The 125,733-nt window shown below is 40.8% G+C and overlaps 2 protein-coding genes across 2 annotated transcripts; both read left to right on the top strand.

Annotated features, from left to right (window-relative positions):
* The first annotated feature begins 24,600 nt into the window (after positions 1–24,600).
* exoc6 (exocyst complex component 6) lies at positions 24,601–77,669 on the top strand. The gene is made up of 23 exons (XM_073489462.1): positions 24,601–24,698; positions 34,889–35,060; positions 40,296–40,343; positions 40,540–40,630; positions 41,628–41,673; positions 46,341–46,394; positions 47,074–47,224; positions 47,322–47,483; positions 47,713–47,781; positions 48,398–48,481; positions 49,105–49,151; positions 49,319–49,439; positions 51,888–51,959; positions 52,265–52,362; positions 53,103–53,208; positions 54,268–54,377; positions 54,508–54,619; positions 54,703–54,837; positions 55,431–55,610; positions 63,289–63,430; positions 63,850–63,923; positions 70,609–70,721; positions 71,893–77,669. The coding sequence occupies exons 1-23, from the start codon at positions 24,601–24,603 to the stop codon at positions 72,017–72,019; spliced, it is 2,412 nt and encodes an 803-aa protein (XP_073345563.1). The 3' UTR covers positions 72,020–77,669.
* Positions 77,670–87,066: 9,397 nt separating this feature from the next.
* cyp26a1 (cytochrome P450, family 26, subfamily A, polypeptide 1) lies at positions 87,067–91,454 on the top strand. The gene is made up of 7 exons (XM_073488957.1): positions 87,067–87,578; positions 87,933–88,157; positions 88,720–89,001; positions 89,181–89,330; positions 89,440–89,574; positions 90,350–90,496; positions 90,618–91,454. Exons 1-7 carry the CDS (start codon positions 87,390–87,392, stop codon positions 90,954–90,956), a joined length of 1,467 nt encoding a protein of 488 aa, XP_073345058.1. The 5' UTR covers positions 87,067–87,389; the 3' UTR covers positions 90,957–91,454.
* Positions 91,455–125,733: the final 34,279 nt, after the last annotated feature.

The following is a 125,733-nucleotide window of genomic DNA, read 5'->3' on the forward strand; positions in this document are numbered from 1 at the left end:
GATCATGTGGGGATTCACGGAGAGCAGACGGGCTCAGCAGGATCCAAGTGAACATGGCTGGACACCAGACTGGGTCTGAACACAGCCTCTGGGACTGACAGGAGCTGCATTACAGAGGTGATTTACAACGACACTGACCAGGACTATGTTTTCCAAAGAGGGTGCAGTCCAATTACAGGAAAAAATGAAAGTCAGAATAACCTGTAGGTTGACAAACCATCTGAATACATTTATATAGCAATTTAAAGATCCCATTGCCTTAAACAGTCCAACAGTCAAGTGATCCCCTGACACTGACCGGCCTTCCTCAGCAGATAGTCTCAGTCAAGTGTTAAGAGTCAGACTGACAGGTTACAACAGGTACAATAGTTATAGTGTCACACAGAAGTGTTCAGTGTTCAGAACAGGTCCATTATCTCTACTGTAATTACCATTACCTTCTGTCTATTAACACACACACACACACACACACACACACACACACACACACACACACACACACACAAAGCATTTCCTGGAACATAAAGCGTTATGCTAGAAACATAAATGGTAAAATATATTAATTTAATCTGTTTATCAATCGCTTAATCAGTTAGGTCAGGACAAGTACATTGTTAAAATAATAAAATTATTATTTTCTTTATGTCATGACTTAGTTCAGTATGTATGATGTATATAAGATCTAATATGTAACAGAGTCAGATTCTGGTCATGAAGGAACTGGTCCAGTTAGATTTAGATTGGGATATTGTTGCTGTACCGTGGACTTTTTTAGAAGACAAATTAACATTTTTTACAAAAACACCTTTTTAATGATGCAGGAAGGAGAAATACTAGTCATGTATGTACATTTACATTGAACCATGCTCATGTCCAGCCCTCCTCTATAGAAAATAGGCCTCCTGCAGAAAGTAATTTCATACAATAGACTACATGGACCCAAACACTGATGCCAATACAACAAGTTACACTTAAGTAATAAAGTACTTATTATTATTTCAAACATTTTCATCTTCACCATCAGTTTTTGATCCCTTTTGTTTTTTACAAATGAATTTCACTTCTTTTCATCTTCTCCACATCCAACTTGAACATTCAGTGTATCAGCCTGTCTTTGTTCAGCGTCCCATCTGGTGAGTCAACAGAGAGGCCTGGAGTCTTCCCAGAAACCACTTACTGTGTGTGTGAAAAGGATCTACATCGAGACATTAATCCCCAAAACAATAATCCAATAGATTGTGCGTGAGCGAGGCCATTTGAAGCAATGGAAAACACGCGAGAGAACGAGGAGGCCTGGCAGGAGAGATTCATTCCTCCGGCAGCTAAGGAGATATCACTCACTGATTCATGGGTGCACTCATGTGTACTATTTGCTTTTCAATTAGGCCATATCCAAATGGAAGATAGGGAGGTTTTAAAAGTATTCACGTGGTAGTTAAAAGACTACTGGATTTTCTGCCTCACCATCCAATTTAGATAGAGTCCATCTGAACGATTAGCTGCTCAAACAAGCTGCCGGGCAGAGCACATACACTGATAATAAATACTGACGGCCAAACGTCGCAAACATCCGTCTGAATTAAGGTGCTATTAGGGCACAAGTGACATTTTAGGAACAATATTAAAGGATATCTTCTGAGGTGAGGTGGGTGGCTGCTGGGAAATAAAAACCTTTCCAATGTGGTAAGATTATAGAAATCTGTTCACATTCCCATAAAGGGGCTCATCACTACTTAAATACTATAACATTTTGATATTCAGTCTGTCGTGTGAAAAGCTGCAAGTAAAGAGGAATAATTATTTTCTTTTCTCTTTTAATTTTATTTAATTTCAAGAAACTCATTCATGAGTCATGTGCGTTGTCAAATATCAAAATCCCCTGGTGACTTAACTGGAAGTCACTGTATTGTTTCTGTATTGTGAATAACGGAGGCTGAAAAACTCTGATCAAACAGTAAAACAAGGCAGTGCTGATTAGATATGAAGCACAGTCCTGTTCATGGTCTCTTCTCTCCTAACATGTTTCAGAAACAGATTTTAGTGACTGTTCAGATGTTGGACCATGTTGTTTGTTACCAGCTGGCTGCCTTACTGTTTCCTGTTTAAAACGGACTCCAAGTGCCACCCAACTCACTGTAAGTCACCAGTCGTCAGCAGTGTTTAATGGTCTGGTGTGGTGCAGTGCATTCTGGTTAATGTAGGTTTTCTACCTTTTGAGCAAAAGAGAAAACCACGGGCCTTTTTCTCTGTTTTCTCTGTTTGTGTCTTTCTGCTGCATAAACAGCCCAGTTTTATACGAAGACCATCTCCCCAGCGGTAAAATAAATTAAAAAAGTTTGTGCTAAAAATAAAAAAAAATAACTGTATATTGTAACTATATAACTAAAGGGACGCTTAATGAAAAGATGCTACAGTGTCAAGGTGTAGAGCCACTGGCCAGGCTGCTGTATTTGGCTGATCTGGTCATCAGTACGTGACTACCAGGACGGTGTAATGCATGTCACACGCTGAACACATATGCACAGACCGGTCCGGTCCCTTCCTCATGTGATTCAACAGACCAGTGGGTGGTACTAGTGTAGTGACAAAGATATTATACCTCACCAGCTTCACACTGGGAACTTTGCCATTTTTTCCCTGTGGTGCCTGAAGCCACTCTGAAGTGGGTCATACAGATATCGTTACCAGCGAATCATTGATCCCACTCTGTGTCAAAAACATCTGAACTATCTCTTGAAGTCAAGCCCACTTAGAGAAATGTGCCTTGTCACTTAGTTATAATTATAGAGAGGACACTGACACGAGGCACCAGTCTACAGGTTGTGGTTGTGGTGTGGTGTGGTTGTGGTGTTGGTCACTGTTGGGCTGGTGTGTTTCTACATGATGCTGTTTCCGTTAGATTTAAAGTATGCTTTCAACAAGCTGTTATTGAAGTATGCCAAGTATGCTCCACTGTAACTTGTGGGAAAATGTAGCATGAAGGCCCCATTTCACAATCATCACAGAAACATCAAATCATAAATCACATCCTGCCTCTCTGACCACACAAAGCTACTATTGTTGTGTCTGAGTAGAGTCATGTAATTTCAGAGGAAATGGATCAAAAGTGTGACTCAAGTCTTATCAGCCTGGCCCAGTCATTGTTGTACACTGACACTTCTTCTATTACCAGCACTGATTAGCAGTCACACTGTGAAAACCACTGTGTTAAAATCACAGAGTAAAACACACTCAAGATGTAGAGATCTGTGTTGTAAAGAGGAGAACAAACCTAAACTCAGCTCCCCCACCATCACATTTAAGGACAGTGTTTTTATTGTTTCTGCTCTGACTTTATGACATTAACATGGTGTGAAGTGAAAGGTATTTTCTTGCAGCCTGCATCAGTGATGGATTCTGAAACTAAAGCATTAACTTCTCGACAGACAAGAATTTTGATATTGGACAATTCTGCAAACCCTGATTTTGTTTTATGAAAAAAACTGAATCATTATTATTTCTTTCTACAGTCTTAATGCCTTGCAACTACTGTGTAGGGAAAGATTATGGTTGTGGTCAAACCAATCAACATTATCACTGATCAATACAATTGATAAACCTATCAGGATGGGTGGCACAATACCCTCAATCAATATGACTAGACCTGCACTCTCAAGGATGAAGTTCATTCTCACTATCAAGTGTAACATTTTTAAATAATATGAAACAATTACCAGGGACAACTTTACTATGAGTACATTCTCAGTACACTGAACAGTTTAAAAAAGACATTTTCTATCACATGTAAACTCCTCTCACACACCAGCTGTTGATAATCTCTACTTTATTCCTTCTTCTGTTGACCCTTTAAGAGACTGGAAGACAGTTGGAATCCTGATAAATTATCTCTATGAAGGAAGTACTTTGCAATCATTTAACCAAGCAAGGTTTTTATTTTTTATATTTTTTAACTACATTATAATAGAATCATGGACCAGAGCAGATTGAGGCACTCATTCACTAGGTTTGCCTGCAGAGGAGGAACAAATATCAATATAACTGTTTCCTTTAAATAATATCAGTACTTTCAGCAGCAGGTGATCATTGGGACGGGATTTTAAAACTTCACTCACTAATCTCCAATGGAAAACAATCAAGCTGAATAGCAAAAGCAAATACAAATGTTAGAGGTCGTTGAGTTGTGTTTGTGTTGTTGTCTTATTGTTCTTCATCTGTTGATCTGATTATTTGTACAGTTTTTCTTTTTGAAGGTAACATGTAACATAAATCAATTAGAATAAAAAAGATTGTAATGAATGAGAGTCAGGTGTGGGTACTGGTGTAAATCTTGATGTTCAGACTCATTCAATATGGATGTAATTTTAAGTACACTGGACTGTACGAGTGTTGTAGAAATGTTACAACATCCAACCTTGTAAGACATTAATTTCATTGAATGTCACGAGAAATAAACATGACTTGGGCGCTTATTCAGATATTACATATCCAAAATTGTCATCATGTTTTTATAAAGGGGCTTAGATGTCAGGGAACGCTGTGGTGCCGTTCAAATGCATTTCATATCAGTTTGAAGTGCATCATTAGTTCATATCTGGGTAATGTGTCACCTACAGCCTCAGTGTGTATGGACGTACTTAATGTGTAGCGGTATGTGTGAATAGGATCAACACAGCTTGTATCTAGTTTTACAGTGTTGAATAGCAGCTCCTATCTTCCCTTCAGAGAGACAAACACACCTAAATGATCCAGTTATCATCTTTTATCGATCTGCTGCTGGTCTTTTTATGACATGCTTGTGCTGCTGTTCCCATCACACACCCCTGAGTTTTACTGCCCGTGTAAACAGAGGGCCCCTCGTAAAACTGCCTCAGTCCACAGCAATGTGTTGGACAGGTTGTGTGTGTGCTTGTGTGTTTGGGTTCAGTGATGCAGTGATAATCCCAGATCAATAAGAGATAATGTTTAAGGATGCTACTCTTTCTGCTGACATATGGGAGCCTTAAAAAGCAGCTATAACATGTTGTATTTTACCATTCATTAACCAGACACACTCATTCACCTGCTGATGTTAGAGGGCCTGTGTACTGCTCTTGCATTGGTCCAGATGTGATGGATGTCTTGAGCTGGGTCATTTGTTTATTGAGGAAGTAACTGTTGGAGTGACATGCCTGGGCTCCAGTCGTAACTGACAACTGCTGCTCACTATACTCTTTGCTAGATATCTTCGGCTGTAGCTAGCTGCCATTAGCTAATTAGCTAAGTTAGCAGTGGAGCTATAGGCCTTATTAGCTGACTGGAGTTTACCAGGACTGCAGCCTCTGATCATGGGGGAAGTTACCACAGGCAGCGAGGTTCAGCTCAACCTAGTATGTACAGCAGCCTACTGGTGAACATGGCTGGACATGGGGGACGGGAGGGTATAAGATTTTATTGCAGATCACAATAAAAACATTTAAAATAAGTCTATCATGGTGAATTTTGAGATAATTGTGAAAAACTTGACATGACTGACTTGAAAAAGCAGTCTGAAAGCTGCCTGACATCACTGGAAGCAGATTACATGAAGCGTCCTCTGGAGCCATAAAGGCTTAATGCTACTTTTTCAAACATGCTAAACCGTTCCCTAGAACCTGTAAACACACCTTTTATAACATGCTCAGTATATTCACAGATTAATAGACAGACTTCAAACTGTCACGATGACAGCAGAGAAGCTGAGGCAGGTCCAGGGGGCGACCAGGAAGCAGGGGCAAAGGGCAGAGCAGGTCTGGTGAAGACTGAAACCCTCTGGTGGCCGAGCATGAGGCCGCGGCAAAGGCAGAATCCCTCGGGAGGTCAGCGATGATCTATTCTTTTGAGACCTCAACCCATTTTTAAAAGACCAGGTGGTTCAAATTTAACCTCTTATTCTGAATGTAACCACTTCACCAAGGCACACAGGTTATACTCATGTTAGTACAATATGAAAAACACACAAATAAAATCACACAAATAAATAAAAATACTCCCATACCGGCAGGCTGACCTCGCATTTTCTCACTCTGGTGTTAACGGGTTGTGCTTGAGTTTTTCTCCTGGTTGATTTGTAAAACAGTCAGCCAGCAGCAGAGCTGGTACAAGTCAGGATTAGATTGGATCAGTTCTTCTTCTGTTCTTTGGCCTCATGCCATACTTTGAGTTGAGGAGAAATAGTTTCTACTATTTTATATACTTGCCTGCAGGGCAAAGTAATAAAATTTAGCTGCGATGAATGACAAGCCTGAGACAGAGTGGGGAATTCAAAGGAAAAGAAAGAACACTGGGCTTCAAGTCCACACACACACACACACACACGCATATCACCACTGGCCTCTGCTTATTAATGTGTGGTTTCAGGAAACTATTGCTGTGCTGATGTTTCCAGCTATAATGTGACTGGCCAGAACAATGCAGTGTTAATTTGTTTGGTTTCCGGCCAGAGACTGTGAAAACAGTGATGACCACAGAGACAGGAAAGGACATTAATAGATGAAGGAATGCTGAGGGATGGGGTGGGGGTGCTGGGCAACGTGCAGCACAGAAGAGGATGTTGGACAGAGAAGAGAGGGTTCAATCTAGCAGCAGCACACTAGCATTAGGGTGATGAATAAAAAAAATGTAATCATTGAAATGAAATTTGTACAGGATCATTATCAGCTAATTGTCAGTATGTACAACTGAAAATTAGCATTTAGCTCATTGTTCTCTGGTGGCGACAATGGAGACCAGTGTTCAGGAATATGATTGGTTATGTTCCCAATAAACAATATTAGGGGGCTCTGTGTTCGAAGAGTCTTAAAGGTCTTGTTTCATGTTTACTCGCCTTATCAAGTGTCGCAGTAAGTCATGACAGTGTGACGTTGAGCCAGCATGAACAATACCAAGACTCTGAACATGAAGAAGAATTCACACAGTATTCATTTCATTACTTATACTTGTGCTTTTCCTGCTGTCACATGTCAGTAGACAAAAAAGGTCTCTTAAGTTTCCAAGTAAGCCATGAAAGTGATGTTCATTACTGGAACTGAAACGCCACAATACAATGCCATTGTTTCATCAGCCTCCCCATGAGGACTGGTAGAGAGGATAGGATCTCCGTACACAGCCAGGGGAAGGGGAGTGTCCAGTGTGGTGACCTGTACATTGTTTTTCTAACCTTTGCAGATGATGTGTTACTGTAACCTGACGCACCAGGTGGTTTTTTAACCAGAAACAATCTGGTAAGAAGCCGCAAGAAACTGTTTAGACAAGGGCAGGGACTTTCAAAACTACTTGGCAGGTGATTGGATGAACCATCCATCAATCATTTTCTATGGCAGGCCAATTGAACCAATCAGGCCAACAGTAGGAGGACACTTTCCACTACTAATATAACTGATGCTGTATCAGCATACACTAACCTCTTGAGGAGTCGCCACTGTTGTTTTCAAATGAACAGTCACGCGCATAGCTTGAAGCCTGACAAGATGGATTTGTGAAGATGCATCATGTCGTGAACTCAGGAATCCAGCTGCTGCACAAGGTAAGTTGTTCTGGCTCCATCAGACTGTGACCTCCAGCACACTGTGGGCACTTTGGGTAAAACTGAGCGTGAGATCTACCAATTGGTGCAGTTGTACCTTGGAGTAGAGCTGCTGCTCCTTTGCATTGAAAGAAGTCTGTTGAAATGGTTGTGGCATCTGATCAGGGTGCCTCTTGGTTGTTTCTAGGCATGTCCAACTGGTAGGAGACTCCAGGGTGGACCAAGAACAAAAGATTACTGAGGAGAGTCCTCTGGGTGTGGCGTGCAGAGAGACATCTGGACCACCATCACGAGCTGCAAGTCGCGGTGGCTTGCATAAAAGGCAGAAAATAGATGGATGGATGTTTCTTCAGATTCTGGTGGGCTAAACCAGAAACACTCACCATGTCACTGATGAAGATGTGTTGGTTTTTTGTATCAGCAGAGGTCAGTGAAATCAGCAGGGACCGACTGAACATCTTGAATAGAGAGAGATTAAAGCAGTGGCTGCTCTGTCTGTGGGCAATAAGTTTCAAAATCTTTGGCTGATAAATGTCCATTGCTGTTTGGTCCTGCTTTGGTTCATACTGTCATCACAGCTAACCCTTTTGTCTTAGCTCACACGTGTCCTTAACGACTCTCTAAGGACACTCCCACACAGAGTTTAAAAGCCTGCAGCTCCTCCAGTTAGTTTGAACTGAAGACCCCTCTTGGATGAGAGGTGAAACATCTTTAACAAACTAAAACACGTCCAGTTGACTACGATACAGCACCTAGAATTACAGTTTTGGCCGAAAGTTAAAGCAGAAAAACTTTGACTAGTATGAGACAGCAGACTGTTGGTTGGCAGGCAGAGAGGGATCATCACAGACCATGTGCATTATTGTTTCTTGGTTCTGTATTGATTCTGATTAATACAAATGAAAATAGTTGAAAATATGTTAATGTTCAGCCAATAATGGTAGTATCTAGGATAAAGACAATTTCTGATTTTAATTTGAACTTCTGAATAGACATTGGCAATTTTGAAGGTACGAAAAATGTTTCTCTCTGTGGGAAACCCCAGACTGAGGGGCAGAAGACTACACCACTGGACTATGACTCAAAATGTATCATAAAGTGTGTACACTCAAACCAAACACAAAATCCTTCTCTTGAATTGTAAGAACAAACAAACAATCTATTGTATTGTCATTACTATTCCAGACACCATTTTGATGGTGTTGGGGTCCCACTGGTACCACCCATGACACAAGCTAGCCTACTGGCAAAACAATGAAGCTAACATTTGACAAAGATATCAAATGTCAGACAGCAGAATGGTCATCAAAACTAGACAGATTTAGATTTATAGACACTCAAGGTGAAGTTTATGAGGAAAATACTAAGAATGAAAAAAAATGATTTTATACCTCAAAAATGAGTTTTGGCAGAAACACTTGGACAGGTCTATGAGACATCAGTTGTCATTTAGCAGGCAGAGGGAGTTCATCAACCATCACTATTCAAACATGCATCTGGACTGATTTTCAATTAGTGTCTTATTAGGGCAATATTAAAGTGATAGTTGGGGTCTTTTCATGTGGGGTTGTATGAGGTACTTATCTCTAGTCAGTGTGTTACCTGCTGTAGATGACCATCAGCTCTCCCCCTGTATGGAGAAACAGCATGTAGCTGAAACCATACCAGCAGCAAGACGTATTTTAGCCACCTAAAATAAGTCCTACCTATATATATATATACATATATATCCGCTTAAGTGTACACACTGTTTTTAAGGCAACACTAGGTAGTGTTAAAATAACGCGACCTTAAAATAATGTTTCTTAACTCAGTTAAGTGGTAGAAAAACCGTTAATAGGATGAATGGTGACGTCTCTGCAGCCTGAGGGGGGTCGCGCCGGCAGAAACCACACTGTGTAACTTCCCAGAGCGGGTAGGAACCTATCTGACGTAAAGGCGTCTAGTGGACTAGCTTACACTCGGTGGCGCGAGCTGAAAGAAGAAATGGGTTTCAAGACTGATGGCGACCTAGCCTTGATACTACTGCATTTGTAAGTCATATATTACATATATACATATTTATTATCTTACCGACTTTTACTTTGAGTTGAGTCGTTGTTATGTGGTCTTCATTGGGGCACTATTTGTCCACAGTTTATAACCGTAATAAAGCCAGGAGATAATCTAATGCTGTCCGTTTTGATAGCTTGCACGTTTTCATGTAGTGACTGTAAACGATGACTAACTTACTAAAACACTATGAACGTCTTGTCTTGAAAAGTTGCAGATTCCTTAGTTCATGCAGATGATCAACGTAATTGTTGAACAGTGTGGTCGGGAGGTAGCATTAGACGTTGTTATCGGTAACGTTAGCATGCTACTTACTGTTGTCGTACCGAGTTGGTTATAGTTATTACACACCAAACACAATGTGAACTTGCGATTGTATTTAGTAACTCCCGAAAACATAGTTATATTTTCAGACGTTACTAAACACATTCACGCCCAAGCATCGTGTTTTGGAAGTAACTCAGTCAATGCAATCACCATAACCAACTCGGTATGAGAATAATTCTAGCATGCTAATGTGCTGTGCAGCCTATATGCTAACAAACTACCAACTGTTATCTCTGAATCTAGCTTGTTGTTGGCACTCGATTGAGGTTTTTTCAGACACTTTTGTGATTCGCCGGCTCTGTCAACAAATTCACGTGTATTAATTTTCCCCAGGGATGCTCATACAGCGACAGTATTTACAACACTGGTAATAGATATTTGAGCTTTTCAACCAGCTGGGGGTAGTAATGAGTCCAACCTACCAAGTGTTGCTTTAACATTTTCTGCGCTTTACGTTGCCGTTAAACAGCCTTTTCCTTTGGCACTACATTCAGCCTGTTTGTAGGAATGTAGAGGTTGTACAGTTGAGGGAATGTAAATATTACCTAAAAACAACTGTTTATAGCCTGAGAGTCAAACATGAGCTGAATAAAGTTCTCAGCACTTGCACCACTCAATGCTACTTGTTACACTTGTGGACAGCAATAACTAAAGGCAGGTCAGAGGAGTGGAACAACATCTTCTCTTCAGTAAGGAGACAGTGAGCCTCATGCAAGAAGCTATATGCGAAATATATACCAAATTTCCCCTTATTTTTGATTCCTGGAATTCACCAACGTTTTCTTATTTTTGCTCTTCTCTTCAGTAAGAGAAAACTGTAAGAGTGGTTGTTACCAAGAAAAAATTAGACCACCCCCTTAACACAGTCCACAGTTTGTTTGTCCAATGCACGGATGTTTTAAATTATGGGAACATAAAAAAATGCTTAATATAATCAAATTTAGATTATCCGCCTATATGTTTTAGAGGAATTTTAATGATTGGATTGTTTAATTTGTGGTTAAAAATACTAAAACTCCATTTTATAAAAATGTAACATAGGTGACCGAGGTTATGCCCTCACTCCATGGCTGATGAGCCCCCTGGCAAATCTCCAGACCAGACGGGAGCGCTCTTACAACCACCAGCTGGCACCCGCTCCGTGGTAGAGCGCACAATGTGAGTGCTGAAGGCCAGGTGGATGTGGCCTGAGACTGCAGGTGGAAAGCTCATATACACCCTGAAGAAAGCATGCTTAATGACAATGGCCTGCTGTACACTGCACAATATGGCAATGAGACGTGTCAAACCACTTTCTTCTGGTCTCAGTAACTGTGTGTCCCTCTGCTGACATGGCATTCACAGCATCACAGATGTTCTGCCATTGCTGTGTTTGTGACGTTCCTGTAAGACCCGTGCTGAAGCTGTAGACCACATGTTAACATTGTTTCACTGCTGCTCAAAGTCCTCCTCCTTTTATTACTACCATTTTATGGTGGCATCTCTCCAATCAAGTGGATAAAGTGGGATTCATCATTCAGCACACCTGGGTCAGAGCAGATTAGGATGGTAAGGTGTTTGGTGCATCTGGAGTTGACGTCTCTCATTTATTTTGTCTCTTGACAAAAAAGTAATAGAAAATATAAGAGACATTTAAGAGAATGTTGCTGCATGAGGCTCGTTGTTCAGGGAGGTCTTAGTTTGAATATCAACCAACCTAGAGGACAGATCCATCTGATGTCCACCCAGGCTTCCTTTTCTTGAGACATGGCATCAGTTCAACCTCCAAGTTTTGTGTCAGTGAGACCAACACTTGAAGACATTCTATGAGTATATTTATTTAACATTGATAGGTACGTTCCCCCACAGACAGACAGCAGGCAGGCTTCTGACCTCAGATATGTTTTTATCCATGTGGTCTCTGTCCCTGACATTGTCCTTTGCCCTCTGTCTCTCTGTGTCTCTGTGTCTCCGTGTCTGCTGAGACGTCTCTCTCCACATTCAGATGTCAGTGATGGTACCCAGAGGATTTGCCTATCAGTAACAGCACATGTTCTTCTGTTCAACATCAACAAGCTATCTGAGACCACACGTGTCTGCTAGGGCGTATGACTGCACTGCTTTACTGAGCACCCTGCATGTGTGTGCATGACTCTGTGTGCGTGTGTTTGTGTGTGTGTGTTTGTGTGTGTGTGTGTGTGTGTGTGTATCTCTGACTCTCTTTCACTTCCCCATTTTAACAACAAGCCAATTTCACAACAGTGACAGACAGGCTGGGTTAGCATGCAGACACACACACACACACACTCACACACACACTGACAAGGTTAAGAGATTGTGTGTGTTTGTGTTGAGAGTGTCATCTGTTGTTTTTGTTGTCACTATTTATATTCTACATCTAAGCGATAAAGCTGTGATGATGGTGTTGTGATGAAGCTCAATCCTGTCAGTGTTGTAAACCTATAATAATCATCATTAGTTTGTTCTTATCTAACTCTAACCCTTTTATCAATAATAGATTATTCTTGAAAATGTACTTTCAAAATATAAACATTTTTCTTTTAATGTTACAACTTCATTAACTGCTTTGTAGTTAAACATACAAGATGTGATTTCTGCCACTAGGGGTCTCTCAATCAAAACTAAATCAGATGTTTGCTGAGTGTTGTGGGGGGGAGGCCCGGGCCTGGTGCCAGGACAGAGCCAGCCAGCTCTGGAGGAGAGTGTCCAGGGCAGAACCACACCCTCTGGAGGAATTAACACCCAGAGTCACATCAGCTGGTCCTGATCCAGAGCTGTTAACCAACAGGAGGAGAGCTCTGAGAGTTTTTAATGTTTGGGATTAAAAAGTGGATTTATTTTCACTTCCTGACTGCAGGTGACCTCCACTGGCTGCTGTTTCTGTACTGTGATGGTGGATTTTATTTATCATCAGTCCCATTTATCAACCTGGCTGCAGCAGATCCACAGAGGTGACCTCCAGTGTTGTGTGTTTATGTTCTGTAATGTTGACTGATGACTGGAGCTGCTGGGAAATGTACTTTACATCATGATCATAACATTATAGAGAGGAGAGGGGAAACATAAGAGAGAGGATCAGAGTCTCTGGTGAGTGCTGAGGTCAGTGAATTTAAACAGACAGACACCCACAGTGTGTGACGTTGCTCGCTAGCTTATGGCTAATGTACAGTAAAGTAATCTGGCTGTTTGGGCAAACTTTTAGATTTCTCTGGGTTTGAACATTGTTGGAAATGTAAGTACACAACTCAACAAAATATATAACAAAGGTTTTTAGACCTTTTATTAACTTTACTTACATGTTATATATTAACATAAGTACATATTTGAGGTACCTTTACTTTGCCTGAGTAGTTAGACTTAACGGTCACTTTACAAATGAAGAATTTAAATAGAAAACATTCTGTATGATGAGCATGTAAAATGTGTTGTATTGTTAGAAATTCAAAATTGTTCAAATAGACTACAACAATAATAGAATACATTTAATATATATGAGAAAAAATAGTTCTTCTGAATGAAGTACATTTGATACAGTAAGCATATTATTTTTTAGTTTAGTATAGTATGTTATATACAAATGCGTACTTTAAACAGTATATTTTGACAAAAAGACACACATCGTTTTTGGACTGAGATAAATAATCTGGGCCCAAAACACTTTAAAAAGATCCATATGCATGTTTGGTATGAGGGAATATCATCAGACTTGGATAATGTATTGAATGAACGGGAGAAACTTTTTCTGGTCTCTTCTCAAGACAGTTTGAAAACTGTGATGATGAACTTTATGAACAGATGTTCTGTCTGAAGAGGGAACACGTCAACTATACTCATAATGATGTTTTTTAAATAAAGTTTTAGTTAGAGAAGAAGTCCAAAAAGCAATTGACACTGCTAAAGTTAGAAAAGCATTTGGAGTAGATGATTGTTGGGCTCATTGTATTGATTTGATCACAGTATTGTGCCTTCTGTCTGGATCAGGTCCATTATAACACCTATTCTAAAATCCCCATAAGATGAGCTGAAGGTGCCACTAAACTAAACTATTGGGGTGTTAGTCTACTGAGTACAGTGTATAAATTGTATTCTTTGATTTGAATAAAAGATTCGTAAAGTCTTTAGAGCAGAATAGTTTATTGGAAGAGGAGCAGAATGGGTTCTGAAAAGGAAGAGTCTGTATAGATCATATTTACACAGTATGTACCGTGGTTAAAATACAATAAGTCTACATTTGCTTGTTTTACTGATTACATTTGTACTTGTAAATATTCTTCTTTATTTATTTGGCTCCAGATGATACTATGATATTATAGTTTTTATTTTGTTTTGTTTTATTTAATTATTTATTTATGTATTTATTTTTGTTTTGTTTGTTTCATTTTGATTTGAGTATTGTGTCTTGTGCTTAGGGAACTGTGTTTGTTTTATTTTCATTCATTCATTCATTCATTCATTCTTATGTACGTACATAAATTAAGGTACATAAATAGGTAGTTTTCTTTCCGAAACCCGATCTGGGAGTGGAAGACAAAGGCCCGGTATGCCTGTAGTATGTTGTTTTGGAAGTCACTGGCAAATTCAGTCTGAGGCTGTGTTGTCCATTCAGTAGTTGTTCTGGAGCTTTCAGTTATATCACACACAGTCCTCATCAGCACATATCCAAACTCCATCAGCTCATGAAACTCATGTCATATGATCAAAAGCTCGAGAACAACTACTAAATGGACCTGAGCTCAGATAGTTTTGTCAACCACACACAGAGTTGTTTTTTTCTTAGATTTTTCCTTATAACCTCACAGAAAAAACTCAATCTGCACCTGTTATGACTACATTTCTCACATCTGTAAATTTCATGAATGAATCTCTTTACGGCTACAATCAGTTGTATCTGACTGGCTGTAAAATGAGGTCTGAACATCAATAAGCTGAGGATCTTTTAGTCCCAGTCTTCAGCATACAGAAGACAGAGGGAGACCATTATCTGTGTTTGCCTTCCTCTTCTTAGTGTTTGATAAATCTGCGTAGCAGGATGAGCTTGACCTTTTCATTCAGAGAAGCAGAGGTGAAGAGGAGTCCACATCACTGCAGACAGAAAGACTACACTGCAAAGAATCACAAGCCTGGCAGGAACTGTGATTCAGCATGCAGACTGCTGCTCCACCTAGCATCAGGAAACCTCTTTATAATGTTTCTTATCCAAGGTAACTCAGCTTGTTCCTGTTAAATGTTATTCACATTAATAATATAATCACAGTTTCTCCATCGATGGCCACTGAGCACCTCCAGCATGAGGAAAGTTCGTGAGACGAAGATCTCAGAAACCTCAGGATTGACTCTTGAGAAGATAAATGTGAATGACTTACCTTCTACCCATTAATGAACTTTGACATTAACCTAATTTTGTGGAAATAGAGAAATCACCTGGAAGTACTTTGAGACATGGTCTCCTAAATCATACACATGTGTACAAAGAGGAGCGAACACACAAAGGGTGTGTGTACATATATGTTAACATTCCTCCTGGTTCCTGTCCACTTGTAGGAGACAGGAGAGACAGCTGACAGCCTCTGAGAGGTTTATGTCTGCTGAGCAATAATCATGCGTGTGTGTGTGTGTGTGTGTGTGTGTGTGTGTGTGTGTGTGTGTGTGTGTGTGTGCGTGCGTGCTAGTGTAAGTGGTGAATGTGGCTGAGTAAACTAGATGCTATGAGAGACACTCAAAGACCCATCAGAGCTTTTTGTCCTGCTGACAAGAGCTCTTCACGGAGACAAACATCCACCTAGAAAACCACTTCTTAAACGCCGGGCCCACTGTCCATGACTGTTCCCTCCAGCAGCACTAACTGGCAGCTGCCTTCAAAACAAGCTCCGATCAGTGTCTTAGTTCTGCTGTGCAGTTTGATTTGTAAAGGAATATACACAGTCAGATCACCTGTGATCATCCGCTGCCTCACTGGCTCCAAAGGGATGAACGTGTCACTACTGTTTTAGTTGTTCCTCGCTGGGTTCAAGTGATTAACATTGATCATGTTGTTACAATACAATGCTCTGTTGGAAACCTTGTGTCCTGACATTCATGTGGATGACACTTAACACGAATAGTCACCCAAACACAGCTGCAGAACAAGTTCAGCCCTCCCTGATGGCAGTGCAAGTCCGAGCCACTGGGACCCTAACTCTCAACCCACAGGACCCAAAGGATTTACCGCCAAAGCCCTGGTGCAAGACACCACAGGACAGCGCCAAAGGTCCAATAACATTCAACTGATCCTGCAGTCAAACCTGCAGCTGTAACATGAAGCAAGAACTCACTTCCCGAGTAGTGAACACACATTTAAACAACCACTAATGCTGATGAAAATCTGTCTATGTCACTCAGGCACTGATATTCATAGACAAGGTAAAGTTTTTAAGTCTCATTCACAGAGTTCCTCCCTCACTCTCCAACTCTCTCCGAGGAGTTGTAACGGCAGGTGACCAGATGAAACACACTGTTACTTTGAGTAAACTTGTGGATTTCTCTGGTTTAAACATTGTTGGAAACATTTGGGATAATTTTGAGAACACAACTCAACAAAATATATAACAAAGACCTGGTTGTTTTAAGAAATGAAATAATGTATAGATGAGCAGAAAGAGTGATCACCTTGATCAAATATCTTTAATTAATTTATTCCATTAAAAAAATCTTTTGGTTTCCAGTATTTCAGGGAGAACAGAAACATGTTGGTGGGACAAATCTGTAAAATGTGACTACAGAGAAGAAGAGCTGAAGCGGTGCAGAGACCAGAGGGCTCTCTGTGGCTCCCTCTGCAGGTCAGCATCAGTCAGTGCTGCTTCACCTGTTTACTGAGGGTGGAGGACAACCAGTTCAAAGTATGAATAATACACACAATCAAATACTACTGACAGCTGTTTGGAGTATGAGGTTAGCTAGTTAGTATCCCCATAGTAACAAGTGACAAAATAGATCACACTGATAATATTATACTTGATGTATAGTGTGATTGATTTTTTTAGTTTCACAGTATATAATTATTATTTTTTAGTTTCACAGTATATAATTATTTTTTAGTTTCACAGTATATAATTATTATTTTTTTAGTTTCACAGTATATAATTATTATTTTTTAGTTTCACAGTATATATTATTATTTCTTAATTACACACTATGTAATTATTATTTCTTAATTACACACTATATAATTATTATTTCTTAATTACACACTATATAATTATTATTTCTTAATTTCACAGTATATAATTTTTTTTAGTTTCACAGTATATAAGTATTATTTTTTTAGTTTCACAGTATATAATTATTGTTTCTTAATTACACACTATATAATTATTATTTCTTAATTTCACAGTATATAATTATTATTTTTTTAGTTTCACAGTATATAATTATTGTTTCTTAATTACACACTATATAATTATTATTTCTTAATTTCACAGTATATAATTATTATTTTTTTGTTTCACAGTATATAATTATTGTTTCTTAATTACACACTATATAATTATTATTTCTTAATTACACAGTATATAATTATTATTTCTTAATTTCACAGTATATAATTATTGTTTCTTAATTACACACTATATAATTATTATTTCTTAATTACACAGTATATAATTATTATTTCTTAATTTCACAGTATATAATTATTATTTTTTTAGTTTCACAGTGTATAATTATTATTTTTTAGTTTCACAGTATATAAATATGCTGGGCACAAATGCAGATGTGAATCAGTTGAACTTTTCATCGTGATGATATTTTTCCCAGAACAGTAACTATAAAATACTTCATATCAAAGCTTACTGTTAGAAACTCAGCTATATTTCTGAAGCCAAAACAGACATCTACAGTAACAGATCAACCTCAGTAGTTCAGTGGTACTGAAGGTGCCTGTACTATACACCACTAAGCAACCACTAAACAATACTAAGATTTTAAGATTTTCAGTCTGAAGATAATGATGCAGCGGTGGGTGGGTTGTGAAATAGTAAGTCAGGAACATAGAAAGATGGGGACACAATGATGTTTAAATAGCAGCATCCAAAAATCAGTTCATGGTCTATGGGCAGAAAGACGATTGGCCAGGTATCATGATGAAAAATGTTTATGAATGAGAGGCTTTGGCAGCAGAGGAAAGTAGAAGTGACGGAGAGTGAAGTGGAGGAATAAAGGCACATGAAGGAGAAAACCCTTCCATCATGGACTTAATGTGGATGTTGTTCTCCAGGATCAATAAGTTAGCATCTTCACTGCCTCATACACGTGATTCAGAGCAACCCTGCAGCACAATGCTGTGTGTTCACTATTATGAGAAAAGGGTCATTCTAGATATTCTGAGAAGATTATTCAGATATACCTTAACACGTTTTACCAGTTATATTGAAGTTGTACTTTTGATTATATCAAAAGTCAATTTTTATTTATGCCAGTGTAAATCATACTATAGCTCATTTTGCCTCCTCCTTGCAGGTGCACTGTACATTTTAAAAGTTCACTTTAAATAAGTCATGAAACTGATAACCTCAGAATTATCAAGTAGTATTTGAAGAGTATTGAATTTAAGTTGTTATGTTTAAGTTTTAACAACTTATAACAAATTATGAGTCTACTTTACTTGATAATTGTGTTGCTTTGTCAGATTTCACAGTGTATCTGATTTGTGATGCTTCAGTTCAAGCACACTGCTGTGAGCTGATCAGGCAATCAAATGAGTTAAGGGGAGTGCAGACATCAAGCAGTGACAGAAGTGCAGACACAAACCAAGTTGCAACAATAAAAGCATCCAATACAACAAAAAACTCATGCAAATAAAAACACAGCACGCAACAATATAAAATACTTAAAAAACATCACTTCTGCCCTTTGACATGTGATACACACATACTTATTCATACACTAAGCTTACTTTCCCTGTTTCCAGTCTTTGTTGCTAAGCTAGTTTGAACCCAGATGGCAGCTTTCTATTTGTTTTGTCTGCAGATTTGTGTTTTTCCTAAACCGTCAGGCTCAGAGTGAAAACACGGTCCTGTCGGCCCCTGGCCTTGTTTTAAACATCTGGACAACCTCCCTGGCTCAACCGTGGACCAGCTCCGTTCCAGGATGTCCTTCAGTCCTATTTGTTTGGAGTGTCATTTACAATGGAGGTCAGCAGATGTATGGCAGCCTGTGCTCCGGACAGACACGGGAAGCTGGCAGGAAGCTGGCAGAGCAAAGAAAGGAAGAGCACATGGAGAGAAGAATAGGCCCAGTGACAGAGACCCTCACTGCTATGATCCATATATCCTCTCTCAAAGGGACACATGCACAAAAGATTAACACTTCATATGAAGTCCACATCATAACTGTGTCCAAAGTTTACTAAGAACAGTGATGATGATGTAGACAGTTTGTAAAGGCTGGTGCTTAATAACACACACACAGAAATGTGAATCAAGTTGGTCGAAGAACATTATCATGAAGATTTGTCACATAGACACAACAACACATGTTAAATAAGGTTTAAGTCTACTCATTAAGTTGTCAACAGCATATTGTGAAGTTTTTGAATGATCTTTACAATACTTTATAAATACTACAAATACTGAGTAGTTCATAAACATTATGCACAAGGAGATTATAAAGTTGTAACAGATGTTTGTAAACAATTAGATATTATAATAAAAATCAAATATTTTAATAGATATATTTTTTTATAAGTAAAAGAAATTTCTGTTTTCAGTGTCATCTCCCCACTGATTGGAATGAAATGTGGGTGGAGAAATAGTAAATTGATTTAGGATGTCTGCCTGAACAACGCTGCACCAGAGTTTTTATTTAAAAATATATTATTTAAAGTATATAGAGTTTTAATCATTCTACAGAATCAGGAGGGAGTCTGCCAAGTCTGCCAATATCACTTTTACTATGAGACTTCAGCCTGGCAGGTGAAAGCCAGGTGTGTGTGTGTGTGTGTGTGTGTGTGTGTGTGTGTGTGTGTGTGTGTGTGTGTGTGTGTGTGTGCAGAATGTAAACATAACACAGATTTCCTAAACCTTCAAATTCTCAGAAGAAATGCATCAACACCTGATCACTCATGTCCGCTGCCTATGCAGGAAGTAGTGTGTCCTCTATATCGTGAGGAGGAAATGTGGGTGTGGAGGTGGAGGTGGTCAGGAGAACCACATTTGAGTCTCATTATAGACATGAAAGTATTAACTCTGAGCAAAATCTTTCCCTAATCACCACAAGGTGTCTTAGTTGCGTAACCCAAAGCATATCAGAACCATAGTTTGTTTACCATAACTGTGACCATACTGAAGTTGCCATGCGCAGATATTACAGAGAGGGAGGATTTAAAAAGTGTTTTTGGAAAGCAAAAGCAGAGTGTGTGTGTGGGTGTGGGTGTGTGTGTGTGTGTGTGTGTGAGGGAAAGGGAGAGAGAAACAAAGCTTTCTATGCATTTTCCATTCATCTATCTGTCAGCTTATATCTTTACATACATTCCTGCCTCTCTTGCCCCTATTGTGTCGCATCAAGCCATCTGTGTGTCTGTTCCTGCAACTCTGACACATTTCCTATACTGCTGGTGTGTGTGTGCGCGTGTATGTGTGTGTGTGTGTGAATGAGAACCACTTCATGTTTTTGGTGGGGTAATAAGGAAACTCATAGTCAGGGCTTTTGTAAAGAGCTTATTGTTAGCTGCTGCGTCCACACACTCCTAATGGGCCAATCCATTTGAAAAAGAATAGCAGGAAATAGAAAGTGGTTGTGTGAGCGAGTCAAGGCTGCTGCCTTACTCACAAAATGTGGTCACCTTTTTGTGGTACCATAAATTTTATCCACACCCAGTTACTCACTGACATACACTGACAGGTGTGTCAAATATGACTTATTACAACTTACAGTGAATATCAGGCAAATATGAGGAAACCCAAGTCTGTCTGTTTATAATAACACACAAAGACATACATGCAAATCGAACAGAGACACACAATATGATAATAACAAACATGACACCTTTTATATGTGGAGAGTAACTAACATCCACACTGTTTATAATTACACTGTTCATATTGTAAATATTACTACAGTGTTCATATTGTAAATATTATGTATATATGAGTCAATTCTATTTCTCATCTTCTTATATTGTTTATTATTATTTATTTATTTATTTATTTTTACTTTTTTTATTGTTAATTGTAATTGCTGTCCTTTGGCTGCTGTGACAAAGAAATTTCCCCATTTGCGGGACAAATAAAGGAATTCTAATTCTGATTCTGATTCTGATTCTACTCTGCTACATTTCAGAGGAAAATGTAGTTTTTACTCCACAACACAGCACGGTGGCACTGAGTTCTGTACTGAGGTCTCACTTGTAAATGAGATCTTCATCTCAATGCCACTTCCTGATTAAATGAAGTATATACTATATACTGGTGAGCAATGTTGCAAGACAGTCTTAGGTTTGATTCCAGAAGTGGCCACATGGGGAGCCTTGTGGGGCTCCAGAGGAAGCTGCATGTAATCTGATAAATCACCTCCAGTGATGTCACCGAGTGACTAATGCCAAGTTGGTGGTTTCTGTAGATCCAGAAGCTTGTCTGCAGCAGGCTGGAGAGGCAGGGATGAGATACAGCCAATCAGAACAGACACTTCTCTGCTTCCTCCCTCTCTGACCCCGGCCTCATCCTGCATCTATGTGTAAGAGCAGGCTCAATAACAGCCTGTAGTTTCAGGATACATACACAAAAGTTGTTCAGGATTCTCAGGCAGTTTGTGGGCAGTGAGCAGGCTGTTGCAAAAATGATCTATGCTTTCTGAGCATTCTCCAAAACCATGGTTCACTCATATTCTTTTCCTTTTCTTTCTTGCTTTTTTAGCTGCAAATCAGAGCACAGACAACTCAGACTTCTTGCACTGCATGTTTCCTGTGTCATGTGTTGCCTGTGTGATCTTGTAACTTGTGACGTCTGTCAATGATCAGTCATGTAGTGAGAAAAGACGGCAAGACTCCCGATTACAAAACAGAAAGTTGTGTGGTGTGAACAGCACAGAGATCTCATGATGACTTTGAAAGTCATGGAGTGTGGCCAAGGCTAATGGGCATTGTGGGTAATGTAGACACCAGATTTTGAAAAGCAGTCCACTGGTCTATCATTGCACTCCTACAACACTATTGGATTCATTCTAGACAGTTTAAAAACAAATGATCAAAGTGGAGACACTGAACCACAGATATCACCTTTATTATTTCACATCTTCTCCTTCCTTCTCTGAACATGGCTACGTGGCCACAGCTGAAATTAATGCTTACATGCAGATTTTTACCACCTGAGTGAACCCACTAAAAACAGGCGATTGTCTCTTTTCACAAAATTTTCAAGCGCATCTGATTATCGTGTTCCAGTCACAGCCGATAAACACACATGATCGTTGGAGTGAATGTGATTGTACACACTGACATCAGAGAGTAAAGCCAGATGTTATCTGATTCAGTTTAATTCACTCTGTGACACCCAAACATTGACCTCAGACATGTTCTCTGTTCCAGAGGTCTAAATATGATTCATATTACCTCTTTTTGACAATAAGAACTTTAGCGCATGTTGCATTCTCACTCTCTTGATTGTCATTGGTTCATTCATTTTGAACTATAAATCAACATCAAAGTTCCAGTTCTGCAGCTGTCTGAATGTGCCTGACAGGCAGGACTCTTCATGGTGTTTCTTCTGGGTCTACAGTGGGTGACATAAATGGATACACAGGGAGCAGCTCGTTTTGTTGGCTTCAAAGTTCAGTGAATCACAAGGTCTCATTTTCCTGTTGCTGGCTCTTTCTGCTGACCATAGCAGGGGCCCTGGAGTTCACCACACAGACACACTCATGCACACACACCCAGTTCTTGGTTTCCGTCTCTTTCACATATAGTGATTTTTAGTCTTCGTACCTGAATACTGAGGAGAGAAATGGCCAGTGACAGGGTGCACGCTGCTTTACCCAACCCTCCCAGTCAGAGTGAAGAGGAGAACAGAGAAGAAGAGAAGGCCTTTGGGAATATTTTTGCAGAGTTAGAATCTGTGGACCTGCCACTGGGAACCACCTTAAGGTAAACTCATGCAATATTTTTTAAAGGCATACTAGGCAGGATGTTCATCATAAACAATCATTGACTCACACTAAATAACTCAATCCTCACTTATGACCAGCTAGAAGTGTATTTTGCTGTGTTCATGACTGGGCGTCAGGGATTCTTGAAAAGACAGTTGACTGCTGAGTCTCATTCGCAGGTCGTACACCTTTACTTTCATCTGACCAAAGCTGATGGTGGACTCATTAACCTGACTCGCATAATGAGTGATTTAAAATGCTGATTGATATTGTAATGGTTTGGGTCGTGCCTCTTGATTAATGGGTTTTCTGAGAGTGTTGGAGACGGGAAAGTTAGCCAAAAGTGCACAACCACACATGTCTGGGGTTTCCACAATACTCGTCGTTTATTATTATCATTGTTCTCCATTATAACGCACACTCCACAACACGCAAATAATTTTCGCGCTTTAAATTATTATTACTGTCAATAAAACTGCACCTTATCGTCTTGCACCTTATGTTCCAGTTACCTTTACTCCTCGATACCTCAGTATATCTATCCATCCATCCATCTATCTATCTATCTATCTATCTATCTATGTAACTTAGCAACACAGTATGTCTTAAAGGTACATTCCACAATTTAAACTTACAATATGCACACCAAGAGATGCCAAAAACAAAACAAAACATATGTAAATTTGCTTAAAATACCAAAGATGTAATGGCACTTTTAGCATATTGCACTCTTAAAAACACTTTAAACATCCAAAGAAGCTGGATTTATGAGCAGCAGCAGGTGCCCCAGGTATTCAGGTGCCCCAGGTATTCAGTCAGGCTTCAACCAAGTGACTGCTTCAGACTGCTGGGCCCACGTGCAGCCTTATATGAAAAGCAGACAGTCAGGGCTGAAAGATAAACCACTGCCCTCTTCTGATACTTTTGGGTGAAATTAGTCTCTAAATCTATATTTTGATTTACAGGTGACCATGTGTGATTATAATATTCTCTTCAAGAGAAAAACAATCAGTCAAAGATAAGACAGCATCAGTTTTATAGTGCTTTTTGTTTAATCTGAAAATATAATATTATTAATATTATTTATCAAGTAGCCTATCAGACCTAATTCAATAACATTAATGTAATATTAACTGGGATTAGTATATTAATCAGAATTCAGAATCAGAATTGCTTTAAATACTTAAATATAAAAATAGAGTAATAATCAATAATATCATCAAATATCAATTCAGGCAGTCTTTCTGATTATTTTATTACACATTTTAATTATATTATTCAGATTATCTAAATCCTACAATGGACACAACAGCCAACGACAGATCCATCGATGTCTTCTCCATGTCGGCCCCCCGCTGTGTTGAGGTAAAGCTTTGTGGGTGTAACGACCGTTACTGTAACGCAGAGGATAAGCGGATGTAACGACCGTTACTGTAACGTGGAGGATGTGAGGAAACAGAGTGCTGACTCTGAAGTCATTGCAGCTGTGATGCGTCCCCCACAGGCCGGAGCTCACACTGACATGTAGTCCCTCCGCTGTAGCTGCAGTCAGCCAACACACAACAATCATGGCGGAGAATGAAACCCTGGAGTGTGTAACGGAGCACGAGCGGATTTTGCAGGAGATTGAGAGCACCGACACGGCTTGTGTCGGTCCCACTCTCCGGTAAGGTTTTATGGCTTCTTAGCGAGCCCTCACCAAAAATAATGTCTGTGTGTTTGGTCGCATCTGCTGCTTTATCAGACCTTTTGTTCAAGAGCTAGCTCAGCTACCCTAGCCACCGGTAGGCTAACATTAGCAATTTTAGCCAACAGGCTACATGGTGTTGAAATGAAGCATGAGCCTAGCTGGCTTGTTAGCTAACGGGCCAACACTGACCGCTGGTCCGTCAGTTAAATGCAGCTACAGTCAAACTGTGTCCATGTAGTATTTCCAGCTGCTGTGTGTTGATGGACGGCTGCTGACCTGTCATCATGTAAACATCATGTGTGGGTGTGGCTGTGGGACATCTTCTCATCATTATGCAGCTAATGTCAGCTAACGGTGCTAACAGTTTCAGCTCGCTGTTCAGCAGAAATGTGAAAATGATTGCTGCTGACAGTCCGTTACACCGGGCTTTGCTACGTCACCTTGACCACCTGGTGTCGTCTTAAGGTCGCCAAAGAGCCTGATAGCGATGAAAGGGGATGTTGATCGCTCATGCTAACGGTCTGTAGCACACTGCATTGATTATGATTGGTAGTTAGCTTGCTTGCTTCAGAGGCCATAATGATTGACGTTAGTTTGACAGGCTCGTGTCTAGAACCACTTCCCCTCAGCTGAATGCCTCCATCTCTCTCACACACCTGTCTCTCAGACGTGCCTGCAGGCTGTGGTTGTCTCCAACATACCTGGGGAAACTAATGAATGTGTGCCCTGAAGGTGACGTTAGTTATGTCTCTGCTCGTTTCAGTTTCAGTGAGTCTTATATGGTGTTATCAACAGGGCTGACCTAGATGCTGCAGGTTAGCTGTTGAAAAATGACAGTCATGCCCTTTGCCTCTCTTGGTTCCTCCTCAACAGTCCTAAACTATTTTTTCAAAATTTGAGCACAGAGAGACACTATTAGTGTGTTAGTCAGTACTTACTGAAGCATGAACTCTGTTTAAATTATTAATTCTGTTGAACCGGTCATAATGTTTGTTTACACTGACGTCTGAGTGGAAAACCACTGCATCATGCTCCAGCTGACGGAGGCCTGATTTACTTGTTGGTCCACAGACTAAAGAAAAAGGTAGTCTGAGCTGTCATTGTTGAGTAGATACCAAAGATGCTATCAAAGCAACACGTTACATAGAATATGCAGAACAGTCAGATAGGTCAGACACAGTGTTAGTCATTTCTTTAAATGTTAGTCACAGCTGTACTGACATTGCAAATTGGCAAGTTTGCTGATTTCACGTATCTCCGCAATGCGAATCAACAGCTAGTTGTCTACTGTTGTTAGGGTTAATGGGTTCATTCTCATACTGTCAGTGAATAGATCTAATGTTAAAATCATATTGATTATTGTATGGTAAAAATGCCATGTTCTGAGGCGGGTGCTCTGGACCCCTACAGTTATGACTGGAGACATTATGTGGACTCAGACTGGACAGTTCTTCAAACCAGCCACTCTAACAAGTTACCTGCTGTAATGACGTGGTGTCCACTTCTCTTCTTCTTTAGTAAATGCAAGTGACTGTGTTTGCTCATACCAGCCAGGCATTTACATATACCCTCCTCTGGATGTGGACTAATAAATGACTTGATGAAAGGAGGAAGTCATAAAGAGATGAAGTCATAAAGTTGTTCTGCCTGATACAGTTGTCTCTTGGGGTGGGTGGAATGACTTACTGACTATCTGACTTTTCCTAGTTTCTCAGGCAACTGTCATTGATATTCAATCTTCCAAATCACTACTGAGGAGGCCTGTGCCATCATAAACATAATTATTGTTATTGACACATGTGGCCTGTATCAAGAAGCAGAATCAACTTACTCTGGCTTTCATTGGGGTATCTGGCCTTGTTAAACTTAAAACAAAGTGACTTTGAATACCTTAGATTCCATTCTGTTGCCTTTGATCAACGTCTGTGACCACTACAGAATGGCCTGTAGTGGTGGGGGGCAAAGTGTTTGTATTTGACAACCTGAGAATGAGACTGATAAATAATCTATCTTTGAGAATTGCTTTAAAAATTTGCCTTCATAGTGTTGCTTTAACTGTCCAATGCACACACACTGGGTTGCTTGCCTTCCTGTGTTTTTCTCCCAGTATGTGTTTGCTCTGTTGACCTTTTCCATAACCAGCATGTTTCCTAAAAACATACCTCGCATTTTGGATGTTTTCAGCCCAGATTCTGTTTTTCAATGCAGCAGGTGAGCCACGTGTGGAGGAGGCTTGTTGTGAATTATGTAACCTTTCGAAACCAACGTGGTACTGAATAACATCCCAACAACCAGGTGCACTTACAAGCTTGTACTTAACAATGACATAAGTAAGCCCACATTAAATGGGAAAGAACATCCCTCAGTTCAGTTCAATATCCCACCAATTGTATCGATGAGATAAAAAAATTAAAGTAAAATGCTTAAATGTGTTGCCAAATATACAGCTGTTAATATATCTGGGTGTCCAATGCAAAGTCTATGTGTGGGTAACACTGGACTTTGAATACTATAGATTACAGTCAGTTTCACATTTTAGCTGAAAGACTGACATTTGAATGCATTTGATCAACATCTGTGATGTATAAAAACAACATATCTGCACACAGTCATAGTCTCTGTGGTCTTAGTACATTTATGCGCAGTATAAAATCCTAGTCCACCTCAGAGCATCTCTCCTGATTGGCTGCTGACAACACTGTCAGCCACAGTAGATGGCAGCAGAGGAGGTTTCTCCAGCAGCTTGTACAAAAGCATTCTAGCTTACTTTGCTAACATTCAGTACTGGAGCTGAAGGCATCAGAGCAGCGAACAGCGCTTTTCTATTCCTGTTGCAGTTAGTTTTGTAGTTGAGTCATTTTGGGAGGAGTCAATTTTGTTAAAGTTATAGCCTGCCATGCTTTTGCCCTGTGTTGCTCTGTCTACAAAGAGGCAGCCCAACTATGACCAAATGTTTATTACTTTAAAGCAATGTGGAGTGTAGAGCACAACATGTGGGACATTCCCAGACCACAGATTTTGCGGAACTGCGGCAATAACGGACCAACTCGGTTGAAACTGTAAGAATGTCACAACTCTTTTATTTGCCTGTTGGCACCATACCTACAACAACACTGTAGACTGTTTTCAGTTTGCAGTTGCAGTTTGAAAAAAACACCAAAAAATTAATTGAATCTATAGTCAAATTTAGTGACGATGTGAAAATGAATGTTATTCTTTCATTTTCAAACGGTGTAAAACATATTACAAAAAAAAAAAAGCATAGTGTTAACCCAGAGGCCACTGCAGGCTGGCCAAAGTAAGCTTCCTGCTTTGGCAGGAAGCAGGAAGACAGAGATGTATTTGTTTCAGCAACCACCTGCTCTCAATTATTAATAACAGGAAGAAGAAACCTCATGGCATCATAGAGGCTGAAGATCACTGTGCTGCATGGGCGTGCATGTGTCCAGTGTGCGGTACTGTGCCATTCATTACATCAGGCTGAGCTCTTCACTTCAACTCCTTGAGGTTTATGGTAATCAGTTAGTCATTTATCAAGGACACCAAACATTAGCCAGCTTTCCATTTTCTGCTCTTCTCTGTGTCATGAATTGAATACATTTATAACAAGTTGTTTTGTTTTCTGGACTGCAAATGTATTTAATTAGTATTTCATTTATTTTGAACATTCTGTAGTTTGAAATAAATTACAGATTGATCAATAATGAAGGTATAAATTCTTTGCAGCCATAAAAGAAACAGGAATTATGAGAAAGCCCTTTCCCTTACAGCTCTGAAACAAAACAAACTTTGGACTCTGGGAACTTAAAACATAAAATGTCATTGTTATCTCTTGGATCAGATATATTACCTTCAACTTGTCCTCTGGTACTTGAGCTGACTTCAAACAAATAAGGATCGGCATGTGATTAGGTGAGGCAACATCTGATTTGTTTAACAAAATGTCTCCAACTGTCGGCCACAGAGTGAGAGTCTCATGGCAGGGTTTTTGGCTGTATGATTAGTGTTTGTCAGAACAATGGGCTTTGAGGAGTTTGGTGCAGTACATGGTTAAACAGCAAAATGGGCAGTCCAAATATGGAGACAATTGGTAAAAAAATATTGATATATCAACAAAATGAAATAAGAAAATTAGGTGACATTGCGATTTGATAACTGTGTGACAAAAAGAGAATTTTTGAACAGAACTAACAGATGTGAAGGGATTATTGTCATGTACCACCAGTAGAGGGGCTGGATAGTCTTAGAAAGAAATGAACCACCTGTAAGAGCATTGATAAATAAGAGTACAAGATTAAGAGATAAAATCCTGACAATACAATGTCTGTCTCTTACTGACTTGAGTAGTTTTAATAATATTTCCTATTTATTTAAGCATATAGCACAGGCCTTCTTGACGTGGTTATATGATAATAGTATGATGAGTATAGTATGATGTAGCTCTATCTTTTATAACCACGCATGTGTTTGCATTCCTGGTTCATAGTCTCAATCATCGTGACAGGCTAGTACAGCTGCAACATGTTGGTTGAGTTAGCCTACTGCTAAATGCTGCTGAGTGCAGTTTAATTAAAGTCATAAAATGTACTCGCAGTAGTCGTCTGAGTTATAGTTTTATCAACACAAAAGGCAGAAATCTAATAATCTACCCACCAACTACCCCTGTCACAAATAGGCCACATTTTCACACATCCGTCCAGCCATATACAAGGTTTTGACTTAGTCGTGTTTTTCAGTGTTTTTCAGTGTTTTTCAGTGTTTTTCAGTCTTATTATTAATTTTATATAGCTAAACTACCAGTGTTCCCAGCTGACCATAAAGTGGAAGTCCAGTATTTTTAAACCTGGACTCTACATTTACATGTCAAAGTTAGAAAGTAACATCCTTGTGGAAATTAATTTGTATGCAAATAAGCAGTCCAGGAATCCCCTTAGATTTCCTGGAATATTTATCAGCTATGAGCTTCAACATAAAATATCATGAGATGAATGAAGCCTGAACGAGACCCCCACCGACACATAAATCTTTGGCAGTTGGAGAAAGACACAGACAAATATACAAATGTTCAGACAGATAAAGATCAGACAGACACAACTCTGAATTTAAATGAATGTTATTAATTTATCTCTTTTCCAGCCGGTCTGTTTTTAGTTTGTGGTTGAAAAGACATGAAGGGACAGGAGTTTAGCCCTGTTTTTCTTGATTGACAAAAACAAGGAAGAAAAGTGGTGTTAAATAAAACAGTCACTAGGAAAAGTGGTGTTCTGAAATCAACAAAGATTTTTGCATAAAAACGTCTAGTCTTAAAGAGAAATGCACACATACATACATATATATATATATATATATATATATATATATATATATATATATATATATATATAATGTATACATGTACTGTTGGAATGACTATGGAATTTGTATAATTTTCGACACTTTGGGTCTCCATAGATGTGATTATTCACGGCCCGCTTCTTTGTTCCCTGCTCCCCCAGTTCCTCCAGAGGTGTGTTCTTGCAAAACTCAGTAATCTGCCTGTCACTGTGTCTACCTTAATCACATTCAAGATGTTCTCTTTAAATGACATAGTGATGTATTTCTTGTTGCGACTGTAATCCACAGACACAATAGTAAAAACCATATATGTTGACTGAGGTGTGATGTGCTGACGTAGTGCAGTCGGCTGCAGATACAGGTTTCATATTTTGGATCATTAAGTAGGACCTCTGTTTTTTCTTCTGGTTTTGTTTAAGGAGTTTTCAGGTCATTTATAAATTAATGTCAGAGATGGTCAGATATCACAATATGACCCTGTCCAATTAAATATAGATAAATTGAATTGAAATTTATTTATCATGAAATTATGAAGGTTGCATTTCACTACGTTGTCACTAGATGGAGCAGTTACTCCAGCAGAGATGAGACCATATAGCATTTGCAGGTCTGGAACCTCATTCATCTTTTCCCAACACCACCTACAATACAAGCCTAGCTTGTTTTATGGCTGTAGAATGAACCGTTGTAACTTTAGACTTGTTTGTCGATGTTTGACAACATTTGAAAATTTTCACTGTCTGCTTTAAAGTTCCTCTCCTGGCGTCAATTAAACCCCTAAAAGCTCATCTCTGTTCATCAGAATTACAATTACAATATCCATGTGGCTTTAAAGTGGCTTAGATGTAACTCTACAACTTTGCTTCATGATTTATGCAATGTCTTATTGATATGCAGGGTTCCTTAGATTTGTGACATATGAAACCCTGGCTGTGTGAATCTGTTGTTGGTACACTGCAGTTCTAAAGCCTTCATGCTCAGCCATGTTGTTGACTAGTTGTTTTCCTCATGATATGTCTTGTATAATATAAAAAAACTTTTGGACGGGTTAACAAGTTTGAAACTTGCTTTTCATCTGGGTCAACTCAACTCATATGCATAGTAGTTGCAGGTAGACACACTTAAAGGCTTCAACCTTTCTGTTTTGAACAAAGTGCATCATTTGATTTTAGTCTCTGAGTTTGACCTGATCTCACATTATGTGCCTGCTTCCTGCTCGATGTACCAGATGAATGTGCCCATGTAAACACAAAAGGTAGGAACATTGTGTCAAAACTAGATTTAACATATTAAAACAAGGGAACATCAGGTGTAAGAAGAATGCAGGGAGCTGTTTAAATAAATGAGTACATAGCAAGAGAGAGGAAAAAAAGAAAAAAACAGGTTAAAGTGTTCACTCAGTAGTCTCTGTAGTCTCACAGGTTTTTGAAATAGCTCAGGTCTTTGCTACTTTCTTATTTTTACAACTTGCAGTAAGTGAAGTGTTACAATTAGGGCTGCTGAGCGATTTAAACAGTGAATCTAATTACATGCTGTGTGATAAATGAATCTTAATAAACAGCACATGCCAACATTCTCTGTGAGAAGCGTTTAGAATTATTTCAGTGTAAATGGATTTTGGTACATGAATGAATCAATGAATAGATAGACATTATAAACTCTGAGAGGAGGTGATATGTCGGGCTTGAAGCACTCTGATCGTACGAACATTTCTTTCTGCATGAATTGATCCTGTCAACAGATGTTTTTAAAGCCCCACTCTTGGAAACACATTGAAGACATTCAACGTCACACCTGTCGGGTGCATAACATGTCTGTTATACACAATACCTTCTGTACAGTCTACAGACAATCACAAACATATAGTGACTCACAACTGTTACAGTCGCATTTAATCTCTCTCCCCCTCTCCCTCCGTCTCTCTCTCTTTCTCTCCCCCGCTTTCTCCCTCTCTCTGTCTGTCTCTCCCTCTCTCTCTGTCTCTCTCTCTGTCTCTCTCCCTCTCTCTCTCTCTCTGTCTATCTCTCTTTCTCCCTTTCTCCCCCTCACTCTCTCTGTCTTCTACACCAACACAAACACACACACACACACACACACACAGCCATCTGTGCCTGTTGAAGCCAGGCCAGGATAGGACAGAGAGAAGAGTGTGTGTCTGTGTGTGTGTGTCTGTGTGTGTGTGTGTGTGTGTGTGTGTGTGTGTGTGTGTGTGGTTGTTGGATGACCCATAGTGAATCATAACAGGGTTCTTTACAATAATGTGCAAACAACTGTCCACCCAGGCCTCCCCACGAGCACAGTTGGTTCTCAGTGTTTTTGCAGTGCTGTTGTTCAGTGTGCACACATCACATACTGTATAATAAATCATGGTGAATATCAGTGTGACAGGTCAGACACAGCGCCACTAAGCAATGATTGTATTGGAAATGACTTGGGCCTTGTAGAGGTCCTCATGTAGAGGTGTGAATCTTCACTAGAGTCACGCTTCGATCTGATTACGATTCCCCCCTCAGCAGCTTGAATGCATAATGATTCGTGATGCATCTTCTATATAGCCAACTCTCTACAATATAAAAGCTGCATCTTTTCAACACCAGTATCTATGTGGTCCACCTCAGTTCATGAACAATACAAAACAAACATAAATCTGTCTGCAGTGCACCACCATTGTGCTGTGATGTACAAAAATGAGTTTTTCACATAGCAGCTGTAAGACGGCAAACATCACAAACATGACTCTGCAGCACTCACCTCTCGCAGGGCTGGACGCTGCTCTCTGTGGTCACCTTTATTGTGTTATATTGTTGCAGAATTCACCATATAGTTTTTCTCATTACATATTTTTCTTATTTTTATATTTTTTCATCGTCAGACAACAAACCAAATATGAAATATTAATTTAATTGCAGCCCAGTGCATGTTAACCAGCAGTCATTACCAGGCTTCTGTTCTGTGGTGAGAAAATCCTTATTTTTTATACATTAATGCAATCTGACAAAATCAACATGAAACCAGCTTTATTATAATTTATAATGAATGATCACAGTAAATGTTAGTCACTGCCACACAGCCCTTTCACTAAACTGAAAAGCTCTGTTTCAAGGGCTTCTATGATTTATACACACCAGGAACAAAAGTTCAGTTTTGGTTGTAGAAAAGTGCTGTTTTAGTTGTGTTGGGGAAAGGGGAAAGGGTAGGAGGAAAGGGGTTAGGGATAAAACAAAAAAAGAAGGATGCTTTGCTGTTGTTTGACCTGAACCAGACCAGCTGCAGGATCATCCTTCTGACTGCTGCCTACAGTTTGCATCAGTTACCATCATCAGTAGTTAACTAAAGGCAGAACCAAACAGCTTTTGCCCACTGCCTAAAGGACGGACATGTCATGTAGTAAAAATACAGTCCCGTGCTGACAGTGGATGCACACCCTGTACATAGATGTATTTACAGCTCTCCGTGAAGCACTCATCAATACTGAGCAACATGTTAGCACTACTAACAACTCAAATTCAATCCAATAACATTGATTTTTCAGTTTTAATTGAGCAGGGGTTTTTTTCGGTGGCGGGGGAACGATGTTCCACAAGCAAAAGTCTCTTCAGTATTTTGATAGGGTGTGACTTTGCTGTATTTTCGCTACATCAGTGCACTGTAAGAGTGGCAGGGCAGCTCTCTCAGCCTGCACACACAGCAGACACAGACAGAGATATGCTCTGATGGTAATGTGCTAAAAAGCCTGTTTAAACTTCTCTAGAGTCGATGTAAACTTCACTAGAGTTAGTGGACAATGCTTTGTGACACGAGTCTTTATGCATGTGTGGGCTGAAACATGAGCATACTTTTCATACAACTAGCGAGAGTGCATCACATACAGGTGGAGGAATGCACAGAATGCCGAGCTTGTAGTCCATCTCTCGTTTCCCTGTCCAGGTGTGTTACAGAGTTAACTACGCAAACGTTGGTTAATGATTAAAAACGTAACCATTAGCCTTCTGATTGTTAAACTATAAACATGGATGTGTTCATAAATTCAGTTAGAAAGGATTGTTGAGAAATTCACATATCCAGTTTCAGACTGCTCAACCTCTACACACACACACATACACACACATACACACACACATATACACACACACACACACACACACACACACACACCAACCAAAGGATAGTTCTCCCAGCAAAACATGACCAACTCTCAATGCCTTGACTGTGAGACTCACACAATCTCACACCACATGTTCATTTTCTCTGGCAGTGAATCAATTTTGTAACGGCAGAAGAGGAGACAGACGACGCACAGACAGAGTCAGCAGCTCTTCAGGCAGCTCTGCCTCTCCTCTGAACCACAGTGCATGTTAGCAGGAGTGATAGTGAGTTCCTGTGGTTACTGGTTTCACACCGACAGTGTTGTCTGCTGCTGAAACTTTCTCATGATTCCAGGGAAGAGGTTATTAATTTGTTAATTAGTATGCCTGCTGTACCTACCTGTTCATTATCGACAATGATTATTGACTTGATGTGATTATTCACAGTCATGTCACAGAATGCTTCTCTTAAAATGCACTGACTTCACCGATACACAGATACTTACTCCAAAGTAACTCACTGTCACTCCTGCCAGAGGAGGAGGAGAGACGCTGCTCCCAGAGCAGCTGCTGATTCTTCTGTCCGTGCATTTTGTATACTGTGTGAGAGAGTGGTTGGAGAAAGGAGGGACCTTCATTATGCTGCATCATTTTCATTCAAACAATGATTCAGACAGCTTTGTATTTGTCCATCTTTCCCTTCCTGCCTTACCCACTCTTCTTCTGTCCCATGTTTGTCTCTCTCAGGTCTATTTATGATGACCAGCCCAATGCCCACAAGCGCTTCATGGAAAAGCTGGATGCCCGGATAAGGAATCATGACCGTGAGATTGAGAAGATGTGCAATTTCCACCACCAAGGCTTTGTGGACGCCATCACAGAGCTCCTCAAAGTCCGCGCCGATGCAGAGAAACTGATGGTAAGAAAGATCACTGTAAAGAGGACCAGCAAGACAGTTTGGTCTGCAAACCATATTGGCTGCTAAATCTTAAAATATAGTGGCCATGGACTCCAACCAGCTACCAACTAGATTGTTAAGAGAACCAAATTAAGTATGGATGCCTTACATCCGGTCTGATGTGAAAATGTGAAATAAAAGTTGAGATGGGGTCAACAAAAGACTAAAAAAGATGTGGAATGTTTGGAAAAATTCTACAGGTAAATGGTTCATTGGTTACTGGTGATAGTATCATGATTGAACTGGACATCCTCAAAAAGCTCCATGGCCTTGGAGTTTGCAGGAATTAGTGTTTGAAACATTTGTTCATCTCTAGAGTTTACAAACCCTGTTTGCACTTCAGGCCCCAATAGAGCCAACACGACAGTATCTGTGAGGATGCTCCGTTATCCAGCTGAAATCCAGAAGAATCAAATATGACATGAAATGAAGACATTTCACTTCCAAAGTCAGTGAATGTTCGGTTAAAAAGAGAAACATTTTTGTTTAATATCCAGTAGGCTTTCCGCCGATCTGATCGGCTATATCGGATCGGCCGATATTTTGCATTTTATGCAATTTGTGAGATCGGCTGTAAAATCGTAATTCGCCGATCCGATCAATGACGTCATTTTCGTGCTGAAACTCCCCGCAGATGCTCCCGTTGCATAGATTGCAGACGGCCTGTGTCCCACCCGTCCCACCCGTCCCACCCACTCCGAAGAAGCTCCACACCACCGACACGCCTACCCGAACCCAACAGCTAGTTTTGAGCCCTGTCACGATGTGACGGACAATACATTTTTTTGAATCTTGAATCATTAGTTGTCGGATTCAAACAAACATGCCGGCGGTGTGGGAGAGAATACTTTTGTTGATACTCAGTAAACAGTACATAAGTATATACAGTAAATTAACAAGTTATTTAAATACACATATTGCTCCCTCACGTGATCGGATCGGTGATCGGTGATCGGTTTATTCAAACTCACTGATTGGTGATCGGCCCCAAAAATCCTGATTGTGTAAAGCCTAATATCCAGTGTCCTGACTGGTGCTAACTGTTTGAATTAGAACTTCTAGATCTGTAATCTAACAAGATAGCTAATCTAAACAGACATTGTCTCAAAAGTAGAAGTGTCATAGGCTGTACCGCTGCTAGCTGACCAGTGCAGCATTATGTTGTTTCAGATAACCATCTTAGTTAGGTTTCTAGAAATGGTACTTGTCTCTTTGCTCTTCAGCACTCTGACTGTGGTGCTTGGGCTGAATGGAGAGGCTGTGATTATGTAGTCGTACCCCCTTGTTTGGAAGCTTCACTGTTGAAAGGATTGTCATCAAAAAGCCGACTGGTCAATTGGGTCATGGCTCTCAGCCGTGTGACAAGAGCCGAGAGTTCAAAAATCCCCATCCAGAATCGAGAAGTTTGTCACTGAATCTGTGAGAAAGAGCCTGTCACAAGCCATTAAACCACATGAAAGGCCCAGTGCACTGATGATGGGTTCAGGTCCCCGCTGCCTGGTTAATCTGAATTTGCCTGCTTTTGTCCTTGCCCCTTCATGGACAATGAGCTGATTACAAGGCTGAGCAGCTGCGGCGAGGGAAGTAGAGAGGGAAAAGAGAGGGCATGAAAAGGGGGAGCAGACAGAGAGAGTAGGGACAGAAAGACATGTGACAGCAATTGTGGGTGAACCAATACCAAGGTATTCATACATTCTAAAAAAGTATTGAACATGTGAAATTTAAAAGGCATGAAAAAATTAAGTGCTCCCTAATACCTCTTTGACACTGAACAAAACACGCACCAACAACCAAACATCTGGATCTTGTCTTCAGTGTGAATGGGTACAACTGGCATTCATACCCAGGTCAAATCACTCTGCAGTTGTCACGTTTATCTGCTCCAGCTTGGATCACCATCAATAGAAACATGACTAGAGATGGGCCGATCCACATTTTTTCAGGTCTCATCTGATTCTTTTACACAACGGCCGATACTGATACAGATTCCGATACAAGAGCTCTTTATATTTTGATATTGTAATTATTATTGTTGGTATAGTGTTGAAGGTTACATCATGAGGCTATATTCCAAAGGAATATATTTATATTAGGCTTCACGTACAGACAGGTAGCAGCAACAGCTGTAACGTTTTCATTCAAATTAAATATTTAAAATGCAAAACTGTAGAGAAATAAATATCTACATGATCAAAATAACCTTCAGGCAAGCGCAAGGCTTTAACATCTTCCAACAGCGCCACTAACTGTGACGACACTTGTATTGTTAGGATGTTGCAGTTTGTGAAATGTATTTTCTGAATGGCAGACTATACCTGGTCTCTAAGTGCTCCAACAGGCTGCGAAATGTGATAATTTTCACGACAGATAGTGGTTGGTCAGAGAGTGTAATGAAGATGAGCAACTTGTCTGTAATCCCTTTAGCCTTTGGATTGTCTGCTGGAAGTTTTTTGCATCTCAGGAAAGCATCAGTGAGAGTCTCCTACCTACTGGTGTCTGTTTGGCTGTTTGCTTGCATGAAGTTCTGGTACTCTTTCACGTGAAACTTCTGCAGGTGCTTGACTAAACTGCTGGTATTGTACAACGCAACCGTACCTACACCCCTCGGCACACTGGCTTTACATACATTACACGTTGCTGTCTTGTTTTTCACCATCTAGACCAAAGTATCTCCAAACTGAGGACATTTTGGTTAACCAACAGCTAGGCCTGTCACAATAATCAATAAATCAATTAATCGTACGATAAATTAAAATGAGCTCGATAATTTTGCCGGCCTCGATAATTTCCATTTGCATGCTTGTTTGTTTTCCTCATGTCAGTCACCATCCCCATTCACACTGCCGTTTGCATGCGGGGTTCCTGCGGCAATTCTCCGCATCCGCCTTTGTGTGAAAGTTTCAGATGTGGCGAGGGGTGAAATTTCGCTGCGCCTCCGGAGGTATCAGAGGCGCAGTATTGGCGAACTGAGCTGGCGGCGCAGAGCGAGGGTGTGTCGATCTGATGGTGTTGGTGTCTGATAACTCTACAGATCCTTCACTCAACAAAATAAAGATAAATGTCCCACAAAGCAACGTTACAGGACCAAACAACAGGAACGTAGTAACTGGTCGTGTCTTTGACAACTTATATGAGGAAAAAAATACCGCAGTTATTCGTGGATAAGTGTCTGTCAGCCTGCCGGTCTGACCGACTCTTCGTCACATTTCTGGCCGAAAAACAGCGTCTGTCCCCGGCAAAAAACTTTAACTCACCAAGTGTTTGTCGCGGTGAAAAAAATCACTGCGCTGGTCAGTTACTGTTGTCATGGTGACGGTCAGCCCTCCCGACAAGACTCAGTGAACTTAGTGAACCCCGCGAGTGAAATAGTCAGACAGCGTCCAGTTTACTGATGGCGATTATGTAATTATGTAAATTATAGAAAAACGTAACTTTGTCACTTTCCAGGATGTTTGGTGGGTCAGGATCTCAATCACAACACATTATAACAGCATCCATATGATTATAAACAGACAGCTGGTACATGTTTAGATTAACAGGAGGACACCGGGGAAACACCTTGAAAAAAACATACGTCATCATCATCACGTGTACCGTCACGCCTCCACATCACTACAGACAATGGTGCTAACATTGTTGCTGCAGTAAGGAACCGTGGCTGGCCATGGCTCAATTGCTTTGGCCACAACCTCCATCTTTATTTATTTTGGATATTTAAAATGTCTTCTTCACATTCCAATATTAAATATTCTTTAGAATTAAAGGTTTATTGATCTTTGAAAGGGTGTACTTGCGTTATTTTGCCATTATCATTATATTAGTTGAAAAATGGTCTCAAAGCGACAATATTATCGTTTATCGCAATAATTTCTAGGACAATTTATCGTCCAGCAAAATTTGTTATCGTGACAGGCCTACCAACAGCTAATGTTAATAGCAAGGACGTTACATTAAAACCTGGACATAGCCATGGAGACGGAGCCCCAGCATGAAGCGAAAATGGCTCGACTTCCTTCTTTCCGTGGTCATTGATTATGCCATACGCTGAGATGCATCGAGAATCGTTTTGCATTGGAAGCGTTGACAGCTGAATCGTAATCTAATCGTGAGACCAGTGAAGATTCACACCTCTAATTTTTATGCAGGGCTGATCCATTTTTTTTTTTATTTAAATGCTAGTTACTTTAGGAATGTCTTTGGCCTGTTTGCTTTCACATCGTTGTTGGACTTGTTTATTTTTTTATTTTTTTCTTGCCTTGTTCTGATGATTGACAGATCTGTGTGATACCGTCTAATATGTGTTGGCATGTTTGACATGTTTCCACTGACAGAACTGTGGTAGACGCAGACACACCGTTCTTGATCCACATGTGGATCAGAAGGATTATAATCTTGCCCACTGACTTATCCTCTGGCCATATGACATTCAGACGTGTTTGTTGTCTGATGGCATGCACTGACCTGTGACGTCTGAGGCGGTTTGGGACAAATACGTGTACCAATCACCCATAGAAAGGAGTCAATGTGCTATTTTGAGTGGGTTTACCTGAGTTTAAAAAACCTGTATATACATGCTGAGTTTGTAAAAAAATTGTATAACAGAATGTCATGGAATGAAACCTAGATAACACGTAAAACTCATTTCACACTTGACATAAATACCCTAACACCCACAAACAGCAGTGCAGTAGAACAGGTTTTCTGCTGATCACAGTGTTAGTGGTTCGATCCCCACCTTCTTCTGTCCACATGTCGAGGTGTCCTTGGGCAAGACACTGAACCCGGGCTTGCTCCCTTGGCACTGGGAATTCACGAGCCAGTGCTTTCCAAATTGCCAGCTCCAAGCCAAGATAAATGGGGAGGTTTGCACCAAGAAGGGTGTCAGGCGTAAAAAGCCCATGCCAAATAAAATTATGGGATCTAGATTTTCATGCCAGGTTGGGCAAGGCCTAGTTTTTCAGTGAGATGGAAACAGATGAACCGCTGTGGCAACAGAGAGCAGCCGAAAGAAAAAGAATACGAATTGTGTGTTTATAGTAATGTAAAAACGGTGTGCACACACCCCACTCACTGATGTGTTTTTAATAGTCAGTGGAACAGAGGAATGAGACATAGAGGATGATGATAAAACTTGTAGTAATTATGAGCAGAGAGATACTGAAGCTGTACAGTTACATTGATGTGTTTGTTTTACAGGGTCAAGTTACTGACACTAATCGAAGACTACAAGAAGCTGGGAGGGAGGTAAGTGCATGTATGCGTGTATGCATGAATGTGCAGAAGACAAAGACGTCCTTCTTATTATGCTGTCAGGACATATGCATGCTCGTTTAACTGCAAAGACAGTTCTGCTTTAGACATGACCGTTCTTTAACCCAGTAGTGAACAGGCGACGGCCTCTTTCTCATTGTCTCCTTCCATTGTGTGTTTCTTCCCTCAGGTGACAGCTCAGACAGAGGAGGTGATCCGCTGTCGGATCCAGCAGAGGAACATGGCCACCACTGTGGAGAAGCTCCAGCTCTGCATACCAGGTGCCACTGCTGCTTGTGTGTCAATGGTCACTGAAGTTCTAGTGTTAATGACGTGTTAGTGTTAGTCACCTGAGTGACCTCAAGAATCCACTGGAGTCCATATTAATGTACTTCTTCCTAGAATATGACCAGGTTCAAACCTTGGCTTGGTGAGAATAAGTTCATTTAATAGTTAATTAGTTTCCTAGATGAATAGATCCACAAGTATTTAGCTGGCTATGGTAAAAGCTTTTGTAATTCTTTAAATATTAATGAAAGCTGATATATAGTACTTTTTCCTAAAGCAGAGGTACTGCAGAGCTATGATTTATAAAAAAGAAAGGGAGTTACTGCTGTCCCACACCTTCATGTGTCCGTGCATAATAAGAAGACTCATGATTCTGGTGTTTCTGACCAGTTGTCTGAGGAAGTTAAGTTCAAACATTTCTTGATTTGATGATAATCATGTTTTTTGGAGTAAAAGCTTCACAAAATATTGGTTGGTAAACACTGTCTATGCATGCTCCGATAGACAGAACTCAAACTCAGATGTGACTCACAACTTCAGATATTTAAAAAGTTAATCAAAGTGGAAGTAGACAACTTTTCAACTTTCCCCTTCCTAGTGTTTCCCTGTGATGTTACCGTTGGTGCTGCTGTCACAGAGACAGTGTTAGCAGCATGGCTACCGCTAACAGCTTGGCTACTCTTTAAAGCAAAAAACAACCACAACTATCCTAATTTGAGAAGAAAGTCTAGAAAACCTAGAGTTTTGTTAGTTGGTCAGTTTGTTTGTTTTAATAATGGGACTGATGCAGAACTTAAATGGCTGCAGCAATAGTGTAACAAGTCACAAGGGGGGAGGTCTGCAACTTAAGTCAAGCCCACAAGTAACCTGAAATATATTGTGATTTGGCCTTTTCTTTGTGTTTTCTTAAAAACAGATTGAAGGAATTGTTGACGAAACAACCTCAAACCCTGTTTCTGATCATCTTTCCCATTTTCTTTTCCTTTGCAGTTCTAGAAATGTACAGCAAACTGAAGGAGCAGCTGGAATCCAAAAGGTACCAATCTCCCAAAGCATTCAGCACTATGCGACTGATGTGTAACTGTAATATTAAACACAACGTACAGGAGTAAGGTCCAAAGGCTCCCAGATTCTTACAAGTAATTTCACACTATCTAATTGCTCAGTCAACTAGTGGTGACAACATCCTTTTCCCCACCTTGAGAAGCTTTGATGTTCTGAAGTACTATAGTGCCACGCCACATCTCAGTTAGGTGTGATCTCAGTGTCAGACCCCTGGAGCCAGCTATAATATAGTGTGGCACTACAACACCACAGTACATCGCTGCTGAACAGGTTTTGGAAGAAGCATGTTGTCGCCACTTCCTGGCATGGCGAGCCAGACGGGTGTGGCCAGAGGTTTGACAGACATTTCATCCCATAGAGTCTAGTGTGTTATGTTCCTTCAAAGACTTACAGGCTGAACACACTGCCTGCATCACTTGTGCATGGCGTTACGTCTTTCTCTTCATTTCAGTACCATGTAAACAGGGTAGAGCAGACACAATGCCGGTGTGAGTAGGGCGGCTCAAGAGTACGTCAGGTGAGGCTGCAACAGCGCTTCATCTAGAGAGTCTCACCTATTTTTACCACGACACGCGTACGTTTCTCAGCAAAAGTAAACCTGAAAACAAACTGGAGACAGTCATATCGACATCATAGCAGCGTTTCACTACAGTTTTAATGCCTGTATCTGTAGAATATGTGACAGACACGTAGAGAATACACACAACAGGTTTTTTTTCCTGTGCACTCACTTTCTTGCTCTTTCAATGAGGGTAAAGGAAAATCAAGTCATCATTTTGATTGATAATTATCAAAGGCAATCTCCATGTAAGCAGCTCAAGCTGGTAGTAACCGTGCTGCAGCAGCAACACTACCTGCGTGGACACGGACACGTAGCAGTGATGTGAAGAACTCCAGGGTGTGCAACAGAGCATATGCCTGACCACTCCCGACCATATGGCAAGATGTTTTAACATTTAATCGAACCACTCTCCTATCTGCAGTTACATTTTAGATATCCATTAAAGCATTTCTCCTCATTAAACAATATCCACAATAAAAATTTTATTAGCAATTAACTTTGATTGTACTTTTCATTAAAATATCTAAAAATTCTGTCCTTTTTAACATTTGGTAGACTGGATATATATTGCAGATATCTGTAAGTCACTTCATCATTGTCAAAGAGAACATTTCAGATATCCATGTCATTCTTTCGAGGACAAACAGCATCACTTTTGCCATTCATATGTATTGGGCTTTTAATTTCAGATATTCATATTTATGATATCTAAAGGAAACATTCTGGATGTTTGCAATAGAAAAGGGAAAATGTCCCATATCAGGTATCTACAACCTACAAAGTGTTACTAGTCATAATTACACCTGCCGCCAGTGACAGCTACAGTATGTCATTGTTGATTTTGTTGCCCAGTCCTAGCATTTATGAAGTGCGTTAGAGGAGATTTCAAAATATTGAGAACTATATTGTGTATTGTGATATAGCCTAAATATATCACAATATTATTTTAAGGCCATAGCATAGCTTCAGCATTGTGATTCACCACAGTGTTTGTTTTGCTGATATTGAGCTTCATGTGACTATCAATCCTCTGTACCCTCTGTAGCAATAACATGCTACTCACTAGTGATTATTCACTGGAGTCATATCTGTCAATACAGTGAGAACTTCCATTGCAGATACCCTAGAAAATGTCACAGACATGAAGAGATTACACTCAACAGGTGAAGGGTAGTTTTATTTTTTGTGTGCGCTCTCTTTGTCTCTCTCTCCCTCCCTCCATCTCCTTCAGTGATAAATACACCTGTAAAAAATACACTTAATACCTGTTATTATGTCCTCGAAGGTCACATATATAAGTATGCACACAGTGATGTAAACTGCAACCTGACTGGTTGGTGGAGACATTCGGCTGCAAGGTGGTAATTCTATTTTTTTTAGATATCTTAACTTAAAACAATTTCTGATATCAATAATGTTATTACTAAAAATGTCATGACCAATATCCTAAATGTAAAAATATTATCAAAAAGATATTGAATTGAAGCTTTATCCTCAATTCCTAATCAAATGTATCATCAGTGATGCTGGCTGTGGTTTTTCAGCACAGTAGGCAGTGAAAGACTGCTTTGTAACCTGGTACTGAGTTACTCTTTGGCAAACTGAAGTGTAAATAAAACTATAAGCAAAACTGTATACATTCCTGTTGTCCATCTAGAAAGAGAAAGCTCAGAACTCATCCACTGCTATCTGGGTTTGATTGAACTCCTACCTATGAACTCCCCTGTGAACTTCACGTTTGGCCGTATTTACATGCCTGTCTAAAGAGGGGACGGGAGTTCATGACAGGAAAATAATGACCCTTTCTTGTTCATTACTGTGTACCAGCGGAGAGACCATTCACTGGCCGGACAATTGACCCTCAGTGTGCCCTTGTTCACAACAAGGCCCCCTCACTGCTGCGCTGTCACGGCCCATAGCCAATCCAAGGCAATTAGACCATGCTGGCCACCTTGTGGGATCTGTGTATGTGGAGTGTACTTGAAGCACTAATGACATAGCCCTATACACTTATTATACATTGGAAGGAATTCGTATGGCATAAATGCACATAATTATCTGCACTGTATGTGGTGATGCCCAGGTCACATTCTGTTCAATGTCCTGCCACTTGCAGCCTTTGTTTCCTCCGTCCTGGTGCTCTGCACTCTGACAAACCTTTTCACTGTACAGTTTATGAGGCTGTCTTCTGTTCATGTGTATACAACACATTTTACACTCACTGACCGACCAATTAGATCCCTTCACAGCCTGCCTATCAGCCTAATGATGGGAGCTCAGCACACTGACCCAAGGCTGAACCCTTGGGCTGTGTGCGAACTATGAAAGACCAGAATATCTTGAAAACACAGGTGGCTGAATAGCCATTGAGAATAAAAAATCGCACTGCACTGCATGCAATGAATTAGACATACATTTTATAGCTCTTTGACTCCCATTAGACCTTAAAATGTGATCAGTTAACCCATCAGTTGGTGATCTAAAGGAGAAAGCACCACCTCACCATATTTTAATACATTACTATTTAATCCATTAGGTGTTCTCTTGTTGTCTGGAAGCACTGTAAATTAATATCATTATTTACTGACCTGTTTTATATTTACTGCAACACTTGTCTTTTCTAATGTTACTGTGTTTTCCTTTGTTAACAGGCCTGGTTCACATGTAACCAGGCAGCTAACTGCTCATGAACCAAATACTTAAGTCATTTTTTCAAGGAGAGTTAAATGTTTTCAGACAGACTTGAAAAATTATTCATCAGGTGTACATTGAATCAGTTACTGCTTACTATAATTGTTCCTTCTATTTATACTGGCCATTAAAAGAACGAGTGCAGTGCCCCTTCAAAACATGCTGCTTGGCACAGATGATGTAGTACTGTGAGGGCTTGACAGATCCAGTCTCAAGCCTCCTGAACTGCTCACGGACTCATCGGGGCCACTCCGATACTCACAAACAAGTTTAATATGTGCAATTTAAAATCTGGATGATTACATCGGTACTTTCCGAGCCGGACAGCAACAGCCACTGAGAGAGGCATCCCAGAGGAGCTGATGGTGCTGCCAAGCAACAGTAAACATTCTAGACCTTTGAGGGTAACGTTAGCGAGTGTTGTTGACAGAAACTTAAGATCTGACCTCTCTGAAGAAATTCTCGCTGAACAATAGACAACCTGCGTTAACCGCATCTCCCCACTCATCCAGACTCGTTTAACCTTCCGCTTTTGTTTTTTACTACAGCAAGTTGTTGCATTGCAATAAACTGCATTTTTTTAAATTACGTCTGCTTCCCCATGAGATAATGACAGAGGGCTTACATGTGAGCCCAGCTTCAGTCTGCAGAGCCATGAAGCCACGGCCCCACTGCTACACAGAGCAGTGTGAAAAAAGCTTAACCTTTGAACCAATGTTGAATGTCCTTTCTCTGTTGACCATAGCTGTTTTTTGAACGTCTATTCAATGGAGAAATGCTAACTGGGAGGGGACATCACTTGAAGACATTAATCAAGTTGCTCATGCTGCAGCCATATAAGGAGTAATACAACTTTTTCACATATGTAGTAACATCGGGAAATCTACTGTTGAAGGTCCCTTCTTTATGCACTTCTGTGTAAGCCATAGAAGACAAAATCCACAATCCTCATTCTGTATTGTATACAAAAATGTATTCCAAGTTTATCTGAAGATGAAATGACAAATCAAGTGGATATCTTCCAAATCTTTTTACGACATTCCCTTTTTGTGTTACCCTGACAGTGATTCCTTACTTAGCTGGAGCAGAAAGATAGTAAAAGAATCTCCTGTAACTCTGGAAGATCAAACCGCCTAAGTCATAAATCAGCTTTAGATAATCTTTGCAGTATGTCATGTCCCATCTCACTAACATTAGAAGCTAATTAGAAATGGATCTTCAAATGGCTAGTATGAACAAGAGGACTGAATACAGCAAGCGAATCAGTTCCAGTGCCTGATTATTGTTAAAAGATAGTCTTGATAATGTGAACCTATCCTTTAATGGTTGTGAGTCGAGGCCCATAGCTGTGATTGCATCTTAACTGAAGCTGTACTGTTCTGCAGATACTATGCTGCGTTGAAAACCATGGAGCAGCTGGAGAAGGTCTACATCCCCAGGTAGGTGTAGGTGGCTCTGAAAGTTTGTAGCTTGGTTATAGAAATGCTAGCTTCACAGCATTTATAATATATTACATCAGGGACTGTGAATGTGACCCTATTTAAATTTGACATGGAAAACAAGACAGAAAGCAGCAGTGTGATACCCTTCATACCTGATTCTACCCTATTTCATTATATTGGCAATGTAGGAGAACAAATCTTAAAACAAGGGAAACCTCTGGTTATTTAAACGGTTTCAAACAGGGCCTAACATTCACACGATATCCCCTGAATGTCCCTTAATACCAAATACTCCAACATTGCTACAATAGATGGAAAATGTTAAAACTTTCAGGTTCCAAGTTTGAACTTCTTAACCAACCAGTAATAGTTCCAGTTGTGGGGACATTTCCATACTGGGAGCAGATGATGTTTGTGTTGGTTCATGCTCTGTTTACCTTCCACATGTTTGTATTACTGAAGTCAGCATTAGTGAGGAAAACAGTAGTGACTGGATGTAACTTAAGGAAGCAAGGATCCCTTTTGATGGGAATTGTTTTCAGTTTAGAGCACTATTTTAAAAAATGTTACATATAGAAAAATAGAGCCAGTTGCATTCTTTTTTATATTATATTAGGTAAAACTAGATGGATTGAATAGTTAGTGTACATAACTAGACTCCTCCTGTCCCCCACAGGGTCAGTCAATATAGGTTCTGTCAGATCATGGCTGAAAACCTGCCCAGACTGAGAGAGGAGATCAAGGAGATCTCCATGTCGGACCTCAAGGACTTCCTCGAGAGCATCAGAAAGCACTCAGACAAGGTTGGAGAGACTGCCATGAGACAGGTATGAGAGTTTTTTTTTTTTATTTCCCAGTAGATGTGAAAAGGTATTTTTCAGCTAATGATGTGTGTGTATGTGTGTGTGTTGTTTGTCCCTCTAGGCACAGCAGCACCGGACATTTAACAGTGCCGTTGCCAAGCAGGCCAGTATGGGCCACTACACCAAGCCTGTATACTCCCTTAATGGACGAACACACTCCCACACTCACAACGGCCTGATGATGGACGACGACACAGGAGATGAGGAAGAAGCAGATGAAGAGGTGAGGAAACATTGGGTGTAGTTGGATGTGCCAGAAAGTGATCCTACTGAAATAATCCTGTTCATCTTTATCTAAATGGGGTTTTCCTGGTAGTGAGTCTAAAGAGAGTCTTGGTATTTGAGTCATGATGTAAAAGTCAGTTTGTAACGTTGCATACATAAATAAATATGGAGAAAAAAATCAAAGAAATATTTGACACAAGTCTTGTTTCCTCATCTGTGTCTGACAGGTTCTTACAGCTCAGGACCTGGTGGACTTCTCACCGGTCTACAGGTGTTTGCACATTTACACTGTGCTGGTAGGTTTCTCTCTGTCTCACACTCATACACATTCATCTACAGACGGGGTCATAGTCACACTGTGGTGTAGCAGCATCATAATTAGATATAGAATTTAACATGATCAATAAATGACATCACTGACCATTTTGTCTAGGACCTTTTGCTCTGCAGCTTCCAGGTTCATCACAGCAGAGCAGTTACACTGGATTGATCCAAGGCTTATTCATACTAAACATTTTCTCTCTTCATTTGAGCTGGATCAGCAGTAGCAACATGTCTCAGAAAATATTAGCTATACTATACTTATAAGCTAGCCCGATGGAGGGCACTGTGGACACAATTCATCACTTAGCAGTTTCTCCTAGCCTCCTGGAGAATGTTTGAAAAGCTACATGATTGTGTTTTCAAATGTAGATGGTTGCTGACTGTTTCTCTTTCACTTTCTCCATTAAGATTTTCAAACAGTTAACTCAATGAACTGTAACTTTATGCCAACTACTTTTGAAATATATTATTCTTATTATTTATAATATACACATAAAGATCATCTGGCTTTCTTTAACTAACTACATGTCGTTGTCGGTAACCTTTGGAGAAGTTGTTGAAGCTTGTTATATTTCTCTGTGTCTGCAGGGTGACCGAGAAACATTTGAGAACTACTACAGGAAACAGAGGAAGAAACAGGCCCGGCTAGTGCTGCAGCCACAGGCTAACATGGTAAGCCACACACGAACAGGCTCAGCATTACAGCCAATGGCTAATATGGTAGCAGTATTATGCTACATGAATTGAATATTTATGAAATTCAGTTCATCCTTCTTAAATGTAGCCTGTATCAGGACTGAATGTTCCTGACTTGAGCAGTATTCTGTAGGGCAAAATGTTTTGGATGAAGAAGCTTTGACCCACAGAAAGTTGACAGCCAGATAAACAGACCCTCCCAGTTATTAACAACTAACATTTGCAGTTCACTAAAGACAAATGTACACTATAAGATATTGACTTAACTGTTTAGAATTTAAAATATATCTTTGCTGACCCGAGGTGTAGTTTTACCTGCCTAAGACACCATAGAATACGGCGATGCATGCCTCTAGTCCTTTGCACTCTTCCCCGTTGACTTCTACTAGTATAGTCTACAAGTTAAAATGTAATTCTCCTATTATTTCCTGTGCTAACAGCTGTCTGGTGTGGTTGTTACAGTCTTGAATACACTAGCAATGACAATTTGAAAAACAGTCCTTGCTTACAAATACAACACAAACAATTATATATACAGTATAATGCATTCATGTACCTTCGTTAAACATGACAGTTTCTGTGTGTTTCTGTGTGTTCAGCATGAGACAGTGGAAGGCTACAGAAGATACTTCAATCAGATTGTTGGGTAAGATGTTCCTCCTAATGTCTCCTCATTGCCACGGTACAGAATATTGTCTTTGACATCACATTCTGCTGACCTTTAAAACTATTTCATTAACCTTCTGTCAGTTTTGTTTGCTTCAGTGTGAACAGAAGTTTTGAGATATGTGTGTTTTCTGTGTGTGTCATCAGGTTCTTTGTTGTGGAGGACCATATCCTCCACGCCACACAGGGGCTGGTGACCAGAGCTTTCACTGATGAACTGTGGAACATGGCCCTGTCCAAGATCATCGCTGTGCTGCGCACACACTCTGTAGGCCCTCACACCCACACACACACTCTCTCACTCACACACACACACACACGCACACACACACACACACACACACACACACACACACACACACACAGTCAGCAGGGAGTGGACTGTGAATGAGAAGGAGACAGTTGAGGGTTAATAGAGATAATAGAGCCTGCTGTGGATCTATTTATACTGGAAGAACCTTCATTTACTGACTGATACACACACACACACACAACACTGTGGAGGTCAGTGCCCCCACAAACACACTAATGATGTCACTCTTAAGAGAAGAGGTCAAAACACACATACGTATGCAGCCAAAGAGGAGGTCATTGGGGCCTTAATGAGGGACAGATTGCAACAATAACAGCAGATTTAGAAGGCATATTCCTGACCGCTGGGCTCCAGTCAGTTGTAAATGACCGAGAGGATTATGCTAACAGGCCAGAGAATAGCCTGCACAGCGTGGGGTGAGAAGACTAACAAAGGCCCAGGTCTCCCCCCTGGCCTCCAGCCCCTCTGCAGGGCCACGACAAAAGCAGCTCCACACTGCCCTTACAGCCGCGGCACAGTCAGTCCACAGGGATTAAGTCTTTTTCACAAACCTGTCCACGAGCTAGTCCACCTTAAATTCAGTATCACAATGTCCACATTTTTATGGTATATAATAATGTTCATACTGTTGGTATTATAATTTTAATAATTACATCCCTGAAAACACAACTGTTACCAGAGTAGTGGTCTGTTTACATCATTAATAACATCAAATTAAAAGAGTACACTTATGATATTAAACGCTGCGAGACTAAAATATGTCAGATTTAAACAGAGCATGTACCAGAACATGGTATACATATATACAAACTAATATAAACTAATAAATCTGTCTAAACTAGTGAGGTCCAGTCCGGCCACTGCTGTGGTTTGCTGCAGTTTGGGTCTCCCGCTGATTTTTGGTGTGTGCACGTGTGTGTCTGCGTAAACAAAGAGGCAGGCGGATGCTGCTTCACTTCAAATCTCAGGCTGTGTTCATTTACTCTGTTGATTTACAAACTCCTGTGTTTGGCAGGATCCTTGTGTCAGTGTTTAGGGACTCAACTGTGCTACTTCAGGGTCATAAATCACTCAACAGTCAAGAAAAATAGAGGGACTTGTTGCTGTTGATTGACCCTTGGCTAAGCCCCTCCCCCCTTAGTTACTGGTGCTTTGCCTATCAAGCTTTCTATCTGAGGACCTCATGTACACAGTTAAAATGATTCAGAAGATTTGCCTCTTGAAATCGTAGTGATTTGAACATCATTCTGTGGCATCACTCACAGGACAGCTGTATTCTTCACATCTATAAAATGTAACACTGAAATGTTAGCATCAGTGTTGATTTTATTTCAATCACTTACTAAAAATGATAGTAGGTTTAAAGGTACATTTCACTTTGTTTTGTTTTAGTGAAGGTTTAACAAGGAACTTAAAAATGAAAATAAATCAGCAATTATAAATATGTATAAACTGCATCATTAGGCAGACAGGCCTGGGAAACAACATTTTTATCCACTTTACATGGAGCTTAACTTAATACCGAATCATGTTAAATGTTTGCTGAATGTTAGAGTCGAAATAAATCCTAAATGATCTTTTAGAAGGATTAGATGTTTACCACTAGCCCAGAACTGTTAAATTTAACAGAATGTTAACAGAGCAGGGTAAGATAATTGCTAACATGTCCATAATTCACAAAGTTAAACAAGCATTAAATTTAGTTGTAAAAGGGAATTAAATCAGCCAATAAATTGATATTTAGCGTTGCAGACACTGCTGGATGGAGTGTAGCTGAAGTGTCTTTCCAATATGGAATATGGAATATATATTATATATCGTGATATGGCTTAAACATATTGCGATATTATCTTAGGGCCATATCACATTGCCCTAGACAAAGCCACTAACAATACCCCAAAATTCGTATATAAAGTAGCATTGAGGACAGACCCACATGCAGTGGAGGTGCCAGCTCTGAATGGTGCTTTTGTAATGTAATAATGTAGTTTATCACATTCCAATTCTTGGCTATGAAAGTAAAGCCAGGTTACTGCTGTGGAGAGCTCAGCTCAGAGAACACAAACACCCTGTTTGATCCATAACAAGAGATATGACGACACTCCCCAAACTCTGACTGTCGTTTGGGAGAACGTTTTAACAAATGCTCATTTGTTTTTAAAATTGATGAATTAACTGAGCACCTCAAGTAGTCTGAGTGTAAATGGTTATTTTCTTTGTTATTTAACTTTTGTGTGATTGTTGTTATTCTTTGTAAATTAAACCACGCAGTACTTTTCAAATGTTGTAACATTTCTTCATAAGTCATCACCACATTATTGCTCCTGCTGTTGCCATAGATTATTTTTCCTAACATGCAGATTTTAGGAGGTCTTTGCTGATTATGATCTTTGTTGTCCCCAGTCATACTGTGATGACCCAGACCTGGTCCTGGAGCTAAAGAACCTCATAGTCATCTTCGCTGACACACTACAGGTTGGTTCCGAGCCATACTTAACTTTTAACTTGTGAATCTGAGGCAAGTCAGCCAAAGGGTTGAGGTCAAGTGGGTGTACGATCACTAATTATTAATTCTTTGTAATGATCTGAGCACAGCTTTCAGAGTGACGCTTTGAGCTGGAAGTCAGTAAATTAAGGGAACTTGGGATCCTAGTACCATTTTGCATATTTCCGTTTTGGCCCCCTAAGGGAAAGAGTTTAGGCACCCCAATTTTGAAATGTGTAGAACAACTGAGGTGAACACACTTGAATTTCTCTGTGTGATTTTTGTGTATATGTAGGGTTATGGTTTTCCAGTGAACCGGCTGTTTGACCTGCTGTTTGAAGTCAGAGACCAGTACAATGAAACTCTGCTGAAGAAGTGGGCACTGGTTTTCAGGTGGGCTCCAATAATGTGTGACTGTTATTGCATTTCTGTGCATTGCATTTATGAGTGAGGTATTCATGTGAAACCAAGCCGGTGAGTAAATCCTTGTGTATAAATATACTCTAATGCTATGGGAAAGTTTCATTACATGCAAGCTGCATGGAGAAGAGAAAGCAGTCTTAAAAGATCAACAGTCCAGCACTACTCTCAGTATTCATTGACCCTGATGAAGACCACGAGTTGAACCAGTCTCATTATTAATATATTAGTTAGAATGAAGTTAGTACCACTTTTATTTCGGGGGATTTTTATCTTTTAAGAGATGCCAATTAAATCTGTGTCTGATTAATGCTACAAGATAACAGGTATATCCCATTTAGTAAAATCATCACCACAGGCTGAGGTCACTCTTTAACAACACAAGCTGTCAGAAACAGGTGAATGAAAGGAACAGGAAAGAGCCTTTTAATCATAAGTGAAATGTCACCATTGCTCCAAAGCTCGGGGTCTCTATTGCTGATTATTTTATTTATTTTATTTTATTTAGCTATTATTAATGTATTTATTACATTTACAACAACAGCTTTGAAATATATTAAAATGTGTCATTCTATCATGACTCTCAGTTATCAAAATCTGATGAAAATGAACAAACATTTACAGTATGTTTAAGAAAGACAGCTTCTCAAAGCTCTAATACTTGTACCAAAATATAATCATGCACAAACTCTTCACTGTGTTATTTTCCACAGGGAGATCTTTGAGTTGGACAACTACAGTCCCATCCCAGTGGAGACAGAGGAGGAGTACAAACTGGTGGTCAGCCGCTTCCCCTTCCATGATGCTGAGATAGAGAAGGTAACAAGTTCAAGTACCACAGCCTCAAAAAGCTATACACCACCTTCAACCACACCCTATCACCCCCCTGCCTTCCACAACATTATATCTATAGGCCTGTTTAGACCTGGTATTAAAGGTGCAATATGTAAGTCTTAGTTTAAAATATTCCAATTTAAACTAACATTGTCACACTTGTGTCACATCTCATAAAGTGTTTTTAAAATGACTGTAAGTGATATATTTTCACAAAAATAAGTGTTAAATAGCTCAATATTCCAACAGTAATCACTGTTAGAGAGTGTTTGGTCAGCAAAATTATGTCTGGCGATTACTGCTGCACGTTCATGTGGTGACATAGATAGGAGAGAGGGGATTGCTGACAGCAAAATGGACAGGAAGTTAGCTAAAATGACAACAACACTTAGAACAGCTTTAAGTTTCTCCTTTGTCAACAACTCTCAGAATTGCTAAAGTCTGGGGCTTTTTGCCGTAGTTCAATGTGATGTGTTCATAAACAAGTAAAGAAAGCCCAGACACATCATTTACATTACTTCTTGTTTCTCAGAGGACGTCAGTTGAGTAAGCAGTCCTTCAGTGTGGCTGAGGAAACGTGTGTATGCACTGCCAGAATAACGTGTCACATGCGGCCCAGACCGCCTGAATGTGGTCTGAGTGATTGAATCTGCAATGTGTCCTCTATGAATCTAGGAGCAATCACACCTGTACTGGATCACTCAGGGCGTGTTGATACCAGGTCTAAACATGGCCATAGAATCATAACCAGGGAGCATATAAAAAAAGTCAATAAAATAATCATACAGTTAGAGATTAAACTTCATTGTCTTCCTATCGGAAATTTGACGTTTAATTCCTACAGCAATACCACAGCGAGTGAAAGTGTTGCAAAGAATGTTAAGTTGGGGTTTCCACTGAACAAGTTTATGTGAACATGTCATACATTTCTCCAGGAGCAAAGACATAAGACTTGAAATTATTAACCTGGTTGTGTATTACATAATCAGTCAGCCATTAAATACTAGTTTTGTGTGTTTTGTGTGTGTGTGTCTGTGAGAGCAGCAGGACTTCCCAAAGAAGCTGCCAATGTCCCAGTCTGTCCCTCAGATCTACACACAGGTCAAAGAGTTCATTTACGCCAGCCTCAAGTTCTCAGAGTCACTTCACCGCAGGTTGGTCTCACTGAGCAGTTACTATATGATCAGTTTTCAATATGTCCAGGTGGACACTACAACACCTGTTCACAGCTCTAATGTTCACTGACTTTTTGTGTCATTGTTGTGCAACTGTTTGTGTATCCAGTTCAACAGAGATTGATGACATGCTGCGAAAATCAACCAACCTGCTGCTGACGAGAACACTCAGCAGCTGTTTGCAAAACCTCATCAAGAAACCCCACATAGGACTGACTGAGGTAGGAACAGCGCTGTACTGGTCATACACATCATCTGGACCAAGAATTTTGTCATGAAGTCTCAAACTTGTAACCTTCCATAGCTGGTGCAGATCATCATTAACACCACCCACCTGGAGCAGGCCTGCAGGTATCTGGAGGAGTTTATAACAAACATCACCAACGTCTCCCCTGAAACAGTCCACACTACAAGACTGTATGGCTTGTCCACATTCAAGGTAAAATGTGAATGCAGATCTTTGTGTCTTAATTTTTTCTTTGTGTCAGTTGTACAGTTTTTCACTGGAATGATGTCCCTGCTTTTCATTATTTTTAAAATCACACAAACTGGCCCAAAAGCTGCTACATTGCGTGTTATTCCCGTTGTCCTTGGTGCTGGAAGACAGATCCATGACCTGATTACAGGCCGTTCTGCTCTTTCAAATAGAGCTGCAGTATTGTCTGCTCTTCTGTGATGTCGGCCGCAGGTTTTGTCACAAAGAATGAGTGGAATAAAAAAGACTATATCTCTGGTTCTGGTGATCAATTCAGATCCTTTTTATTTAAACTGTCTGGTACCTGAAAGTTTAGCTATGTTACATAACAACTTATAACATAACAACATTAACAGTCAAAGCAAGCTATCTTAGTTGGAGTAGGAGTATGGCTACGGTCTGACAAATACTTAATGGTAGCTGGAGTAAAGGAATAGCTAAGTAACAGTACATTTGCTCATTATAAATGTATATTTCTTTTTCTTAATGAATGCAGGTAAAACTGTATTTAAACCTGTTAAGACTTGTTAAAGGGGCTTATAAGAGATGTTTTCCAGGATGCTCGTCATGCTGCAGAGGGAGAGATTTATACCAAACTCAACCAGAAGATCGATGAATTTATCCAGCTAGCAGACTATGAATGGGGAATGGCTGAGTCAGACGGTCGGGCCTCTGGATACCTCATGGACCTGATCAACTTTCTGCGGTCTACTTTCCAGGTCTTCACACACCTCCCGGTGAGTCTCATCATCCTACTAACGTCTGACCCATTGAACCCGTTGCTTTTCTCTTTGAACTGTGGGATTGCCTTCTTGGTTTTTAGACTCATTTTAGCTGCTGTCAAACTGTTTGTGTCAGTGTTGATTGTGTTTTTGTTGAGTTAATAGGGATCCTATATTTCCTTTTTTGTTTTCTTTCCATTTTTCCTTAACTCCAAACTGTCTTCTGCTGTTTTGCCACTGTATGTTCATCACATCCTTATTTAAATGTGTGTTTTACGTTGTGAATTTAAAGTTGAACTGATTGCGTGTTGGGATTGTGATCTGTCCACATGCATGGTAAGTGTGCTGTTACCGACTCGTAGACTGCCTTTTCACACATACTGACATAATCTTCAACAAGACACATTTGGTGATATCAAAGGTCGGTGTGAAGGTCAGTAAATGTGTGTTTTGGCCCAGATAGCTGACAGCTACAGCCTGTTCAGTTCAGTGGGCCACTCGCCTGCTCTCCTCTCCAACGTCTCTTTTCATGTCTTGAATGAGTTCCAGCTTTTTTTGTCTCGTGTCTTCCTGTCCACACACCCTGTTGTAAACAGCGCTGTTACTAATTTGTTTTACTAGCAGTTTAATTCCTTGATTAATTTGACTTGTCAAGCATGCAAGATATCTCCAGTTGAATTTACCTCCTCCTGTCCATTTATTGTTGCCACATTTCTTTTCCTGTCCTTTCCCTCTTTCCCTCCCCCTCTTCCATTTTTGGTTGGTTTGGGGGTGTCTCTGCTCAGAATAACAACAATGACCATGCTTCGATGTCGGTGAGTATTCCTGCCTGGCTGTTACAAAATTATGCTGCCATTCTACAGGCAGAGAGGAAATGAAAAGCATGCTTATGTTTGACTGTAGAAGCTCTACTGCTCCAGGCTTGTTGGTTCTTCTGGCACCTGTAACCTTTAGTATGACATTGAAGTTGGATGTTGGTTACATTTATTTTTTAGCATTCTCATCCAAAGAGACTTTGAGTGAGAGACCAAGCAGCAACCACCACAGCTGAAAGCTAAAGCCAGACAGGAAGGTCCTCTAATGATTGTTAGATGCTGGCCAACAATGCTTATTCACGTATCTCAACCTCTCTTTTGAAATACAAAGTCAATCTTTTTTCCATAAGACATGGTTTGAATGGCTAGTGTTACTTCTTTACTGTGTCTCGCTTAAATTACAATTGTCACACAAGCTGTTACCAAGTTCCAGAATGTCTTCCATACTCAACTGGAATCAGATCTCAGGGCATCAAGGTCCTTTGTTCAAAGACCTTAATAATTACATCTCATTCACCATTGTCTGTTTGCACACATTAGACCAGTTGCATGGTTTTGTAACTTAACCGCATGCTGCATTCCAGACAACTCAGAAATATCCAACCCGCCACAAGAAAAGTACAACGGAAGCCACTTAAAGTTGGAGTTCCTACTTTTAAACTCGATGCACATCCATCTGCCTTTCTTCATGAGGGAGACATTATCTGACGTCACACAACAATAGCAGCAGCGATAGGGAGGGGGTAGGATGTATTTGTAGACCACAGTATTTGTACTAGGCTAGTGAACAGAATATTTAGATAAGTATATATCTGTATAAGTGCCATAAAATAAAATGTATAATTGCATCTGTTACCTCATGTGTTGTTCATACATGGAGGCTGCACTGCTGAGGGTTCAACTGTGTGAACACTTGCCAAAGTGACACCAGTTTATCACGGTCAACCAAATTTTTGGCTTAGGTGTGACGTGCTTGGAGGGCAAAGTTGGAATTTTAAACTAGAAAATTCAACTTTGACTGGAATGCAGCATGAGGTTTAATTTTTGTCTTTACTGTTAAAATTCAACAGTAAAGACAAAAATGAAACCTTACAAGTCCAGATGTGTTCGGTCTGAGCACAGTAACACTCACCAGATACTCTGTTTCTTTCTGTTATCCTGTCTTTCTTATCTCCTCCGTGGGCTACCTGTAAGTCAAAGTGACCAAGCCCCTAATTATGTGTAACTTTAAACCTTAATATAATTTAAACAAGTGAGGTATATACAAATTCATCCCCTTTACAGTTGTCATGAAGGGATGAATGAGGTATAGAGACCAAAACCAGTTTTGGTACCAGGCTGTAAACATGTTTATTTCTGCTGTGTAATTGGGCATTTTATCACTTAGCTTGTGAGGATTAACTGGCTTTTGGAGCCAGCCTCAAGTGGCCATTTGAAGAAATATAGTTTTTGGTACTTCAGCATTGGCTTCAATTATAAGAGCTGGAGATTCCCGCTTGGTTGGGACCAGTCTGATCCAGTATCAGGTTCTGTAGTTCGTCCATTGGATACAGGACTGATCCAGATTCCATAGTCTACATTGCTCTCTTACCATGTTCAGTAGAGCAGATCTGCTGGTCAGTTAGGTTGTAAACATTAGAAACAAAGGGCATCAAATACGTGATCTCTGTGATTCCCCTCAAAAGTAGACTGTAGATTCAAGGTTCAGCCAATTACAACACCATGAATCGAGCTTATGTGAAGCATACTGAGACTTGACTGAAAGTTGTGCATCAGCACCGAGTTGAGCCACATCACACCCAGGATGGACCCTCAGAACAGGGCCAAAGCACGCCTGCCATACCTCCAAGCGGGTTGCAGTAACCTGGTTGCCAACCAATGACAACCCCCTTCTACCTCTCAAACGAGACTGTGTGAGGAGACTCAACCCATTACTGTTCAGTTCTCAGTAATTTTGTAGCTTCTTACTGAATCTTTATGGTTTGAAGTTTAGTTTCTCTTCAGTGTCTCTGTTCATACTGTCAGACATCATGTTCACTTTTAGCTCTGTCAGAAGGCGTGTTAAGTTACTGCTGGTGAAAGGAGTTTGCTGCTTAAAAATAAAGCTTTTAAACAACTAAATAACAAGACTTTTGTTAAGAAGAATCTATAGGAAATAACTATGATTCTAAACGAACAAGTGCCGCTTTATTTGCAGCTATTCTTCAGTAGTACTGTGGGGAGGAAGAGTATTTACAGCTGCTCCTTTGAGCACTACTAAAGACAAGCGCGTCATCAGTTTAAGACACACCTTCAAGCAGGTACCCTTTATGTAATGGAAGTGCATATCCCTGCCTCGCTGGGCTGACATGTCGAGTCAAACTGAGTCAAGCCATTGGTGAACGGTCCCTAAGTTGGCTACCTATCTATATATATATAGATGGATAGATAGATGAGGTGGTATCACACCTCAGCCTCAATGCTGGAGATTTGTGAATGAATAACATTTTGCATGTCTCCATCAGTGATTTGTGTTTTATAACTGTCATATCTTATGATTGGTATGACTGATGGGCTCTCCAGTGGTTTTTTGTTTTGTTTCATAGGGGTTTCCTTTTACAGCTCTCTGTGTCAATAACACTGCTTGCTGTGTGTTATTCTTTACACCACATCAACCCTGGGTTTGAGAGTGCATGAGTATCTGTGAGAATGGATTGTGTTGATCTATTGTTCTGTTCCTGCTTAACACTAACTGTAATTTAAAGATGCATTCAGAGTTACTGTTGGCGTCTTAAAACATATCTCCTTACAAAAGAAGTGGAAACGCTTACTATTCTAATTTGCCTTGAAATTATAGACATGATGCAGAGTGAGCCATGTGTGTAGTTATTGATTGTGCCTTACCTGCATGTGTTGGGCTTATCTGTGGTTTTTGTTTTATGTGTGATGGTTTTTAAAGAACACACGTTGGCAAATTAACAGCAGAATTAATGGTCTCATAGCTTTCAGTAAGATTCTATGACAATAATATTTGACTTGGTAATCAAGCATGTTTAGCAGATATTCATGGTAAGGTGAAATTTATGAAAATTTAAAGCTGTTTGTGTGAGAGTTTCTGTTGCAGGGGTTGGGAACCTTTTTGTCTTATAAAGCATGTTTAGCACTGTTTTTAATTAGATTAATCACGCATTATAGTACTGTATGTTGCAAACCAGTTTATTAAAGCCTTTACTTTTTCTTTTATTAGTAACCTAAATATTCCAGTTTATTTCCACTATGCAGATGACTGTTTACTTTTGTCAATTATTATGTACATTTTTTGGCCTTCGGTCTAAATATGACTTGTTGTTACTGAATCAATTTATGGTCACTCTAAAAATAACACAGTATGGGTCATCTCCAACTATGTTTGGTAATGAAGGCAATACCATTAATACAATGAGGCTAATATCAAAACATAAAACAGATATCAAGGACTTAACAGGACTCAAACCTATGTCAGCTTTAAATAATACTTTAAATAATACTCTTTCTGTCTGTCCGTTCACTCAAAAACATTTACTCACTGACTCCTGGTGGAATTTAGCCATGCCTAACCTAAACTCTGATTCCTAACTGTCCTTCGATCAGGCATCCATGGTGAAAGGCTGGCTAGCTAGCTGTATTAGAGCTGTCAAAGACCTCGCAATCACAAGTCGGGCATATCCTGCTTTTATGCCAGAGTACTTTGCTTCACAGTCTGTTTTTGAACATCCCAAGCATCATTTTAATGTCAAAACTAGGTATAACCAGCACCAACTGGGTATAAATGGTACAGGGCTGCACCTAATGATTTTGTTTTTTATTTTGATGACTTATTTATCAATTATTCCAAAGGTTATTTTTTGCTAATTTACCCAAAATGAATCTAATCTCACCTAATTATCATCATCTATTTTCCATGTGACTGCTGTGTTATGATATTAATAATAAGTGTCTGATTAGAATGTACAGACCATAACAACTGTCTCTTGCATTAGTTTAAGCCACTTTCTCATTCATACATGACCTTTAAAGTAAACAGACAATATAAAACAGCCGAATGACCAGATTGATTTTTGTAGGTGGGCCTTCTTTTAGGTAGCAAAACTACGTATTGCTGCTGTCCCTGTCCACAGGTTAGCTTGCTTAGCTTCCACTCACACCATGTGAAATTACTTTTCACTGACTCACTTATTACTCTGACTGTTGTCTGCTCCCTCCTTCTGCTGCACAGAGCGCTGTTTGCTTGTTTATCAAAATGTATTAATATTGAATGGACCGCATGTTCACATTGCACCAAATTTGACAGTGCAATTCCTTGGGTCCTCAACAACAAGTTCTCAAGATAGGTGAAGGTCAGACCAACAAAGCGTCCTTGCTTTTAAGTTAGATTTTAGTATTAGAGGAAAGTGATGCACTGCTTTTTTCTGATTGCTCTACCTTGTTTTGTACAGGCTTTAGAGATGGAGCGCTATGTTGTGCAATTTCTATATGCCTATTGTATTAATCTTCTGATACAATGTGTGGGTAAATCATTTTTAATTACATCTTTTATGTATGGCAGATTCTTGCATTTAATTGTTAAAGTTGATAAGATTTTCTTCCAAAGACTAATAGGGGGTTGGGTTATGTACGAGTTTCCCACACTTATGTCTGGTTTTGGCTGCGGCGGTGCTGGCCACGGGGGGTTCTGCAAAAACACGCAGCCAGCTATGGCAAAAAAGTTGAAAACATCTCACTTCCTTGCCCAACATCACTTTGCGGTGGCCAATCACATAAGCTGGCGATCAGACCGGCAGCATGAATGACTGAAACCCCAGTGGATTGTAACATAGTGTGTTATGTGTATTCAGTCAGTTTGGCATCTTGCACCAGTTAAAACACATCCATGGATGCTGATGTTCACTGTAGGACCGGCATGTTTAACCTACTGTGGCAGAGGCCTGACAGCAGATCAGAGGCAGATTAGAGTGGGTCAGTAGCTGTGCATGTTATCTAGCATGGCTACATGCTACAGAGGGAACACAACCAAAATGTCTCTGTGTAACACCATGTTTCACTTGTGATCACTTGGTTCGGTTTTGTGCCCCAGTTTAAAGCACAGTATTGATCTGCTTGGCATCCTGATTGTTGCCTGTTACTTTTAATCCGTCAATGAGGACAAACAATCATTAGTAGGACCAGCATGCTAGTAGCATAACAACATAGCAGCTTTGCCTTTGGGCGAATCAATTGATCAACTGGGGTTCCCAACGTGTCACACACATGGACACTCCCACACCTTTGGGAATGCCTAGGCGCCTCACCATTCAATTCATTTCTGATTTAGAGTGCAATTTAAAAAGATTATCGATGCATCTTGATGCATCAAAATGTTTGATTTCTTTACATGATTCATTTCTTGTCAGTGTTGCTACTATTTTTTATGATCCATATTTAAAATAAACTGATAAATTGACTTCCCTTATCTTTGTTCACACTCAGCAATCCTCATCAAAATTCAAGAAGTAGCCAAGCTTAACACATTAACATGACGCACATTAACTGTACATCTGTAGTACCTTGGCCACACTACACAACTTTCAAAGGTGTAAAATGACACAACATTCTGTCTTGTAATCTGAAGTGTTGCAGCCATCGTGCTTTGCACACTACATGAGTGATCAGCGACAGCGGGCCACACATCACAAGATCACACACACCAAACATAACACAGGAATGACACAGTCCAAGCTGTTTGTGTGATGGTTTGCAGTGAAAAAACAATGAAGAAAAAGGAAAGAATAAGTGCGAGAGGATGAATTAGGATGAGGGGCTTGTTTATACAATGATATCAACTAACCTGCCTCTGATCTGGGGCTTTTTGTTGAGAACCATAGTTAAAATCCTGTAGTGTGAACGAAGCTTTACGCGTCACCGTTCAGTTGGTTCAGCCATAAGGAACATACAGCTCAGTCCTCCATGATCGTTTTAAAGAGAATCGCAATACATCCAAGAGTATATTTTTTCCCTCACCACTTCTTCAGACACAATTGTGTTGGTATTGAAGAAGTCTGACCATCTACCCAACCTAATCCAAAATGTGTGTTTACTTACACTATACTAGTAGAACAGGCATTGAGAGTTTGTCAAGAATAATTTCATTAATAGCTGTTTCTGTTTCTGTATTTCCTGTAATTCACTTTTCATGTCAGTGATGAATAGTTCATGTTTACAGGGCTCATTTATGTTTTTTCCACTCTGTCCAATGGGGGTTTGGCAATTGTCAAATTGTCTAAGTGGACTAAATTTGTTTTTAACAAACTTTTGAAAATGGCAGAAAATTGAAGAATGAAGTATCTCAGAAGGAGGTTGTCACTCACCCCACAGGTTCCTGACCCCTGGTTAGATAATAGACTGTGTGAAGTGCTTGTTGCTGTGTGTGATCTATATTTGCACCTGTATCTGTTTATCCAGCATTCAAGGTGGAGCTCACAGTCAGTTACCTTTTGCCCTTGTTCTTTATCCCCTATATCTATTTTTACTCCTATACCCTTTTTCCACAAACCCTCCTTATGTTCTTTCACCTTTAAACCTTTTACTCTCGTGATTTCCACAATCTCTTTTATACCTATTTACTTTCATCCTTTTACTTTCCTGTACTCCCTATACACATTTTTTCTACCCCAAACCTTTGACCTCGATCTCTCCCTCTTTTCATTCATGTTGACCCCATCAAATGACCCCATACCGCCTCTCTCCCTGCTATCTCGTCCATTTTCGTTGTCCTCCTCATCCCCATCGTTATTCTTTCTACATCTTTCCTCCCTCTTTTGCATCCTCTCCTCCTCTGTCACCATCCTTTTCCTCCCTCCTTCTCACTGTCCCTCTATCTGCAGGGTAAAGTGGCCCAGACAGCCTGTATGTCAGCCTGCAAACATCTGTCCACATCACTGATGCAGATGCTGCTGGACACAGAACTCAAACAGATCAGCATGGGGGCCATTCAGCAATTCAACCTGGACGTCATTCAGTGTGAATGTAAGTTAAAATACGTTTAATTGTCATTTTTATTGATGTTGTAATTTAGTATTATCATCTACAGGACTCATGAACTCTTTTGAACAAATGCAACTGTTTTCAGTTCGATCATTCTGACTTAAGATACTGTGTTGTACACAGGGACAGCCAGATTAACTCTGTAACACTTTATAGTAGGGCACACATATTAACCATGAACTACTTTATAGTCGCATGTTGGCTCTTTATTATTAACTATAAAGCACTTATTGATGCTTTATTCTGCATGACCATGTTCTACATTTACTCAGCCAATAACAAAGAGTTTTCCCTCAATAACCTCCTGATTACTGCCTATTGATAGTAAATAAGGAAGTTCTTGATATGTGTTGCTTTAAAACAAGTAATTATTGTCTGGTATTATTTTTGTTTCTTTTCAGTGTTTGCCAGTTCAGAGCCGGTGCCTGGTTTTCAAGGAGACACGCTCCAGCTGGCTTTCATCGACCTACGACAGGTAAACTGTCTCACTGGGTAGTACTGAAGAAATGAATACCAGCTTCATAGAGCTTAGTACATCTTCATTTACTGTGGCAATCTTTGACTTTTGTTAGTTATCTAATTTGAGTCTTGTATCTACTAGCTTTTATTCTTATGTCAAGTCTTTGTTTATAGATTAATGAAACAATTCTGATGTAAAGGGTTGCAGTCTGAGGCTTTCTCTCTGTGACACATGAAAATCACATCAAACCAAGAAATAACAATAATTAAAAGGGCAGAATGTGGGACTAATTATTTATATTTAGTCAGAAATTATTTTATGTAGTTACAATCTGTTTCCACCTTTTTCCACTTCACTGTTTACTTCTCAGCTGTCCTGTAATTCACCTTTCTATATCACACCCAACTATATTGTTTTTCACAGGCTGTTTCTTTTCCAGACTCGCGTCTCTGTGTAACCTTTTCAACTTTCACCTGTCCTATAGTTCACCTGCTCAAGAACATTCCTATTTCCACACACACAAGCAAAATCTCCTTTTTCGTTGTAAACACCAGTGGTATGTAAAGTGTTGCTGGGTCCCATTAACTTGTTTTCTGTGTTGACCTGTTAATCTGAGCCTGAGGTGGAGGCTTGACTCTGCATCCAATTCAGGTCACAGACTATACTGAGGAGGTTTGTTGAATGTGCTGCAGTAAAACTAAGATCTTAATAATGTATACAGTAGTATAGGACCACTGAACCAAAGTAGAAAAATTAACCTACGTGTGATAATGTCCGCCACGCAACCATGCTGGCGTGTGTCCATGCTTGGACACAGTCTCTACTTTTAGCATGTCATTTAGCGACGGACGGACGGACGGACAGATTATTATTATCAAACCCTAACCCAGGCAGGCAGGCAGACAGACAGACAGAGTTGTTGTTGTTGTTGTAGTGCAGCTGGTTTATAGTATATTTCATTGCTGCTTGCTATTTGTTTATTGTTTTGTATGGTTTGACAGAGCTATTTATTAATGATATATATCACAGAAAAGAAAAATATTGCAATGTCAATAGGTTTAGCACTAACTTGGCTCTGCTTTTCCCACCCGATTTTTTAGTTTTACATCATAGCATAAGACATGGATATACAGAGTTTGGGACATGTGAGGATATAAAGGTGAAGGCATCGGCCTCAGCCGTGCATCAGCAAACTTAAAGCTCAAACTGCTGCCTAAACAGACAGGACAATACAGGCAGGATCTGGAAAGATGAGATCATGGCTGTAATATTTTCTTCAGAGTAAATTTCTCAATTAATCCATGTGGTTCATTTGTGTTCAGTCCAGTAGCTCTCTCTGCCCCACGCAGTCAACAATGTTCCCTCTCCTCTAGGGTGAGGAAATCATCTCAATACTCCAGGAAATCAGAGTAAAGGCTGATCCATGATTTACATTTTCATAAAGACTTGCTATCGCATATATTTTGAATTGTAAACAAAGTGTTTGAGGGTATGTTGATGGGCTTCTGCAGTGGCCCCAGTGAGTGAAGTAGTACTGAGGTAAAGTGTGTCACAGTCCCTTGAACACCAACTTTCTCTATTATGATCTAAAATGTTATTATTATTTGGAATTTTCAACTCGAAAAAAGTCATCTAAGCTGTCACTAAAACACATTCTTAGCTCTGTTTTCACTGTAATTACTTTACAAAGATAATGCCTTTATCTCAAGATCACAAGTTAATTATTTCATCATCTCAAGAAATTGAGCTTTGTTACCTCGAGATAATCAACCCATTATAAGCAAAAGATTGTTTCCTTTTATTAGGGATCCAGTTAACAAAGATGCTGTAATCCTGTTATATCTGTTGGGATTATTTTTCTTCCTCCTCTAGTGCTCTAAAAGTATATGGGCCTCAGAAACCGTGACAGCTTCAGTTCCCAGACTCGGCAGATCGGTCGGATTTCTCACCCAATAACTCTTAAAGCTGTAATTTCCTGGATTCTGTTGGACAAGACAAATGTATCCATAGAAGCAGAATGTTTTTCTGACATTTAAAATTTTGTCCAGATCTGTTTTTTTCCCTACTACTTGCAGACATTTGGAAATAATGCATTTTTAAAACTATGTCATGGTCCTATTTTGACACAGGTTGAAAACATGCAAAATAATTCACTGATTTATCTTCACAAGTCTTTATTCAAATGATACCAATGTTGACACAGACCAGACATTCTCTAGATGGTAGACATCAAACATTTTGAGTTCAGATCCATCAAGTCCACAGTGATTTTCAATATCTTGCTATAGTTGGTACCGTGTGCACAACATGTTAAAGAAATAAATATAGCGGATGTGACTTCAGTGTCGGCAGTGGGTCTGTTTTATGAGTGAAGCTTAGTTTCCTGTGATGCAGCTTATTAGACGAGATGTGTCCATGTTCCCTTTTATACAGGCTGCTTGGCTGACATGTTAATCCTAGCCTGAGGTATAGGGGTAGGGAGGCCTCCATTGGCTGAGGTTAGACAGAGGTCACCCTTTTACTTTCCCTTTACCTTGCAGCTGCTGATTTTGTAAACTGAACTGAACTGAATTGCTTTTTAGATTGTTATCCTGTAACCACTTTGAGTAGTTGAAAGTCAAAAATCTAGGCTGACAGTGGAGAAAGCCCTGACCCTCTTGGTGTGGTGGTCAGTCCTGAGGGTGAGGATGGGAGTGTGCCAGTGAACAAGCTCTGCTCTGGTTTGTGTGCAACATAGTAACTTATAATGCACTGACTTAAAACTAATGTTGATAAAGAATGTTCTGTACCTCAGTAATCAGTAGAATTTTTAATTAGTATTTAAATGCACCATATGACACATGTGACACATGTATATTAAGTCATGTTACTGTTAAACATAATGCTCACATTTCTCACAACTGGAAACTTGGCATCTATAGAGTATTTTTTAAGTGGCAAGTTAAATAAATTCTTAAGTTTAAAATTGAGTTTTAAAATGTATGAGCTATAAATGTACTATAGATTATTTCCCTGTTGTCGTATGAAGAAAAGATGCACACCTTTAGATTTTTCTTGACTTAATTTGACTATTTGAATCACCAATGTATACATGTATGAAACTTGAGACAATCTTGCGATCGCATCACACCAGCCGTGACATCTGTCAACATTTTAAGATTAAATTAGATTAGATGGCTCCGTCTGGTCTAAAACTTGCAAAGATAAGACAAATTAGACAATACGGTAACCATGTGATTGGTCGTTTGTCCATCTGTCATACATTTCCTCTGTAACTCCATGTTGATGTGTCAAAGCACAATGACAAGTTAACAAACTGGTTTGTGGCAGCAGGTTGTTAAAAATGGTGGTTGAAATAAAATTCTGTGAGTACTCGACCAATCAGAAATGTTCAGCACTGCAAGCCTCACCACCAAAGTTCCTGTAGTTTTGTACGACCCCCGGAGCACGGACTGTCTGGTCCTCAGAATTTAAGTTAGGCGTACATGTTATTATAGATCACACTTGTGTTCTCGCAAGACCTGCCCTACTCTGCCTCTTATTGGTTGGCTTTGATGGTTGCATAACCTGTGCTCGACTGAAACTGTTAACTTGACTCACACATAAGCTCTGGTAATGTCTGTCTGGGCAATTTATAAGCTATGGTTTTGTGGGTAAACACATAAGCCTCTTCAGTCTCTCTCCTGGACCTCTGCTGCTCCTGTCTGGGTCACAGGGCCCTGTCTCGGCCGCTCTTCACTGTCAGTGTGTCTTGTCTTGTTACGTAGGGCAGGCTGCTGCCTTGCTGCTGCTCTGCCACCCAACCTGTCTGCTCTACTGAACGAGCCCAACCCTAACCCTAATCCAGACCTTAGCCATGACTAATTCAGGCCCAAGTCTTCCCTCATTGGGTTCTTTGGTCCCGACAAGGTTGATGTTTATATCAGAAAAGATCCCCAATAGGTTTCAAAATCACTTGTGCCCACACAGCCTTTTATTTTCCTGACATGTTACTATTTCACTCTTATGATAAGATGACTCAGCTCGCCCAGCAGAATACACCTAAATACACTGATTGTTGTCTTCACTGTGTTTGAGGTCATCACTCAGATTTATGTCAGGGTGGTAAGGTGTGATTGAGATTCCTCTGATTGGGGTAAGATACAGAGAGATGGTACTAAATTGGAATCAGTTTCAAATTTGTAAACAGGGATTTATCAAGAAACTTGCTTTTTGTTTGTTGATTTCTGAAGTTTGGACCAACTGCTTTTCAACTACATTACAGGGTTTTTATGTAGCAGGGCACCTGGGTAATGCTGATAACATAGCGGACCAGGTCAGGCACTAAAAAGTGTGGCAACCTTTGACAAAAGACGTGCATACAGAACATTTCCATTCAACTTCAAATAACTAGTGAAAACTCAATTTTAAGATGCAAAAGGGTAACGTCAGCCTGGCTCTGGTTTTTGATGGTTCTACCTCTCATATTTGCACTCAGCAAAGTAATTGCTAAGATCTGGGAACACTGAGGCATCACTACAATGACTTCCGACAGGGCAACAGTACTAGCAGTCAGATGATCTGACAGGTTGTTAACAAGCTAACAGTTAATCCAGATTATCTGAACCATTTAATCAGGAGGTCAGACTGAAAGTGAGCACCGGAGCCTTGCAGCAGACGGATAATACCAGCAGTTAATCACAGATATATCATATAGGTGTTTACTGTATGACAGCCAGTAATACAAAAATACAAAATATATGATTGAGGTGACTAAGTCTATTGTAACACAGTGAAATATCCAACTCTCTATGCATCTCAAGTCAAAATTGTTTAATAACTACATTTAAAGGATCGTTATCAAAATGTTTGTTCAGTGGTGGCTCATGTTAAAAAATGAATATTGGGCAATTAGTTGTTATTAAAAAATATCAATATTGATATTCCATTTCAAAAACTCACGATCCATGGCGATCCAGTGACTTCCCATTAAAATGTCTCTAATAATTCCTCACTGCACAGTTATGTGCACAAAACTGTGTTATCATAACTGAGTAAAGTGAAGTAAACTGTAATAAAGTGGAGTTTTCCTTTAAGGAATTATCAGGTAGGTGACTGTCAGAGTAAAATGTGTCAGCCTCTACATGGCTGCTTGTTGCTCATCACTTAGCTCCAGGTGAGAATAATGGCATTGTTGCTAAGCCTCTCTCTGTGTGTCGGAGTCTCTCAGTCAGCTGAATAATGCTATTATCACTAAGCTGTTCTTTCACTGCTCTTTCAACATGACCTAAACACCCAGCTGTTTCACCCTATGACATTAGCATACACTGTGTGTGTGGGTGGGGTAGGGGGGTCATCTTCATCAGGTTAATCAGGGGTCATGGGGGGGTCATTTGAAATGTTCCTGTTCACACTCAACATGTAGCAGCAGAGCCCCCTTCCTCCTCCCTTCTTCTCTCGGTGTCCCTCTTTCTCTCTGCATGTCAGAGTGATGCAGTGACCCAGGATACACAAGTGTTGACCATCATCACTGACCCGGCTCCTGACCTGCTTTAACACAGCTCAAAGACATGTGTTCACAGGTTTCTGTAAGAAGTACAGGCACAGGGTGTCTGCTGCAGTGTTTCAGGATCACTCTAAGGCTATAATGAGGCCCACTTGTGCACTCTTCTCAATTCAAGATACTTGAACATGATTGTAGAATGTAAGTTGCTGCATTAACTTTTCATAAAGTGACAAATGAATTGTATAAATAACACCGTCACGTTTAAGCAGTGTTTATTTCATACAAGTTCATTTGTAAATGCATCTTTTTGTCTCTTTGTCAGCATTCGTCCAGACTAAAATGGTGGTTTGTCCCTCAAAATTGGAGCTTTTCCAAAATGGTGTTCAAATGGCACAAATTTTGAAACCAGACCAGCAAAATGACTCATGGCTGTTGTCTGGTGATTGTCTTGTATTGTAAAGAAGTCTTTAACTATCAGCTGAAACTTTGCCGTCTCAAATTCCTCAGACCTGAAAGCTCTGAGTTTACTGGGTAGTGTTGTTTAATACTTCAGGGGTGTTGAGACGGCATGTTACTCTTTCAGGTGCTTTGTTAAATTTGTGGTGTTAGCACCTCTTATTAGCACTGCTCTGTGGCATCACTTGAACATGGGCATGCTTGTATCCTTTGACTTTCCTTGTGTTTCCACACAGCACTGCTGTCTTCTTTTGTCAACCAAAACTGGTCGCAGAGGCTCCGTACCTGCCATCTTAAATGAACTATAACAAATAACAAAACAGAGCAAATGAAAGAGTGTCAAGAAGATAGTCATGGTCAGTGTGCTAAACTGTGGCCATATTGTCACACAGATAGTCACAGTGGCAGTGTCTATAAAGTGAATTAGAAGAAGCCTGTCTCTCTGTAAATATTCTAGACTGTAGTCAGAAATTACATTTGTTAATGGTCCAAGCTAACATGATAATAATATCTCTTATATTCTCACTTTACATATCATTTCATATATGATTTGACTGTGCACAGTTTCCACAGTAGTGTTTATTATATCCTGTGGATGGAGCACTTCACTACGCCATTAAACATACTGTAGTTCGTCTCTTCATAACTTTCCCCATCAAACTCTCACCTGCTCCAAGCCTCAGTCTTCCTGTTTCTCTCTGAGGTTCTGTGCAAAGTTCTGTGAAGTGAGGTTCTGTTGTGTCTCTGTGTGTTCTGTAGCTTCTGGACCTGTTCATGGTGTGGGACTGGTCAACTTACCTGGCAGACTACGGTCAGCCAACCTCCAAATACCTGAGAGTGAACCCAGCCACTGCCTTGGCTCTACTGGAGAAGTGAGTGCATTTGAGACTGTATGTGCACACTGCTGGGGACATCTGTATTATATTTCAACATCTTCCCAGTGTTAGTGTCAGGACATTTGACTTCAACAAGAGTCAACTAAATATAGTGCACATTAAAACACACACATTTCCAGAAAAATGTGGACAAGAAAATGCAAATTAATGAAAGGATTTATTTCCATCATACTTAATTGCTTTCTGTTTTAATTGACACACCTCTTCTAGTCTGGGCGACCACATCAACACATGTTTTCTGACATTTTAACATTTTACATAAATGTGACTGCTTTATCAGTCTTCCTCACTCCTTGTGTTTTGGTTTCATCGTTGCTCTTCTGGTCGTCTAAATCTCCTTCTCTCTGTTGTTTTCCTGCTGCTGCTCAGAGTCTACCGGGGGTAGGTGGAGCTTCCTCACTCTCACTTTTCTTTGGTCTTCTCCCTGCATGCTCTGATATGTGATAGTGTAGTGTAAACCTCCTACAGTATAGAGTTCATCTCCTCTATAGCTCAGCATAAATGGTAACTGGAGGTTAACATTTCCTCATAATAAATCTCATTATAAATCCCATTATTACACACACTAACTACACGCAATGAACATCCATTTGAGTTCACCACTTAGTCTAATAAGTCAACAAAATAAACAAAATGTCAACAAATAATGCTCTTACTTCTGTTTCCTTACTAAACCAAAAAAACAACCGCAAACATTCTGAATTCTCTCTCTTTTCCAAACTAAGACAAGCTTAATTGCCTTGTTAACTCACTGTAAAACACACTTCATACAAACTCAACTTAAACTGAATACAACTCAACAAAACAGTGTTGGTTTGTCTGTCCACAATCGCTTCAGGTTTGGCCAAAATAAACCGTAATTCACAGAGTAAGATGGGAAACTAATCCGGCTCCACATGCCGTGGCAGCACCCTGAATGTGCTTATCACTGCCCCTCTGCAAAATGAAAGTCTTCTGTCCCCACGAGTAGAGAAAGAGTTAGTTTTTTCTGAAGTCACTAGAAAAGCAGCAAGTCAGATCAAACCTAGATAGCAACAATCTCATAAATGGCAGCAAGCAAGCGAGTGCATCACTGAGCGAATACATTCAGTTCTGTGACTTGTCTCTTTGACACTCTGTGTCTCTCTCTGTGTCTCTCTCTGTCCAGGATGAAGGACACCAGTAAGAAGAACAACATTTTCTCTCAGTTCAGGAAGAACGACAGAGACAAACAGAAGCTGATAGAGACTGTGGTCAAACAGCTGAGGAGCCTGGTCAATGGCATGTCCTCCTAAACACACACACACACACACACACACACACACACACACACACATAGGAGTGACGTGTGTTATAAAGAGATATGAAGGATGGTACATGCATGCAGTCACATGTACACGCTGAACTGCCAACACCCTCACAGAGGAAGGACACACACACATGCAATGAAGTGATAAAACACAACATGAGAGTGACAGAACCACACAGGGAATTTACACACACACACATACAGACACACAAAAAAGGGACAGATTGACACCTTACATACACACACACCAAGTAAGGCACAGCAATACACACACTGAACAAGGCATGCAGGGAACAGACTCCTAGTAAATACAACACACACACACATGAAGTCATATCCTCTCCTTACTGTTATACCTGACTGAATACTCAATGTAAATAACACACACACACACACACACACATATACTAAACAGTTTACTGGACTCTTCCCAGGAGATACAGTAAACTGTTTGTAAAGTATTTTTAATGGCTATGATAAGACAAACTATGTTTTGTACATTTGTGAGAGTGTAATGATTGTAGCTGCAGAGGGAGACTGGGACAGAACAGGACCTGACACTCACAGGTACTGGGACAATGGGCTCAGAGGTCAACACTTACCTTACCACAGGTGGAGGGGATAAATCGTTTCCTCTCCTCCTATCAGAAACCCAAATCATACATTCAACATGATCACACCTCTTCTCTCTCACCGCTTTTAGATTAAAGCGATTTTGTCCTCCCTGAACCATTTAGTTAAAAAAGACAACAATTTCTCGTTGTGTCAGCTGAATGTCTTGTAGATTTTACGAAACTACTATCATTTAAAAGCTAAAGAAGAAGCTGTAGCTCAATAATGACCAATCCAGCCAACAGCTCCACTTTAACCAGTTGTGCATCTGTTTAACATGGGTCTCATGTTAAAAGCTAGAAAAAGGTCCAACAGTCCCACCTTTAATTCAGTAAAGCCTAATAACAGTCAGTACCTTTCTGAATCCCCATTATCTCAGCTGCGAAGAGTGAAGGTGAAAACATTACCTCCTTGGCAGAGGTAAAAATTAGAAAACCAGTTGTGCATGTACACAGAAAAAATAAAAAACTTTCTCCAGGATTTAGCTGGATGTTAGGTTTCTCTTGTCCTCTCCCCCTCGTATGGAAACCAGGTTTCAAATTTCAATGACAAGAAAGAAAACAAGCTAATGTTACCTGGGTTCTGAAGAGCTTGTTGGCTTTATGTTGAGTCCTACTTAAGTACTGTTGCTTCAGACTGTAATCTGTGCATTTTATTGGAATCACTGCCACATTAAAATATTCAGACACAGAGGCAAAGTAAAAACTTTAAGTCAAGTTCCATTTTTTTTAACTTTGACAAACACATTTGTACAGTATAGACTGTTGCACCATCCGATGTTCTGATTGGATGGTGCAGCAGTGCCACCACTTGTGTCTCAGTCATGGAGGCCACAAAGACATTCTCTTGTCCTGACTAATTGAACTTACTGTCTGGACAATGTTCACAGACCGTCTGGCTACTTTGTTTTAATAGTTGTATTGACTTTGAGAACAATATTGACATTTTTTAATTTTCCTTTTCAATCCCCTCTCAAGACTTGTTCAGCCAATCTGCTGGCTCAGTGTTCAGGCTTGTCGGCTCCTTTGTAAATGTTGGTCACCCAGTACACTGTTCTCTCCTGTCTTCAGGGAATTATCATTTCAGCCTAAACAGTCACTCAATCATGAAGCTTCCAGCATCACCTACATAATTAAAAAAGCATAAATGAATGTGGCTTGTGCCACTTTCTTAACTGTGGGTATCCAGTCTTCTGGTTTATTTCTATTGAGGGAACCATCATAGAATAACTCTGATCTCATTAGTAACTTCAACCACATTCAGATTGTTACTCTGACATGAAAAGATTTCCCTGTTTCCAATTGGTTTTCACCATCCGTCTTCTTTCCACATAATTATGGTGTGGAAATGTAGATAAAGATGTTTCTGACAAAGACCGACTGAAGCTCATTGTCCCAATACTTCAACTGTTAGTGTGTATGCATGTGTGCAGAAACAAAGTGCCGCTGAGGTTATGGATGGATGGAGGAACAGATGAATGGATGATGACGTCTTTAAAGACTGATGTTCATGAAAATGGTGAAGTTTTGTTGAACTTAGTGGCTTTGCTTCCGGTGTGTCTTCTTTTCTGCCTCACATCATACACTGAACCCACTGCCTGAGACAGAGCCTCGCAGTGAACATGGAGGAGTTCAGTGTTTGCATGAACACGACACATGGCTGTCACAGTCAGGAAACATGATGAAACTGAATCGTATCAGATGATGCAGGTGAACACATCTGGGTTTGTTTAGCAAACGCTCGAAGGAAGGAGTGTTGGAGTGCCACTGACCACTGCATGAAGGAATCCTAATGGAGGGTTTGCATGTGATGTCGTCAAATGAGAAATTCACCACCGTAACACAAAATTCACACCTGGCACTAACATCGATCAGTATCTGGATACGTTCAGTGTAAATGCTATAGATGGGAATGTGATTGGATCAGCCAGACGACCTCTGAAGGAGTTCTGTGGTCAGATCTCAGCCAGGTGGAAATGACATCTGTACAGTTTGGAAACATTAAAAAATAAATACATAAATAAAAACTTAGCCACTGAGTGACATCACAGCAGGCAATTCATCAGATTATAAGCAGCTTTTTTTGGAGCCACAAAAGGCTGCATACTGCACCTTCACATATGCAGTCGTACTCCCCAAAACCTGTAAACACACTCTAATGTGGAAAATTGGTGGAATTATTATCCTTTTATTACCAAGTGCAAATGACCAGGCCTGTTCAGATGAATGGACACCCAGGTCACATATTTATACCAGGTGATGGGTCTAAATTGTTCCCAGCACATTTGAACACCCACAGACCGACAGATGTGTTGTACATATCATAGTAACATCTGTTGACTTTTATTTATACAGATGAGTTTGTTTTCCTCTGAGCCTCACAGCTGTACTCATTCATAGCAGCCTCTGGCCTCTCAGTGGTGGTGAGGGTGATCAGGAGGTATCATGTTAAAGGTGACATCAGTGCGTGCCCTCTCGCTCCCTCTGTAGATCCTGTCAGTTGTTGGGTTAAGGACATGATTTTTTGTGATTTGAACCACAGTTTTGTCTTGCAACCCTCTCAAACTACTGGACTCATGCTTGCAAGTAAACAAGCCCCCCTTGGGGAACTGTTATGTTATTAGTGATTATATATACATATATATTTAACAGTTAAGAAGTTGCATTCTGAATTATTTTCTTTTTGTTCCTCAGGGTGAAATGAAGCTTTAGAATCTCATAACCCACATATATCCACAAAGCACAGCAATAATGAATTGGTTCCTTTACAGCCTCACAGGAAGGTTGATGCTTACCTACAAACTGCACATGACTCCTGATGACAAGCGTTTTATATTGAGACTGTTTCTATTCTGTTTATGTGTTGGGTCTGTGCTCCACTCTCAGCAGGCATTTTTGCACTGAAACTGATTGAGGTTCTTTCTTTTTAATGTTTTGCCTTTTTTAAAGATTTGCTTGTAAATGCCACTGTATATACTGCATATTTTGTAAAGAAAATATTACAGCAGTGTGTCTGCTGCAAACAAAATTGGAGGTTGACACTGATATGCACCTCCACCAACACTTAAAGTAAATATGTAATTAATAAGAGTTTGAATTTGCGTTTGTTGCTTACTTGGTGAACACAGTTGAGTACAGTGTGAGGAGCTCACTTATTTACATTGGTACCTTCTCTCCACTAATTCACATGGTTCAAACATAAAAATGCTGTATTATGTTCCAGCAAAGATCCTATAATAACATTCCAACATGAAGTATGTAAATACTGGTCCTGAAGAATGTAACTAACTGCTCCTAGATATTATAAAATAAAGGACAGCTCCAGATTAAGTTTCATACAAAGGGTTTCCGTCTATCAGCTGGTTCTCCTGGTCTGGAGGGAAGTACCGGGCCTCTGCCAGTCAGCTCTCCCTCTCCTGCCATGAATCATTGATCCATTTTACCATCAATTCTCAAATAAAAGCATTCAGATAATGGCCATGTCTCCAATAATAGGTGACACGCCCTAACAATTAATGGCCAGTGAAAAGAGAACAGGTGAAATGGCTGGACTATAATGCCTTACTCAGCATAATGCTCATTTCCTCATTATTGATTCCATCAGTACAACAACAGAGACATACTCACCACTCTGCTGCTCTCACAGTCTCTTTTTACCATCAGTACTTTCAGTCACTAATTATTTCCTGTTCTTTCTACTTTGTTTTTAATCGTACTGTGTTAAAGTCAATGCAATTCAAGTCTCTGCAGAGGTTTCACATTTAAAGCTAACCAGTATAAAGGGAAGAAGTGTGGCCTTTAATCAGCTGGAAAGCTTCTTATGTGAAATGTCTTTGCAAGAACTGTTGAGTTTCATAGACGGTAACTTAACAGTGACTGGAATAAAACAGTGTATGAGTGTGAAAATGAGAATCTCATAGCAATAGAGTGGTAAGTATGTCATGAGTCATAGTGTTGGAGTTAATGCTGAAATGTATATTATACTGAATTTATCAAGACAACAGGTGAACATGGAGGGAACATTGAGCTCACATCAGCAGCAGATGAAAACATGAACAGAAGAGAGAATGTGTCGGCCTCTTATACAACACAACCCTGTCTCCTAGAAATGACTGCAGTCCTGTGTCGGTGGTTTAGGCAACCAAAGCACTTTGCTTTAAGGTCAGGGACAGATCGTGGTTTTGGCTAAATGTTAATGAACACCTCCTGTGCCGTGTGTTGAGTGCCTAAATGCAACCATTTAAATAAGCTGTATGATGTAGTAACTGCTGCTACTCATATGTTCAGTATGAACATTTAGTGTCCTGACAGAGACGTTAAACCTGCAGTGTGAAACGTTCCCCTGCTGGCAGTGAGAGTAAATACATAATCACTGTCGACGTGCGTATGACGGCAGGTTCAGCCATGTTCCTATTGGCTGTAGGCCCATTCATCTCTACAGTTTGCTTCCTCTTCAGCTCTGGCAAGACAGTCTTTGCTGGTTGACATGATGTCAATAGATATTAATCTTACCTGCTGTTGCAAATGAGTGGTATGTAAATGTTATATCCAGGAGACAGGGTTTTAGAGAAAAAAGGCCTGCTTCTCTCTCTGCTGTTAAGTTAAATACATCTAAATTTCATGTATGTACATTAATATATAATGTGTCACATCATCTCATGTGGGACAACATTGAAAGTCTGTGAATGTATAAGATTCAGATACACGAGATAGAAAACTATTTTAAAAAAGGCCTCAAATTCATCAACGCTGCCAAATCAGAAGACCACAGGTGAAAATTCAGAAAATTCAGGTTTTATATAAAACCTCTTGTACGCTGATGATTATTTAAATTGGAACAGAAAAACGACAGATAGTTTTTCTTGCCTTCCTCAGAAGTGGAGAGAGGGTACATTTTGATATCCAAAGGAATCCTTGCTTTACCTTTTGTCATTGTTCTCAGTAAGACGCCCTGACTGAGATGTTGGTTTCCTAAATTTGTTGTTTTTATTTTGTGTGCTGTAATAAAAGTTTATTGAACAGTAATGTCTGCTGGTTATTGATGTGTTCTTTGGTGCTACGATCAGGCTGGTCCAAGACAACGAAGCTCACAATTAAAATTCCAGATTTTACTGCAATATGCTGTGAAATCAGAGGATCATTTCTACATTATTACAATTGGGTTTGTCATTTTGGCTTTCATTTAAAGAACAGGAGTCAGTGAAAAAGTGGCATTAATCCACATGGGCCATAAGCAGGCAAGCAACAGAAGGAACTAAAGGTGTGTGTGTCTGTGTGTTTATGTCCTCTTCAGCTTCTGATTCAGTTCAGACTCGTCTCTTCCCCTTTCCTCTCAGAACATGTCTGAAGTAAAGCACATACATTTAGCAGTCAAATAAGAGCGGAGAGGTGAAGAGCAGTGAGTCAAATTAGCTGAGGTGCAGCCATGCAGACAGCTCGCAATCTCCTGTTACTCAAAGTGGCCACGCCTTTAATTATGCATTTAGACTGAAACAATGTTTACTTCTGCTGTAAAGTTGGACATTTTAACATCCGGTCTTATGAAGATTGATTTGCTTTTGGAGCCATGATAGGCCATTCAAGACACTTCTGAGTTAGCTTCATTTCTCAGCCCTGAGGTTGCCACCTGGATGGAACGGAGCAAGGAAAGCAGAAGATGGGTGCACACATCAGTCTGAGGTCAACTAAATAAATACACTGGATACATTTTTTGTCCGTTAATTTGAAAGATGTAAATATTAAGTTCGTCGTTGGTCATAATTCATGCCGCAAAAATACAAGCACTAAAATTTAGACTGGTCTGATGACATTAAACACAAGTGTTAATACATCAGTAATGCTTCATGGTTATTACAAAAGACTCTGACCTACATGTTCTCACTGTTAAAACCTTTTTTCTCATGAAGAGAACTGTCGCATATAAATCTTTGCTCAGTCAAGTTTAATTTCAGCATGTGTCCTTGAAGGTTCATTCATCAGTGGTGTGAACAGCTGCCAGGACGCTGGATGATTCCTGGGTTAGGCTCACAGGGTTAGAGTCAGCAGCTCCTGCTATTTTCTACAGAGGGTCACTAAACCATGTACATGTGAACAACATGTGGCAGCCTCAGAGAGGCTGTAGAGCAGCATGAGGGTGTGTGTGGTTAATCTGTAGCCGTAGCGGTCGGGCTCCAATCAGAGTCACAGCAGAATCAATTCAGTTCTTCTGATTCTTTGAGAGCCAAAGTCAAAACAGGTCATGTTATTACACTTTAACTGGCAACTCTTTTGATAGTCAACATCTTTCATGTAAAAACATCTGATGGTTCCAGCGTCACACTCATGACGATCTGTTGCTTTTCCTTTGGATTACTTTGGACTTTAAGCAACAGAACACTCAGAAACACTGCTCACTTGTCCTAACATGGAGCATTAGTCAACCCTGACCAAGAAAGCTTTAGAGCCCAAACACAGCAGCGGGTCAGAAATACTACCATGCAAGATCATAGTGAAGCCACACAGCAACAGCATGTCAGCACACCAAATCCACCCTGTTATTAAGAATTCCTTCAAACTGTTGATGTTTTCAAAGATGAACAATCTGCCAGTAAAGGTTGTTGTAGCCATCACCTCTACTGTCCGAGGATGTTTGAGAACAAATCTACATATTTCTAATTTTAGACTGCAGTGTCACTATATTACACAGCACCATGCTATTGGGATGTGGTATATGGGTGCTCTCCCTCTCTCTCTCTCACACACACACACAGAGATTCGTCAACTGTTTTGTGAAAGTCTTCTGTCATCTTTTATCTGGCCCTCGGAGCCTCGCTGCAGCCCACCACACACACGCTAACTGGGAAACAGCAAGTGAACTTTGGCCTGGGTCAGTGAGGATCCCTGTCGCCGCAGATGTAATGAGGCGAGAGACATTAGAGAGCTCTATTATCACTGGACAGCAGCCACACACACACACACACACACACACTCAGCTCGACTGTCTTCTTATATTCTGCCAGTCTTCTTCTTTAAGACTGTGACGTCTCTTCCACATACACACCCTCTGGCTCCACGTCTACACAGCGAAGATGTCTCATCTCTCCACACACACCTCAAAGTCAGTATTCATTGAGTGTGTCAGAGTATTAACTGCCCCTAACACACCAAACATTCTCACAGTGTTGCATATTTTTAAGATAACTTGTGACTGGTGTCAGTGCTGATCTGTGTGAGAGGATCCTGAGCTGACAGCAGTGAGCAGCAGCTGGAGGACAGTAACACCGTCCTGTGGTGGGACACATATTCGTTTGTGATGTTGCTTTCCTGTGTGAATGCAGTGAGAGGAGGGCTCGGTGTTTCCTTCCTGCGTGTCAACAGCAGTGACGAGTACTTTAGTGCAGGATCAAACACTTTTACAAGGCAGTAAACAGCTTTAACATTCAGTTCAACAATACAGCAGCAGAGGAGGAGGAAGAGGAGACACACAGCTCCACTGACCCAGGGACACGTCCACATGGTCCGTCCTCCTCACACACGGCACCAGTCCTTCTTTCAGCCGTCCTCTCCACGTCCACATTCTCCACCTGTGCTTCTTGACTGTCTCATTTTATGTATTGTATGTATAATTAAAGGGGCACTCCACAAACTAACATATGAAGTTTAAATACAGTCAAATAATATATTCTGGAGGAGCTTTCCAGGAAACCTTTAAACAGACAGGACACACCCAGTGAATTCTGATTTACAAAAAGCAGTTCAGTGCCACAGTTTGGCTTCAGTTCATGAACATAGTGTTCAACTGTGTTCCGTCTGTCCAGTCACTGCAGGCGTCAAAGTCCAAAGATCAAAGACCCAGAACCATTTTTGATCCAGGAGAACCTGAAGTTTCAGTCTCAAAAAAACCTCAGGAAGTGTATTTTATTTCAAGCTGAAGAGGAGAAATCTTGACAAAGATAGTTGATTAATCGAGTCTCATGTCCAGGTCATCAGATACTGACACCGGCCAACCCAAAGCTTCAGAATCTGAAGAGATTGGACTTTTTTAGACCTCCATATGAATTTTAGTCTACATCTGACCTGTCTGAAACAAGTTACATCCATGTATTATAATATTATCCTGTGTGTTTTCAGGAGGAATCCTTCATTTCATTCACAGATCATGTAGACGTGTCAGAGGGTAAATAAAGGTTATTAAATCATAAAAATATATTATCCATTAAACATTTCGAGACAGAGTTTTATTGCAGACAACAGCTGCCTGCTGTGAACCAGACCATAAGAATGCTTTACAGAACCGAGCCGGACCGCTGAAACCTTTTTTTTAAAACAGTCATAATTACAATAACATAAGACATAAAATCCAGAGTATCAACATCAGTATTCATCTCTCTCCCTCTCTTTCTTCCTCTCTCTCTCTCTCTCTCTCTCGCTCCCCCCCTTCCTCCCCCCCTCTGTTTTACGGCCGGTGAACTTGGTTGCGCGCGAGAGTTCACCTAGATGTCAGGGTCACAGGCGGGTCAGCCAATGCGCGAGCTGAGGGAGGGAGATCCAAACACGCGCCAGCACAAGTGCTGACTGCGCGCTCTGTGTGTGTGTGTGTGTGTGTGTGTGCGCGTGTGTGAATAGTGATAAGAGTAAACACATGAACAGATGTCAGTGAACTCATCATCAGCCTATCAGCTGTCTGTGTTTCATCAACACAACAGAGAAAGTACACAGGCACACACACACACACACACACACACAGTTTTATGACTGACAGCTGATGTGTTTATATCTTCACTGTTGGTCTGTTACATTTCACAGTGAGTAAGTCCTGACTGCTCTACAGACTGATGATAAACACAAACACATAAATATGATGCATTGATTCAAACTACAGGCCCACCCAGTGGTATAGTTACTATAATAGTTACTAATGTAACTCTGCATAATGTGAGTAAACACTTGAACTTGTAAAGAAGCTTTTACATTCTGGTAGTTGTTCCTTTAGTGAGAGTAACGGAGCGGTAAACTGGTTAACTTCATCCTGAGCTCACATGTGTGGAGCCCCAAAGAAGACAAAGAGAAATCAAACATGCTGAAAACAGGCAGGTGACTTATTTCCAGCACGCTAATGTTAGCCAGCTAGCTTGCTGTGTTGCAGCCACAGAGTTGATTGCACTTTTCGCAAATTCCTTGTGTTAATTTTGTCATGTCATTAAAAGTGAGTCAGGTGTCGCTGTCAGTGCTGTCAAAGGTTAGGTAAGCTTGCAGAAAGTGCACGGTGAGACCGAGGTGGACAGAAGCTGCATGGAGCATCCGGTTCATTTTCAAAACATAACACCCTGTACACACCCCAGAGCTACAGTGCAACAAAGTCAGAAATAACGGCAAAAAAAACAAACAGAAAAATTTAAACTAAACAGCAAAAAATCAAGGAAAAATGACAATCTTTGCAGGTCAGCAGTATCAGGCAGACATCACGCTCCCAGTGAGGTCTGAAACCATGTGGACAACATGACAGAGACGTGTCCGGAGGAAATAGGCTGTTACAGTTTGATCTACACCCCTGATCTAAAAAAAACAAGTTGGACACTGTGTGAAACATGAATGTTTTGTCACACACTCACATGAACACTGAGAAAGACAACATGTTTAATGTTTCACCTCATCACCTTCATAGATTTTTATAAATATATACTTATTGTGAATTCGATGGCAGCAACATCTTTCAAACCAGTTGAGATGGCAGCAGAAGACAAACACACCTGTGTGGATCAATCCACAGGTGAACAGGTTGATTGGTGACAGTTTACAGGTTATTAAAGGAGCATCCTTCAAAAGGCTCGGTCATCCACAGGCAGGGACGAGGAGAGCTTCAACACTTCATCAAACACTTCATCAAGCACAGGATTTTATAAAGGAGATTACTACATTGGTAAATCTCATGTTAGTTAACAGAGTTTGTTTTATTTAGGGGTTTTTTATTCCAGGTTTTATACAGCAATTCTACATTGAAAAAGAAAACCAAGGAGTTGAAAATAAAATGAGCTAATGAAATATAAAGAGAAAATCAAAATAATTCAAGTTTTTATTTTTATTTTGGACTGACTCAAGACAGAAGGAAAGATAAACCTGTTCCCTTGTTGTTTGCTGTCATTTATGATCTTATTCAGTTATATCTATAAAATATAGAATAATCTATATATAGGAAATTAAATATTTGACATGGCACTGCATCTGAATCATAAAGCATGTTAGAAATGATCATGTTCTGGACCTTTGCTTGGACTTGGCTGCTAAATCTCGACTCCCGCTGGTGAAACATGTAATGACCGGCTGTGTGACAGGCAGCTTTCTGAACAGTAACAAAGGCAGAACATGACAATAATAATATCTCACCGCTCCTTTTATTCTGTAGCTGATCTGGTCCTCTGCTCAGAGGGTCAGAACCTCCTGGACCTCAGTGTCTCCTCAGTTTACAGACATTGTCGTTTGCTCTTCTTCTTTGAGTTAGCTGCTAACTGCTGCTAACTGCTTTTTAAATCCCCTGGTGTTGGGTCACACACACAGTACATTATCAGAACTTCACACCCAGCTCACCCTTTATATACGGACTGATTTGGCCCTGTTTCTATCTCTACTGCTGGTCCATTCAGTGTCTGTGTGTTTTTTACAGAATATCTGTGCAACATTTCCGCCTTGAACAAGCTGTGTGCAGAAAAACTATTCTCTACACTTGAACTTCCCTTCACCCGCCCTCCCCCTCCACCCCTCCACCCCCCCGGCTTTATCACACCTGAACAGCAGAATCCTGTTTCACACATTCACATTGTGATGAGAAAAACTCACCAGCTACAGAATGAGCAGCTGGAAACCCATTCACCCTGAACATGCATCACCCACTGCTGCCTGTCTGAACACAAAGTCAACAAGGGTTTGTGCATTCATATCGTAGCTGATGTTGGATTCAGTTTTGAGAGGCTTAAATTCAATAATCTCATGAAAACTGTCATATTTTGGCATCAGACCTTTGCTGTTATTGTCATGCTCAGACCATTACTGTCTTTAAAGCCCCTAACCTTCCTACAATCAGATGAAGACACTGTCAAGACAACTTTACTCATATTACTCTGCTGTTCTGTTCTCCACTGAATTTCTTTTCCGAGATGTAGTCCAGGCCAGAGGGGGTTCAAAATGATCTGTGGGAGTGTGAAAATACAAGGAAATGTTAAGCAGTGATCACTGAGACGTGCAAAGCACATGTACACAGTCACACTGAGCCAGAGTTTAGAGTCAGAAGAATGTCATAGTCTGGATTTTATAAATACTGAGATCAGACAAACCCTTCACCCCTTTCACCAGCACACACACAGAAAAAGTCTCAATGTTTCTAAATTATTTAGGTTTTTTGGATTGTATGCATTTTCATTTTTTTTATGTATGCGTTTTATTTTCATGGTGCAACGGTCAAAGGGGCTCTATGTAGTTTGGGTGAAAAAATGTTAATGAGAAGAGAATGATCTTTATTGGCTGATTTTTTTCTGTCCAAGCAAACTAAATAAACAAACTCTTTGTTTTCATGTTTGAATAAAGTGAATAAACAAACTGACCTTAAAGGACAACACAATTTATACTGTCTTACTTTGTTTATATGTGGCGGACCCTGCCACCTCTCTCGCTTCAAACAGTGTTTTTTGGAACATTATTTTCCTCTGAGAACAGCTTGTTTATTCACTGACGGAAAAAGTTTGTATTATTACCTCATTAATATTCTAAATATTAAAATTCTGAGTTTGAATTTCTTCTCCAAAACTACACAGTGCCCCTTTAAGAAAACTCTCATGAAAAAAGAAAAAGACTACAAACGTTTCGTCAGAAAAAACTTTCTAGGAATTTATCAGGAAATTACAGATTCACAAAATGTGTTACTATTTCATTATCCAAAAAAAGTAGGGAATGTGTAGGTTATCGTCAAAGCACACTATGATCCGACATGATGGCTGCAGGAACAGGTACTATTTTTGTCTAAGAGAAACTATACATTGGGGTTGCCAGGTCTGTGTGACAAAACCAGCCCACTGGCCAGTCAAAACCAGCTCAATACCAGAACTCAAACTATGTCCATACGTATACTGCTTTTAAGGTCCAACAGTACGGCTGATACCGACAAATATAAATGTTTAGTGTGCCAGCATTAAAAACTGTTTCCCTCAACACTTCTTTCTCTTCCATCCTAAAATGAATAAAATCATCTCAGTTTACCTGATTAAACTACAGACGTTTAACAGTTGAGTATAAAAAAGAGAAAAACTCCTTTCTCCAGAAATGACGTTTCTCCCAGGGTTCGCTAGTTGTGACCTTTTTCACATCACGAGAGGCGCCAGCAGGTGGAGAGTATAGACCTGCGTTTGTGTTTGTGTGTGTGTGTGTATTTTTGGGCTGGATGTCCATACACTTGAAAAATAGGTCTACCTAACCAGTGGACAAAAAATGTAACCCATGGCAACACATCCACAGAAAAACTGTGGGCCTGGCAACCCTGCTGTACAGACAGTGAAAGGAAGTAGGGGTTAGTTGGGGCCCATCTGGACAGGATTCTTTAAATTCCCCATGCTGTCAGAAAACAAATCACATTTTTGATTTAGTTTTTAACAGTTTTAGGTTCGTGGGAGTCAGCGTCACACCTGTCCTGGTCATCACACATCACCACCACAGAAAAGGCTCTACTTTCTGAGGAAACTTAAGCAGGTTCAATTCCAGAGCTAGATTCTGGTCAATTTATACAGAGCAGCAACAGAAAGCATTCTGACTGGAAAGATCACAAACTGTCTGGTTCATCACGGCCCAGGACAGGAAGGCTCTACAGCAGGTGATTAAAACCACCAGAACATCACTGATACAGAAGTATCTGCTGCTGTACCACCAGACTACAGAGCAGCTTCACTCCTCAGGCTTTGAGACTCCAACTCCTCCTCAGCACTCCACTCTATAAAAAAGGTTTATTTTTATATATAACATAAAGGGACAACTCAGATTTTGTTCTAGCACACTGCTGTTGTAAAATGAATAATAAATTAACCTTTATCCTTTAATCCCTTCAGTTACTGTTGGCCTTCAGTCTAACTTTGGTCTATACTAGATTGGACTCAGTCTGAAACAATATGCAGTGTGTTGTTCAGTGTAGACTGTAGCCTTTACTCCACAGCCTGTCAAACTCTGACAGTCCAGAACAAACACAGACAGCATGTCTCCAGTGTCCTCAGTGGTATCTACGGCCACGCTGTAAGCAGCTAGAAGTCAGAGGAGAAGTGGTGGAAGTTTAGCAGATCAGATCATGTGTCCTGCTGTTGTGTGACCGAACAGTGATAGCTGCCGTGCCTTCACACCGGGGTGAAGCTCAGGGCGACACAGTCAGCCAGAACAGACAGATCATCCATGTAATGTGTCGTTGTAAAACAGGCAGCCAAGCTGTCTCACTGTCACTGACCGAGTGGCCCTGCCGCACACACACACACATACACCCACACGCAAACACACACATACACACACACATACACACACACACACACACTCTCTCTCTCTCTCTCTCTCTCTCTCTCTCTCTCTCTCTCACAGACACACACACAGACACACACACACACTCACACACACATACACACTCACACACACACATACACACATACACACAGACACACACACTCACACTCTCTCTCTCTCACACACACCCACACACACACACGCAGACACACACACACACACACACACACACACACACACTCACACTCTCTCTCTCTCACACACACACACACACGCACACACACACACACACACACATATACTCTGACGTTATGGCAGGTCGTAAAAAACAAAGTCCAAACGCACAGTGAGGATGTGGTGATCCGGCTCTGTTGACTTGGCTCTGGTTCTGCTCGGTGTTTACTTTTCATGCGGCGTAGCCCGGGGATAACCCTGCGTGCGTGTTTGTGTGCGCGCGTCCCTCGTGTCCCTGCTGACCCAGGTTTGAACTCAGTCAGTGAGATATCATTTTATCATTTCATCATTTTATAAGGGAGGAGGGTTAAAGTCTCGTTCTGGATCAGAGTCTGGACCTGAACACAGTCAGGCTGCTGCCAGGTTCCTCCTGAGACCTGATAAACAGGACTGATCTCTGATCAGTGTGAATGATTACTACCACATGGTCAGCGCTGCCGCAGACAGCCTGCAGACTGCAGTAAACAGTGAGCAGCAGTAAAGTGAAGCGGAGCCACAGGCAGAGGATTAAGACATTCTTCAGCCTCTCCTCCTGTGAAGCAGCTGAAAATGTGCTGCTCAAAAGCTTTCTGCCGCTGAATGCAGCCGCCCTGCAGGCATGAGTCCTGATCCCACCAGCGGAATTTAAGCCAAGGTAATGAGTGTGTAAACTAGCCGGCTTATTGCCAACAAAGGCGTCTTGGGACGCGCTCCCATTGTCTCGGAGGGAGTCATCACCTTTTCTCAGTGAAATCCGCCGCGGATTGTCTGCGTGCAACAGGAGGCAGGATTAAAGATGCGGCCTGGGAACAAATGGTGAGGCAAGTGAGCCAGGACGGGCCGGAGGCGGGGCCGAGCGACACCCACAATTAAAGATGAACTTTGAGTGAACTAATTTATCTGAGGGAGGAGAAGGTGACCGGCTGCCTGCAGCCTGGCAGCCTATAAAAGAGGCGGGTGAGCAGCCAGGAGGCTCCAACGCTGACAGAGCTTCACCTGAGCTGCACCACCTCTCCGACAAGACGCTGCAGCATGGCTCTGAGCACACTGCTGGCCACCTTCCTCTGCACCATCGTGCTTCCCATCTTGCTTTTTCTGGTGGCGTTGAAGCTGTGGGAGGTTTACATGATCCGAGGCAGAGACCCGAGCTGTCCCAGCCCGCTGCCCCCCGGGTCCATGGGCTTACCCTTCATTGGAGAGACGCTGCAGCTCATCCTCCAGGTAACCGCTCAGCGCAGTCAGCTGACACGCGTGGATACGATGCTGCTGCAGCCTGCAGCAGGCTGTGAGGAGATGTGGTTAACTAGTTTTAATGCTGTGTTCATGCTGGAGACCATGAGGCTCCTGCAGGGTCACAGGCGGTGCTGAACTGGACTGAACATGCTCATGTATCCGAACAGTTCTGACCTGGTTAATGTCGTTTTTAACACTTGGAGATAATGTGTGATTTGTGTAGCAGTCTATTGATTAATGTTAAAGTGGGCAGGATATTGATTTGTACTGATAATATGTGAGCTGTCAGGTCTGCGTCCCTCCGTTAACTCCTGCTGTTGTGTGTGTGTGTGACCGTCTCAGAGGAGAAAGTTCCTGCGCATGAAGCGGCAGAAGTACGGCTACATCTACCGCACACACCTCTTCGGGAACCCCACGGTGCGCGTCACCGGAGCGGATAATGTCCGGCACATCCTACTGGGGGAGCACCGGCTCGTGTCCGCGCAGTGGCCCGCATCAGTGCGCACCATCCTGGGCTCGGACACGCTGTCTAATGTGCACGGAGCCCAACACAAGACCAAGAAGAAGGTGAGTTGATTCATGTGAAATCCTCTTCACTGCTAACAGGACAGACTGCTGCGGATCATCATCCGATCAGTTCAGTACACGAGGAGCAAATGTGTCTCCTTCTAGCTCGCTTGATTTTAAATTAAGGAGCACCACAACTACCATAACTGGTTTAATAATAAGTCTCATCACTGCCATGTCTGATAATACATCACCATCATTTGTGATCATTGGATTTTAAAGAAAGTGAAACATCCTGGTAGATCAGTTGGATGACTTCAACCTGTCTCAACTCTCTAAGGATTTTCTAGACCTGAGTGTTGCACACTTATGCAGGTCAAAACTTTCTTTGTTTCAGAGAACAGTATTAGTAGTAGATTTGTACTGAAACAGGCTGAAACATCTTCATGTTCTGGCAGATTGTTTAAGTTGCTCAGAGACGCCTGAAGGTCTGAATTACGAGGAGATCTGTGCAGTGCACTAAGACAACTCTACTATCCCCAGTGGATGACTGGATAGAAAATGATACTAGATGAAGCACTTTGGTTTCCATAAATCTAACCTCCCTCCTGTCCTTCACCAGGCCATCATGCGGGCTTTCTCCAGAGAGGCTCTGGAGCTCTACATCCCCGTCATCCAGGAGGAGGTGCGGGCTGCGGTGAAGGAGTGGCTGGCCAAGGACTCCTGCGTGCTGGTCTATCCGGAGATGAAGCGGCTGATGTTCCGCATAGCCATGAGGATCCTCCTGGGCTTCGAGCCGGAGCAAATCAAGACTGACGAGCAGCAGCTGGTGGAAGCTTTTGAAGAAATGATCAAGAATCTGTTCTCGCTGCCCATCGACGTGCCTTTCAGCGGACTGTACAGGGTAAGAGAGAAAAACTGAACACTTTCTGTTTTAGGATTTAAATCTGTGGATCAAAATGAACAATTAGGAGACAGGTTGAGATGCATGACTGTTGGGTATGAATACAGAGTTAAAGGATCATTGCAGGGATTTTGCATGATACAGCATAGGCAATTGACTGTCATTTTACCATCCTCCAGGGTCTGAAGGCGAGAAACTTCATTCACTCGAAGATAGAGGAGAACATCAAGAAGAAGGTGCAGGAGTCAGACAAGGAAAGAAAACACAGAGACGCTCTGCAGCAGCTCATAGACAGCAGCAAGAAGAACGGGGAACCATTCAGCATGCAGGTAGCCACATGATGTCATCACAGCTATCCTCTAGTGTTTTCTGTCCTTCATATAAGACATGGTTTTGTTTGGGCCTAAACTAATAGTGTGTCTACATCTGTGTCTCCAGGCCATTAAAGAGTCTGCGACAGAGCTGCTGTTTGGGGGCCATGAAACCACAGCCAGCACGGCCACGTCTCTGCTGATGTTCCTGGGCCTCAACCCTGAAGCTGTGGACAGACTGAGGCAGGAGCTGATGGACAAGGTAATTTACACTGTACCTTTAAGTTGTCCTTTCAACTCCTTACAAACTGTCTTCTGCAATTTATTTTGCTGATCAGTCACCATGACAACAATCTGATGCACCTCTGAATTCATCTAATTTATGTGATCATTTTTATGAAGAATTGATCAAATTAACAATCGTACTTCATCATTATGTAAGAAAAGACCATGTTTGACCTTGCAGAGAGAACCTGGCCAAAAAAATGTTTAAAAGTCTGCTTACTGTCATTCAATGAGCCTTCAGCCACATCTCATGGTCTTTATCAGTAAATCACATTTGCTCAGTCGTCACACTGCCTGCTGAGGAAGAGCATGAAATGCAGAGGAAAAGCTAGTAGTGGAGCAGGAGTGTAACAAAATTGCGTCGCTTTTTAGGATAAGGGCCTGCTGATATCTACTGTGATTTAGTCTCCATGTGTTAAAACACAATGGGGTGGTTGGTATCAGGGTTGTACTCAGTAGTTCGAAGCTTCATTTATAATGCTGACATTCAAATTCCAAATCATTCACATGTTGTGAATGTTAACACACGTTTGTGTCTTATTTTTAAATATTTGGTACAGCCCTAACAGAGATGGTAATCCACGGTGAAGCTTTGTTAGTAACATTAACTGGTGTAACACATGAACCCAGGTGGGATGAGCAGGCCTGAGCTGCTCACCTGAATGTGTTTTTTCCACTGTGTTGCTTCAGTGTAGCTATTACTCAACTTAAGACCGTTCTCTGCTCACGTGCCTGTTTTTCTGTGCCTTCAGGAGGAGCAGGGGATGGACCTCCAGAGTCTGAACATCGAGTCCTTGGAGCAGTTGAAATACACAGGCTGTGTCATTAAAGAGACTCTGAGGATCAACCCTCCTGTCCCAGGAGGCTTCAGAGTGGCCCTCAAGACCTTTGAGCTCAATGTAAGTTGACAAAGATCTCTCTGAACTCCATAAATCTGTAAATGACTTGCAGTGAGAAACTGTAAACTTGCATCAACCCGTCTGCTCACTGATTTTTATTTTTTTCCCCTCACCATTTCAGGGTTACCAAATCCCCAAAGGCTGGAACGTCATCTACAGCATCTGTGACACCCACGATGTGGCAGAGATCTTCCCCAACAAGGAAGACTTCCAGCCGGAGCGCTTCATGAGCAAACCCTCCACTGACTCCTCCAGGTTTCAGTACATCCCGTTTGGAGGGGGCTCCAGGATGTGTGTGGGGAAGGAGTTTGCTAAGGTCCTGTTGAAGATCTTCCTGGTGGAAGTGGTCACAAAGTGTCACTGGACTCTTTTAAATGGGCCCCCCACCATGAAAACAGGACCTACTGTCTATCCTGTGGACAATCTGCCAACCAAGTTTACCAGCTATGAACAAAATTAAACTGATATGACAATGGGCTGGGTTTCCTTAAAGCAATGTAGGGGTATCATCTGTGTTTTATCTCTGAATCCACAGGGAAGCTACAGTTAATCAAGGGAAGCACTCAGGTGCTCTTAAACGAATCAAAGAGTGCATTTACACATGAACTGAAAATGTGATTCTGATGTTTTGGACTTGAGTCCATGTGGATTTTATGGCATGACACAAAGTGTACATATTGTAGATGACTTAAGAACGTATTTTACATTTTATATTATCATGTTAATACATTGGATTGTATATACTTTTTTTTTGTTTTTTTTTTAAATGAGCAAACTAAACGAGAGGCACTATACACAGACATGGATCACTTTAATCAGCTCAGAGGTGTATCTATAGGATGATGTACATATGTAATGTAGAGTCTGTTTATATAACTTTGTATCTTACCCAATTTATTTAAGTGACTTATGTTATATTGTTTGGGCTTTTTATTTAATAAAACTGTTTTGTGGAGAATCTTGTTTTTGTCATTTCATTTAAATTAAAGGTTTAAACCATAATGAATTAACATAATGTTGACATTTTGAGAAGTGCTCTACTTTACCTTCTTTAGTGTGAGTGAGTGATAAAGATTAATTTAAAGGGAGTCATGTTAACCTGGTTTAGCATTAAGACTGACAGCAGCGAGAAACGTCCAGCCTGGCTCTGTGCAGAGTTAAACGACCAGCCTATCACCTTCAAGCGTGCATTCATGTATTCACACTCACAGGGCTAGCAATTCCATGTTACATTAATAACATGTTCATCTCAAGTGCTTAAGTGTTGGTGGTTGGGTTGACTTGTGGGTAATTTGGGCAGTAGGTTTTAACAATGAAGAAGAATGTGTGGAATAAAGAGAGATGCAATGTGGAGTACTCCTTTAAAAAAACACGACATGCTGGAAATATATCTTCACAAACACACCAGCACCTCCGCTCTGACAGAGTGCAGGGTGCCAGATGTGGTCGTTGAGCACAAGTTTTGATTCTTGTCTCCGTACAGACTCAGTCCAGACTCAGCTCCAGCATGTACATTTATTTTTCTGTGTGCTGATTAAACAAACAGGTACAATATGCTACTTGTTTGTTTAATCAGCACACAGAAAAATAAATGTACATGCTGGAGCTGAGAGCTGGAGCTTATGACGACCATCCTACCAGCAGCTCAAAGCTCACTAGGTACAATATGCTACTTAGTGAGCTTTGAGCTGCTGGTAGGATGGTGGTAAAGTATCTGTTCCTGATTCTGACAGAACCAGGCTCTGTTTGCCCTGCTCCAAGTCTTTATGCTAAGATAGGCTCATTCATTTCTGACTCCAGCTCTGCACAGCTCTCTCTCTCTCTCACTCTCAGAAAGAAAACAAATAAGTCTGTTTTTTTATATTAAAAAAATAATTAAGACCTGCTTTGGTGGTCATATATTAAGTTTAAAGGAAGTTGACAAAACTGAGTTTAAGGAAAAACAGGCTCTAACAGCCATTTTGTGAATAACTGTTTACTGCAATAGTCATGATGATCTGAAATCACTTCTTTATTATAACACATACAGCAGGATATTAGAATATAATGAAAACAAAAGGTTTAATGAAGTCATTAGTGATAAAGAGCGGCTCTCTGCGGTTTATTTGAAAACACCAGCGAAGATTTGCTGATGACAGTTAATGTATTTACTCTGTACACACAGAGGATGGGTGGTCCTGACACACACTCACACATTCCATTATCCTTACAGAATCAATAAGTTGGAAGGAAAAAGGGAAAATAGCTGAAAAATCTGGAATCCATAGAAGGAAGGAAAGCAGAGCAGAGGGCTGATGACCCTGGCAGATGAGCTGACAGAGGGTGAAACAGAGTTCATACTGATTAGTTCAGTTTCAGGGCACTGAACCTGTATAAACCTCATGAGAAACAGAGGAAGTAGGCCAGTAGCATGTTCACTGTGGGGTCAGAGATAAGAGTCTTTGCTCACATTAAGGGTAACAAATGCTGCGGCGGTCAGTGAACATCAGATCTCACTGTTAACACAGAGAGAGGCTGTAGCTGGTGGAGAGATCAGCTGTGTGCTTGTAAACAAACAAAGAGGTCTGAAGTGTGTGGGATTCATTGTGAAATGTGGAACTGAAAACCATCCGACAATAACTACAACTCTTTAATGTGGTTATATTGCCTGTGTTCTGAGAGTGTTTTATCCTCCTTTACTTTTGCTCTGTGATCCTCAGTTTTTCTTTGTGCTTCTCAGTCTTTCAGTTTGGTTTTTACTGTAAATAGACAAATATTGCAGGGGCAGGGTTCTGTTTGGTGTGGCACTCCTGCTCTTCTATTGGTCCAATGAACTGACAGGCCTTTTTTAAAAATAAAATGTAACAGACATCTCTCTGGTAAATGATTCAGAGTAGATATTAGTTACTGAAATGTTTTTTTTAATTTTACTAGATTAAGAGACTTTCAATAAAAAATAATTTAAAGTATGGGGCTGATTAAAGCATTTCACTTTATGAATATGACATTTTCCTAATAAAAAAAACAAAAACATTAACAATAGTGTCTTAAAATCATTACATTCAAAATCAATACTAATATTTCCCCTCAGTGGAGATGGCATGTGTTGTTTTATTATGAGTCTGTCGAGAAAATAATCCAATATAAGTAACCATTAGACAGATGAGTTATAAAAAAACTGCATTAAAATGCATTTGTTATCAGCATGTAAACACCTTGATATATATATATATATATATATATATGTATATATATATATATATATATATATATATATATATATATGTATATATATATATATATATATATATATATATATATATATATATATATATATGTATACAGTACATGTTTGTGGATATACTTTATGTAGTGTTTTCAAATGTAATTCTCTTTCTTCGCGATGCAAAATCTAAAAGGAACAGGCCACACTTACTGACTTTTATAAAAAGAGTGTGTACTGATCTGGGAACCTGGTGTTTCTTTTGGTAGTTTATGACTGATCCTAATATATCGCTGGGTTTGGATTTGAATACGAAGCTGAATTTTTTACATTTAACCAGTAAACGTTTCTCTTTAAGAAAGTTTTCATAATTGGACAGTTGACCATTAGAGTCAATGTGGATCCAGTTTATAAATAAAGTGACTTGTTCCTTTCAGTAATACCTAGTGCCTTATAGCACCGAGGTTGGGGGGGATTGTCTATTTCCGCATTAATATCTGTTCTCACAGTCGTGGTTAGAGCTGACTTTTGTATATATATATGTATATATATATATATATATATATATATATATATATATATATATATATATATATATATATATATATATACATATATATATATATATATATAAAGTTAGGACCAACCTAATAATACTGTGTACATCAGTATGCCATGGTTCAAAACTGAGGCCACGTGTAAGGGAGAAATGGGGTTACTGGTCTGCTGCATGTATAGGCAGGTTGACAGTAACATGTAAACAGCCTCTCTCATTACCTGTGTGACCTGGTTATCACCTCCGCCAACGAGGTTATATTTTCATCTGTGTCTGTGTGTTTGTTGGTCGGTTGGTTTGTCAGCAGGATTACATAAAGACTGCTGAATGAGTTTCTATGAAACTTGGATGGAGGACGGGTCCTAGCCTAGGAAAGACAACTTCTGGTGCAGATCCAGATCAAAGGACAGATCCAGGAATGTTTTTCTCTTTCTTTAACAATGTGATTTAAGGTGTTTTCTGTTCATTTCTCAGGGAATAATGTATGGATCCTGCTAAAAATAGTTGTATTTAGGTGTCTGGTGTCTATGAGTGAGCACAGAAGGAGACAGTTGGTCTATGTGGATAAATGGACTCATGGTGTGTGTACTAAAATGTTTTCAGTGTAACAAGTACAGCAAATATTTTGACTGCATGTATGTGCAACACTTTATAGAAGTCTTCAGTTAGCTTGCTAAATGAGAGCCAGTGTTTCTGCAGGCTGATGGCAGCTGTACTGGGAGATGTGCTTTGGCCTCTTTCACAAGTTGTTTCTCTTTCTGGTCCTTCTGATTTACACCCAGCCTCCCTCCACTCCACGTCGACTTCTTAGCATTGTGCTGTTGTCCCTGGTCCTTGTTTATTACTGTGCTTCTTGCGATTATTGGATCCACAAATGCTGAACTGTTGTACTCATTGTAAGTCACTGTCGATAAGAGTTTCAGTTTAATGGCCAAATTGTAATAGTAAATTGTAGCTGACACCTTTATGTCCGGCCATCCTATCCGCACGGGTCCAGCCCTCGAACGATGTGAATGAACTTTTCTGAACTTTGCCTCCTCTCCTCATTCTAAAGAGCGTCTGCTTGCCTCCATTGTTCACCATCACCCAGTGGAGACAAAACTTTGCACGGCCAAGGCCATTTTCCTCTAAATTTGTGACCATTGTAGTGAATTTACAACACAGTGTTGAAAGAGGTTTGAAAATAGCTTGCTTTCAATTAGATCCTCAGGCCTGAACATGGTCCAGAGTAAATCATTGTAATAGCTGGTGAAGTAGTGTTATTGAAGGCAGCACTTTTATACACCAAAACACTTTGTTGCCATGAACAGTACATGAGAGAAGTGAGGGGTGGAGACTGGAGGAAACAGGGACAACAGAGATGAACAGAATCTGGTCTGCCCTCCGTGGTTTTGCCTGTTTGGGGTTTCAGGACTTTGAATGTCCTCGTTTTTCTAGATTACAGTATACATATATTTTCATGCAAATTAGATCTCCCCTCATTAACTGTCTATGGACTGAGTTTTCTGGTGGACTAATGGGTGAAACCATTACTGCGTGTCATCTCTTCCTCTCTCTCTGTGTTTTTACTGTGTGCCTGTCGACCATTTTACCCAGATCTTTTTTATTTGTCTGGAGTCACTACAGTGGTTCTAGCTTTCCACAGAGACTGAATGCCTGAACGCTTGTAGAGTGGACACCAATGAACCCCAATTGGCTGTCGCGGGCCAGGTCCGGCCTGCATAATGACCTGTCATAATAACATCTAAAATAAAGTGCACAACATGTCAAATAAAGTGTGTGCTGTTCTACTTTATTTTGACCTCATCCCACACCATACACTTGACCTTTGACCTACGCCGTTGAGTGTAAATGATTTGCATTCTGGTTAAATTTAAGTTTTACACAGCGTCCCAACTTTTTTGGAATCAGGTCGGTATTCTATTATCATTTGTAAGATTTAGTTGTAAAGATACTTATCATATGATCTGCTTTTAAATCATGTATACAGAAAAAAAAGCTCTGCCTCTTTAATATTTTTCAAATGTCCAGGGGACTGTATGCTCTGTGATCCAGACCTAAAAAGGGCTTTTTACATCAAACAATTGGTCAGCAGAAGAGGGGAAATAGTCTTATCAAATAACAATCACTTCATAATGCTATCATATGTGCCTAGTCAGGCACAGTAAGGATGCACTTAAACTTCAATGGGCAGCTATTTGGTCTGATGACCAAGGTCGTTGAGAGTCAATGGGCTTATGGTGTCTCTGCTGGAGAAGTCAATGTAAGTCGATGGGAGCGTTAATTCCTCAAACTGCGTTTGCACAGCATCTGCCTGCCCCTCAGCCCCTGCTGTGGAGTCATATGAGTGCCCAATAACAGATGCTAATGGTGTCGTTAGCATGGCTGTTGGCGGCTCACTGTGATTATTCATAATTTGAGAGACTGTTGACAAGTTCAGCAGGTCAAACAGAGTTCAGCACCCTGTGCACAACTATTCTCATGAAGATTTATCTGCTCGTGTTTGTGGTGAAATGGCGTAAATGCTCGAGAGAATCATTTGAAATGACTAGCCTATCATGTTAACTGTTAACACGGGGGGGGGGGGGGGGCAGCCTCTGCCATCAGTGTATGAATGTGAATGGGTGGATGAAACAAGTCTTGTAAAGCGCTTTGAGTGGTCAGTAGACTGGAGGAGCACTATAAAAAATGTGTCTTTACATTAGTATTGCATTGCTTTAATCTGAGTAGTCTTTTCAACAACACATCCACTCCTCTCCAACACTTTGCATGGTGTCGCTAAGCATTTTAGCGCTGTTTGACGGAGAACCCCGAACCAGTGAACCTCACTGTCCATTGGATGCTGACAGTATCCTTCCCTGTGTCCACTGGGTGCATGATAGCCTGGTTTGAGTGGCTCATATCTGTGCTCCACCATCTTTATACACTGGGGTTATTTTTCTATTTTTACTGTAGCGTCACTTTAAATTCACACACATGCATGCAAAGTGTCTCCATTTGATCGATTGTTAGTGGTTCACCTTTCACAGTTGAAGTCACTTGCACAAAGTGTGAGTTTACTGTGTACACACACCTACAATGTATTAATCAGCAGTGTGCAGAGGGGTGGTTTCACCTGTCAGGCTGATCAGTGGCTGTGACTCACATCCAGTAAAGTCATCAGGTTTAGGTTTCTCTTTGTTGTTGTACTGTTACACGCTGCACTAAACAAAAGGCCAAGAAGCTCATAAAGTACACCTACTGTATATATAAAACAGCTCTTCCGAGCAGTTTCCCCCTGCTACAAGATTTAAGATTAATTTATTATCATTTTATAACACAAGGTTGTATAACATAGTGTAGTTTGTAGTTCCTTTATCCTAGTAATTATTAAGTCAATAATAAATAAAACTATTTTTTACATTTGAATGTTGAGGATGAGTTCAGGAGTCTCACAGCCTCAGGAGTGAAGCTGCTCTGTAGTCTGGTGGTACAGTAACAGATACTTCTGTATCTGTTGTCAGATGGTGGCAGATACTTCTGTATCTGTAGACTGCAATGAATTAGAAGCTCCTGGAATTAGAAGCTCCTGGAAGACAGGTGTCAGTGTCCACAGTCAGGTGTGTTTTACATCAACATGAGCTGAGAGGCTGCCGTGTTAGAGAGAAGCTCTTGCTCCAGATGAGGCACCTTAAAGCTCAATTGAAGTTTGGAAAACTCTGTGGTCACATGAAACAAAAACTGAGCTGTTTGGCCACAGTGAGCAGCAATATGTTTAGAGGAGAAAAGGTGAGGCCTTTAACCCCAAGAACACCAAACCTGGCGCTGGTAGTATTATGCTGTGGGGCTGTTCTGCTGCCAGTGGATCAACTGCTCTAAAGAAAGTAAATGGAATAATGAAGAAGGAGGATTATCTCCAAATTCTTGAGGAAAACCTAAAATCATCAGCAGCAGATTGGCTCTTGGGTGCAGGTGGGTGTTCCAACAGGACAATGATCCCAAACACACATCAGAAGTGGTAAAGGAACAGATCAATCAGGCTAGAATAGAGCTTTTGGTATAGTCTTCACAAAGTTCAGACTTGAACCCCATTGAGAACATGTGGACTGTGTTGAAGAAACAAGTCCATTCCAGGAAGCCAACAAATTTACATGAACTTCACCGATTCTGTCAAGAGGAGCGGTTAAACTTCATCCAGAGGATGACAAAGTGTGCGTTCCACTCATTCCATCACAGAAACATGAGAGCTGTAGAAATCATTGGAACTCAAAACTGCCATGATGTACATGATCTTTATGAGTGGATGTAAATCTTTGACTACAGCTGTAAGTATTCTGTTTTGTATGTTTGTGACTTTTTGTTTTATCCTTGAAATGTATTGTGGTGCAAATGCTTCTGTCACATTAACTGTGATATGATCATTCTTATATTTGATCATCATTGTTATGATGCTTTACAACATGAACTAAAACAGAAAAAGTGTTGGATTGAAAAGAATATATAAGTTTTTTTATTGTTTGTTTATATCATCATTGTATTACTGTACATCATCTCATCTGCCTCTGGCTTCAGATGTGGTGCTGCTCGTTCACATCATGCTACTCTGCACCATCCAGACAACAACATGATTTCCTAAAGAAGAGTCTTTCCATTTGTAAAATCATTGTCCTTCGCTGTGATTTGCACAGCTGTATCTAATCTCTGAAACATCTGATTGGAGCTGGAGGTCTCAGTATGATTCAGGGAGAGAGAAAAAATATGTCAAAAAGTGTTGTCTCAGCATTTCCATGCCAGATTTTAACAAATGGTCTGAACCAAAAGGGAAGCAGTGAGATGTTGGTCTGCCACTGCAACACACCCATGTTCCCAGTCAAAGTATGAACAAACACACTTGTAATTCTCCTAGCCAGAACTATGTAAAGGACATCGACATCTTGCATGTTTGTGTAAGCTCTTGGATATCACTGAGGCTGTTTTCTGGGCCAGGATCCGAGTACACTTGACCCCAAAGTCCAGTTCATTTGATTAGTGTGAACACAAGTGTTCTGTACTCAGGCACAGTGTTCGATCCGTTTGCGATATGGTTCATGTTGGTCAGGTGAGGTTACATCGGGTTTGAAAGCAATACCAAAGCATGGAAGTGGACTGCTATGACTGTGTGTTGGAGATGCAAGTGTACTTGAGCACAGGGGGTTCAAAACAATTGGACCTTAGCTTGTACTGTTTATCCGACCAGCAGACAACCTGTCAGTCCATCTTTCCTTCTTCCACTTTGGTCTAAAGTACAATACCTCGACAAAGGCGCAGGAGGACGAGCACTCCCTCTTGTCTTAAAAAGATTGATGTCCAAAATGCAGTACAGGACACTTGACTTGAGCTCCAGAGATGGGTTGAACAGAACCTAGTGAACCTCTGCGTGTTAACTGGTTGGTATTGTGAGCACGGGTGAGCTGGGCTGATGCAATGAGGAGCCACTGTCTTAAAGGACCACACCACTGGTGGAGCACATTTCAACTCCAGCAAAATGTACTGGCTGAGCCCACAGCTCAGGTGTCTCCTCAGATATGAGCACTGTAAACTCAGATAACAAGGTTTTCCTGGTACTGTTAAATAAGAAGTAGTACTCTGCTTCTTTGAACCGTATCTTTGTAGAAGGTAATTATCTAAATCTCAGCCTTGAGAAATGACAGATTTCACAATAGGTTACACTGTTGACTTTTTAGTGGCTAGATTTTCAGTGCAGGAGGCTTGAGGTACTGGTACACAGGTCACAGATACTGTGAACAACAGGAAGGCATGCGATCCTGTTAGCAGCAGCCTCAGATGGTCTAGTAGTCAAATCAGTTTTATTCATCGAGCCCAATGTTACAAATCTCCTCAACAGGCTTTCTGAGGAAGAGCAGCAGCAGAGGAGTGAACTTTTCTTCAGGACTGAAAGGTATGCGCTCGACGTAATAATCACACCCTACCACAACATCAGCAAATACTTTATATTTAAATAGGAAAATAAGCATCTGAAGAGAGTAAGTGGAACATGAAATAAGTTTTGTTTTCTAGACATCTAAATGTCTGCTCAAAGTTCACATCACACTATTCCACTCACTTAACTGTGATCTTTAAACTGGCGTTTGGACACGGAGGGACTCTTTTTGCCTGAATGAATATCCTGGCGAGGAGACATGCATGTAAGTAATTGACCATAGATAATCCACTTAGACTATCTATAAACTATCTACTATCTACAATCTATAAACATTCAGTTCAATCATTTTCAAGATGTAAAACTTTAAATTCTTGATTGCATTAACAAATTGTACTGTATGTTTGTTCATCAGTGCAGGACTTAATTCATTTCCAGCTAAGAAGCAGCTACAGTGTCTAGAAAACACCACAAGTGCTAATATACCTGAAATCTAAATAAAATGTGTTCTATGAAATTATTTTTTTGCAAATGTATTTCTACCAACATAGTGCAAATAAATCTGTGCAATGTGCCACAAGAGTTCTAATAATGATGAGGTGTGTATGTTAAATATGTACTCTAACTTATACATTCAAATTGGCTGAAACTCTTTTTCAGCGGCAGCATGTTGCTGATGTTTGACAGCTTCAGTGGCCATTTTTAGCCATGTTAGCAGTACCGTAGAAGAGATAGTAATGTCTCTTTGTTGTTCACTCCACTGGTGAAATATCTCAACAACTATTTGATGGATTCCCCAAAAAGTTTGCACAGTCATTGATGGTCCCTAGAGAACAAATCCTACTGACTGAGGGGATCCCCTGACTTTTCCTGGTTCCCAAATGGTATGCCCTCTATTGACAATGTAAACATTTTAGCATGAGCTGTAGCACAGCTTTTAAAAATATTTTTGTACATATTTAAACACTTGAACGTTCAAAAAGATTTTAGGGGTTTCATTCTGATAAAGCTGACCACAGTTATTGGAAAGCACTTCTTGTGGTCTGTTACTGAGCTGCTTTGATGCAGGTGCTTCTCTGTGGATTATTCTCTGCACCCACTTCACATTTAGGGCAACTTTTTCCATGAGTGCCTTTCCAATTGAAACTAAATGATTGGATGGGCTACCTGCTTGTCTACCTACGTGCCTGCCTACCCACATGCACTCTGCCTGTGCACTCATTGCGCATGACCAGAAACTTCCACAAGGCTTGGCCAGGTTGGTGTGGACATATTACTAAAGCTAAGCGAGCTATTTACAATGGGAGAGAAAGTGCAGCCAAGATTTCCCAATAATAACATGCTAGCTTGACAGCAGAGAGTACTAGCACTAGCCATGTTCGTTGTTTACGTTGACTATGATAGGTGTTGTGTTACGTGTGAGACATGAGGTAGTTGGATCCAGTTGGTGATGACAACAATGCACTGTGCTCACAGAGGAGAGCCTCTAGGCCTGTCATTCAGCAGCTATGTTAGCACAAAGCACACAGGCCCTGAGCCAAAGAACAGAGCCACTGCAGCGGTAACAGATTTTTTCAGAGGCTAACTTTAGCACAAAACACACAGCCACAGCAAAGAGCAGTAACTGACACGCCAGGTAGCCTTTTCAGACTGAGTTACATTCATAACAGCTATTTTGCTTGTGTTTATAGAACTGTGACATTTAACAGAGCTGTTTATTTATGTGTTTATTGGACTAAAAACCTAAAAGAGCTTGCTGAATGGAGCGAATTAGCTGCTATTAGTAGCATCGGTTATGTTACTCTTTACTATACTCAATACTAATTATACTATCTTACTGGCTTGATACAAGTTAAGGAAAACCTTTGAATCATGCAGAGTATCATCTTGATCTATTCAAGTGTTTTAATGGCACTGACATGGTTTGTACAGAGTAAGCTTAGACATTTACACCACATTGTCCCGAGAGCTCAACAGAACAAGAGCAGTTCTCTTGGTCTCAAATGGGGAAATCCTCTCTGTTACACTGCTGCCAAAGTCCACAGGGATTACTGTGTGCAGATTTTCCTGGCTGCCTATTGCCCTTAAACATACTTCACCAAGTTCAAAAGTTCAGCACAGCTCTGAACTTTGTCAGGGACTCTGGCGGCAGGCAGGAGGCCGGCAGTCTATGCTTCACAATTCATCTGTACTTCCAACAACAGCTATTCCCAGTAAGGTTGAGGGAATACTTAGAATACCAGGGGAGTTACAACTTAAGGCCAAGGTGAGGGTGACACTAATGACTTAGAGAAGAGGTCATGCAGGAGGCAGCAACAACCACACACACACACACACACATACACACACACAACAGTAACAGTGGTGCAGTAGGAGCCAGTTATTTCTACTAAGTGAATACTCAGTGTGACAGCTCTCTACTGTAAATGTTCCAACACTCAGACTTCATATATTTTACCTTATGTGATACTCAATGCTCGGTAACAAGATACCAGCAGGACACCAACAACACCAACACCAGCATCAATCTGTAGTGATGAACAGCCTCGAAAAGCCAAAACAGTTTTGATTCTGTTACCTTTGTAACTAACAACACTGCAGCTGGATCAGGAACAGCTGGATCAGGAACGGCATTATCTAGTCATTGTTGACACCGTCTCATTCTGACAACCATTTAGACTATAACAAGAACAAGAATTTTCACTTCTGGATAGAAAGCTAGTGCTTGATTTGCATTTCAGAGATATGTGAAAGAAGCAAACTTGTTTAATTCTGTTAGCATTTAAAGATTCATAATACTTAAATGATTTTTAGGTCTCGCACTGAGTAGCCTCTTGTGATTGTAACACTGTACACACACTATAGATAAACTTAGGGTGCTCCGATTGACAGGCTACCGATTGATATCGCCCTATAGTTGTTTTAAATACTTTCATTCACAGTCTCTATAAAGGCTGACCAGGAGATCTTACTTCTGTAAGAATTCAATTGCAACAGAAAAAGTCCTAGTTCCTGCAGTTGATGCAGAGTGCTCCCCCTAGAGGCCTGGAGGACTTGCGTTGTGGTGACTGAATATGCAGCGTTTTTCTGTTAAATGTTTTTTCAGGGTTTGTGTGATTTTGACTTTTCTAATGTAAGTGTCTGGGGCCATTGCAGTGTGAGTATTTGGTTGTGTGGTTGTGTTGTGTGTTTCCTGAATGCTGCGCGTGTGTTGTCAAATTGATGAAGATGCTTTCTTAATTTGCTCGTGTTTGTCTATTTGCATGTGTTTTCTTAAGTTGCAGTATGTTTGCCCTTGTCCGCCACTGTATAATAAAGAGCTCTGGTACACTGCCTGGCCAAAATCCAAGTCACACACTCTAATATTTTCGTTGGACAGCCTTTAGTTTTCATTACACCATGCATTCGCTGTGGCATCATTTTGATAAGCTTATGTAATGTCACAAGCTTTATTTATGTTCGGAGTTCCAATATTTTTTCACCACAATGTTGTATTGATAATGGGAGTGTCGGGCCGCTGATGAATCGTGCCGTTGTCATCTTGGAATATGTCCGTGCCAACAGGAAAGAAAAAATCCATTGATGGAAAAACCTGGTCATTCAGTATATTCAGGCAGTCAGCTGACCTGACCAACTGAAGCCACCCCAGATCATAACACTGACCCCACAGGCTTGTACAGTAATCTTTATGCTCCCTAGCAAACTGAAGCCTTTTTTGAGATCAGCCTCTCTGATAAGTGGTTTTCTTAAGTCTACACATCTGTTTAGTCTTAATCCCTTGAGTTCTCTTCACATTGTGAAACATTTAAATGATCTCAGATCACTATCATTCAAAGAAATTTTCTGAACACATTTCTTCCTGGAAGATGAAGGTTCACCACTGTCCTTCCAGGTTTTAATGATGCATTGGACAGTTCTTGACCCAATTTTATTAGTTTCAGCATCTCCTTAGTTGTTTTCTTGCTTGATGCAGGCCAATAATTTGACCCTTCTGAAACAGAGTAACATATTTTCCATGACCACAGGATATGTCTTCTGACAGGCTGTATAAGAAATGAGAGGCTACTCACTCTTAGTTAAATCCAGGTGGTGTATTTGACAGCTTCACAGTTCTGATCATCCACTGTAAAGTAATCCATTATAAGTGTTGACTGCAACTTTTCATATCAAATAGGTATTTATTTGGAAATGTGGAACAGAACGGTATTTGAAGCAAATAAGACGGTCCTAGATCATAGTTCATAATGGTTTTGCCAGTTCTGTGGGGAAGAACTTGACTGGCCCGCACAGAGCCTTGACCTCACAACCCAAACCCCATCCAACACTTGTGGGATGAACTGGAATGCTGACTGTGAGCCAGACATTATCACCAACATCAGTGTTGGCTCTTACTAATGCTTCTGAGGCTGAATGGGAACAAAGACCAGCAGAAGAATTAGTTTACCATCACTCATGCAGCAATAATTTTCTTATAGAAATTGTAAAAGGTTGTTTGCTAAAACACATTTAATATAATTAAATGTCTGTTTTAATGAACTCCATATAACTTAATGATGACATGAATCAGTGAAAACCATGTAGCAGATATGGTGAGGAGCAACACATTCTGTAGCTTTTAGTTCTGAAGGATTTAAATTAAAGTGTCCTTTAACTCTACTGACTGCTGTAGACTTGAATTGGAGACACAGATCTATGTTGGAGCCCCAACAGACTACAGAGTGCTATTATCTGAACGTTTTACAGTGGGAACCATGTTTCACAAAGGCTGAGCAGGGATGTGAAGACAGGATAGGGCAGGTAAGGAGGTCATGAGGGTCACATCACTGAACTTTTACATGGATTCCCCACTTTCATGTGCCCAGGAACAAAGAAACATCTAAAAGACAATAAAAGGAAATAAAAGACACAAACAACACTTGTTCTCTAGAGCCATCAACGTCTCCTCACAGTCATTTACATCAAAATGCAACAGACTGACTCATAAACGCTGATAGACCAGCATAGACTGTCTGATGTCTCCAGTCAGAGGACACACACACACACACACACACGCACACACACACACACACCACACACACACAATTAGAAAATCATACAGAACCTATATTTGTTAAGTACAATCCACTTAATGAACTTAACTCCCAGTTTATACATGCACACAGACTAGACAGTGAACACACACACACACCTCAGATGATGTGCTGTGTACGAGGCCGTGGAGAGGCCAAAGGATCTCACAGCTATATGTCACATTTCAGACACTGTCAGTCCTTTGATGAGGAAGAAAGAGAAAAGGCTATTGTCTGTGAGGAGACCCCAATATAACTGTTTCATCAGCAGCCTGTCAGGAAGGACAGAAATCCCCAACACACCTACAGACACACATACGTAAACACACACTAACACACACATACATACAAGGTCTTTATAAGGCAGGTTCAGAACTGTTGTACAAAGCAAAACCAAATACAATACCCCCTCACACTGTTATTCATCCTCACCTCTGATCCACCAGCGGTGGTAACAGGTAGTAACAGATATGCAGCAGAGGTGAAATGACGTCTGTGTCAAAGTATAAGCCAACAGGGCCGGACAGGGGTATGATGGTCTGATGGCGTAACATTGTGGCAACAAACCAGATCCTTCACTGACTCTTGCTCAGAATAAAAGAGAAATGTCCCACACTGAAATCCACAAAGCAGAGTTACAAGACCAAACAACAGTAACATGTTAGCAGGTCGTGTCTTTGGTAACTTGTATGAGGGAAACAATGCAGAATATACAGTCTATGAGGAAAAGTCACTGTCATCGTCTCTCAGTCTCAATCACAGCACAATATAACAACATCCATATGATTATAAACAGTTTTCTGAGACATTTTCAGATTTACAGGTGGAAACACACTCAGATCTCAGCGTTATGATGTGTACCGTAATGCCACTTTTGGCCCACCAGAGTGCTGTATGAAATGAGCCGGCGCTACTTGGTTCAGTGTGAAAATACAAAGGGTAATAGCCTTTGGAGGGACCTAGAGGTGAGCCTTCATTGTGACGCTGTTGCTGAATCTCTGTTTGAAAAGGGCTCATGTTTGACTGCCAGCTTTGAGGCTGAGCTTCCACCTGATTGCTAATGTCATCATGCTAACATGCTGTAAAGCAAGTACAGTGTAATGTTTAGGCTTTACCATGTTCACCATCTTGGTTTAGCAAGAGCATCTGCTAATTAGCAATAAACAAAATAAAGTTGTTAGTAGTTGTAGTTCAGGCTCATTGAAATGTAATTTAGTATTTGGTCCTAAAACAACTATTAGACAAGTAGAAATGTTGGTCTAATGAAGACACTACAAATATAGTTTATCCTGAGGAAGGTTTGAATGTGTTGACCACAATCCATGCTACTCATCTGATAGTTGTTGAGAACCTTGTCAGTACCAGCACAGAGGATGAGGATGATAAAGAGAAAGTTTGAACACAAAAGAGGAGTCACTGTTGTGGGGGTGTGTGTGAGGGGGGATGTAAAGGTGAACATCAAATGACCATCACGCAACGAAACAAAGGTTGAAAGGAAGGCAGGGAGGGAAAGACAGAGTAGGCGTGAAAGAATGCCCATGTCTGGAATGCATTTAGAGGTTACCGTCCCAGCACTTTCCACAAAGACCAGCACTTAGCTACAAGTACTAAAGGTGTAAGGGCAGCTGGTGACAGACAGAGAGTGTTGGGATAGAAAACAAGTCTGGTGTAAACTTACAGTTCAACCAAGGTGCACCAGCTGAGTGAATAAACAGGTAAACGTAAGGAGGAAGAATTTAGATGTTCAGATTATAACCTTAATTTAAAAAGATCCTTTGTATCAGGAGATATTTTATAAAGTATCATTTCATATTGTAAATACTGATAAATATTCACACAGATGGGGAAGCTCTGATGAGACTGTTTTAATCAAATAAAGGCAGAATCTTCTAAATGCCTGAGACCTTCATTCTCAAATATCAAAGTTCATTCTTCACCTTGATATAGTAGCATGACAAAACAATCCCAACTCAAGGTCTACCCACAGGCCTGGTTCCAGATTTCCGATATATCACACAGTCCTCATCAGCGGATGGAGTCGTCATCTTGTCATGGAGATGGATCTGTTGACATACGAGCTCACTAGCTGTCATGACGTCATCAATAGCACATTTTAATAACGGATCATTAACTCACAGCTTTTGCCTTGAAAATTAATGATCTTTCATTGTAAACCAAAGTGTTAAAAACTGAATAAGTAATCGATCGATCGAATCATGTGTAAATCTGGACAAAATACTATAATTCATACTCAATACAACCAAAAACCAACCATCTTGTGAAAAAGAAAACAATATTTAAAACTCAGCTCATTATTATGTAGTTTTACGTCTTTCTTTATTACTGTGTATTTTATTAATGTCTTTTTCCAAAGTCAGTTTTCATTTCATCCCATTTTTCCAACGGCTGTTTTATTTCAAAATGCCTGCAAGTCGTGGAAAACAGGGCGGAGCCAGCTGTATGATCGGCAGCTGTTTCAGTCTGACTGAGCGAACAGCCAATCATAATATTATGTGCAGAGGTGGGGTCGACATCTTCGGGAGTGATTTTTGTCTTTTGGATGGGAGTGGGTGGTCTGTCTCCACAGCAGCCTTGTCCCACTGTATAAACTGTATGAATCACTCCATCACTGGACCATATTGGACCTCCAGTGTGTTGGACAGCCACAGATGTCAGCCTACAGCAGGTTCTGCTAACATTAGCAAACCTAAGATGTGACTGTAATCTGTCAGTAAGATCTTGGCATCAATATAATGAGACTACATAGTAATATTACCTTTGAACAAACTTAGATGTGTTTGGCAATGCTGTTGAGGTTCAGCTGATGGTCCAACGCTCAGCCTAATGCACTTTTTACATCTGGCAAAATTTGTCTTTGGTTTTGGAATGGAATAAAAAAAAAACGCCTTCCACGCGGCCAGGGCATCGAGGTACGGGTACAGGTCCCCCAGCAACACTGTTTAACCATCTTTTTCTTTTCAACATAGACGGACTGGCCCACAGCACATACGTTTAAAAGGGAAACGGAAAAGTTGACTGAGGTTCATCCACATACCAACCTTGCTCAACTGTTGTTGAAGCATAGAGCGACAATTGGAAGGACAGGAAGGGTCAATTGGGGTAAGGTTTCAAAGGTCCTATTTGTAAGAGAGGTTGACTGTTGAGTCTCATCCCCAACATGTCAAATACTAACGCTTTAGGTTTCCCAACTAGTCAAAAACTGACGCATTGGGACGTTGGCCGGCCCGACCTACAATCCCAATGCCTCAGTATTTGAAAGCAAAAATCAACTTGTCTTACAAACACTGCTGAGACATGACATGTATTTGATTGCTAGATGACGTTGGGTTGCAGCAAAAGTTGGGTTAAACTTTTTGTTGGAGCCCTCTACGTGGGCGCCCCCCCGTTTGCTGTCAAACTAGTTTGACTGAAGTGAATGAGACTTGCAAAATCAAGTCGGTCTGAAAGGGCCCCAACAGCTTTACCAACCGAAAGGATCAAATTAAAAGTAAGCAAGGAAGTGAAACCCAACTACAAGCTGTCACTGGAGACACATTCTGATGTCAGGTGTGAACTGTCTCAGCCAGATTTACACACAATCTGGATACACCTGGATGCAGGATAATGGGTCTGAGCAGGGCTCTAGTTTGGCAGGTTGCCATGTCCTGCACACACACACACACACAACACACACACACACACACACACACACACACACACGGTCACATATACATGCAAAGCCACCCACCCACACCCACAAATGCACATTTGTGTGAACACATTTATCATCCAGTTTCACTTTCTGTTGGCTCTGTGTATTCCCATGATCAATCATAGTCCCAGTGTTTGCTCTGCTACAGGTTATCTTTCATTGTCACCTTCAAAGGACTATCTCGTCTTCTTTGTAGAGTGGTGTGTGTGTATGTGTGTGTGTGTGTGTGTGTGTGTCTTTGAGAGAGAGAAACAGAAATGGAGGCCGACTTCTGTTGTAACAGAGTAGATCACATGGTATAGTATAGTATAGTTTTATATTTACTATGAGGGAACTAAATTAAAATGAAACAAATTTGAATGTGACTGTGTAATGAAGGAGGCACACATCCTCTTCACAGATGAAGGTGCGTGTGTAACCATATAGTCTCTAAATGGAGCGTAACCAAGTAATGTTGTTGTCTGTCTCTGGTGGAGTCAGGAGACGGAGGGTGGTGTTACGGGGAGCGAGATGGAGGGTCAGGATCACATTTTGTTTCATTTAAAAGCAGAATCATACTTTTTGTTCCAGCTTCCATGGTAACTGTTGAATCATCATACCGTATTTAGACCATATTTCAAAATAATTATACACATCCATGTGACTGGTAGTGAACCATAAAGCTCAACCCATTAAACCGAGAAATCAGCTCCATATATTGGTCTATGTGCGCTCAAATATCCAAGTGGATCCTTGATATTTGCTGTGTCTGGTATTACGGATCATCTTTATTCACAATATATTTTATGAATTTGTTTTTCTTATCACTGAGTATCATTTTGAGTTTGTTAATAGCAGGCTTAATACTGTCCACAAAAGCAGGACTTCTTCTGCTTCAAAAATGTCCAGAACAAACCGGTAACAATCATCAGGTTCCCCGGGTCAAGTATGAAATATTAGTGAAATTGAAATTAAACTAAAAATGAACTGAAATATAAAACTTAGTATTGGCAGCGATATTGAACTTTGTTAATTTTGCACCTTATAATCAACATGATAATGCACATGATATTAAATGTTAATGTTGTTGAAAAGCAGTAGTGCACATGTTGAATAAAAGTATTATTATTGTCAGTGTCGGTGAATATTGATGCTTGTTTGCTGATTTAGCAAACACAATATTTATTTGTTTTGGTCTTTTGACAATATCTTTAAAATTCTCACTCTGTATAATATCTGTGAATAGCAACAGTATGGTCGAGGGCAGTGATGACTGTAGTTATGGCAAAAAACATGATGAATGGATTGCAAAGTCCCATTCACAATAAACAACAGCCTGTCATGGCCCCAGCTGTGGAGCCTGTATGTGTGAAGCCTCTTAAGATAAGACAAAAACTGAATTGTCACAATCACTCAATATTTTAGTCAAGTATAATCTTTTTAGTGGGTAAATGTGCAGATATAATACTAGATTTTAAATTACTCAACTGTCGCACTCTTTTCATACAATATATGAGCTTTGATGTTATTGATGTTCATCACTGTGTGCTGTATAGTAAAGTAAAAGTATCACAAATATACCTTTCTCCTGTAGAAAGCACTGGTATAGTTGACTCAGTTTAGTGACTGTTGCTTTAGTGCATCCTTTCTACATTCATGCAAGTTGAGCAACCCAGAACCAACCAAATATCCCTCGCAGCCTATGAACTGAAATCAGCCTGGGTGCCAAAGGGCTTTTGCTGACGAGTAAAAGGCAGACACCGTGACAGTCCTCCCCCTCACTCCCTCCATCTCATACCGTCATCTGGCCTGCACATGAACCCTGCTCACCTCCTCACCCCAGAGTAGCAGCGTGTCGGGCTATGCCTGTGTGTTTCTCTTACCTATCACACTAAAACAGATCAGACACAGGTTTTTGGTGGAGGTCAGGTGGGGAAAACGATTCTGATTTAATTCTCAGCTCATCAAATACCATCGAGCTGGGAATGAGACTCAACAATCAACTATGTTTCTCCAGAATCACACATTAAGCGAGAGATCCAAATTATGGGATTCTGCTTACTGCGCCAGCTTAAAGCCGCTCCAGTGTGTCAATTCATACAGCAAGCCGGCTGTTTATAATCATATGGATGCAGTTATAATGTGTTGTGATTGAGATCCTGACCCACTATGCTTCCTGGAAAGTTACGTTTTTTGCTCTAAATTACACAATTACATAATCTCCATCAGTAAACAGGACGCTGTCTGAGTCTGTCAGTTGAGGGGAGGGATGCTGTTTTCTGAGGGAAAGTTCACTGAAGTCTCGGTCGGGAGGGCTGACCGTCACCATGAGACAGTAAATACAACAACACAACACTGAAGGAGACAAAGACATGTGATTTAAAGTTTCTTGCTCTGAATCACGTTACATAATCACCTCCATTCAACTGAGGGAGCCGCCTGGCTCTGCTGCCGGGGACAGATGCTGTTTATCAGGCAGAAATGTGACGAAGAGTCAGGAGGACAGACAGGAGGACAGACAGGATGACAGACAGGATGACAGACAGACAGGATGACAGACAGGAGGACAGTCAGGATGACAGACAGACAGGAGGACAGAGAGACAGGAGGACAGACAGGATGACAGACAGACAGGAGGACAGACAGGAGGACAGTCAGGATGACAGACAGAAGGACAGACAAGATGACAGACAGGACGACAGACAGGATGACAGACAGGAGGACGGACAGGAGGACAGACAGGATGACAGACAGACAGGAGGACAGACAGAAGGACAGACAGGATGACAGACAGGAGGACGGACAGGAGGACAGACAGGATGACAGACAGACAGGAGGACAGACACTTCTCCACGTATAACTGTGGTATTTTTTCCTCATAAGTTGCCAAAGACACGACCAGTTACCACGTTACTGTTGTTTGGTTCTGTAACGTTACTTTGTGGGACATTTCTCTTTTATTTGATGAGTGAAGGATCTGTTTAGCTGTCAGACTGTGAACACCATCAGACCAACACACCCCTCTGGCTTTTCCATTCACACAGACGCCAGCTCTCCTCTGCTGCGGTTCTGATACTATCTCCTCATCTGAAACTTTCACACAGACGGCGATGCGAAGTATCGCTGCATGATTCCCGCATTGAAAGGGCAGTGTGAATGAGGCTACTGATACCACAGTCACATACTACATCCTTGTTTGTAGATGAAGCAGAACAAGTTGTAGTTGCTGCAAGGTGTGTGTGGGTTGTAGATGGTACCAAAAGAACTGATTGGTCTGTTGAAACATCCAGAGTCATCTCCCCATCTGTGCTCTGTTGTAGGATTTTCCTAATTTCCTGTCCATGTTGCAGTTAGCAGTCCACTCCCTCCTCTCTACATCGCCACATGAGCACAGAGCGGTAATCACCAGACGTAGCAGCTAACAGGAGGATCCTGCTCTCTGTGTGTTCACGAGAACGGGGAGGGAAGACATGGGTTACTAACCAAACACTGTGTAACAGTGATTCATGTTGGAATAAGGAGCTATTTAACACTTATTTTAATGAATAAATATCACTTACAGCAGCTTTAATAAATTCAGCAGCTTCTCAAGAGTCCAGACCTAAACAAGTGTCTCCTGTTGTTTCTGAACTGTTGGAAAAGTGAAAGGGGTTACCACAAAGCCCTGGTTAACCACCCCGTCTACATTAAAGAGTACTGTCCACAGTGGAAATACAGGTTATGTACGAGTTCAAAGGGTACTAAACCAATAGTACTCGAGCCTCTAGAGCTCTCCAATGTGTCAGTGGGGGGGTGTCAGTACATAGCTGCTGCCAGGCTGCTTGTCAAGGTTAATTTTACTGTTAGTCAGACCTAAATATTAAGCTCTAAATACTTCACTGTTATTGTCAGGCTCATGTGTGTGTTCACTGTTCACTACACTAACATATCTTGTTCATTTATCATCGGGACAGATTATTGGCGACATGCCCCTCCCTGGTTTGCCACGCCAACAACACGTTACCCTTTTTCATAAGAGGACAATGTACATGGATGCACAGGAGGCATACTATAATTTGATCGCTTTGCCACAGTTCCCCTGTCAAGTGGTGTTATCAGCCCCACATGGACCACCGGTTTTGGGTGAGGCAACCAGGAAGGACCAGTGCCTGGTGGGATAATGTTATAACTGAAGTTGTGATTCCAAAGGAACGACGAGAACACTTTTGAATGTCCTGAGCAGTCCGGATCAACTTTAGCAAAGAAATGAGGATGTCCATGGAGGTAGCATGCACGTTGTTTTACCTGATTGCTGAGGAAAGACTCATTCATTCAAATCATTAATGCACTTGGACTATGACCAATGGATTCATTCTGATGCAGCAGTCTGTAAAAGTTTACTAGTAAATGATAGCTTTGGTTAACCTGCTGTTACTGTTATTCATAAATAACATGCAAAATGCATGTTATTTAGCAAAAGCCTCACCAGCTGAATTACTCTGTCTGTAGATACAAAGATATTGTAAATTGGTTCAGTATTGATTATTAAAGATGGTGATTTCCTTAAAGCAAATACAATTCAAATGTAGTTTCAAGAGTAAAGAGTAAAGAGCTCATGTGATCTTTACGTAAGCATCACTGGCAAATGTGAACTCCAGTATGTGTTATGATTTTGCGGAATATTTGAGTTTGTACATGGACGGATGGATTTTACATGTCTCTCTTTAGAAAAACACAAGAGAGCATTTAAATACAATCATAACAGTCTGTAGTATTTTCTGCAACCAGGCAACCAGTGTAGACAATCTGCTTTCTGTTTCCCTGGTCACATAAAATCCCTTTTCAGGCATGTTAGTATGATCGGAGATTACTTCTGATACTGTGCCAAAACACTCATCTGGACGGAGATCTTGTTTTTAAACTCTGTTCTAAAATGAAAATGTAACAGTGTGAGAAACAATCCTGACATCAGTCCTACCTGTACTGGGCAGGCTACTGGATCTGAGGTCTCTGTAACTGGTGGTGGAAACACTTCCTGCTCCTGATGTACATAAAAAGAATGAGCTACTACATCACACACACACACACACACACACACACACACACAAACACACACCTCCTCTAGGGTCATCAGGAAGTAGAGAACAATAGAAGTAACCAGACAACCTGACTCCTGGCTAATGGCTCACCACTTAGAGCTGACACTCACACACACACGCACACACACACACACACACACACATAGTACTGAGTTAAAAGAAAAGATATTACAGAGGATTTCTCTACACTTTGCTCTCATACATTCCCGTGTGTCTATAATAAATTAATTCACTGTATCATCTCTGTGTCAGTCTGTCGTTCGTCCTCATATCCATCCATCTGTTCACACATCCATCCATGTTTTGTCCCCTCGCTGGGCAGTAAGTGTGTGTGCTGTAGTAACATGGTGTGATCAATCTGCCTATAAATCAGACTTGTCAGGGTTCAAGTGAACTGTGGCCTTTAATGGCCAATAAATATAGGTTAGCAGGACAGAGGTTGACTGCAGGTCGCAGGGTGGAGGTGTGTGTGTGTGTGTGTGTGTTTGTGTGTCGTAGTCGCTGTTGTTGGGTTCACAATTTGGAGCAAATTAGAATTTCTTGAAGCAAGACTTCAGTCAAAACGACTATAAAACTGAATACATTTTAGAACTTTACCCAAATCATAGATGCAGCCCGATAAGGTGCCTTTATTTTCATGGCAGTGTGTCTATAATGTATATTTAAATATATGTTACACAGTATTATGTTTCATATCCTGAATACTTCCGTTATCACTGTTAAAATGTCCCCATGAAGCAGTTCTTGATGGGAAGGATTCTTCCTCCTCCTTGTACCTCCTGAACTCAAGGTCTTCCACTCTGACTGGTTTTCCAGCTGGAACCATCAACAGCCTTCTCCTCCCTCTCTCATCTGTCCGTGTCTGTCTCAGTGAGACAGCGGTCACCTTTTAGCCCTGTGAAAGGCTCGGCCTTCAATCCCACCTCCCACAGAGAAGATGGGGTCAAAAGCGATCCACCCAGGAAGTGATTTTACGCCCTTCACACATGTGAGGTGCTTTGAAAGAGCCGAGGGAGAGGACAGGAGGCTGGAGGTGTAGTGATAAACACCACAGGCCTCAGATCTTCTGAATACCAGCCATTTAATGAAGACGCGTTTATTCTTCATTCACCTCTCGACCCCTCTATTCCTACCTCTTCTCTTCTGGTCCATCCCTCCTTCCCTACTGCCTCAACCCCGCTTCAGTCATCACTCCCACCGTCCCTCCAAGGATAAAATCATAAAACTTAAAAATAAGAAAACACTTGATGAAATGATATATACAAAAATAATTAAATGATAAAACACAGTCGATAAAATACCAATATGGTATACAATTGTTGGATCAAACATTGAGTCCTGCTCATCTACAGAGTGTCAGTGTGTCAGTGTGTGTCAGTGTGCCAGGACAGTTTCTAGGAAAGACGTCCACTTGCCCTCCTGAGGGGACTGACCATTCACCGTATTATACAGTATAACTAATCATTCTTTGGTAATATTTTATGATTTCAAAGTTTTTATTCAGTTTTACTCACTTTTCTTAGTCATGTCATCGACATCATCCATAAATTATAACCTTTACTGGACTATCATCCCTCTGACACATCACTAGTTGTAATGATATTCAGGACATCACATAGAACATGACCTGGTTTTTAAAGCTAGGGTTGGTAAGTTATCGCTTTTATTAATTTGTAGAAAATCTCTTAACATCAATAAATCAAATGCTCTGACAAATACAATTCAAAAAATCCAGTATCTGTGGCTTGCAGGCCTCTAATAAGCCTGTCCAGCTGTTTCATTCATTCAAAATTTCCCAATATGCTTGGCAATGGTGAGTATAGTCATGTTTTGTTTACGTTCATTATGATAATGTTGTTTTCTGACAAGTGAGTGAGACATGAGTTAGCACTAGTTGGATACAGATAACGATGACAACCATCACAGTACACAGAGCATGGTGTTCAGCAGCTAGCTAACTCAGTAGCACAAAGCACACAGCCCCTGAGCCTGAACGAGTGAGCAGCAGAGGCAGTGACAACCTCCTTCAGCAGCACAAAGCACAGACCTACAGGAGTAAGGAGGTTTCACCAGAAAGCCTTGTCAGCCTGAGAAACAGAGAGCTGGTTGAACATAGTGAACTAGCCGATAACAATCTCCCTGCTGGCCGGCAAGAACGACGGGGCAGTCGGTGTCTGAGTAGTCAGGCAGTGCACGTTCATGTGTTTTGGAGGACTGGCTCTGGAGAGAAGGTGGGATGTCTTTGTTGGATATTTTAAAATGTTGCTTGCTCTTGTGTAGTGCATGGTGACTGCTTGTCTGAGCCCGTCCACACAGGCAGCGTTACTGCTGCAGGTCGGCTCCTGCCTGCCCGATCTGTTTACATGGAGTTTGTCTTTTGATAATTATCAATAAATATGATGACTGCATTTTCCTTTACCCCCATTGAGCATCAGTGTGCACCTGTTGCAGGACAATCTAGACAGCATTTAGACAGCCATTAACCTCAGCCTGAATAAGGCTGGAGTCAGAACAAATCAGGTGGTGCGGCGAAAATGCAGGTTTTCCCATTCATTTAAATGAGGGTGGTGTGTTTGATGGTGGTGGTGCTGGCTGCAGGGGGTTGAAATGTTATTTAGCATGGCTAAATGCAACATTTCTCTGTGTAGCTTGATGTTTCGCTTGTGATCACTCTGTTCAGTTTAAAACACACAGTATTGATCTGCCTGGCATCCTGGTTGTTTACTGTTGTGGACACACAATCACTAACCACTAAACTATGGTCAACCTATAAACTATGCTGAGGTGCTGCTGCTGTGCTGTGAGCAGAGTTGTATAGTCGATCCTATTTCAATGACATTGATGAGAAATGTTAATAACTAACTCTGTTAGTGAGAGTTTCCCTCAGTCACTCACAACACTGCTTCTCCTTCACGTCATTAAACCTTTCAACTCACTCATGTGTGTACAAAGACAAAAGGTGTGTGAATAACAACAATCATCACTTATATCAAAGATAAAGTGAAGACAGAAATTTTACCGATTTCATGTTGCTGAAGGTCTTTTGTCTCTTCTCTTCTTTTCCCTGAACATCTTTCACTCCTGTTGTCTGTCCTCCACTTTATTTTAAAATCCAGCCCCCTGATTTTATCTCTCTGTTCTCCATCCATCATCCATCCATCCATCTGTCTCTCTGCTCTCTGTCCATGCTCTAACCTCTACTTTACCTTTGTCCTTCTGTTACCTTTGTCCAGGGCTATGTATGTTTGGCATGCAGCATACCTCAACCTCAACTTCAGTTTGTGTGTGTGTGTGTGTGTGTGTGTGTGTGTGTGTGTGTGTGTGTGTGTCTTAAATACGTTTTAAAATCCCTCACTGAGAAACTGATGGCAGGGTTGGTCAGTCAACACCCTGTTCTGAACAAACACCTTATAATAATTATACCAAAGACATGTCTCAATAAATTGACACACTGCCATAGATTCAACCCACATCAACATTTTGTAACACTTCAGTGAATGATTCTGAAACCCCAGTTTAAATCCTCCACTGTCTCAAGTGTTGATGCAGCTCATGTAAGATCATTGTGTTTTCTGTTAACATGGACGTCCAACAAACTGATGACTGATGTGTGGTGACTGCAGGGTCAAAGCCTCTGGAACAGCCCTGCAGGGCAGGAACTACCATTTGCTGTACACCGAAACACTTACTTCACATGTACATAACAATCTCACACACACATACACACACACACACACACACACACACACACACACACACACACACACACACACACAGTCTGACTGTGGTCGTGAAAAAGGCAGATGTCCCAGTGAGGGATCCCCAGAACTTGTACATGCATGCCTGTATGCGTGTGTGTGTGTGTGTGTGTGTGTGTGTGTGTGAGTGAGTGACTTTTTCATGACCACAGTCATGCAGAGTTCAGCAGCAGTTCATCCAGGGTATCACAGGGTGGAGGGAGATACAGCCTCCCTCTCACCTGCTCTCTCTGTCAGACACATGGTCTGTGCTGCCGATAGGTTCAGTTAATTTCATCGATTCACTGGAAGGTCAAATATTCTGACAGTTTTTTAATCTTTCAGTCCTGAATATACAGTATGTAAATTTGCAGAAACAGATGTTTGTGGTTTTATTATGGGATAGAAGTCTGAAAGAATGTTTCTGTCTCCGATAATATGGTCTCAGTACATCCACTGCTGGTGATCCACTACACTGATGCTGAGTTGTGTGTAAAAATGTGAGTGATGTCAGCTTCTCCGGAGGTTTTTTAGCAGTTAAAGTCTGTATGATGCTTCACTTGAGCCAGCATCTGGCTAGCTTGATTTGACAATTTAAAATCGTATTTCTCTGTGGAAACTGACATGAGACAGTTCTTTACCAACAAGAAAAACTCACCTCACGAGGACACTCAGCTGGTGCAGACACACTTCAAGAGTCAGCTGCTGCTGGCAGCTTTGTAGATTCGAGTAATGAAAAGGGAACTAGAGCTGACATTACCACACAGCTAACAACCGCAGCAGGGACAAGTGCAGCATCCACCATCTCCTCTCCTCTCCCCTCTCCTCCACCACAACCACTACCAGGTCCTGGTCACTGTTTTCACCACCAGCAGCTAAGTTACCTCAGACCAGATGGCAGTTTGGCATCTTCTAGCAGCCCTTCTCCCAACCCTCATGTTGGAGAATGAAGCTGTATAATTTCAGATGACCTCGGGATGGAGAAACCCAAACAGGTTGCTGCTGGCCAGTGTTCCAGTTCAGCTCTTCTTAGTGAAGAACGACTGAAGAAATGACAGCTGCAGCTTTATTAGGCCCAGCCTAACTGTACTACAGTAAGTAGCATCATTTGTACAATTTTCCAGCCCATCCTCTTTAGAAAAACGACCATATATTTAAAAAAAAAAATGCAAGCAGCTTATTGTGACCCATATTGATGTATGTTATCAGGCTGCAACATCTCTTGGCTGTAGTAATTATTACGGATGGAAAGAAGGAAGTAGGAGGAGTATTATAAAAAGTGAGGTGTGTATAGTGTGTAGGTTTCATTCTGGAGTGTGAAACCAAAGGTCAACAGTAAGTTCATTTAACTTACTAACATACTGAAGTTACGTCACCTACATAACGTAATGTATGTAAGTTACTTTGGTAACGTAGGTGAGTTTGTAAGGAACATAGTTGTTTTTACCCAACCTCATTCCTAAACCTGACCAAACTGTGACCATGATATGAAGGTGTGTCGCTGCTACACTGCAGTGGTCATGTTGTTTTGGGAGACACTGACAATCCACCTATTGAGTCCTTTAGGTTTGAGAATGTGTCGCATTTATGTGAATGTTGTGTTCCTGAATTGTCTCCCAGGCTTTAGGTGGTAAAAATAGTGGGGGTTTTTTCAGTGGATGTTTTCTAATACCAAGTAATAGAGATGTGAGAGCAGTGTTACTTTTCTCAGCTATCATTTGATTTTGTCTTCGTCTTCCACACACTTTATTTTCAGGGTGTAATGCCTCTTTAATGTGTGTGTGTGTGTGTCGTGGCATGTCTACAGGAGCCCATTGAGATTATGTAACATTTGAACTTGAGTCCCCTCCTCCACGGTCAAACAGAGTTCACCGCACATCGCTGCCTAGGCCATGGCGACAAACCATCACTGTGAGCCCCACCCACCTACCCACCCCCTTCTTCTTCTCCCCTTTACTGTAATCAACACCTCCCGCTGCTCATCTCTGCCCACTCAGTTCACCAACACACAAGGAATAGTGTCATCAGCCCGTGTTTGGAAAAGGGGATACGTGGAGGTAGAAGTTCATTTGATGTGTCATCATCTAAAAGCTAACATGTGTACAGCTGTTGTGACACAAAGCCTTCTGTCATATGGAGGTTAGAGACGTGATGATCGTTGAAACAGGTAGAACAGCACACAGACTTGGATATAGTGTTTCTGGTATAACCTCAGCTCGCCTGACCTCACACTATTCCTCTCATCAAAATTTGGTGCAGATTGTGAAGAAGAACAATCGGTGTAAACAATGCATGATTGAAATACAAAAATAATGAATAATATGGACGGAAATGTATAAGACAGGTTTGCGAGCACTTTCCTTAGAATCGCCCGTTTTACTATTTCTTCCTGCACTAAACGTGACAACAATATTCAGGAAAAAGCATGCCGTAAATGATTTATCATAAGTCTGGTTTTACTTGGCCTATCAACACAATTTAAAAACTGGTATATAGTTGGAAGTCCACACTTTCGACACAAGTTGAAACGTTGCTGCTACGTCATCTTAAATCGGTCATGTGATTTGGACGCACCGGCACGTACATAGACTCCAGAAGGTTAAAGCTCAAGGATACATAGTTTGTTTCAGTGGATAACACTAAATGTACACAGAAGACAAACCAACCAAAGTACATCCTGTCCAACAGGAGATCTGCTGAATCTGATGTCTGCAGTCTTTTGGATAAACAAAGCCGGACCCGGACCGGCCGTTGGGAGCATCAGGAGTCTTGTTTTGAAGACATTGGCTCCAGTTTGCAGGTTTAACAACATATATCCTCAAAACAAGGTACATTTTCATTTGGTGGGTGAATATAGACCCACCACAACAAGGCATTCAATGCACCACCATTTCCATTTAAATAAATGTTTTGCTACCTTTTGTCGAGGCTGAACGTGCCCCAGGAGTGTCAAGCCATGGTTAAAAAAAGCTGAATGAAATATGTTAATCAAAGTGAAAACAGCACAGGACAGCTACAGTCCCTCATAACTGTAGACCATCGGCTCTGTCGAAGCTGAGAGTATCACAGTATTACAGTAAAAGGAGAAAAGCCAGGGAGGAAAGTGTGGCTAAATGCTGTAAAATTACAGATATGTTCAGGAGCAGGGGCTGTGGTTGTTGATAAAACCATGGCAGGGCCGTCCTCAGCACGTAAGATCACAACATTTCCAGAGCTGATTCTGTGCTTTAAAAACGTAATCGTGTTATGATGGAGAGCAGGAGATGCCTATAAATGCAAATAATCTGGTAAATAAAGATCTGCTAACTCTTTTCTGTCAGGTGGAAGTTCCTCCAGTTACTCAGAGCTACCAGAGCTTCATGATGAAATGATGTCCAGTCAAGTGAAAAACAAACAAGACAGCTCACAACATGATACATACAGTATGGAGACTGAACAATATTAACATTAAGATAAAAAACAGTTCAACAAAATGTTTACAGCACCGGTTCCCAGATGTTGTGCTGCTGCACACTGGTGTGCTGTTAGGAGAGTCCAGGTGTGCCATGGGATTTTGTTACACCATAGATTATTATTGCAATATACAACTATACAAGTAATGAATGAGTTTAGTTTAGTAGACAAAGGACTGGTGTAGTAGTTTACTACATCAGTCCTTTGTCCAGAGTTTGGTCTAGACCTGCTCCAACTAAAATCTGTCTTGTGATCATTTGTGTTGTGAATTGCTGTATATTGGCTAAATAAATAAAATAGAATTGACTTGAATTGACTTTGTACATATTCATGTCCTGATGCAGAGGCAAATTCTACATCCTGAAACACTTTAAAAATCTTCCAGGGAACCAAAAGAACAACAAACAGAGATGACACGTTAAAGAGGCTGCTCTGCACAGATATTAACGTAGCGGTGCCTTGTGAACTTGGCTTGTCCTTTAGTGAGCCTGGGCACAAAGAGTTTGAAAACCACTGGTGTACAGCATATGTAGCCTGTTGTGATCTGAGTGAATATGGAGGAATTATTATTACTGTAAGTATGCTCATCTTTCATTTTATCTTTTAACGGTAAACTCTCAGATTGAAATCTCACCCCACTGAAATCAGATCTGCACGCACACAGTTTCCTCAAACACATTCACAGTAAACTCGTATCAAACCTCACATGTTTGCAGTTACAGATCCTTTGCCTCTCTGTCTAACTCACACACACACACACACACACACACACACACAGCCACCCACACACACTCTGCCACACCTGTCCTTCCTGGCCTCGCTGCCAGTTGGAGTCAGATTCCTGAAGATTTCCCGGTAAAACGTTGTGGAGCGTGAAACCGGCAGTCTGCTCCATGGCTGCCAGCCCAGCACTGCAGGTGTGTGTGTGTGTGTGTGTGTGTGTGTGTGTGTGTATGTGTGTGTGTGTGTGTGTAGATATATGAACCGGCTGGCAGTGAAAAGATGAAATGAAATACAAAACCAGTGCCCAGATTCATGAGGAATTATAAGGAAAATCCTAAACTATTTACAAACTGAGATGACAATAAAGTAGCTGCACAAACAAGCTGTCTCTGCCACATTCATGGAGAACAAATCAGTGCTTTTCACACTGCGCTTAGCCCCAGGCTAAGGGAGCTGTTAGCCCCAGGCTAAGGGAGCTGTTAGCCCGGGCTAAGGGAGCTGTTAGCCCCAGGCTATGTAAGTGTTTACATTGGCACATTCCAAAATGGGCTAACCTGACTTTAGCCTAGTGTTTGCTGGCCCTGCTAAACTAAACCCGGGGCTAAGTGGTGCAGATTGCGACCAACTGAACACCCCTCGCCTCACTCTCTCCCACAGTGGTTGCTATAAACACAAAGGGCCCTCTCTAGAAATAGTGTGTTGTTTGTCCGTTCAGGGCTACTGTAGAAACATGGCAGTGTAACATGATGGACTCCCTGAAGAGGATGGTCACAGAAACACAGTTCTTACTTTCAAGTGATTATACACAAGTGGTTTTTAAACTCTTTGTGCCCACCGCACATCTCAAGGCACACCTGTATATACCTGTTCACCCAGTATTCATCAACCATGTGTGTGTGAATCTTTGCAATAAGCTCAGCCAGTAGATTACTTACCTCCATCACCTTATCAGACATCTTCACACAGTCCAACAGAGGGTCCTGGTGTCTCTGGTTCAGATCCCAAGCTCCTCTGCTGAAGGCTGAGTGTCTCTCATGTGGATGTTTTGTCTCCAGGTGCTCCGTCAGCTGCGTTAACGGTGAGATACTGAAGTTACCCTGAAGGGATTTTAAAACGTTTTTGAGGGTATAGAATTTGCCTCTGTATATGGACATGAATGCTGACAAAGTAGTCATTTAATACATTAAAAACATATTTATTATGAATTATATAGTTTGTTGTAACAAAACCCCACAGCACACCTGTGAGCCCCCACCACTGTTACACTAATGAAAACATAATGATCTTTATCTATTATAATGTAACGTATTACATATCATTAGTAATCATTTGAAAGTAGTACTTTACAATATTATTGCCTGTGTAGAGTAATGTGTTACTGACTACACTACTTTTGTGTTATTTTCACGCTCTCATCGTCCTTCATAGTTTAAAGTTTTGTCCGTTAAAGGGTCAGTTCACATAGATATCACAAGAAACAATGTTTTCTTACTTAAGCAAGAAAATATGTTTTAATCAGATCAGGCTGTAATTAGACCTCTCACATGTCACAGCTCCTCGTGTCAGAGACACACACACACACACTAACACACACACACACACACACACAGATGAGGGCAGAAAAGTAGAAAAGTTCACGTCAGTATGACAGGATGGACATTCAGCTACACATATGCCTGTCATACACACTGCTCTCACCTGTGCTGCTTTCCTCTCTCTCTCTCACATACACACACACACACACACACACGCACACACACACACAAACACACACACACACACTCATACACATGCTAAGATGGGAGCCTCTCGTTCATGTGTAGAAGTTGAGGGGGTCGTTCAGAGGACAGAAACACACAGGCAGTCTCTCGTCTGCCCTTCACTTAAACCCTCACACACACACACGCACACACACGCCTCCTCCTCTCCTCTTTATCCCCTCTGCCCTCAACTTAAACCTTCACCCCAATCTTACCCCAGCCATCTCCACGTAGCCTTAACCCCCACCCAACATCCACCACCCACTGCCCCATTCCCCTGTTACCTCTGCTGCCCCCTCCCATATCCTGCCATATCACCCACCCATCCCCACCAAACACACACACACACACACACACACACACACACACACACACACACACACACACACACACACATACACAGGGCATGTCATTTCAAATGACTTCAGATCCTTGATTGGTCATTTATGCACGTCAGATTAAGAAAACACTCCTGTTCTCTGATCTTCCACTGAGTGTTTCACTGCAGTATAAAAACTTTAAATCGGTCTTTAAAGCATAAAACTGACTTCAAACATTTGAATGTTTGATTCAAAACTTTATACACGCTGGTTCCCATTACTGACATGATGAAATTTACAGAAGTGTATCCACCTGCATTTTACATGCTGTCCAAACTGAATGCCAGTTTCCTTCAGCTGGTTAACAGACCGGTTCTGGAGGCCCGAAGTGTGTCTCTGAGAGAGAGAGCCAGCAGAAACAGACACACTGACATCAGAGCACGTCTAACAGAGCAGTAAAATCACATTTATTGATATGAATCTTAGGGATATGTTCTGTGGGCTGTAGACTTGGTGTACTGTTGCATTTATCCAGCAAATTATTGTCCGTTTTATTTCAATACTACTCCACATTATTTCATACATTTTATGTATTTAGATTATTTCGGGGGCTTTTTGTGCCTTTATTTAAAAGTCACATCATGTCTCCCTGTTAAAATGTAAATGAATAAGCTCCTCCTCGCAGCTACAGGTGTGAACCAGGTGTGTTTCAGCCTGACACTGATCCAGGTTTGTATTAATGCATCGTGTGCGTTGAAATGTAAAAACATGTGGAATAAAGTGACAGGCAGCAGCAGTGTGAGAGACAAGCACCTGTGGTTCACTTTTACTGGGAGCAAACCTCAGGCAGCCAAATGGAGGTATGTTGTGCACACACACACACACACACACACACAGAGAGAGAGAGAGAGAGAGAGAGACAGCTGTTGTTGGGGAGCCCTGAGCGAGTTCACGTTGGTGAAGACACAGCAGGAGGCTGTGACCTCCACACACACTGATCTGATGGAGGAATGAGGGAGGGAGGGCGGAGCATCTGTCTGATGTTGAACTCTCCTCTGAGCCTCAGTGATCCTGGCAGCGTTTAAACTGCTTCAGATACTGCTTCAATCACTGAAGGGGCAGGCCACTGATTTTACATGTCAAAGTCAATGAACCAGCCATGAGTAGTGCTGGAGTCATAGTGAGGTCATCAAGGTTATCTCAGCCTGAAAGTGGAGAGCGGAGTTTGAAAGATGTGGCCGTTTATCAGGACAGGAGGCAGGAAAGAAAGACACATCAAACACATCAAAATGAGACAGACTATTTTTATGACTAATATAAAATCTATTCCTGTAAGAGGATCAGACTAAAACTGTAAAACTGTTCTATAATCACGGCGACTGCTCTAATGCAGCTGCTGACCTCCAACAGACAGTTAGAGAGAGACTATACCAGAGAGAGTTCATTCCTCAGTAAAAGTACCAACACTAGCAGAGAGGAGAGCTCAGCACAATGACATGTGACATGACCTGCCTCTCACCGGAGACAGATGGACAGGCGAGTCTCTTAAATAATAAGTAATAATCCTGTGATCAAACATGCATGTGTAACGTGAGGTGAATATTCTCTTTGTGTTCGGTCTGAACGCACCATAACATGGGAGAAATATGATCTGATGTTAGTTCTTGTCAGTACACGTGCAGCAGCATCCTGGATCAGCTGGAGAGTCTTTAGAGGCATGTTGGGCAGCCTGATGAAAGGGAACTGCAG

Source organism: Pagrus major, chromosome 20 (genome assembly GCF_040436345.1).
Source record: "Pagrus major chromosome 20, Pma_NU_1.0".
In the NCBI taxonomy this organism is placed as follows: domain Eukaryota; kingdom Metazoa; phylum Chordata; class Actinopteri; order Spariformes; family Sparidae; genus Pagrus; species Pagrus major.

Excerpts from the sequence above, each read along its gene's own strand:
- exoc6 (XM_073489462.1), top strand. The coding sequence starts at position 24,601 with ATGGCGGAGAATGAAACCCTGGAGTGTGTAACGGAGCACGAGCGGATT. Across the intron at positions 47,484-47,712 it reads AGGAAGAAGCAGATGAAGAG|GTTCTTACAGCTCAGGACCT; the intron begins GTGAGGAAACAT and ends TGTGTCTGACAG. Across the intron at positions 54,378-54,507 it reads TCAGAGTCACTTCACCGCAG|TTCAACAGAGATTGATGACA; the intron begins GTTGGTCTCACT and ends TTGTGTATCCAG.
- cyp26a1 (XM_073488957.1), top strand. The coding sequence starts at position 87,390 with ATGGCTCTGAGCACACTGCTGGCCACCTTCCTCTGCACCATCGTGCTT. Across the intron at positions 89,002-89,180 it reads CTTTCAGCGGACTGTACAGG|GGTCTGAAGGCGAGAAACTT; the intron begins GTAAGAGAGAAA and ends ACCATCCTCCAG. Across the intron at positions 90,497-90,617 it reads TCAAGACCTTTGAGCTCAAT|GGTTACCAAATCCCCAAAGG; the intron begins GTAAGTTGACAA and ends TCACCATTTCAG.